Below are 144,179 nucleotides of genomic sequence, written 5' to 3' on the forward strand. Positions count from 1 at the left end.
TTTCATTGAAACCTAAGTGTTTGATAACGTCTGCTGCTCTTTACTTCTGTGGATAGAATTGTGAGGTTCGTATAGATAAGAGGATGTTACTATTTTCTTGTTTCTTTAAGCTACGTTTTGTGATGATGAAATTTTCCCTACCAGTTGGGAAAATTGTTCAAGAAGTCCGAAATTATTATACAGTAGCCAATTTAATACTAAACTTTTTAATTTGACTAATTCATTATATCGATAAAAGGATATTATTCTCTTTATGTTTCTTTAAGCTGTGTCGATTCGACAATCGTCTTTTCCTAGCAAAATGCCTCTCGGTTTCTGTTCTCTTTCATCTCAAAGTTTTGAAATTTTGTCTTTTCATCTGGATTGATCGCAGTCCACAATGCAAGGGGAGTGCAAGGCCGTTAGTGCTTCAGATGATGATTTGTGCCTCGACTTATCTGGGGAAAACCTAGAGTATTCTTTGCTTTCCCCCACCTTGAACCAGTCCTCTATTAAGGACCTTTAGTTGTATAAAAACGAGTTCAGTTAGCTCTCATAGTGGGTGGGCGAGCTCAGAAGGCTGAAGATGATGTTCTTCCGCAACGAGTAAAAAAAGAAAAGAAAATTGAAAAGTTTAGAATTGAATTGGCCACCGTTACAATAGTTTTGTCACTTTTTGGATAATTATCCCCCTAACAGTTAGTTTCTTTCTTTTATCCTCTGCCTATATACAAAGTACAGCCGTAGGGGAGGTCATAAGTAGTTGGTCCATCAGCACATATGCAAACAATAACAACTTGATCTGAGCCATCGGGTTGGACGGAGCTCAGAAATTGAAGGCATTTGGTCGAGGAGCCTCACCTCATAGATGTCTCTTACCAGACAAAATGGCCCTGAAAACGGTATCTAGCCTGGCTGAAAAGAAGGGGCTGGGTGGGCTCATTCAAGTGATCAGGTATATGTACGATCTACTTGAGAAAATAACACAGCACCTGTAAATAACATGATTTTCTTTTCACTTACCGAAACTGAATAGTATGTCTGGCCTGTTATACCAAAGGGCACGAGTACATCTCTTGTCACACCTTGAAGCTGGACGTTGAAGGGTGAAGCATCACTATGTGGACCATGTTCATGGCCTTGAGGGATCAGAGCGCAAACAGATGATTCTTGAACGGATGGGAAGCTCAAGAAGGACAGATCCATGGGCTTGTTGACGATGCTCTCATCAGCAAATGATGAACTTGTGTTTACTTGTCTCTGCAAATATTGGGGAGCACCACCTTCTGGTTGTGGTTGTCTGCATTTCAATGACATCTATAAGTCTAACTAAATCTATTCTATTTAGCCTGCAACAATGACACGAACAGTGCCAGGTATACTAAGACTATTGTAATTGAAATTGACAGAATAGAACCTGGATGGGTTGATCCATGCATCATGTTGCCCTAAATTGTGGTCACTGGTTTGGTGATTCGTCCCTGAATATAACTTCTTCTCATAGTCATTTATGCGGGGAAATGACTGCTGATGGTTTTTCATTTCAATCTGAATCGAGATGTGAGAAACAGCATTCATAAAGGTTTGTACTATATTAGTGAACCGATGTTTGATGTTTTTTATTTTGGTCATTGGATGGAGGACTTGCCTGAAATCTTGGTGTTTCAGAAAATGAAGTTGAAAAGTTATTGAGCAACATTCTCTGATACATTTTAAGAAAGAACATTGAGAACAAAGCAACCTTAATAAAGAAAAATAATAGGACTTGAAAATTTATTTGTAATGTACAGACTTTTATATTTATCATTTGTTGCAAGCTTGTCTTCAGATGGTTCTCACACCATTCTAACTCAGCAAGTGAAGGATCTTGTGTAGGATCTGGCAAATAATTCCTTCAAATAAGATCAGGTTTACCATTAGAAAGGATAGTAACATTAAATTTAACAAAAATCAAAACAAAGATAACAACAATCATCATATATTAAGTCCTTTTACCTCAATTCCGCCTCTGATATTTCTAATTCAATTTTAGACTTCTTAACTTGTAACTCCATTTGCTACGACAAAAACCAAACTTTTCAGTTATCAATTCATACATTGAGGTGCTTCTGTCAAATTAGATTCGAAATTGATCAAAGACATGATATGAAGTGAATGAAGACTTACTTTTATCCTTGAAGTAGTGAGGTTCCATATGAACATAGGCAGCATCAGTGGGCAGTACAATGTAATTAAGTAAATAATATTCTACAGAAATTAAAATATAAAAGATGTAATATAAGAAGGGAGAGAGAGAGACTTATTGTTTAGGAAATGCAACTTGTTCTCATCCCCCTTGATATTGCTAAGATGCCTTAGCTGCCTCACCTTCTCCTACATCACTCAGTATTAACTCATCTTTAATTAAGTTTTGGTATTAAGTCAATCCACAAGCACTAACCAGCCGCATATAAAAAGACAAAGTTTACTATTAATCGAGAGAAATGCACCTCAACGTGGTCTTTGTTGCTGTTGGATCTTGTGTTGCACACGCATTAAGAACAAGAGAAAGATACGTGATTAAAAAGCAGCTTCTATCAAATTGAAACGGAGAAAAATGATCAAGTAAACAAGAGCATCATACTGATGTTTTTCCTCTGGGGGCAAATTAAGATAACGTTGAAGCACATCTTCAATCCTAAAACCCATACCAAAAAAAAAAAAAAAAAAAAAAAAACAGATTTGAAAGATCAAGAATCAATGAACTGCAAATTAGACAATATCTTATCGGATGAAAAAATCATTCTACTCTTGTGGTTTGAACTGAATAGAACCTGTTGCGGCTGCAGAACTTGCTGAGGCGACCAGAGGGTGAGAAGGCAACAAACGCAGCATCGATGTCGCAACAGATCGCGGTCTCATTGATCTTTTTCATGAGACTACTTCGACGCTTCGAGAATGTCACTTGACGCTTTGTTGCATTCTCGATCTTTTTGATATCCATGGCCGAAGAAGACTAAAGTTAAGAACAACTGAGAAAGAAAGAGACAGATAAAAGCTAGAATTGACTCGTGAGGATTTTATGCATGTTTGTGTTAGAACCAAGGTTCTTTATAAGGAGTGACGATGTTAAGCATTTAATTGCATTCATGAAATTATGGACACTTAGAAGCCATGTAAGAGGGGTATTAAATGTGCGTAACAATATTGTCAATTATGGACTTTTAAATAATTTACTGTAGTTGAATGGAGTTAAAAGACTTCCACCTTACTAAGTATGGAACATTAGTACAGTATTCATCAACTCTTCCATAGTTGGAACATTAGTACAGTATTCAATCCTATCTGTCAAGTCAAATGTTAAAACTCCAAATATGGAGTAACTTCTATTTTTGAACTTTCGACTTTTTTTAAATTTTGTGAAATCCATATTTTGACTTTTATTTCATTTGAGATACTAAAAATCTTTCGAAATAGTCCAACATTGACAATATATTTAATTATGTGTAATTGTTTTTTGAAAATTTTGCGAACCTCAAATAGTATTTTAATTTTTACCTTCAGGGGGAAAGCCACATATAAAAATTATAAGTAGCCAATAGGTGGAGGTAAATAGGTCACTTCATAAACACTTTGTCAGAGAAAGAACAAAAAAGAAAAGTGTACTGACTCGTCATTATAACGTATCGACAAATTCCAAGTCTATTATGACTATTTCTTTAGCTGAGATAATAAATACATAATAAACAATCAAGTTGACTATTGAAACCTCCTTACAAGACTTCGCATGGTGATCGACTTACTAGACTAACTCATTTCAAGGCATTATCCCCTCCGATCCATTTATGTAATTTAGCTTGATGATTTTTTTTTTTTGATGCCGAGGATCCGGCCTAGGTCACCTTATGGGAGCACAACATTGATTATACCTCGAGGGAGACTGGTCTAGTAATCCACTGCCGGAGCCCATTGTAAATCATAAAACCACTTTAAGAGTTTCAAACCCTTGATCGTTCGGTCCACAGAAATGTAGAGGGGCACGACTCAACTAGCACAGCCATGCGTGGGAGGGTTTTAGCTTGATGATTTTATCTTAAAGCATAATTAAAATTTAGCCAGTTAAGCACTTTCCCTCACGAGGTCATTCGTTGAGGTAGTGGTCTAGCTGGAGAGCTTCTATTATAGTTCTAATGTTAAGCAAAGCTGTTACACTCAAATACGCCTATTGTGAGATGATTCTATTTTCACATGCCATTAATACTCACTCTTTTGCCATCACAGAAGCCTAACAAGAGACAACTTGTCAAAGACATGATATAGAGATAAAAGCCAGCTTTGAATGGTGGGGATCTCATGCATGTTTGTGTTAAAACCAAAGTGTATTTATAAGAAGTGACAGGCTTAAGCATTTAATTGCATTCATGGACCCATAGCTAGTTAGTGGCCATGAAAGAGGGATATTTAACATTATCTGTCAAGTCAAATGGTAAAAATCCTTTTTGGAATAACTTATATTTTTTCCTTTTCTTGTCAAAAGGAAAGATTTATTTCACATAAAAGAGATACACAACTTCTAGATAAAACCAATCCCAAAAAGTTGCAGTCCAAAGCAAATCCAAAAATTGAAACAACTTAGCACAGTTTTTAGAGAATCGTTCATTACATAAGAATAGATTTGTTATAACTTCAAAGCACGATCAGCGATCGATCATTGGAACTCGTGTCATCCTTAGTGATGAGCACATGTGGAGATTTCCCTCTCTAGTAGTTACGGCTTTACCAAAAGGTAGTGTGTGCCTAGTCAGATTCCTCAACATCATCATTGTGTAGAGACAACAACAATACCAATAGGATGAAAAAACACAAATAACACATTGTAAATCCCAAATCTATAGCTAGATTGGCATAGAAGAGCACCCAAATCTAAATTTAACTCTTAATCAGGAGAGGAGCTGCAAAACAAATACCGATCGATTACAAAATCACTTTCAAATAATCCTAGATCTCTAGCTAGATCATCACAAAAGAGCACCTAAATCTAGATTTGACTTTAAATCAGAAGAGAAGAGCCATAAAACAAATGCTGATCGATCACAAAATCACTTTTAAATAAGCCAACTGCTGAGCGCGATAAATGAGCTACGAAGATTTTTGGAGCGCTTGACTATGGGCTCGTTTGGTTCGATTTTGGGGAAATGCCTTTGGTCAAATGCAAATATCTTTAGGGTAAAGGGATTTTCGGGAATGCTCGGACGTTTGGCAAATTACACATTGGAAAGTGGCTTGTGCAAAAATACCGTTTGACAAAACTTATTACAAATGAGCTTTTGCTTTTAATTTTTTAAAAAAATCTGAAAATTAAATTCGGCGGCCGGTAGTGCCGGACAGCTAGATTTGGCTGTCCGGCCGCGACCTCGGGCACTGGAGGCGTAGAGGCCGATCTGGCGGCCTGAGGTTGCGCGGACCCGGGCGGCGCGACCTCAGCGATGCCGTCGCCGCCTGGAGGCGCGACCTTAGGCGCTTGAGGTCGTAGAGGCTAGATCTGGCGGCCTGGGTCCACATGACCTCAGGCAATGTGGACCTCGGCGGCGTCGCCGAGGTCACGCGGACCTAGGCGGCATCGCGCGTCACACCACCCCTAGACGGTGGTCACCGGTGACGCGAGACCCTCAGGTGGCAGCGGCGGCGGCTGCCGGAGAAGTCCGGTGGCCAGGAAGAAGAAGAAGAAGACGAGAAGAAGAAGAAGAAGACACGGGGAAGAAGAAAGATGAACAGTAGGCGTGGCATTTCCCAAATGCCGAATGCTCAATGCTGCCCCTCCCCAGCTTTCAACATTGAGCATTCGGAATGCTCATATTTGGGCAGATGAGCTTTCAAAAAATTTGCCAAAGACCAAAATATTTCCCCAGGGGGCTTTGGGGGCCCAAAGCCCCTTGGGAATGCCCAACCAAACAGCCCCTATATGGGGAAACACATAAAGCCAAAGTGAGCGAGTAGATCCGAAAATATTATATTCTTCTAAGGCACTTGCACTTCGATCGTTGGAGCCCACAACGATAATAAAGAAGAGGTCTTAAAAAAGTCTTGTAGAGGAAGAGATAGGGAGAAAAAGATAGGGAGAGGGAGAGGGAGAGAGGAAATCCTAAGAGAGAGACCTCTCTTTCGCTCTAAACCGTAGCTTCAGAAAAGGGGTAAGGCGGCTTTGGAAAGAGGAAACCCAAAGAGAGGGAGAGAGGTGGCGGAATGAAAATAGAGTGATTTCACCTTATTTTTCAATGGTTGATTTATTGTAAATTTTGCGCGTCGCGACTTTATGTGAATCGCCAAGGGAAAGTTGATAGATTATTTAATTGGAACACAAATTCCTTTCACGAGGCAACCGTTCACGTTTAGCATGGACTTTCCCAATTCATACCAATGGCAAATTTGGGGCTTCAAACTAATTAAACATTCAATTTAATTCAATTAGAAGTCATAACTAATTTGTTATGGGTCGATTAGAAACTTAAGTAAAAAGTGAGAAAATAATTGACTTCTGTGAACTAGAGATTCTTAGCTATGAGTACATCGTCAGGCTGGATTAATCTAATGCTCTTTCGGTATTTCTTTTTTCATTTTAATTTTTTTTTCACAAGTAGTTTTTTTGGTCAATTTTAATCTTAAGTCACTAACATGTGAGAGGTGATCACTCAATTGATTTAATACCCAATAAATTAAAGTAATAAATAAATGACTAGAAATAGGACAAAAACCATAACGTATTAAGCAAAGAAAAAGTAAGACTTTATTATTCTCAATACAAGTAATCTTGCAAGATGTTAGTTAACAACTAAATAATGCATGCATAACCTAAACATGATTTCTAAATGAGATTATACAATCCTAACTAATTCTTTTTTGGGGGGATTTTTTTTTGTTTAATATAAAAATGATTTAATTTAAATGACATGACAAAGTAACATGAAATTCTAAGTGAAATGCAAGCTTTATTAAGAACTTAAATGCAACGTATATGCATTCTACTAACATGAATTAGAATTAACCATAAATTAACCCCATTATTTAAAGTACATGACAGAGTAATTATTTTTCTTAAATTTTCTTAAAAAAAGACTAAACTTGACACCTAATATGACCTAAGTAACAGTATTAAAAAATAATGACTTAAAGATGCAATTATAATGTTTTTGGTATTTTCTTTTTGTAAAAATAAAACTATATGCAATGCATGAGATGTAATACATGACATGAATTATATGACTCTAAAGCATATGATCACTAATGATGTGTAATATATGACATGGATATTATAAAACCGATTAATTCTATATGAGATATGCATACAATATTTTTTTGTAAAAATTTTCTTTGTTAATTAAAATTGGTAACTGCCTAAAACTACAATAATGACTTGATTTAAACTATGATGTTATTTGTGTAAAATCCTAATCTAAATTAGATAATTTCCTAAATTACTAAATAATTCCATAGCATGATGCACAAAATTATGAAACTTATGTGGATATAATCTAATCCTAGATGCAATGCAATTTCTATGTGATGAATGATTTTAATCTAAGGACATATAATATCTAAACCCTATATAATTGACGGTATAATAAACATTCACCACGACCAAATAAGGAAATAAGTTCAATTGGAGATCCAATCTTGTCAAATCTCCAATTGTATAACAACTCAAACGGGAAAGTTTGCCTATTCGGGAGACATATAGCACTCAAACCAAATCGAATAAAGTTAGAATCAAATGATCTCAATTTTAGGCTGTTGAATTCAATCAAGCATGTAAATTTGGAAACTGCCTTAATTGAGAATACGATTCACACGACAACTGGTGACCGGAAAGTTTCATGGCGACCGGGAAAATGTATTAATGATGGTCAATCGGGCGGCTAGGATTGGAAAATCGCCTGAGATTCGTAGGACTTCATCGTCGTCGGGCCAAAGTCTGCTGGAGGCGTGACAGGGGACTGTTCTATAAACAGAGGGGTCGCCGGAAATTGGAGGAGGGTGTTGAGACGATGGTGCATGCTGGGCATGGCGAGGAATTGCTGGAAAATCGGGTGGAACTGCAGCGGTAGCAGCCGGTCGCATCATTGAGCAGCATCGAGCAAGGAGTAACAGCACCGTTGGGATGCAGCAACTTCAAGAAACTGGACATTAGCCGAGCGTGAGGGCAACGGCCGCGCGTGGGGGGGAAGAAAGGACCACGTCCTTTGGATATTATCTGTTCTATATGCGTCTCTTCTGTGTTCTTTCTTGAGATCACAACGATCTCTAGCCGGTCTTTTATTGGATATTTCGATGAACTCCGGGGAATGGCCTTTGTTCTCCTTTCTCCACCGCTTCCAAAGCCGTGAATTTTTCCTAATTTGACTCAAGACCAAATCTGCCCATCTCTCCTTTCAAGCTAGAAACCATCGAATAAAGGACAAATTTTCACCGCTTGAAGTCACAGCTTCCTTCAAGTCATGCTCTTTTCCTTTCTGCTTTACTGCACCACTCACTTTAACTCAAGAGCACTCATGCACCAATTCTCTCTTTTTCTTGCTGAGTTCATGTGTCGAAGAAAAGTGGCTGAGCATGTATGGACGTTGAATAGTGAAGGAGAGTGTATAGGCGTTGGAGATCTCAAGGTGAGCGTCGGTGTGTTTATTGAGCCTCGTCCTTTGTGAATCTTTTTTCAGCACATGCATAAGTAGGGGTCTAGAGTTCCTTGCTTATACTTATTTCCTTGACTTAAACCACAAGAGTCTTATGACATCTCCAGTATTAGGAAACCTATCTCTTATTCCAATGTGGCCTAAATTTGACAATATAATGCTTAGTTTCTCGACAAGTTTGCTTCAATAAAACAATCTTTCCTAATTTGGCATTCCCATGTGCCTCCCATACGCGCATCTTGGTTATTGAGGCTTTTAATGGGCTTGGCCGTAAATCATAATGTCGCGGGCTCCGTTTAAAAATTAATTAAGCTTAGAGCTTCTCTGCTTGAGACCATTAACTCCAATTCAATTAGAATATAATTCATGTGAGCTTATTACTATGAAAATGCAATGTGAATAAACAATATTTTCGTTCAGGGGTGGAGGCTATTTCTAATGTTCTATGTAGTAACATGACTATAATTAGTTGTCCAAATTTAGGCATTGATATTGCGGAATACATACTTTGACTTTTATTTAATATGAGATACTAAAATCTTTCAAAATATTGCAACAATAAAAGCATATTAAATCAACATTTTTTAATAATTTTTTAAACTTAGATAATTTGTAAATTTGTAAATTTAGGGAAAGCCATAATATCAAATTGCAAGCCGCCAATATGTGCTGGAAAACAGGTCATTCAATAAAACTTTTAATTAAAAACAAAAAAGAGAAGTTTACTAACTAGTCATTATGACGTAACGACAAATTCCAGATCTATTCCGATTGTATTTCCAGCTGAGATATTAAATATATAATAAATAATGTAGATGATTATTATAACCTCCTTACAAGACTTTTATTTTTTTTTGGTCAGTTCCTTACAAGACTTTGAAAGGTGACAATGTGACTTACGAGACCAATTCATTTCGAGGTATTATTCTCTTTAACCCGTCTCTGTTGGTGAGCCTTACAATTTTATCCTACAATATAATTAAATAGACCTAGATAAACATTTTATATCGAGAGGTCATCCATTTTGATTCTATCTAGAGCTTGCTTTATATTATAGTTCTAATGTTAACTAAGGCCTTTACACTAATGCCTACTATGAGGTGATTCTATTTTCATATGCTAGAAAGAAGTACAACCTTATTGTCATATGCTAGAAAGAATTACAACCTAAGTTCCAAAACTTGGCACAGATGAACACATAAGTGCTAAAATGTCTAAAAGATACACTTAAATGCCAAAATTAAAGAAGGAATGAACACATAAGTGTCAGCGATGAGAATTTTCGATCAAATTACTGACGTGGCTTTTTTTGGCAAGAATAATTACTAATGTGGCAATTCTTTTAATAAAAAATTATCCTTATGGTGCTAATGTGGCTAGCTTGTTTCAAAACAATGTTGTTTTGTTCATAAATTTGATTTATAATATATATTAATTAAATTGAGTTAAAACTAAATTTTAAAGGGGGGATTAGCAAGCACCTCTATGGACCTCGCCACCGCCACCGCCACCGCCCCACCATCGCGAAGGTTAGTCGGGGTTGCCGAGCGCTAGCTAGGGTTGTAACCCTTCGCCTGTAGTTGGCCAAGGTCGTTGGCCACTGGCCGAGGCCCCACGGCCTCGGCTTGATTCTCACCCCATTGTCGCTGGTCCTTTCCAGCGATGGTGAGGTGGCAGCAAGGGTGAGGGTCGTAGAGGCCTTTGCTAATTTGCTTCCCCCCATTTAATTAGTTTTTTAAAGTTAATTTTGTAACGTCTCAGTCTGTCATTTCCTAGACCCTGGCCTTATCTTTAATTGGAGTTATTGCACAAGTGCAAATCTTTCATAAAGGTTAACATTTATATCATGAATTGAACAAGAGCAAGAGAGGACACCATTGCCCAAGCGAAGAGGCTGTGAGCCTCGAGTTGCCACCATTGCTGCGCCGTGGTGCCGTTGTTGGTACCGTGAGTCTCGTAGTCTCGATTCTGTTGCCATGAGCTCATTGTCGTTGTAAAACTTGTGAGCTAACTTTTTAATATTTGATTAGGGTATTAATTGCGTTTAGGGATAGTTTAGATTAAGGCTAATGGTGGTTTAGTGCTAAGTAATGATGGCTTAGCATTAATCACGTTTAAGGATGGATTAGATTAAATTTAATTATAGTTAGTCTTAATTAATGATGATTGGCGCTAATTAATGATGGGTTAGTGCTAACTGAGCTTAAGGATTGTTTTTTTTTTTTTGGGTAGTCTTACTCTATTCCTACTTTATACTCACTCTCAGACAATTAGTGCTAATTAATGACAGTTTAGTCAATAGGCTATCGCGATAAGTGATAAATGGACTTGATAGGTTATCGTGATAAGTAGTTAGTGGACTTGATAGGTTATCATGATAGGTAATGAGTGGACTGATAGGTTATCAAGGATAGATAATAACTTATCACCAAAGGGATAATAAGTTATTGAGAAACTGGTGATAAGTTATCACCAAAGGGGTGACAAGCTATCAAAAAATAGACGATAAGTTATCATTGATGGAGCAATAAGCTATCGGCTTAAGGTTGATAGGCTATCGCAATAGCGCAATAAGTGGTAAGTTTTTTTTTTTTTTTTTTTTTGTACTTGATTTATTAGATGAATTTCTACAAAATTTGTATTGTTTGAGCTTGTTATGCCATGATGTTGATTGCCCAAGTCATGAGTTTAAATGCTATTTTAAAAGAAATTTTATTTGAAAAGAAAATGACAAACTTTGAGGTGTCATATTTGGACATTGTGTTTTATGTGCTAAATGAGGCAATGAGGTTTTAAAATGAAAACGTGCAAAATTTGGCGGGTTCATTTTAAGTACGTGACCACGTGTGATTATTTTATTGAAATTTTAAATGTATAGCTTTTCTGAGGTTTGTTAATTAAGCATGAACTCTTTTACATTAGGTTAATTGACATAATTGACAGTAGATAGGAATTGGATTGAGTGTTGGCATGCTTGTTTGGTCACTTAATTGAACCCGTCATCCAACCGGAGTTTGGAGACGATGCACGATGTTTATCGGATGCTCGACAGGGGGTCCGGATGCTAAGTTGCTGTTGACCCCGGACCGATACTCCTTATGGAATGCCGTCTAGGTGAGAGTTCTAGATGATACTGTGCATGAGAGGTCGTAATAATCAGAACACGTGTGAATGATTATGATGCATTGTGCCTAATTATGGGATAAAACTGTGAGACATGGTATGGGATGGGCCAAAACGAGTTTTATCATATAATTAGGATTCGTGTATATGCTTCATGCATGAAAGTTATGTGTTTAGATTATTGATCATATTTGTTGCATTGATAATGATGTATGTGATGTACTAATATGCAGTGGTGTACCAAGGCGATGTAAGATTGTATGCCGTTGCACGTTTAAGTTGCCTTTAAGGAGAATTTGTATCCTAATCGAGGCTTAGGTCATTAACTCGTTGAGATTTATATCTCACTCTGTTGTTATTAACTATTTTTAGATCTATAATATAGAGAACCGTCGCGTGGGGTTTGGGGTCCCAATGGACCAAGATGCAAGCATGCTTAGTGTCACTTTTGGTTTGCCTCATTGTCTCGATGGAACTGACCCTGCAAGTTTTAGAGATGATTGGTAGGAAGCGATTGTAGAAAGGCTTGCAATTATTAAACTTGCTAGGGTTAACAGTATTTAAATAAAAATCGTGCTTTTGGAAATTTCATGTTGTGTTTTTACTATCTCTATTTTTTGTTGTTTGACTATGTGTTATTTATATTAAATGCTTATGCTTGTGTCTAATAGAAAGATAAAAAGAATGGGGCGGCGAGGAGTCCTAAAAGAGAGATCACAATTTAATTGACTGTTGAGGGATCTTCACGTGCTCGAGGGTTCGGGGTGTGACATAGGATGTCCATCGTCCATCCAAAGAACAACTTCATATTGAGTAAATGTTAGGCCTGACTCCTTATCAAACACGTCTTGGAACACGCCCTCAAGATGGGCGGGTGCTCCATAATGTGTAACTAGAAGCACATCCATGCTAATTATTTGAAAAATATAAGAAGCGAGTTGTCATACCCCGAACCTTGAGCGCGTGCACATCCCTTGATGGTCGATCAAATTGTGACGTTCCTAGAATGCGTTGCCGACCCATACATTTTATATGCATGCAAAAACGAAATAACAATCTCGAGACAACAATCAACATGGGATAGACAAGTAGGACAGTCAATAATCACAAAACATACTTTATAAACCAACCAAATTAGTCCTGCAAAGTTATATACAAAAAGTCAAGACCCCAAAAAGGACTACCTAGCCAACCTTACCTCGGACCCTCCTACTTGGGATTTGGGTCGACTACGACACCGTCGGGGACATTGAGGTCTAGAGGATTAGCTACTTCCTCTACTTCGGGCTCATCAACTTCGGGACCCTGGTTCGCCTCGATAACAGTTATGATATCGGCGTCCATGACAGGGTCGAGGTGCTCCACATACTCGTCATTGACGGCAGGTCGGTCAAAGCTATCCAAGGGGCCCTCCCGAACACTATTGGGCCCATGGTGAAACCACACTTTGAATCGATGATGTACCAACTAACATAGGCCCTCATTGACCTAAATGGTAGTAACCACAAGCTCACGGGTCCAGTTGGGGTTCCCATGAATAGGGAGTATGGTGTGTGCCTCCTTGGCCTTTGGCGGCCACCCAAAATGAATAGGGCATACTTCCATCTAAAAACCTAAAAATTGTAAACCACGACGGGGTGAGATGATGTCAGCGAATCTACACCCTAAACCCCAATTAGGAAGGTGATTCACCTAGAGGCAGCTTAAGCACACAACAAATGAGACTTACCTCGTCTTAGCACCTCCCTGCACATTAGTACAACTCATAAACATGTGTATGCAATAAATGCACTCAATAACTGGAATGCTTCACTTTCATATCTCAATTAATCATAGAGATCCCGATTATAAGGCCTAATCATTATGACACGTTCGATTTCATGCCAGACAATTTTGTCCCATAATCAAGCGTGATTATCTCACTCATTCAAATGTCCTAATTCTTATGACCCATCGGCCATTTTCAACTCAATAGTTGGCAGTCCTACGGTATAACCGGGCGTCGTCTTGCCCCATTGAGCACGGCAGTGTCTATCGTTAAACAACATTCCTGAAGGAGCATCGGTCCAGCATTTACCGCAATTTGACATCCGTTGAAGTGGGGCATTCCATATAGGAGCATCGCCCACCCGACCTTCATCGGGTGACGGGTTCTCATAGCGATCACACACATATCCAATCCCGGCCAAAGATATCGTGCTTTACACTCAAATGCCTCAATTTCAAATAATGTACTTGGCCTATTTTCTTCAGATTAAAAATACATGGTAAAATAGTTGTACGTGGACACACGATCGGATTGATCCATAAAATGCGATATCATCTTTTTTAAAAATCCCACGATTTTATATAATACCTAAAAATATTTTTGGTGTCAAAATCCGACATCCGGTATTTTTCTAATTAAATACCAAAATTGCATATTTTTGAAATAATAAATCAAAATCATCAATCAACATCCAATTACATAATTTAACACTCAATTGCACAAACCAACACTTCCACGACGATTAGCACGAAATTCTGACGCTCGGCTATCCCGGCATGAGGCGGTCGGGCGGGCTGGAGACATAAACGGGGACGGGCTTGCGAGTGGCTTGGCGGGGGTGGCTTGCGGTCTCGGTGGGCTGGCTAACGGCGGTGTGAGGTTGGTGAATGAAGCAGCTGGGATGGAGGGCTGGTTGTTAGCTTTGAGTTGCAGCAACAATGGAGAATGAGGGATTAAGGAAGAAGAAGAATAAGCTGTTGCTAGGAAGGAGGGGGACAAGAAGCTTCAAAGTCAAGCTTAAATATCTCCAATACTCAAGTGCAAGGCCCCCACAAGTTTCAATCTTATCCAGCAGCCATTTTCCCCTCCCAATCTTCTCAAACAAGCCAAGATTGAAGGCCAAATGTTGTAGCCCCCACAGCCCTACGAATTTCAGGTATTTCCCTCACCAAATCAACTCAATTTCACAATAATTAACTTCCATTCAATGGCCATAGATTCCATGGTAGCAACCCACACAATTTTCTTGCAATCCCTTCACCAATTAGCTCACTTTAGGGGCCAAATATCCACTTAATTTGGCCCCTCCGAATTTCTTGAATTTAAATTGTCCAATTTTGAATTTTCACCAAAAATCTCAGGCTTGCCGAAAATTCTTCAAAGGATGTGTTGATATCCTAAAAATAAATCGTGACACGCTAGAATTGTCAATTTCCGAAACTGAGTTTAATTTCGTGGTTAATTTCGATCGGATGCAATTTTAGCGTGACCTTACCTACCGGGTAGCTTTTAGGAATTTTATCACATTTCAGCCGTGGTTGATAAATTTCAATCCATTTGTGCATCTCCGACTCATAGGTGACTCTCGGTTGTCGTAAAAATCTCAATGTTTCAATTATGAGCACCAGGTATAGAATTGGCAAAAAAATCGGTTTAGTACCGTTCGACATGAATTTTGCAGTCATGTGGAATCACCCACAATTTAATTATATGCCTCTATCGAATTGACCTATCTCCGGTTTCTAATCGATTTTAACGGGGTTGTATTGACCCTTGTAGATTAGCACGGTCGAGCAGTCGATTTCTGATCGAATTCTCAAATTTGTCGCGTTTATATTTCTTAACAGCTTCACCTAATAGATTAGTTATCTCGTGAGTGGTCAACTCAGAGAAAAAGGGCCATAGACGCGTTGATGAAAAGCCCATTTTATTTAATTGAAACATGGTTGAAAATTAAAATGTCACACGAGTGGCGCCTAGTAAGAGAAATAGCTAGGTCCCAGGCTACATGATCTGCCCACCGCTTGTAGAAAATATAGTCCAAGGACGAGCAAACTAATTCATGCAATATGCATGGGCCAAAAACAAATGAACCAATTCATCCAATATTCATTCGGTAACAGCATATCGCACAATTGAACAAGGCAAGGCAGACTATATCGATTCTATACACATAATTTTCATGCATAATTTAAACACCACAACATACAATTCACATGCAAAGTCACATGCCTTGGGAATTTAAATTCTTCATATAATCATTAATTTCCATCATCGAGTTGGATTTACACTAGGGATGTTGGTTGGTTTGCTCGAGTCACTTTCAGGTCGCTGGCTGAACTTCCATGGGATGATGGCTATGGGCATCTTACTCCAAGATATCTTGGTATCATACAGCCGAGGCATCCAAGGGGTGTTGGCCTTGGACATCCTGACCACACAACTGAACTGATGGAAATCTCTTAAATTTAGTTCATTATACATGGTGCACACTTCCACACCTTAAATTATGTCACACCACACTCAGAACTAGCACTCATAGCATCTACTACACCTGTTTGTCACCCACACATCACATTGATTTGCACAATGCACTCAATGTGATACACAGGTAGCTTCTATTGTTATAGCATATATATCACTCGCACTTTCGGCACTCAAAGGTTCACCGTTAACACTAAACCAGCATCCACAGCATCCACAGCATTCATAGGCATAGCGATTCATCCATGTGAGCTTATAATACATAACTTGAAGATTCCAGAACATAACGTCACGGTTTTCACCCATGAAAAGCTTTACTTTCGGATTAGCTACCAAAACTAGCCCTTGTCGTACAGTTTCAGAAATCAGTTGCAAAACCATAGTAAGTGGGCTTAAAGAATTATGTCGTAGAAAAGACCTTAACTAACGTTTTTCATGGGTGAGTTAAGTCTAGTTCCTAATGTATAAATGGCAATAAATTTATGCAACATAATACAGAAAATGCTCACTCGAAACAGAATCACTGGTCCCAAAGGTAAATTTGAGCAACATTATACGTTAAAAACTTCATCAATTGCTCTGAGATTTCTATATGTTCTACATGAGAATGTAGTTAACAACATTCAAGAAGGATGCATGTCAAAATTTGAGCTAGAAAAATTTATAAAAATTCGTGAAAGCTCGAGGTCACAAAATCTGCAGTTCTGGACAGTTCAATCTCAGTAGGAAAATGGGTCTATAAGTCGATCTTCCTAAGCCGAAATTTTTTGAAATAAATATATGTTGTAGGTCTAGTGTTTAACACAACTTTGTGAAGGAAGTCCCCACACAATCACATCACAGTAGCCACCACAAAATCGACAAGTACACAAACGGTTTCACGAAGAACAGGTACTACCCATCCGTTTTTGTAGTACTCGAGTTCAAGGATCAAGAACTCATCAAGAGAGTCACATGCACGCATCACGGGTTATCTAAACTCCTATCTAAAGCCTAGAAAGAGCTTGCATCTAAACCATGCAATTCGCCTAGCAATAAGAGAGGATCATGGAATCTAGCAACGAGTAGTTTCACTTATATGGAGGTTGTTCTAAGGACTTCTTGCCTCACCACCTGTTGTGAAAAGGCGAGCGATCGAACAATAATATAGACAGAAAAAGAAAACAAATCGGACATTAGATTTACGTGGTTCAGTCGTAAAGACCACGTCCACGGGGAAAGCAGCAGCGAATTTCACTATAGATCAAGCGATACAAGGAGATTATACACTCAAGTCATTCAAATACTCTCTCGGTGTTTCCCAAGCCCCAATTACACTCAATAACACACGCAGTGTTTAGCTTCAAAATTCATCAAGAAATAATCTCTCAATCTCACGAAGGAATTACACGCAAATCTTACCACAAGATTTAATTGGCTTCAACACTAAATTTTCTTGGATATAATTCACGATAAAGAAAATCCCTCCCAAGCGCTCGACAATGAGATGGCGCTTCAAGACCAAATCTTCATGATCAACTTTCTTCCATCCATGGCCACAAGTCTATATATATAAGTGAAACCCTTATTCCTTTGCCAACTTCTCATAGGATTCTATTTCCTATCAAAAACATATCTTTGTATATTTTAAACAAAATCCAAGTCCTAGTCAAAGTTGGACTTTCCTATTTTAGTGGCCAAACTCTTCAATGTAGATTCAAACTTTGAGAAGTTGATCTTCGGATCTTTTTTGCTCGATTTCGAATGTCCACAACATATCTAATTCGGAATATTCGTAATTTCATATTGGGCTCAAACTCGAGACATATTTTAACACTACCCTTGCTGGTTTTTGAGTTTTTGAAGCTCTAGAGGAGTTTTCTTCGGAGGATTTTCGAGAGAAAATGAGAAGGGGGAGTTGATGATGGTTCGACGAGAGAGAGAAGGAGAAGATGAGGGAGGAGGCGGTTTTGGGGGGTTTTTTAGCTCGTCAAACTTGCATGAGTTGACAAGGGTGGATTGCTTAGGCAGCGCATGGTAACGTTTCTATTTTTCCCAATTTATGTTCTTTTGTTCCCTGAAACAAAAAAAGAACAGAAACTTGTTTGGTAAAACATTTGTTCCTAGGAACAATTTCTCTAGTATTTTGTTCTAAGGAATAGTTTTGAGAAATAAAAAAAAGTTGCTTCTTGTTCCCAGGAACAATTTTTAGAAATAAGCCATTTTTTTTTTTTTTTGTTTCTCTCTCTTGCTGCGGCCACCTCCAATTGCTCGGAGCCACCGCCGACCACCGCCACCATCGGTCGCCGCCGCCGCCGGCTGTCACCGTGCTAGCTGCCACCACCGCTGCCCGTCGCTGCCCGCCACCCGTCGCCGCCCACCGTTGCCGTTGCACGACCGCTCGCGGTGACGGTCGGGCGGGCGGTGCGGCGGCGGCGACGGTTAGCGATCCGTAAGCAAGAATAAAAAATGAACAAATACAAAAAAGAAATTATTGCATTACCAAAGATATTTCTATTCTTGTTCTATTCCAAGAGTATAAATTTTGTGTAATTACCAAACGGGTTCTTTTACTTAGAAATTGTTTCCCAGAATAGAAATAGAAAAGAATTATTTCTGAAAAAAAAACTCTTCCCCGGAATAGAAGCGTTGTCATGCACAGCCTTAGCTTCTTGGACCATTTTGGGGCATGAAACTGAGAAGGGGCGGAAGAAACAAGGCAAATTTCATCATTGCCTTGCATGAAATTCCATTGAGCCATAGGTTAATCTTGCTACTAGTCAAGGATTTAAGGTCTAATTGAAGTGGCTTGGGAAATTTCATCAAAATTTCCCTTCATGAACAATCATGAAGCCCACATCCCATCATTGGTCTCTATTCAAGATGTCTAAATGCCCAGTTTGCCCTTAAATTTCAGTTGCGAGCAAGAGTGGAGAGTGTCCGATTAATTAGGTTGAGTCTAGGAGTCATGTTAGTGTCACATATAAGAGCTTACTAATTATATGTGTCCCCCTTAAGAATTCAGCTGTTTAAATAAGAATGATTAGTGCAGTTCATTAGGGTTAGTTAAATGACTTTAGCATTGCTGCTCTGTAATGTAATTCTTAATTTTCTAGGGTCATATGGTCAATAATGTTAATACTAAAAGTCACATCAAAGTGTAACGAGTGCTAAATGAACGATCAAAGAACTTGTTTCGATTCCAATACTTAACCCTGACACTACTATCCCTTAACTGATGTTATGCTTCACTAGTTGTGAATATTTCGACCATGATCACGAACCCAATTGGCTTGTTCGCACCTTCAAATAGATGGTTGTATTTGAGTCCTTCACTTATCAAGGGAAACAAGGATCTCTATAGTCTATTGATGATTCTAGGATTGAGAAATTTTAGGGTGCCACAAATTTAAAAACACTTATATTGAAAATTAAATTTGGGAGCAAAACGATGTCGTTTTAGGACAAGCTAGCCATGTCGGCGTCACATGGATTTCCGGCGAGCCACATAGAACAACTTTATTATTAAAATAAAGCCATGTTGGATTTCTGGTGAGTTTCGCAGGAGTTGGCACTTGGGTGTCCAATTTTCCAAAAAAGTGGCACTTAAGTATACATTTGAGAAGTTTTAGTACTTATGTGTTCATTTGAGCCAAGTTTTGTCACTAAAGGTATTTGTTCTCACATGCCACCAATACTCACATCTTGTCCGATGTACAAACCTGTCTCCTTTGCCATCTTGGAAGCTTGACAAGTTATAACTTATTTAAGCCGTTTGGCCCTAATGATCATTTCCCACCCTTATCAAATCAAGTAATTGAATATGATATCATATTTACGTTGGCACATAATTATTCCATTGGAAAGTTTCAAGATGAAAGTGTATCATATACATATGTTTTTAGAGCTTTTAGTATACTTATCTCAGCGATGAGCAAATATGTGTCTACTTCCCTATTAGTTGGGGAAGGCTTGTTGTGTGTATGTTTGTCAACCTTCACACATCGATTTGGAATCATATAATATTCCTTCTTCTTCTTTTTTATTTTTTGCCCTTTTATGCAATATACTTTTGTTGACACTCAAAATTAACCCTACCGTCACATGCTCGCCATGGAGAAGAAATGTAAAATAGACAAACTGGAATCACATGCATGTCATGTGAGTAGTATTGTTACATGCTTGACCATCGACAAGCGTAGGGATAAAAACGCAATGATCGATGACAAGGTAGGGGACCAGTACATGTCTAGTTGTTAAAATATGATGATGGACGGTTGGTAGCTGCCTAAATGAGTAATGGCGGCAAACTGTTAGATATTATTCAAGAACACCGAAATAACAAGCACCATGTATGTGCACTCTTAAAAAGCAGCTGCTATTTGAAAACCCCGTGATGGAATAGCTATCGATAACTTTAAAACCTTTTGGGTTATGAAGAAATGAGTAAAGTGATCTACGGAGAGAAAGGGACGTGAACAAGGTGAGGATCGGTCAAGGATACACACCTATCCATCGGTTACCAAGTTCCTCTATAAATATCATCAATCATCTCATGAAGAACCCCCAACAAATCAATCAAATATTATCTCTTTTACATTTCCTATATTGCATTTTAACTTCTCTAGTTGTAGCTTTCAGATTCCCATTGTCGATTAGATTTTGGCGTTGTGTCCCCCATTCTAATATATCGTCGTTGATTAAATTTCAGCGTTGTATCTTGGAGCAGTGTTGTTGATTAAATTCTGGTATAGTTTAAGGTTAATGTTGTAATTTATGGGCTTTGTTGTTGATTAAATTCTAACTTAGCTTAGTATTGTAAAGTGTTGTTTGGATTTGGAAGTTAATATTTACATTGCATTTGACATCCTTTATCCAGATTTGGAACAGAATTCTTGTACCTCTTAATAAAAACCGAAGAATGACTTTTGATGAAGATATTTAATTGTGGGATAAATTCCAATAAAACAACTTTATTATTATTATTTTTTTTTGGGGTGAGTTCACACCCTTTCGCTTATATGATTTTTATAATTAGATTTTGAGAATTTAAGTTTGTATTATCGAATCCTTTTAGATTACATCGCTTAAGCCTTTCAGTTATATTGAGCTTCGTATCGTCCTTTGTGTCTTCTTTTAGCTCATGTATAAGTGTGGGTCTAGAATTCCTTGTTGCTATTTATTTCCTAACTTAAACAAAAAGGATTTTATGACATATACAGTATCAGGAAAACTTCCTCTTATTCCAATGTGACCTAATTTGACATTATAATGCTTAATTTCTCACCAAGTTTGCTTCAATAAAACAGTCTTTCCTAATTTGGCATTTACACGTGCCTCTCATATGCAAATTCCAGTTACTGAGGCTTTCAGTGGGCTTGGCAGTAAATTATAACGTTGCAGGCTCAGTTAAAAAAAAGATTAATTAATTAAGCTTAGAGCTTCCCTACTTGAGTCCGTTAACCGCAGTCCAATTAGAATACAATTCACTTAAGCTTATTGCTATAAAAATGCAAATGTGAATTAATAATATCTGTGTTCGGGGATCGAGACCGATCCCTAATTCTCTACGCAATAACATAACTAATATGAGTTATTCAAATTTGGGCATTGATATTGCGGAATCCTTACTTTGACTTTTATTTCATATGAGATAATAAAAATCTTTCAAAATATTGCAACAATAAAGATATATCAGATCAATATATATTTATAATTCTTGAAACTTCAATAATATTTTTATTTTAATTAGAGGGAAAGCCACATATAAATTGCAATTAGCCAATACGTGTTGGAAAACAGGTCAGTCCATAAAACTCTCAGTTAGAGAAAAAACAAAAAGAGAAATTACTAACTTGTTATCATGACGTGACAACAAATTCTAAGTCTATTCAGATTGTCTTTCAAGGTGAGATATTCAATATGTAATAAATAATAAAGTCGACTATTGTAACCTTCTTACAAGACTTTGAATGCTGATAATGTGACTTACTAGACCAACTCATTTCGAGGTACTATTCTCTTGGGCCCATAGATGTTATTGAGCCTTACAATTTTACCTTACAATATAATTTTTTGGGAGTCTAATCCCACAGTATAACTAAATAGAGCCAGATAAGCGCTTTCTCTCAAGAGCTTATCCATTTGGTATGTTCGGCCTAGAGAACACTTCATATTATAGTTCTAATGTTAACTAAAGCCTTTACACTAAACATGTCTATTGTGAGGTGATTCTACTTTCACATCCCACCAATACTCACACCTTGTTCGATGTACCATTCCTGTCTCCTTTGCCTATTTGAAGTTTAACAAATGATAACTAATTTGGCCCTAATAATCATTCTCCACCCTTATCAAATCAAGTTGTTAACAGTGATATCATGTTTATGTTGGCATAATATTATTCCATTGGAAAGTGTCAAGACTAATTATTTCAACAAATCTGGTTTGGGTATGACACCGGAAACCATTTCTTTAATTGATTTTCCAAAAGTGAAGGAAATAATCAAACAAAGACCTATAAAAACTTTTTATAGGAATAATTTTCAAAAGGCTTTTGTAAAACCTATTGGCCGAAATGCTCTCAAATGTTCAAAATGTAATAGCTTAGAACATTTCGAGAATGGATGTCCTAAGGTTTGGAGACCTGTTAAGAGAGATTGGGCAAAGACTGTATTTTGTACTAACTCCCATAGACTCAAGAAAATGTGAGTACCAAAGAAAGCTTAAGTTCCTTTTTTGATTGCAAGTCACTATAAAAGAAAAAGATTAAATGGTATTTGGATAGTGGCTGTTTGAGAGACATGACAGGAGATTCAAGTTGTTTTATAAAGCTTATGCATATAAATTGTGGAAAAGTTTCTTTTGGTGGAAACAGCAAATGATGAATTGTTCGATGTGGAACTGTGATTGGAAGTCTCGCAATCAATAATGTCTCATTGGTGGAAGGTTTGAATTACAATATTCTCAGCATTAGTCAACTATGTGACACTAATTCAAAATTAATTTCTAAGAAGGCATTTGTTCAGGAACTAGTAAAAATCTCTCTCAATCTTTCACTGGATGAAGACTTGATAATATTTATCTTTTGGATATAAAACCGGAAAGCTCTTAGTGTCTAATATCAATTCAAGATAAAGCAAATCTTTGGCATAGAAAGCTTGGCCATGTTAACATGAAGCAGATTGCCAAGATCTCCTCTAAGAAGCTTGTTCATGGATTGCCCAACCTGACTTATCAAAAGTCCAAATTATGCACACTATGTGTATTGGGAAAACAAGTTAGAAGTTCTTTTAAACCTATAAATCAAGTTTTTACTAATCGAGTTTTGCAGCTTCTACATATGGATCTTTTTGGACCAACTAGAATTCAAAGCTTTGGTGGAAAGAGATACTGCTTAGTAATTGTGGATGATTATTCTCGCTTTACATGGGTATATTTCCTAGCAAGTAAGTTTGAAGCATTCTCTTACTTTTCAAAATTTGCCAAGAAGGTTCAGAATGAAAAATGTTATGTTATTTTAAGCATACGCACGGACCATGGAGGTGAGTTTGAAAATCAAGACTTTGCAAAATTCTGTGATGAATCTGGTTTTCAGCATGTTTTCTCTTCTCCATATACTTCAGAACAGAATGGGGTTATGGAAAGAAGAACATATCTTTGCAGAAAATGGCAAGAACACTCTTAATTGAGAGTAATATTTCCTCTCGATTTTGGGTTGAAGCAGTCTCTACAGCTTGCTATATTATTAACAAAATATTCTTGAGGCCTATTATAGAGAAAACTCCTTATGAGGTATTCAAAGGAAAGAAGCCAAATGTTTCTTATTTTCATGTGTTTGGTTGTAAGTGTTTTGTCTTAAAGAATGCAAATAATTAAACTAGTAAGTTTGAAGAAAAATTAGATGAAGGAATTTTCCTTGGCTACTCAACCTTAAGCAAAGCTTACAGAGTATTCAACAATAAGACTCAGTCTATGAAAAATCTATGAACGTCAAGTTTCAAGACTTTGTGCAGAATCAACTGGATCAAACTCAAGAATTTGAACCTGCTTTAGATGTTATAAAGTCTACTTCCTCCGAAGTGGTTCAGACTTCTGAAGATCAACAACAAGATGAACCAGAAGATTCAACTGAAGCAGAGGATCAACAAACTCACAAACCAACTAGTAACTAGAAGCATAAGTCAAGTCATCCCAAGGAACTCATTATTGACAACATTGATGAAGGAATTCGCACCAGATCCAAAAGGCGAGAAGAGTCTAGTGCTTTAGTACTTGTTTATGAGATTGAACTCAAAAGTGCAGAAGAAGTCTTGGTTGATGAAAGCTGGAATTGAAGTTATGCAAGAAGAGTTCAGACAGTTCAGCATCAACGATGTTTGGAAATAAATTCTAAACCTAAAGGTAAATATATTATTGGAACTAAATGGGTTTTCAGGAACAAGGTGGACGGGAAAGGAAAAGTGGTCAGGAACAAAGCAAGACTTGTGGCCAAAGGATATACACAAGAAGAATGGATAGACTATGATGAGACCTATGCACCAGTAGTGAGGTTAGAAGCAATTAGATTATTACTTACTTTTACTTGCTATAAAAATTTCAGGCTATTATGAATGAATGTAAAAAGTGCATTTTTAAATGGATTCATCCAAGAGGAAGTTTATAGACTGAAGAACGAAGAAAGCCAGACTTAGTCTATAGACTGAAGAAGGCACTATATGGATTGAAGCAGGCACCTCAAGCTTGGTATGAAAGTTTAAGTAAATTCCTAACTCAAAATGGCTTTGTTAAAGGAAAGGTAGATACTACTTTATTCATTAAAAAGGAGGTAAAGATTTTCTACTTGTTCAGATTTATGTTGATGATATCATATTTGGATAATCTAATGAAAATTTATGCAAGAAATTCTCTAGATGCATGCAGGATGAATTCAAGATGAGCATGATGGGTGAGTTAACCTTCTTTCTGGGTTTACAAGTTAAAAATCAAAGGAAGAAATTTTCATTCATCAAGAAAAGTATGCAAATGATCTCATCAAGAAGTTTGAATTGGAGAATTGCAAAAAGACATAGACACCTATGTCAAGTTTTTCAAAACTGGACAAAGATGAAGAAGGAAAGAGTGTAGACCAGAAGTTATAGAGGAGTATTATTGGTTCACTTCTTTACCTACTGCATCTAGACCTGACATTTTGCTTAGTGTTTGTATCTGTGCTAGATTCCAATCAAATCCTCATTTAATTGCTACAAAGCGCATCATCAAATACGTTGCAACTACTCCAAAGCTAGGTTTATGGTATCCCAAGGAAGGAGACTTTACTCTCATTGGATATTCAAACACAAATTTAGCAGGATGCAAAGTGGACAGAAATAGTACTTTTGGTACATGTCAACTGTTTCGCAACAAGCTGGTATCTTGGTTTTCAAGAAAGCAGAGTACCGCAGCTCTCTCAATAGCTGAAGCATAATATGTTACTCTTGGGAGTTGCTGCTCTCAAATATTATGTATAAAGCAACAACTAAGAGACTATGAAATTGAAGAATCGTGCACTGAAATCAAATGTGACAATACCAGCACCATTAGTCTCACAAAAAATCCAATTCTTCATTCAAGGGCAAAGCATATAGAGATTCAACATCATTTCATTAGAGATCATGTTTAGAATGGAGAAGTTATGATTTAGTTTATTGACTAGAAGAATTAGTTGGTAGATTTATTTACAAAGTCATTAGAAAAAAAGCCTGTTTGAGTGTATTCTCACCAGACTGAACATCATCGGTTAAAGTTTGAAGATGATCAGACTCAGAACATCCAAAAGTTGTGACTGTAAGTTAATTCTGTGCAAGTAATTTAATTTTTGGATAAAAAAATTTGAAAAAAGGTACGTTTATTTTTTGAATCACTACTTACTTATTTCTTTTTCGGGTTTTTTAATTTATGATAGTTTTTCATTTTCAAAAAGGCAGTTTTACTTTTTCCTTTATGACGATTCGTATACCTCGCTTCATCTGCTTTATATACTGTCGAAATTCTTCTTCTTTGTTTACATTCTCTCAAACCCTAGAATACAGAGATCCTATTTTCTCTCATTTTCTCCCAAGTTTGATAAAAAGTTTTCACCTTTTTTCATAGAGTGAGTTCAAGAAATCCTTCAAGATAGTGACAATGTCTTTCTAGAAGAAGTCTTCTAGAATTGTGAACAGGGGACCACATCATATGCTAGAGGGTCCTACTCACTTTGACTTAATTGAGGAGGAAGATTCTCCTCAGTAGCAGCATCGACAACATTCTCAATTGCGTTAATCTTCACAGCAAGAGACTCAAAATCCTTTACAGCAACATGCTGAAGAAAAATCATTGAAGATGTTGAACCCGTAAGAATTTTGAAACCTGAATTTCTCTTCAAACTCTACTCTAAGTTAAAGGAGGGTGGTACTGCGATGACTTTCATTGATGAGTTTTTGAGCGAGAGAGGGTACAAGAATGAGACTCATTTTTTGAGAACAATTGAAAGTATGGGCATTGCGCCTGTAGGTTTGGCAGCAAAAACTTTTGCACATTTTCCAAGTGATCCATGGTTTGGATCATTTAATCAGCCTGAAGGGAAGGATGATGATGAAAGGATGTATGCGCGTTTTCAGCCTAGGATGGACATCGCTGCAAATATTGTGGTGAAAGGACGAACTTATTTCGTTCTAAGGACCACAAGAAGACTTATTCGAAACTGTTGAAGGGAGAGATTATGAACCTTAAAAGTGTGGACTTTGATTTTCTTGATTCGGTGAAAATGAATCTGAGGGAGAAGCTTGCACTCCTTCAACTCGAACGATTTTGCTCTGAGACGATTGTCACCTACCCAGAAGTCACAGCTTATTTCTATTCAATTCTATCATTTTTAGATGCGAATAGAGTTTCTTTTATGGTTAGGGATAAATAATTTGTGGTCGATGTAGACACGTTGGCTGATGTGATTGGAGTGGAAAGAGGGAGTTTCCAACCGATCAGTGTGTCTGTTGCTCACGCTACACTGAAACTTGTTCGGGACAGATTTGCTGAAAGCAAGATTTCATACTCTAGGATGAATGCCTCAAATATCTTATTTCACAAGATCGTGATCAACTGCATCAGACCCAAATCAACTTCAAAAATTGATGTCTCTTACTCTAAAGGGAAGCTGATGTATGCAATCAACATCGGATTCAAGTTCTCTCTGCCTTACACTATCCTAATGTACATGTATAGGACATTTGTGAAAGATAAGGGGCAACTTTCTTACTTTGCACTTGTTACTCAACTATTCAGACATTTCAACATTCAGCCTCCTGCTATTTTGTGTGTTCAAACCATTGCTCCAATGGTAGTTGGATTAAAGATGGTGTCAAAAATGTGATTGAAGGAATTGAATAAGGCATTAGAGCACTGAAGTAGAAATCCCCTGCCAAAACTATGCAAGACTTTGTAGTGAAGAAGAGGAAAGACAAAGAGCCCATGAGCACACCAATCAAGAAAAGGAGAGCTCTTATCTTGCAGGATGATGAAAATGAGGACAATGTTACTCTCTCTACTTTTACCTTAAGAAATTTGAAGAGTTTTGTTAGTTTTGAGGAGACAGAGGACAGAGAACACAGAGAAAGAGAAGAGACAGAAAAGAGAGGTGAACAGAGAAAAGAACAGAGAACAGAGGAAGAAGAAAGAGGAAGAGAAAATGAAGAAGAAGAGGGTCAAGATTATCTTGAGCCCACATTTGCTATATCCTTGTTAGAGACTCGGAAGAAACAAAAGGTAGGACTACAGGAGAAGTGTGGGAAAAACATCACATTGGTGCTGAAGAAGAGCAAGAACAGGTAGAGGAATTTTTTTTCTCCACCTAAAGGCACAGAAACATGGGGAGCTATTGACAAAAGAGGTACTTTTTCACTTGTTTTCACTAGTGATGTTAGTAGATCTCCAGCAGATCCAGATGATGTCTATGCCTCTCAATTCCCTGAAGTTGATATTGAGGCATCATGTCCAAGTTTGGATGTTCCAACTGAGATTCCATCATTGGTGAACACTCCTCAAATTGAACGTGCTGAAGCTAGTATTCAAATGGACAATACAACAGACTTTAAGAGATTGCTCGAGCTTCTTGTGGAAATAAAAGCTCACCTATATGGAATGAAGTGTGAATTTCAGACTCTAAAATCTGCACATCAAGCCACCTAAGTCTCTCTACACGATCGGGTATAAGTCCTTAAGCTTCAAGTTCAAGCTAATGCAAAGGGTGAGGATATTGAGCAACTGAAGGAGGATCTAAGGAAGTTGGAGGAGATTGTCAAGTCTATAGGGGATTTCTAGATCATTCGCATCCCCAAACAGCCATGATTTTTACCCATTTTTAAAAGTTTTTCTCCACTTTTTGCTGATGACAAAAATGGGGAGAGTTTATGCAGATTTGACCAATTTTTGGATATCTTATGGTATTTTTTGCTTGGTTTGATTTTTATGACTTTTTAGACTTTGGTACGTTTTGGTTTTTGGACTGACTTTGGATTGGTGTACTTTGAACCTTGACTGCTGTTTGATTTTGAATTTTTTGACGCTTGCAGCAACTAAGTCTGTGATATTGATTGTGGCTGGATAGTTATCTTATAGGATTAACATGTTTTTGTGGTTGTAGAATCGATGCTATCCAGGATTCAATCTACTTTTATAATATGTCAAGTTTTGCTTAAGTGTTATTTTGCAGGTTAAAATTTTCAAATCTGCAGGAAAGTTTTGTCACCATAAAAAAAGGGGAGATTGTTGGAGAAAACTCATTTATTGTTTTGAAGTTGGCAAAACATTTTCATTAAGTCTAGTCTGAAGACTTCTAGACTCAACTGTCAAAGTCTGAAGAATGCCAGACTCAAGATTCAAAGTCTGCCCTCACTGATAGTTCCGGACGAAGAATGAAGACTTATCAAGATACGGGATTATCTTCAAGGATTCAATTCGTATGGTTTTTGGAAGACCTTATGGCTGGATATAGCATTTACATGATTGATTATTCTTATTGGAATCTACTTCGATTTGAAGATCTTTTGAAAGGCAAGCAAACTTGGAATGTTCTACTTATGGAAACCAAAGATCCTGATTGTATGGACGAACATGATTGATGGGCTTTCATCATAAATCATCTAACGACTCGAGATCACCTTAATTGATTCTGTCCAACAGGTAGATTGGAAGAATTTCTTTGGAAAGTGCCAATGGTCGTGAAAGGCATGAAGGAGTATTTAAGGCGGACTCTTAAGTTGTTTGAAGTAGTGCGTGAAAGAAGAATTTCAAAATCTGAATCTCTATAGTTCATTGCTATTTTATTTATAAGTTGTATACAAAAAGAGAAACACTGAGACTTTTGAAGAGACCAGTAGAGACTTGATCACAAGTTGTAAAATCTCTTTTGATTTATAGTGGAATCTAGCCAGCGGGCTGTTAGCGCGAGAGAGTTGACGTAGGCTTGATCTAAGCCGAACCACTATAAACCCTGTCTTCCAATTCTCTTTCCTTAACTCTTTACCTTTATTCGTTGATTTATATAATTGTTCTAAAAGCTGTTTACATCTTTAGTCCATAATCTTTAAGAGGCAATTTACTTCTACTAAGTCTTGTGTGAAAATTTTACTTACACTTACTCATCCCCACTTTAGGTGTTTGCACTAGCCCTTTCATGATCGAATCCTTCTAGCTTATACGGTTCAAGCAATTAACTTCTTTTGTCGTTGACACACTTTATTTTATGCTGACGTGGCTATTGCAATGGACTTTTATTATTGAAAAGTGCAAAAAGAAAGAGCGGACCTCCGGATGTTGCAGAACGGTAATCAAAAGAAACCGGAAAAGGGCATTAGAATTAGGTCAAAGAAAAGAAAAGGGGATAAGAACAGAGATAGAGGAGGGGATTGGAAAACCTCATTAGCAGCCAAATCTAAATCATCTCAAATTACTGCGGATGATAAACCCAACAATTACTGTTCTAGTGGCAAAAAATGGGAAGAGATACAATTGAAAATGACCGTACAACAATGAACAAATCTAAAGAAATATCCTCTAAAAAACTTGCATAAATCCAAAAAAATTTAACGAGCATAAATAATTGTATGAATAATCTTGTTACGGTCTCTTGAAGCCTTTTGTCTCACCGCATCCCATGATCTCTGATGGCAACTTGCCCACCCTTTCGACACCTTCTTCAAACACCACGCCCATGCCCATATAAAGATGAGGCTCTATATGGCAATGGAAAAACCAAACGCCCGGATTATCCGCCACAAATCAGAGGGCGGTCCACCCGTAAGGATGGACTGCCACTGTGTTCTTCTTGATCGGGTTCACCAAATTGTACTTCTTCAGGTCGTTGTTAGCGTCGAATTTCCCTGTCCCGTACCCGAGGACCCAGAAATCGTGACCATGGAGGTGCCACGGGTGTGTCTCGCTGGTGTTTGCGGTCAGAGTATTTGCATTTTGCAATATGATGTCCACTGTAGTGTTGAACTTTAGTCTATAGATTGCATTGCTAGAGGTAGCATTGGTGTTGTTCGCGACACGGTAGATGTCATAGTTCGTGAAGTCGCGTAGCCGATCGGGCGGAGGGCTTTGATCGAACACGTGGTGGAGATTCTCCTTAAGGGCGATCAGGTATGGTGTATGCGGGAGCGTGAACGACACGTTGTTCACGGACCAATGAAAGTAACCATCGATCTTGTTCTGCGTGTTGAGGAACACAATCACTCGGTCTGACTTGGGCGGTGGAGTGTGGATGTATCCCTGGCGGGCTTTGATCGCTAGGCTTTGAGCCAATCGTGGCGCGACATCATTCCAGATTGGGCCAGCAGGCGGACCCGTGGGTGGGACCCGCTTCGGGTGGTTGGGGTAGTAATTGAGGGTGGCCAGGCCAGGAGGGGTTGTGGCAGTGGCATTGCGGCTAACGATGTTGGTCATGATCCAGTAATTTCTAGATGGTTCTTGATCCATTTTGATCAAGACGGAGTATGTCTCCCCCGAGTAGATGAACAGATTTTGTGCCACGATAGGCTCTACATAGTGCCCGTCTGCTTCAACTATAGTCATGTTGTGACCCTGCAAAATAAAGTTAAATTTGGCATATGATCCAAGTAGTAAATTCCAACGTACGAGCCTTTGCAAATGTTTTATATAAGAAGCACATTTATTTTGATTGTATAGAAAAAGAAAATTAAATAATATCTCAAAAAATGTGTATGTACGTGAATTGCATTGAACGTTGTTTGCCTTTTATTAGCACATGCGGATATTCTTATTTTCTCATAAAGTGGATACTTATTTAACATTTGGCCTACATCGAAACAATTTGGCTCCTCGATTAAAAAAATAGAATAAAACATCACACACTACATCATCAAATTGACATTTAGTTACAATTCCCCCAATTCTAATCTTGTGAAAATTTTGAAATATTCCAACCGAAAAACTTAACTTATCAAGTGGAATCAAACTAAGATCTGTATAAGGTCATTAAAGATGCTCGAATGCAACGTTCCAAGCTAATTTAACACAATCTCTAGCGTGTAATCCGAAATAAAATGTCAGTGTGAGAAGGTTTACCTCAATTTGAAAGCTGAGAGCAGATAGAGCAGTCATGCTTGAAATCCTGAGGCGATACGTTTTACCGGGGATGACTGTCAGTACATAAGGCAAACATTCGGAACTGGTCGCATTGCAAGCCGTGGGATCTAAGGTTGGAGAGGCCAATTTGGAGCAACTGAACTTTCCCCTTCCTTGAATTAGTAGCGACTACAATTCAAGAAACAAAAGAGAATGAAAAAAAAGTAAGAGCAATGAGCGAAGATCGCGTTTTAAGTTTTGGAACTGGGAATCAAATTAACTTAAATCACCTGAGGCTCCCCAACCCAACCGAAGGGAATGGAGGATAAGCCAGCAGCTTGCTCATAAGTGCTCTTGTGGTACCAGTCATTGAGGATGATGCTCTTGTCGTAGTCGTAAGCGAACGGCTCAGCCATGCCGTCCGGCAGCGAAACCCGGATTGATCCGTACAGTCCGGCCACTCTTTGCATCCCATAATGCGCGTGATACAAGTACGTTCCGGGATGTATAAGGAGGAAAGTACAATGTCATCCAGAGCTGCCTTGCAAGATGAGAATTTAATCGTCTCTCTCGGATCTATATACGAACAAGTACCGTTTGGTAAATTTGAGTGACGAAAGTATTTGGTTGCACTCGGTACACATAAGACCAGTTTTTCATAAATGATCAAATGAGGTGTGGTTCACATAAATCTCACATGATCTTTCGATTAACAAGAGTGCACATGAACATAGTGAAGGATAATCATTTTACTATATACATGGACTCACCCGGTCAACGACAAAACGGTAGGTAAAAGTGTCTCCAGGCAAAATGGGGCATTGAGTCACGCCCTCGGTTCCATCACTCCATGGACTTCCGATCTGCAATTTAATCCAACCCAAAAATCATCATCTCATAAGCTTCTTATTATGATCTTCATCAAACACTCGACAAAGACCTTTATGAGATAGTTTCGATGTGTTCACTATATATACCTGTCGGATTCCATGCCAATGGATCGCCAAATTCTCCGTCACCAAGCCATTGGTAACTTCCACGACGACGACGTCGCCTTGTTGAGCAAGGATGGATGGGCCTGGGGACCTTCCGTTGATGGTGATGACCAGCTTCTTGTAGCAGTCTGGCGACTTGAACTCGTACTTCACGTCCCATTTGTAGCGACGAATTCTAGCCTCTGCCAATGCCATCGTCGCCAAAACACATAGAAACAATGCGATCAATCGACTCATCTTTCGTGCTCAGGAGAACCGAATTGCACACAGCGTACTAATTTTTTTTCGAACGGATGGGGTTTGTGCAGCGACCGTCGACCACAACAATGAGGATGAAAGAAGAAGAAGTTGGTATGAGAATATGCCACGGTTTTAGGCACTTTGTCGATAAGAAAGAGGATCCTCTTTGTTGGTATTAATAATGTCTAAGGAGACACAAGTTGATTATATTATATGCAATGTTACTTTTGAACGTATTCGTCAACGCGTTTTGCTAGGGAGTCTGACCAGGGCCATGTATGCATAATTTGTAATACAAGATATATATATATATATATATATATATATATATATATATATATATATATATCAATCAATTAAAATGCTTGGTAACTTCGATAGCCTTGAAAAATCAGATTTTTTTTTTTAAAGGCCAAATTGGCCATGGTCAAACTGTAGAAGGTACGTCCTGTCCTAGTTGCACCCCAAAATCTAGTAGAGTGGGAACTATTCAATGGACCCCAAATTTAAAAAGGCTTGGGGCACCATCACTTACAAAACGATTAAAATAAGAAAGATATTTTTGGGTCCTTGAGACAAAATTTGGAACTATTCATTGGACACAAAATTTAAAAAGGCCTGGGGACACCGTTACTTACAAAACGATAAAAATAAGAAAGATATTTTTAAGTCATTGGGACAAATTTGATAAGATGGAAAAAAGAAGAAATCATTCACTCAGTCCTAAATCTATTTTACGAATATCAATTCAATCACAAAACTTTTTTGTTTTGTCAATGTAATACTAAATCTTTAAACTAAATTCCAATATATTACTTCTGCCGATTTTCACTAGAAATTGTTGATGTAATAATGTGCCATGTAAGATGGCTATTGAAGACTAGATTGCCACGTCATCAAGTTTCAGTGAAAATTTACGAGGAGGACTATATTGAAATTTCGTGTAAAGGTTTAGAGTTAAATTGACAAAATTGAAAAGTTTATGACTAAATTACCATTCGTACAATAGGGTTCAAATTGATTAGGTAGTTGGTTCATGTAAAAGTAACATTGTCATACAAACAAAATTTTTATTTGCTACACAGTTTTTATTAAAGACCGTGTATCTTGTCATACAAACACAATTTTCATTTGCCTAGCCCCCAATAAAATATATAGGTGCATCGACTAGTCTTCTTTTTTTTTTTTTTTTTTTTCACCAATTCTTATGCCAAAAAAAAAAAAGTCAAGTCAACTCTGCTAGAATTATGCTGAAATTGCGTCACAAATCATGTGAAAATGTAATGCAAAATTAAAAATAAATTTAAGTCCATCTCAACTGTTACTCATGTAAATATAAGGATAACGATAGATCCCCAACTTTTCTTTTATGTCATGAAAAAACCCAAACGTTTATGTGTGATATGTATTCTTTATTTTAGTTCTATCAGGGTATTTTTTCATACTAATATAAGTTTATGGTTTTTTATGACACAAAAAAAGTTTAGGATATTTACATCATGATGAGTAAATTTAAGGTTTTAATGATAAAAAAAAGGTTTGGTAGGATTAGAAAAGTCTCGCAAAATATTTGGCACAGTTGGACCATTTTAACTCATTCTTGCATGATCCGTGAGATTAGTAGCCGATCTTGTGATCTTAAAATTCGTCCACGTAACTAAAATAGATTCCTCTTTGAAAAAAGAAAATCAAGAAATTATTTTTTAAGGAGGATCCAATGGCTCAGGACAAATGTAAAGAAATAGAGGCCATCAATCTTATCAAAGTAAGAAATTTTTACCAGATATCACAAAAGGAAAATCCAACAGAGACCATGAAACTGTTAAAGTAAGAATCTTCCAAGAAAGAAATAGCGGCGTGTGAAATACCATGGAGTATCACGCACGGAATCTTTCTCATTGACTGGCGCCTATTGAACTTGACATATTTTAAGCGAAAGTCTTGGATTGATTGAATGGATCCACCTGCAATTTTAATTAGGATTTTGGACATGGCAATCCGAATTGGAGTTTAAATTTGGCCAATGAGAAATGGAGGTCAATGGATAACGGCTAGATTCAGTGGCTTGAAAAGGGGACTGCACATCATGATCTTGAAAGACCCGTGATTCGGGGGCGTGCTCGAAGCCAAAAGGAGGAATCGGTGAAATTTCTTCCACAATTAAGAATTCATATTTTGAAAGTACGGCCTTCAAGGGGGCAAAATATATGATTTTTTTCGGCAGGATAGTGGGTGAGGAATGGAAAGAAAAGAAAAGAAATTATGAAGAGATGAAATGAAGTAAAGAATCATGATATTTGCAGAAGTTAGTGCTCCTGAAATTAGCAAACCGTGAAACCGCAAGGATAGTGAGCAAATTCAGGGAAGGAATCAGTAGGATTTATCCGGCAATATGGACAGAATTGACGCTCGCTCGGCCGAATGAAATTCAGGTATATACGTACTAATTTGTGAGAATAAGAAAGTTGGAAAGAAATCAATTGGAGAAGAAGTGAAAGACCGGCCATCTTTGTATTATGGGGTCGCAATCTCCACAAGAAGGAAAGAGACTAATCAATCCAGCATTTTTGGCCATGCCAAGTGGAGCGATTAGACTAAGCGTTGCAGTAATGAGAACGAAATAAAGAGACGACCGAGAATTCATCACTATATTCTACCGAATGAAATCCGAAAGGAAATAAGTATACACAAGGAAGGCGTGAATTTTGGCCATTCATTCTTGCTGGAGTCTCGGAAATCAAGGGGCAGAGTTTCTGACCATATGTAGAGACGTATACAATCGGTATAAAAGGCGGTGAGTATCTCACGAGGAGGGGAAAAGTCTCGGAGAAGGGGAAGATAGAGAGAGGTGTCTTTGTTATCATCATCGTGGCTATCTTCTGTGAGTCTATATTGCAGGAGCGAAGCAATCAAAAAATACCTTCATCTTGCTGAAGGTCACGTTCACCGCTAGAGAGACCCGTCCTCTTGACGTCCGCGTTCATCTTGATTCGCGGACGTTGGCGACGAAATCACATTCACGCTTCATAGTGACGCATGATATGCCTCGAGTTGACTACTACTTCTTCCTAGCGCTAGCCGTTTGACCATTCAACGAACGAAAAATTATTAGGATAGGGTATTCGCTTTCTCCTTAATCTGCATTGGTTTGAAACTCATCAGATTTTCCTATGGTACACAACCTATGTGCTCCGTTTTCTATACGACCCATTTTCATCACCCATCCGTTGGAAATTTTCTCGTCTTTTGTATTTCTCACTTTCTTGGCACTTCTTTTACGTAATTATAGAGTAATTAATAGTATATACTTCAAATATTGAAAATACCCGACACTATAGTATGATCGCGCCATTAAATTATAAAACTAAAGTTTCTGCTCGTCTCTCTTCTCCCAGAAAGACATATATTAAGATGTCCAAATGCAATTTAGATGACTAGGCACAGCAGATTGTTGACCAGTTCTTTCTATGTTCAACTTATATCGTTGATTGTTTCTAGAAAGCTTAAATCCTACCCATTAATGATTACAAAACTTGTTTTTCTCTTGAAGTGCAGAAGTATTTCATATTGCTTTACAATAATGTTTATATGCTCTTTATCTACATGAGCTTTCTATTTTGGATTGGCCTTTTTAATAATAGTGTTTAGACATCTCAAAGAACACAATTAACATCATTGGATCACGAGCTCACCGCCAGTATGAGAGAGAATTAATAGAACTAGTTCATTGGTTAGCAACTAATTAAAGCTCGTTGATTAATAAAATTTGCCATTCTTTCACGTGCACGTTGTACGTGGTCTGCTGAAGACTTTCTCTCCATCGCGTGCTCATGCATCCCACCTTTAAATGGTAAACCACGCAACTGCACATGCGTGAAGACCATGTCCAAAGCCAGGTCAAGACAACATTGTGAAAGTCATCTCCAATGACTTCAATAAAAAAGGATCACGACTAAATAAAGGACCAAATCAGCAAGGAGTCAACTCTTCCTTTCCATTCTCTTGTCGATGTATGTGAACTTCTTTTTTTGGGTCTAAAAACGGATAATATATTAATATCGCAAATTAGAAGAGACATTTAGCATAATGTTGAAATACAGAAGATCTCGTAGAAAAGGAGGAGGGTTATAAACCCAGTTAGAAGGGAGTAAGAAGGGAGTAAAGAGGCCCCATGGGCCTTCGCGGCCCGGTCCGCAACTAGATTCGCTTCCCTTTTGCAATGAACGATCTGTAGATTAGGGCACCAATAGAGAAGCGCCGTGGTTTCTTCAACTAAGGACTTGATCTCCCAAGGCACTAGATTAGGGTTTCGAATGGCATCCACAAGAGGTAAGCAATCGGATTCCATAACCATTTGATATGTGGCTTTTCCTTTCTGCAGTAAGAATTGAAGCGTTAGATTAAGAGCCATTGCCTCGGCTTGCAGGGCCGAAGAGGTAGTGGCAGATTGTGCAAAACCATCGATCACGATGCCGGAGGAATCTCGACACACGTAGGCCACCGAAGCTTTGCTACAATTGTACTGGTAAGTTGCATCTATATTGATTTTTATCACTCCTCAATCCGGTGGACGCCATCGTTGATCTGTTTCTGCTTGTTGCAAGCTTCGTCTCGGTTTCACCCCATAATAGCATCTATTGGACTTGGCGTTTGCTAAAGCCGTATGCATGACTTGTTCCAGGTTTGGTTGCTGTTGGCGAAAGATGAAGTTGTTGCGGGCTTTCCAGATTTGCCAAATGATGGATGCAGTTGTCTTCAAATCTGGTAAGCCGTCTCTGTTTTCAATTAAGTCGACCAACCATGATTCTATCCGATGAACTCCACGGAAATGTTGCTTTATGTTGATTGCTGGGTTGAACTAGATATTTTGAGTCCATGGGCTAAGAAAAGATGTTCTGGTGTTTTTAGGATCTGATCATTGCACATACAGCAATTTGGATATGATAATATGTGTCGATGGTATAGATTTTCTCTAGTTGCCAAAGGAAATATCGAAGTTTAGGCATAAAATTCATTTTCCAGATAGCATTCCATAGTTTGCAAGGCACCTGAAAGGAGGAAGATGCATGATTATGACTATTCCTGATTTGTTGTGTTCTTATGTTGTTGTAGGAGCTTTTTACAGTAAATGTACCATTATGCTTTCCTCTCCAAATGAGCCTATTCTCAGTGTACTGTGGTCGAATTGGGATAGATATGATCTCTTTCACTGTTTGATTATTGAAGCTCTGCCGTAGGAGGGTAGTATTCCAAGATTATTGTTTGGAATTATAAAATGTTACTTTTTTAGGTTCTCCTCTAGGTGCAGGTCCACCAATAACATCCTTGGCCAGCCATCTATCCTCTCGAATTTTAATATGTGTCCCATCACCTACAGACCATTGCATATTTTATGCTATAGATTCTGGCTTATCAGTATGCTCTACCATCCCCACGAGGATCTTGTTCCTTTGGTTGCATGCCAGAAATCTTGAGAGTGAAAGTACAATCCTTTTAATAATCTGCTATAAAGTGAGGAAGGTTGCTGAGATAGCCGCCATGCTCGCTTACCTAGTAAAGCTTTGTTAAAAGCAATAAGGTCACGAAAACCCAATCCGCCATCATCTTTCCTACTTTTAAGAGCATCCCAATTCTTCCAGTGTATACCAGACTTGTTGTTGCTTGTTTTCCACCAGAATCTTGCGATATTCTATTCTATTGTTTTGCAAACTAACATATGGATTTTAAAAATAGACATTGCGTATTGTGAAATTGCTTGAACGACTGTTTTGATCAAAACTTCCTTACCCCCTTTTGAAATAAGCTTCTCTTTCCACCCTTCCAGCTTGGAATGTACTCGACCCAAGATCCACGCAAACATCTCATTTTTAGATTTCCCCTAGTTTGAAGGTATTCCAAGATACTTGCCAGTTTTGTCTAACACTAGGACTCTAAGTTCTCTGGCCAGATTCTCTTGCAAGCCGATAGGATAGTCCTTACTAAAAAACATGCCAGATTTGTTTCGATTTACTGCTTGTCCTGTAGCTAAACAATATTCGTTCAGAACATTAGCTAAATTCCGACATTCTAGGAGTTTCCCTTTTAGGAAGAAAATGGCATCATTTGTGAAAAATAAATGAGATAGGGTAGGACACCATCGATTTAATTTGATACCTTTAAGATTTCCGATGTCCACTGCAATGTTGATAAGAATAGATAAGGCATTGGCCATCAATATAAACAGGTACGGAGATAGTGGGTCGCCTTGCCTTAGACCCTTAGTTGGATGAAAATAGGGTAGAGGTATTCCGTTAAATTCAACCCTCAAAGAGACCATTGTAATACATTGTAATACCTAGTGCACCCATTGAGTGTGAAATCCAAGCTGTAGGAGGTAATCTCTGAGAAAATCCTATTCCACCATATCATAAGCCTTTTGCATATTTAACTTAAGCACCGCTTGAAACTGTTTTATCCTTTTCCTTGTCCTGATTCGGAAGCACCTCTTGAACCACTATGATGTTGTCTTGAATTTGCCTCCCACTGACAAAAGAACTTTGTTCTGGCGCTATCAGCTATGTTAGCCAGGGCTTGAGACGATTAGCTAGGACCTTGGAAATAATTTTGTAGATAAAATTGCAAAGGCTGATTGGTTGGAATTGATCAAGCCTTTCTAGGTGGGAAATTTTAGGAATCAGAGAAATATAAGTCCGATTATATTCAGGTTGCATCACCCTGGTTTGAAAAAGTTGTTGCACAGCCATGATAATATCATCTTGTAATATATCCCAATGGGATTGATAGAATTGGCCATTCAAACCATTAGGCCCTGGGGCTTTAGCTTCTCCTAACTGAAAAACTACAATTTGAACTTCCTCTCTAGTGACTTCTGCTACTAGATTTTCATTCATCTCCACCGTCACCACTAGATTGCATTTGGCAAGGGTTGGCCCGTAGTCTCTATACCTGCAGAAGTGTATAAATGTTTGAAAAAATGCGAGGTCAGTTCCTTGAGGTGGTTCGGATCGCGTACCCATCTATGTTGATCATCCTACAGCATGATTATCTTGTTGCGTTGTCTTCGTTGAATTGCAGTGGCATGAAAAAACTTTGTGTTCCTATCCCCCCATTTAAGCCAGTTTACTCTTGATCGCATTGCCCAAAATTGTTCCTCCTGCTGTCATAACTTATGGATTTGCTCTTTCAGGTTAGTTATCCTAGCCTTGTCAAAATGACCATGAGGCTGATTTGTTAGATTTTGGAGCTGATACTGAAGGGAATTTATTTGGTGTCTGGCGTTGGTGTATTTGGAACGGCTCCAATTTGAGAGAGCAGTAAATACATCACTTAACTTTTGGGGTAAAGTCGCTGCTTCAAACTGGTGAGAAGCCCAGGAATCAACAATTATGGAGCGGCACTCCTTGTCCTGTAACCAGTAAGCTTCAAAGTAAAAAGTTCTTCGATATTTAATTCGAGAAGCTTCAGTTGATAATAGAAGTGGGCTGTCATCTGATCCAAGAGCTGGTAAAGCGAATACTTTAGCGTGAGGGAAGGTTAGTCTCCATTCCTTAGTGCATAGCATTATGTCCAAATGTTCTTTCACAATGTCTTCTCCATCTTGGTTGTTAATCCATGTGAATGCACATCCTTTGTTGCCCAGATCCATCAAGGAGCAATAGTTAAGGAGTTCATGGAAAGAAAACATTTTGTGAGGTTTGGCAATACGCTTTCCGTCTTTCTCCCAATGGTACATAATTTCATTAAAATCACCTACGCACAGCCAAGGTAGGTTATTACAAATACTGATCTGTCTTACTTCCGCCCATAACCTTTGTTTGAGATGATAAACTGCTGGAGCATGTAAACAGGTGAGGTACATAGCTAAACCAAATTCCAAGTCCGTGCATATCAAGTCTAGAAAGCTAAAGAGTGTTGGGCCACCTTCAAGGACGCTCGGTCATTCCAAAAAACTGCTAAACCACCTGCCAAGCCTACTATATTTTCTATAAAGCTGTCTGAGTATATGAGTTTCCTTTGAAGGTAAATAAGCTTCCTTTCTTGGTTTTTCGTCTCCATCAAAAACAAAACATCAGGCTTTTCTTGGGTCACTAGAACCCTAAGAGCTTGAACTGTCAGGGGATTGCCCAAACCCTGACAGCCCCTGACAGCCCCTGACAGTTCCAACTTACTAACCTCATTGTTCACTTGGTGTCTTTTTAGGGCCAGCCACCAAGGACCAACATGTAGGATTAGTTGCCACAAGGATGGGAGTATCTTGTAAAACCTTATTAATCCAGAAGCCCAGGAAATGCTAAAAGACTATTGCATGGTTATAAGCAGGAGGGATGACCATTAATCCATTATAGCAGTAACCAAAAGAAGTAAAGAGAAAATAATAATAAAATAAAAAATTTACTCAGAGAAAGCTTAATGACTAGCCTCGGTAAGAATAAAGTGCATGCATTTTCTAATTAATAAAAAAATTAAACAATTTCCTGAACCACTGAGTGTAAATCCAGTTTTGCAGCCAAGGGGAGGTTTATTTATGCATTTATATTTTGCTTTAATCTTGTCAAACCTAAGTTGACATTAAACAGTTTGGGCACTCTATTTGCTTGAGTCTACGTTCTCATTGCTGGCGTTCACGTTACGAAATTTCACACCTACATCACGCGCATACTGGATATTCAACAAATTTTTTTATATGGAAATAAATGGAATTACGATGGAAATGGCGAGTAATAAAAGGTGGACACACCCGACATTGATGCAGTTAATTGAAGCCTTAGAAGTTTTCTAATTCAACTTATTTGAATCTCACAAACTGCATAAAAACTATTATGGGTAGGGCCTAAATACATAGGCTGAAGGCCTAGACTTAATAGTGTCAGTCGTATTACGACTAAGGCAAGGACCAAATCAGGAAGGAGGCAACTCTCCTTCTTATTTTCTGACCGATGCTTCAATATCACATGTATGTGAATTTAATCCCACTACTTCTCATAGTTCGATCAGCTTAATTTAGAGTTAAGAGCGAATTAGCAAAAATGCTTAAAACCTTCTTCATTTATAAGTCTGAAATATGCAAAAAGATTGCTACATGATTATAAGCGGGAACGAGAACCAGTGCCCCTATAATAGTAGTAACAAAAAAAAAAATTAAGAGAAATTTATTCAAAGAAAGCGGAGTGACTAGCCTCAGTAGAATAAAGTGCATATATTGTTGTCGACAAAAAATTAATCAATTTACTGAATGTCAGAGTGTAAATCCAATCTTTCATGTCGAGTAAAGTCAAGTTAGCTAGTATCTGTGTCTCAACTTGTTTGTGTTCTATCGATTTCTCGCAGATAAACGGAGGATCATCTTATGAATGATCTTGTTATGGTCTCTTAAAGCCTTTTGTCTCCCCACATCCCATGATCTCTAAAGGCAACTTGCCCACCTTCTCGACCCCTTCTTCAAACACCACGCCCATGCCCATATAGAGCTGAGACTCTATATGGCAATGGAACAACCAAACGCCTGGATTATCCGCGACAAATCTGAGGGTGTTCTTCATGATTGGGTTCGCCAAATTGTACTTCTTCGGATCATTACTGATGTCGAATTTCCCCATCCCGTAACCAAGGACCCAGAAATCGTGGCCGTGGAGGTGCCATGGGTGTGTCGCGCTGTTGTTTGCGGTCATAGTGTTTGCATTTTGCAATATGATTTCCACTTTAGTGTTGAACTTTAGTCTATAGATCGCGTCGCTAGAGGTGGCATTGGTGTTGTTTGCGACGCGGTAGATGTCTTAGCCTGTAAAGTCGTGCAGTCGATCGGGCAAGGTGTTGGATGTATGCCCTAAAGCTACTATGTAATAGTTACATATTAGGGATTTCAGTTGTACTTTCATTATTATTATTTAATTAATGACAATGACGTATTCATTCATTTGTCCAATTATTTTATATCTATGAATGATTCCATATGATCAGTTGGAACTAGACCTATTCTTAAGACGTCAAGAATATATGTGACGGGTTCATAATTAGACTGAATTTTTAAAACGTTCATGGTCAATGGATTATTGAGTGGATATTAATAATCCTGTTGAGACCGGTGTGTTCTTAACTTCACCATTAAGTATTGGATACTTAAGGGAATGATGAGTCACATGTCATTGGGTATTATGATGCCTGAGTTAGAACATAGGTGTTTGTATTAGACAAGTTCACTGAATGTGATGCATATGGAATAATTAGTGACATGGAAGCTTTTAGCGTGGTCAATGTTTAATTGTTCATATTTTGGTTTTGTGTAAATAATCCTTAGACCTGAGGCATAGTGTTAATTTGTGTGTCGAATAACTATGGTTCACGGGTGCACATAATGCCGGGTCGTTGATCCGTCTTTATTCCTGATGATCATAGTTTGTTCATATACGAAGTTGCACGTGTGCGCAATATGGAACCTGTCTCCTTGTTAAATGCAAGGTATAAAAATGATGTCCTATGCAATCTAATTATGACACTACATTGAAATCCTCGGTCGGGGTTGTAACCGAGAATAAATTGTTTATGTCTCGAATAAAATGCATGTCAATTAGATTTGTGCATATGATCGAATTAATGACTTGACAAATATTCCATGGTCTTTGTTTGATCGGGATATAGTAAGACAGGGGGATTGAATTATACTGTAATCAAAGTTGACGGGTTCATTATGTTCTTAAAGCATTAACACTATATGGGTAGCCATGACATATTGCTAGATGTCAATCATGGCTTGTAGGACCCAAAGATTAATCGGGACAATTAATTCTTGTGGGAGTACTAATGTGTTAGTACAAGTCTTACTACTAGCTTAGTGATGAACCTAGGGATGTCACACAACATAAACAATTAGGATAACGTGGAACAAGAGAGAAATATAATTGCAAATGTGTTTGCAATTAGTACAATCGAATTGAGTCGATTTGAAATTAAATTAAATGAGATTTAATTTAATTTGTATTATAGTCACGAACCTACTTGCATATGATGTACACGCATGTCTAAAGTGGATATATGTTAATGTACCCCAATTGTACATGTAAGGATTATGTTATTTTTTTTAAAAGAAATTGATTAATTAATCCTTTATTCGTTTAATTAATTAATTAATTAATGTACAAATGGTTGCAACGCACATGATATGTGCGTTGCCTTTTATTAGTAATAATAATAATAATAAAAAGAATTAAAGCTTAAAGCTTCGTGCATGTGCACGATTCTTTAAATCAACCATCATGCACGAAGCATGGATGGTCAGCAATCGCTGACCAACATGCACAAAGATGGTGCATGATCGTGATCAGCAACGGCTGCTGATCCCATGATCAGCACCCGTTGCTGATTTGTAAAGGCTTTAAGAAAATAAAATGCCGCAAAAAGGTTGTGAGGAATAAGTGATGCTTTGCTGAAAATAGAGAGCAAAGTGTGTGCGTGTTCTTGTGTCTTTGAGACGCAAGAAAGAAAAACGTTATCTCGTTTGGGCCGTGACTATTATACATCAAGAATACGACGGATTGTTTCCACGTGATTGCTAGCACGATTGAAGTGGTGAATATCCGAAAGTTCTCTCTTCCGTTCGACGTTCGTTGTTGGTGTGTCTGAACTAGAGGTCCGACGTTTGTGGGGCTCGAACTGTAGAACATCCGAACCAATTTGTATAAAGTGCGCTTCAAGAGATAATTCGTTTAACTCCCTTTTTATATTCAGATTTTTGATTAAAACACACGAACAACGACTTCAGAGAATCATATATAAAATATATCTTTATTTCCGCTGCGTTCTTTTGTTAATTTTACCTATACATGATTTATGAAACCCCAACACAGGGGCCGTTGATCGAACACATTGTGGAGATTCTCCTTGAGGGAAATCAAGTCCGGCGTGTGCGGGAGCGTGAGTGACACGTTGTTCATGGACCAACGAGCATAACCATCGATCTTGTTCTGCGTGTTGAGGAACACAATCACTCGGTCCAATTTGGATGGTGGAATGTGGATGTATCCTTGGCAGGCTTTGATCGCCAGGCTGAGCCAATCGTGGTGCAATGTCATTCCAAATCGGGCTGGCAGGAGGATCCGTGGGTGGGACCTGCTTCGGATGGTTCAAGTAGTAATTGAGGACGGCCAGACCAGGAGGGGTCGTGGCTGTAGCATTCCGGCCTACAACGTTGGTCGTGATCCAGTAATTTCTGGACAGTTCTTGGTCGATTTTGATCAAGACGGAGTATGTCTCACCTGAGTAGATGAACAAATTTTTGGGTCACAATTGGCTCTACATAGTGCCCGTCTGCTTAAACTATAGTCATGTTGTGACCCTGCATAATATATTTGTATTTGTCATATGATCCAAGTAGTGAATTCCAAAATACAACTAGATATTTCACCAGATTCCGGAAAAGAAGAAGAAGAAAAACAAGTAACATCTCAAAATGTGGGTACGTAAAGGGCATGGAAACGTTGTTTAACTTTTTTGGAATAAGTGGGTACCCTTATTTTCTCAGCAAGTGGACACTTAATTAATAAGAACGCGTTTGGTAACGTTTCTGTTAAAAAATTGTTCCCGGGAACAGAAATACAAAAAATTATTTCTGTTCTGGGGAACAATTTTTTAACAAAAGAATGTATTTGGTAAACTTGTATATATAGATTTTTGTTTATTTTAATTTTTAAATATTTTAAATATTTTTTTCTTTTTCCTTTTTCTTTTTCTTTTTGGCTAGTCACTGGCCACTTTGCCATGGCCGGCGATCACCGGGCGATTTCCGATGAGCTTGCCGGAGGCCGCCTTGGCCCCCGGTGAGCCTTGCCTTGATCTGGTGAGGTCGAGCCTTGCTGGGGCCAGGTTGGCCTTCGGTGAGCCTTGCTGGGCTTCGCCTTGGCCTGGCGAGATCGCTGCTAGCCAAGCGAGTCTCGCTAGGCCACTAGTGAGGCTCGGCCTCGCCCAGGCGACACGAGGTCAAGCCTCACCCTGGCCTAGTGAGGCCCGGCCTCGCGTCGGTTGGGGAGGCTAAGCCTTGCTGTGGCCACGGGAGGCTCGGGCCAACGAGCCTCGCCGTGGCTTGGCCTTTCTGAGGGCCGGCAATGCTCTGGTGAGGTCGCCGACCCTCATCTGGCCGGTCGCCGACATTGGCCATGGCCAAGGCTGGTGACTGGCAAAAGGAAGAAGAAGAAGAAGAAAAGAAAGAGAAAAAAGAAGAAGAAAAATGAGAAGAAAAAAAAGTGTTTCTTGGAAGTGTTCCCGGAACAAGAAATTTTTTTCTACTTCTTGTTTCTGTTCCAAATTTGTTCCCAGGAACAAAAAAATAGATTTTTTTGTTCCCGGGAACAAAAGTGTAAACAAACGCGTTTCCGTTCTTTTTTTGTTCCTCGGAACAAAAGAACAAAAATTTGTGTTCTGAATAACAGAAACAATTTTAAACAAACTCGCCCTAATTGGCTAGCACCGAGATTGCTGTTTACTACTTCAACATTTCGTTACCCTTCCTCGACTTCTAAATTTGTGACCACTTCTAAAAGTATCCCAACCAAAAATTTCAACTCAGTAAGTGGAATGAAACTAAGGTGGTCATTATAAAATTCTTGTATGCAACATTGCAAGATAATTTAACACCACCTTACGTGTAATAAAAAATGAGATGCTAATAGTGAAGGTCTTTTGTCTCCAAGACTTTGAAATCGGTATAGGAAGAAGAAGAACCAAAAGAATAATTCGTAGGTGATGAAAGTTTACCTCAATTTGGAAGCTGAGAGTAGATAAAGCAGTCAAACTCGAAATCCTGAGGCGATATGTTTTTCCAGGGACGACCATTAGTACGTATGCTGAACGTTTAGGATTCGTCGCATTACAAGCAAATAAATATGAGTGTTGGGAATTACTGATTCCCTAAAACGGATTCGACATTAAATCGAACCCCTAAAATGAATGTGGAAGACGAGCCCAAGAACAAACATGTATCACCAATCAAAGACACACCACGGAATCGAACGTACCTTATTATCCACAGATTAAACACCATTGTTGAAATTTGAGGAAGAATCCTGATCCCGTTCTACCGATGAGCGTACTATTGCTATTAGGGGGAGAAAAACGTTGTTTTTGGGAACGTACTGTTCTTTCGCTTCTTCAAGGGAGAGAGAGAGAGAGAGAAAACATACGTAATTTCGTTTCAAGTGAGGGAGAGAGGGTTAATTGAACGTACCCCTTGAGAATACGTTGTTTCCCTTAAAACGCCTATTCCAAAAGACATAACCTCTCAACGTAAAAATGTTTCCCCCAAAAGACATAACCTTTCATATCTCAACTCTTCCTCCATGGGCCCTTATCTTGTGGGCCGGGCTTTTAGGCCCAACATGGGCGGACGGGCCCACTTAGGCCAATCAAGTCATAGACTAAACCCATCATCTCCCACTCACACATGGTGGGCCGAACAAGATCCTCCTTACCTCTCTGCAACATTCATACCGGTGAATAATCCGTGTGACCAACATACTTTGAGAGCTTGTTGCCATATATCTGTTAGGAATATATAACAGCTCATAATGGGCATCCCACTTTGAGTAGATTTAGTATGCAGTACCCTAGATCGATCGATCACATTTATATCTCTCTTGATCTCATTTAAAACAATGATATATTGTATTCACAATTATGATTGTCCCAAAGACAGTCATAATTAGTCGACCAGTGAATACAAAACTTAGAATGTGATTCTCCATATTCGATCTTCCTCTTTTATTCAAACTCTCAATTTCAATTCAACTTGCTTTTCTAGAAATGTTCTATCAGATCAAATCAATTCATGATCATTGGCAACATCTTAAGATATCAATCACTGAATAGAAATCTTGAGAATAAGTAAGAGTCATGATGGCACTAAATTAAGGAACCGTTTTCCTCAAGAGTTTCACACGGCATAAAAGTTGAAATCAAGCTTTTGCCACTCTTATTGGTCGTCTCGTGCATACATAGTATGAAATACGTATTACGGTATTTAACTTATTTCCCATGGAGCGTATGTCTAAACCTTTAATACCGTACATATGATAGTTCAGACATACCCAATGGCTAACTTGAGTTTACATATCTACTCATTTACAGAATTCATCAAAACTCACATTTGGTATCATAGATAGATAAAGTAAAATATATGGGTTATTTTACTTTCAGACATAGTAAATATTATGTCATTATCTTAACACTTAATTAAAGTGACATACATTTTTAAGTTTGAGATCTTGATTATCACTTAGATAATAAGTTTAAAAACTGTCTTATCTCTATTTATCACATAGTAAATAGATGCAATTACCTGTGTGAGTGGGCTAATCTCTTATCTGTTCGACATACTTTCTCAATTTTATATAATACACTGAGCATTAAGAGGCATACATGTCAAACAAAGATTCATGGGTATTAATTAATGAAAAGAACACAAATTCATTGAATGTGAACACTTCATGGAAATTATAATATTCAGTACATCAGCCTTTATGCAGTCCTAAAGATTTTACATGACCACAAAACACATCTCTATGTATTGGCTTTGTTATAGGATTTGCTACCATTTTATGCATAGATATGTACTGTAAGTTCACATATCTTCGTGCAACCATATATTTGACAAAATTATACTTGGTATCTATATATTTGTTCTTGCCATGATATTTTGGATCTTTGGTGTACGCTATAATTGCTTGACTATTATAGTTAACCAATAATGGATTTGCAGCATACCCAATAACACATAAATGATCCAAAAATCTTTTAAGCCAAACACCTTCTTGTACTGCTGCTAATAATGCCACGAACTCAGCTTCCATCATGGATAAGGCTTTGCACATTTGCTTCTTACTACTCTAAGATGTGGCGTCATTATTCAGTAAGAAAGCAAAACCAGAGGTAGATTTTCTTTCATTTAAATCTCATCTCCAATTAGCATCTGAATAGCCTTCAAGTAATTCAACTTGTAATAAGCAATTCCTTTCAGATACCTCAGTATTCTTTTAATGGCTTTTTAATGTGCTTGACTTGGATTGGATTGGTATTTACTCAAAATTTCAACTGCAAAACATATGTTAGGTCTTGTACACATCGTAGCATATATTAAGCATCCCATAGTGTTGACACCTAAATTTTTGCCCAAAAATATTTCATGTTAAATGGAAGATGTTTTTCCTTACAAAAAAATAAAAATAAAAAAAAGTTTAAAAAAAAAAAAAGAAAAAAAGAAAAAAAGTTGGGGCCAATGATCTAAATGTGACTAGCCAAGCCCAAGAGGTCAAATTGGAATTAAAATGGCAAATTGGGGCCAAAATCCAATTTCCAAAAGTTGAGACCAATTCGCAAATTTTGCAAAATTTGTGCCTGAGCCCGTAAATCATCATATTGGTCACCAATTAAGTTGAAATTGAATTTGGGCCAACTCGAATCAATCAAATCAAGCCAAAAAGACCAAATTTGCCTTGAATTGGGTATTTTCGGATAAGAAAATGGCTAACTTTGAGGGACCTTTTTGCAAACTTGGGTGGGCAAAATTGCAAAATCCGGTCGAGATCTTAAACTACTATACATTTACTTGCTAATTGATCAAAAACCGCAGCCAAATTAATGGATTAAAGCACTCAAACTAGTTACCAAAACCCAGCCCACGATTAGGTCTTAATTCGGAGCTGCTAAGTAGGCATATTGGTGGCCCCACCATATCCTCCTCACCTGCCCAACCAGCCCGATCTCTGCACGTGATGGAAGACCATCATTGGTACTGCAAGTGGACGAAAAATCGCCAGGGATAAGCTGCTGACAACACCGGAAAATCGCAGCAAAACCTGCGCACTCAACAGCTGCAGAATTGAAAAAATTGGCTAAGTCAGAGAGTGGGTGAAGTAGCCCTGTTGACAGGCCTGGTAGGTGGACAAAAGGCTGACCCAAAATCCTCTAATTCAGGGGATAAGATCTACGAAATGAGCTCATTTCAAGGGAGGAGAGAGAGGGGACGAGAGGGAGAGGAGAGAGCTCGGAGTCGATCCCCAAAGAAGCCCTCAGAAGCAACTCCAAAAAAGAGAAACCCAGAAATTCCAGACCGACCTGGAGAGAGAAAAGTGAGATTTTCACACACCGGAGGCCCAAATTAGCCAAAACCTTCAACTAGAGAGTGAAACATCATTCAAATATATTTCCAACCATAGGTCGCACGTCCCAAATGGAGATCGGGAAGGCCTCCTAAAGCCCCCCGAAATAGTGCCCTCCTGGCGGGCCAAGAAAGTCCTCCGAAAATTTTTCTTAAGTGTTGAGACTGGTTGGTCACGAGTGAGGGAAAGCCGGTGTTTTTGAAAAGTTGAGAGATAAATGAGGAAAATATTGACTTTTACCCCAAACTAGAATACATATGGTTTGGCTTGGTATCAATTTTTCCAACAAAATACATCTTGAAGTCTAATGTTAGAGGTCAACGAAAACCTTCGTTGTCAATTCTTTTTTTTTTTTTTTTGCAGATCTCATTTCCATTTGAAGAAGCCAACTTCCACAGGCCCCCGAGGATAATTTGTCAGTTTCATCGGCCAAGAACCACTTGAAAAGAAAACTAGGAAGCAAGGTAAGCATCCTAGATGTACTTATTTTGGATTTTGAGCATGTCTTAATCATGAAAATCAAGAGGAAAACCAGCTTGGAAAACTGATTTCTGAGGCTGAAATTTTTCTTAAGTGTTTGAAATCTCTTCAAGAGTGTTGCATGTGTGCTTCTTGGAGAGGTCGTTTTGATGTTGTTCGGTGGGTCATTCTCTATGATGTTTGTTGCATTTGAAAGCTTATGTTACCTACTTTCACTTGGATTAAGTAGTGTTTCCCTTAGATCTCGGACGTGATGAGTGTCGGGGCTTGAATATGGGCATTCAACCTGTTTGCTTGACTTGGGTTCAAACCCAGATTTGCAAAATTCGCTCGAACTCGCATATTGGAGGACGATTTCAGCTTGGTTCTTGTGTGTTTCAGGCTATGATCTTTATCTAATCTTAATCTTTGCATGTGGTAGTTTAACATTGATGTTTTAGTTCCACATAATATTGCTCATGCGTTGAGATTGAAGGCCACAAACATGGCCCGAGAAAGCTGGTTCGGGATGATTTGATGCACGCCAAGTGTTCAACGAAATGCGCAAATTAAGTTTCGATCTTGAAACGGTCGATTTGAGCCCGGTTATTGTGATATTCATGTGCTGTGTTGTTTCCATGTTAGCATAGATCGGTTTAAGGAGTTATTATTATTATTTTTTTAAAATAATTAAAAAAAAGAGAAAAATATGAAAATTTCAAAAACATCAAAAATGTTAGATAGTACCAAATTAGGATAGAAATGACATATATGAAATTTTCCTAATTTTAAAAGGTCATTTTCCTAATTTAATGCTTTTTTGGTATTTTATAACCATTTTTGTAAATAATCCATTTTGCGTAGATTAAAACTATTTAAAGTAATTTCATGCATATTTGAATTCTCATTTTGCTCATGGGGGTCCTGTCCCGGGGCGTGATAACAAGGCCATGTAATATTATTTGCCCGACTTGTATCGGGTTTACCTTTTCCGCGTTTATTTTCAAGTCATTTCAATTTCTTGGATGTTTACTTAGGTGCCGCTTTTCATTATTTTGAGTGTAAATTTCTCTTCTAAATTATGTTGGGATTAGTCTAGATATTAAAAAAAAAAAACTACAAAAACATTTGCATGGACACTTAGTGGTTTCATAAAGATTATAATTGACGATCAAGATTGTATGGCCATTTAGATAAACAACCTTTCAAGTTAGTGGTACCGCAAGGGCGCTAATAGAAACATTAGCATAAACAAGTCCCCGTTCCTAGAAATCTCTGGTTGCGTAGGAATCGAGACAACACTCCCGTGTCTCGATTGGTTTCTAGCTGACCCCAATAGGCTAGTGGCGACTCTTAAAAATATTTAGGTTGTTAAGAACTAAAAAACAAAATCCAACGTCGCGCGAGGTATGGGCTTGGGAGAGCCTGTGTCTAATTTAGGGCCATTGGTCCGCCTCTTTAGGCAAATACCCCTAAACCTTTCTTCTTTTTCCCCGGACGGAAAAAAAGAGGTCGTGACACATAGCACTAGCATAAGGAACATGTTTCATTTGTTCATTTTCTTGTGGAGTTCTTGGATACAGTTTATGGTTTAATCCTTCACCTTTTGCAATAGGAGTATCTATGGGTTTACAATCTTGCATACGAAATCATTCAAGAACATTATTGATGTATGTTTCTTGTGAAAGAGATAAGGATATCTTCGAACGATTTCTTAAAATCTTAACTTCAAGAATGTATGCAACCTCACCCATATTTTTCATCTCAAAGTTAGAAGATAATCAACTCTTGACAGTATTAACAAACTCCATATTGCTTCCAGCAATTAGTATATCATCAACATATAATGATATGATCGTAAAATTGATCTTTGGATCTTTTGATATATACACAATGATCCTCATCTATCATTGTAAAATTATATGCCATTATGGCATTATGAAAACGTATATACTATTGTCTCGACAACTGCTTAAGGCCATATATGGATTTCAAAGGTCGACATACCTTTCCTTCTTGGCCTTCCATAATGAAACCAACAGGTTGTTTGTATATATTTCTTCCTCTTATTCTCCATTGAGGAAAGCAGTCTTTACATCCATTTGATGTAACTCAAGATCCATACTAGCCACTATTGCTAGAATAATGCGAATCGAGGTAAACCTCACTACAGGAAAAAATGTTTCTTCATAATCAATTCTTTCCTGTTGATTATACCCCTTTGCTACAAGGTGAGCCTTATGTCTTTCTATTGAGCTATTAGTTTTATGCTTTATTTTGAGAACCCACTTCATTGACTCCATCTCCTCTTCCATTGCATGCATCCATTTTTCCTTATTAGGGCAATTTAGAGCCTCATTAATATTTCTTGGCTCATCCTTATCCTGTGGAGCAATCATAAAAGTTTCCCATTCAATGTCAAAACGTCGACGGGGAATATTTTTGCGACTTGTTCGCCGTATGGGAGATTATACACTTTGTACATCATTCCCCATCATGCTCCCACTCGAATTAGATAATGACGATATCATCTCATCATGTGGTTGTAATTGAGAGTGAATTGAATTAAATTCATCACTTCTCATATTAATCCAACTTGGACAAACTCCACTAAGTTCATTATCTTGATCCAAGGTTTTGAATAGGGAGTAATTCTCATCTATTTCGCCATTCTTAGGAGATTCATTTTATAAGAATGTGACATCCAGTGATTCGAATTCAATTATACTTCCACACTCCTGCTTACCTATGAACACATACCATTTCGAGTGTTCAGAGTATCTTATGAAAATATTCTTCTTTCTTCTGGGACCCAATTTCTCAAACTTGTGAGAGGGCTCATGAGTATAGGCAGCATAACCCTATGACTTAAGAAAACTTAGGTCTAGTTTTCTTCTTGTCCATAACTCATATGGAGTGGAAGTAACTGATTTGGAAAGCACCCGATTAAGTATATAGGCAGTAGTTAATAACACATTACTCCAAAAAGTGATAGGTAAATTAGCATGTGCTATCATGGACCTAACTATTTCCAGTAGGGTTTTGTTCATTCTCTCCACAACACTATTTTGTTGATGAGCATATGGAATAGACAATTGTCTTTTTATTTCTTTTTCATCACATAATTTTCTGAACTCATTAGATAAATATTGTTGATCTCGATCAAATCTCAATATTTTTATTTTCTTATCTAATTGATTTTCTATCAAGTTCATAAACCTTTTGAAAGAACTTAATGTTTCAGATTTATGAGAAATCAAATAAACATATCCAAATCGAGTATAATCATTTATAAATGTGATGAAATAAACAGCCTTATGCCTTTCTCTCACATTCATTGGACTACAGACGTCAGAATGGATTAATTGCAAAGGAAATTCAGCTCTTTTACTTTTTTCAAATGGTTTCCTTGTCGTTTTCCCTACTAGACAATGTTCACACATAGGCAAATTGACTTTTTCCATGTTCCCCAACAAGCCCACTTTGGCTAATCTATTCATATGTTATTGGCCAATATGACCAAGTCTAGCATGCCACACATTCACATAATTATCATATAAATTAAGAGACGTGAAAAAAAAGGGAATAACAAACATTGGCATTACCATAGTCAATATTTAATACAATAAAACCATCTAGAAAATAACCACGACCATAATAATTTGTATCAAAATACAAATCCACACCATTATTATGGATGTTCATATTAAAACCAAGTTTAACCAATACTAAAACGGACACTAAATTCCGACGAATCTCTGGAGCATAAAACACGTCATGTAGGAACAAAGTGTGTCCATCACGCATATTTAACTGACAGATGCAAATTCCTTTTATTTCGGCTCTGGAGTTGTTTCCTACATAGATCCACTTATTTCCAATTGGTACTCGTCAGAATTCCACGAAGGATTCTCTATCCTTCGCTATATGGTCTGTCGCTCCTGAATCTACAGTCCACAAAAGATTAGATTCAGTTAAATATACAGAACTTGACACATTAGCAAAGTTCTTAAGAGTACAAGGGGTGACTACCTTCTTTGGCTCATGACAGTCACAAGCATAGTTGAGATAGTTAGTATAAGCACCTAGAGGGGGGGTGAATAGGTGTAAAAAATATTTTCTCGAGATAAGAGAGCAATACTAAGCAGACAATAGAAATGAAGTTCTCTTTTCGTTAACAAAGCGAATTATGATCAAAGTAAAGCAGAGAGTAGGGAAGAGAAAATGAACACAAAAATTATAGTGGTTCGGCTTATTCCAAGCCTACGTCCACTCTTCCGCACTGACAGCCCACCAGCTAGATTTCACTATGAATAAAAGAGTTGTTACAGCAAGACTCTCCCTTGATTCCACAATGTAGATACTCTACTACACTTCCTCAAGGTTTCTCAAGAATATGGACTCTTTTTTGCGTACAAGATTTCGCTCAAAAAATGAATTGACTAAGAACAAAGAGCTTCAGACTTTGGAATTCTTCTATCGTGCACACACTCGAACAACTGAAACGTCTTCCTTATATACTCCTTTATGCCATCATACTCGTTGGCACTTACGAAAAGAATTCTTCCAATATTCCCGTTGGACATAATCAATTAGGAAGATCATTCGAGCTATTTAAGGAACATGTCGATAGCCCATCAATCCTGCTCGTCCATACAATCAGGATCTCGGTTTCCATAAGTAGAACCTTCCAAGTATACTTCGCCAATCATGGGATCCTCAATCTTTGAGTCAATAAAGGATTCCGTTATGTCATATCCAGCCAAGAGATCTTCTCTAGTTGATAAGGTCAAATCCTTAACGAAACATCCAGTCTTGGATAGTCATTCTTTGACGGATTAGAAACTGTCAATGAGAATAGACTTTGAGTCTTGAGTCTGGCAGTCCGTAGGTCTTCAGACTTTAAATAGTAGAGTCTGCAAATCTTCAGACTAGACTGATGGAAACGTTTTGTCAGCTTCAAAATACTTCAGGAAGATTTCTCCAACAATCTCCCCCTTTTTGATAGTGACAAAACTTTTCTACAGATTTGGATAACTTTGACCTGCAAAACTTTACTCAAGCAAATATGGATATCGCATAAAGATAAATGGCTTATTGATAACACTAGAATCTGCAACCACATAAAATAGGTTAGTCTTGCATATGAGTAAAGCCATCCATAAGATATCAATAGTACTTAATATAAGCAGTCAATCCAAAATCCCAAATCCAGTCCACAGCCAGACACAAAAGTCAAGTCAAACATCAAAACAAATCAAAAGTTCAAGATCAAGTTCAAAAAAGTTCAAGGTTCAAAGTTCAAATCACATCTCTCCCCTTTTTTGTCATCATAAAAAAGGTTGAGATGGAATCAAGAATGCTTGGGAACACGAACAAGCTGTAAATCTCCCATTGACTGGACAATGCCTTCTAGCTTTGTCAACTCTTCCTTCAGTTGAGCCACCTCTTCACCCTTAGCATTTGCTTGAATCTGAAGAGCAAGGGCTTGGATATGATCATTCAAAGAAATTGAAGAAGCTTGACTTGCAGTCTGCAAATTCTGTACTTCGCATCCCAGAGCAAATATCTAACCCCGCATTTCTAAGAGAACATCAAGAATTATGTGAAAATCTGCTGAATTATCAGTCTGCGTACTGGCTTCTGCACGATCAGATGGAGTAAAGGCAAACGATGGCAAATCAGCATAGTCACGCAGATTGGGCGATGAAACATCATGTCCTTCCTCAGGAAATTGAGAGGCATAGATGTCCTCTGGATCTGCTAGAGAGCGGCTGACTCCTTCACTGGTAGCAGGATATGAGGACATTCATCTTTTCTCACGATCTCCCCCTGTTTCCATGCCTTCAGGTGGAGAAAAGTGTTCCTCATGCTTTCCTTCCTCTTGATCTCCTTTTTCCTTTTCTTTTCTTCTTCTTCTTCTTCTTCTTCTTCTTCTTCTTCTTCTTCTTCTTCTTCAATTCTTTCCTCCTCTGCATCTTTTTCTTCAGCTTCTCTCTCCTCTGTTTCTTTCTCTCTTGCTTCCAAATCGTCTCTTTCTCCAGTCCTCTGTTCTGTGTCTTTCTCTTGTCGTTCCATTGATTATGGTACATAATGACTTAGGTTCTTCAATGCCATTGCAGTAATGGTGATGTCTTCCTCATCTTTTTCATCCTCAACAATGAGATCTCTTCTTTTCTTGGATGGAGCAACCATGGGCTCCTTCCCTTTTCTTTTTGCTGCCGAAGAGATTTGATGAGTTTTGACAGGGGTTTTTTCCTTGAATTTCTCAAACGCCTTGTTGAGTTCCTTCAGACGCATTTTAGACACCATTTTCAGTCTCACTACCATTTGATCACAAGTTTGAACACAGAGAATCCGGGGAGGCTGAACATTCAAATGTCTGAATAATTTTGCCACAAGAGCTGGATAAGGAAGTTGACCATTGTCCTTCACCACTGCTCTATACATGTGGAATATAATAGTGTGAGGAAGAGAGAAATTTTTCCCAGCATTGATGGCATACATCAGCTTTGCCTCTGAGTTTGAAACATCAGTCTTTGAAGTAGCTTTTGGTCTGAGGCAATTGATCACAATCTTGTGAAGCAGAATGTTGAACGCACTCATCCTCGAGTAGGAAACCTTTCCCTCTGTCCTTCTATCCTTAACAAGTTCCAACGTAGCACGAGCAATAGAGACATTGATAGGTTGATATCTCTCTCTCTCAACCCCAATCACATCAGCCAACATATCTATATCCACCACATAGTCCTGATCTCGGACACTAAAAGAGAATCTATTCGCATCTAAGAAACTGAGATTCGAATAGAAGTATGCAGTGAGTTCAGCATAGGCTTATGTAGATTCAGAACAGAACTGTTCAAGTTGAAGAAGACTGAATTTTTCCCTCTAATTAACGTTCACAGCGTCAAGGAAATCAAAATCCACACTTCTAGGGTTTATGACTCCACGCTTCAACAACTTAGAGTATAGATGCTTGTGTTCCTCCGATCGAAACAAGTCTGTCCTTTTGCTCCGAATTTTTGCCGCAACACCCATTCTCGGTTGAAACTGACTGTACAACTTGTCATCATCATTCCCATCTGGCTGATTCAGCCCTCCAACACGTGGATCGATTGGAATATTTGCCATTGCCTCTTCTGCCGACCCAGCAGGGGCAATTCCCAACCGTTCCATTGTGCGTAAAAAGAAGGTTTTGTTCGTAAAATTCTAAACGCAAGTGCACGTATCGAACAAGTAATATAATGATGAGATAAAGTATCGTTCCACGGAGATCGATGATTAATAAACCAATTAAATACTAAAATAGACTAATTCTAAAATTTATCTAACAAATCAAAATATAATTAAGAATGAATTAAAAACGAAATTTGTAGACTAAATGCAGTAAATCGATCAGATAAATATGTTAGAGCATCCGTTTTCACCATAACCACTATATATGATATTCAGATTGTTGTGAATACAAGAACGATATCAAACATGTGATAGCAGAATTTCCTAATTTATTTACTATCCTATCTCTAGGTATAGCAAAACTACTCAGCTTATTAATCCACTATATCTCTATGTGAATTAAAATAAACATGAGTGCATTAAAAACTATGAATATTCTCGGTTTACAATGAGTCTTTTGGATCACCTTATCACCGAAAGCTACACAAATAACGCGGTATATTTCTATCCACGTTTAATTCATGGTTATATATTATAATGAGCAATTGCATATTATCACCTCTCGCCTCAAACATGCACATCAGATCATTCAAGTGGTGGCCAGTCACTCAAAAGCAGTAAACGCAATAATATATAACTCACATGAATGAAATCAATTGTAAAACATAAAAATCATGAAATTCATATCATCATGGTTAGGCTACATCGTAGCCCTAACAAAAGAAAATTAGAACATAGTAGAATAAGAAATAAAAATAGAAATATAGATCAAACCCAGCATCTTGAATCAAAGGACAAGAATTCTATCACCACTTTTGTCTTCTCTTCAAAATACTTGAAAACTCTCAGAACAATGGAAAACGATCTACCCCCTAAACCCTAGCTGCTCTCTCTTCCTATTTATAGGAAATCTAAAATATCTACTTGTAGATAACATTAGGGAACAAAATTAAGAATTTCCTGATTTGATATCCATCTTCCATCGCTACTTTTATTTGAATTCTTGATAATTGCCCTTCTTTTCCTTATCTTCTCCATATCTCATTATTCTGCATAAACAAGGAAAATTTAAATAATCAGAAGGAAATTCAAATATTTTCTCATAGATAATGCATTAATTGTTGCCTAAAATAGGTAAAATAACTCTATTTTTATAGAGTTATCAAACCCCAAACTTAACATTTTGCTAGTCCTCGAGCAAAATCAAGACATAACACATACTCAACCTAACAACCTTCTCTATGACATCTTTCCATAATTGCTCAAATTCACAATTCAAAGAAAAACACAAATTTCATCAAAACATTGAAATCGATTTATAAATTAAGACCAATTCTAACTATATGATCCAAGTGTGTGTGAAAGTCCTAATCTTTTTCGAATTATATGCAATCCAAATAAATTCACATTAACATGCAACCTCTCAAAATTCTCAATAATTATGACCAAATCTCATAGGTTTGCTTTTCATTCCTCTCTCCACTAATGTAAGCTAATTATCCAATCAAAAATCAATAGGACTTTTCTCGGGTTGTAATATAAGGCTGGGCTAAAGGTGAGATAACGGGAATTTTAAGCTCAAATCACCCATCAACACGTTGATTTCTAGGATCTAATTAGAGCCAATGTCACTGTCCAATTTCACTCTTTCAAGATAATTTTTCTGCCGCCATATATCATCATTCTTTTTTTTTCTTTTTTTTTTTCTTTCCTTTTCTCTTTTTTTTTTGAATTGCTTTATGGTAGAGTTTCTCCCAAAGTCCCTCCAAATATGACGTAAAAATTTCCAACCCATTAAGTATCCAAATGGCTCACTCAATTGAAAGTTGGATAGGGAACCATAAAAGCAAATTTTTTTTTTTTTGACAATACACCCCAAACTACCACTGCAATCACTTTTTTTCTTCTTTTTACTCCATCATTCCTCCCAAATTTCTATCAAGCTCAAATAATTTTTTTTTATCCCAAAAGAAAATTAACTTGTTCATAGGGCATGGGATAATGATATAATTTGATCACGGCTAGGCTAAACATATATGGGTGCCAATGAAAAATTGGGTAATAATTAAGGCTCAACGGGGTGACTAGGGATAAATAAATAGGGTTGGCTTGAAAGGCTCAATCGATCCAAAAACTGCCTATATCATTTTCTCAATTAGATTTAGCTTAGGATTTCGCCTCAAGAGAAAATCAAACAAATTCTAAGATTTGGGTGAAATCTAAGAAAATCACATATTTCACATGAATGTTCTCTAGATTTACACATAATTCAAAAAGTAAGGACTTTTAGTGCTCAGTAAGTGGATCAACATAATCAGAATTAAGATTAACTCACACCTCAATTGCAAGTTTAAATAAAATTTAAATTTTCCTAAGAATCATAAAAATTCACAACCAAGAATGCAATCATGAAAAAATTATCCAAAAATTTGTTGCCCCCCCAAACTTGAATGAAGCAGTGTCCTCAATGCGAAAAATAGAATAGGAAGAAGAAAACTTCCCTGGTTGTAGGATAAGTCCATAGATGATCTTGATGACTAAACTCTTGAAAGGTGCTCCCTAAAAATTAACCTGGATAAAATAAAGAAAAGTTAATCTTTTTTTTTTTTTTGCAAAACATAAACTTAAAAATAAATAAAAACATAATTAAAATGCTTGGGTTGCCTCCCAAGAAGTGCTTGCTTTATAGTTTTCAGCCAAACTATCTCAGATGTCGCTATTCGGGAGGATGAAGTTCAATGGTGGTCTTCGCTTGTTGTAACCACCTTCAAAGTAGGGCTTCAAACGTTGACCGTTTACTTTGAATGTGCCATCGGTGTCATGTGCAACTTCAACTGTTCCATATGGGAATACCTGTAACCGTAAAAGGACCAGACCATCTAGACCGCAACTTTCCTGGAAAAAGTTTAAGACGAGAGTTATAGAGTAAGACTTTTTGACCAATTTTAAACTCTCTTCTGAATATGTGCTTGTCATGCCATCTTTTTGTACGCTCCTTGTACAACTTAGAATTTTCATAGGCCTCATTGCGAAATTCCTCCAATTCATTCAGTTGCAATAATCTTTCTTCACCTGCAGACTGCATATCAAAATTCAGAAATTTCAATGCCCAATATGCTTTATGCTCTAATTCCACTGGTAAGTGACAAGCTTTTCCAAACACTAGCCTAAAAGGAGACATCCCAATTGGAGTTTTGAACGCTGTCCTATAAGCCCAAAGTGCATCATCAAGTTTTATTGACCAATCTTTCCTAGAGGCATTCACTGTTTTTTCTAAAATTCTCTTGATTTCCCTATTCGAAATTTCTACTTGACCACTAGTCTAAGGATGATAAGGGGTTGCAACCTTATGTGTGACTCCATAATATTGCTCTTCCATCAAAATTTTGTGCATGCAAATTGAAGGACTAATTCCCTTGATATCAGCTATTTTCCATCCAATTGCACCTTTATGCTCTCTTAATACTCGAGCAATTTCTCCTCCATCAAATCTGTCAAAGAAGAAGATATAATTACCGGTAAAGAAGAAACTCCATCTAAATAAACATATTTCAAATGAGAAGGTAAGGGTTTGAGTTCAAGAATTGGAGGCTCTTCAATTGATGGTTTAGGCTTTGTAATGTGTTGTCCCAACTCTTCAAATTTAATTGCCTTTTGCCTTGAATATGGTGGAATTGCCTCCATGAAATTTGCGTACTCCTTTATCTCCTCATTATGAATATCTTTGTCCCTTGGTTGAATCAGACATGCTTCAAGTGGATCTTCAAAAATATTTTCCTGGAAAACCTTATTCACTAACTTGTCAACTGTCTCAACTCTAAAACAAGAATTATCATCAGATGGATATTTCATTGCTTTAAAAACATTAAATGAAACAAGATCATCTTGAACTCTAAGGATCAACTTCCCCGTTGTACATCAATAAGAGCTCTTCCTGTTGCTAGAAAAGGTCGACCTAAGATAAGTGGTACCTCAAAATCTTCCTCCATGTCAAGAACTATGAAATCTGCAGGAAAGATAAATTTGTCAACTTTTACCAAAACATCTTCCACAATACCTCTCGAATATTTAATTGATCGATCAGCTAGTTGAAGTGACACTGTGGTTGCTTTTACCTCGCCCAATCCTAATTTCTTGAAAACAGAATAAGGCATCAGATTAATACTTGCACCTAAATCACATAATGCTTTTTCAAAGTAAGAATCCCCAATAGTGCAAGGAATAGTAAAACTCCCTGGATCTTTTAATTTTGGAGGCAATTTGTTTTGTAGGATGGCTGAACACTCCTCATTTAACTTCACAGTTTCATAATCCTCCAGTTTCCTTTTGTTTGCCAAAATCTCCTTCAAAAATTTTGCATAACTAGGCATTTGCGCTAAAGCATCTGCAAAAGGAATGTTAATGTGCAATTTTTTAAATACATCAAGAAATTTAGAAAATTGCTTATCTATTTTGTGCTGCTGGAGTTGCTGAGGGAATGGAATTGGCGGCACATATGGCTTGGGATTATATGGAAAAAGTTTACTCTTGCTTGTCTCCTTCGATTGTTTATTGATCACCTCTTCTTTATCTCTGGAAATCTCTTCTTCTCCTACTTGTTTACCGCTTCTCAGGGTAATAACCTTTATGTTTTCAATTGGATTTTTCTCTGTGTTGCTCGGCAAAGAACCCTGTTGCCTTCCTGACATCATGCTTGCTAATTGACCCACTTGCATCTCCAGATTTCTGATTGAAGCCTCTTGGTTTTGAAATCTCACATCCGTGCTTTTGATGAAGTCATGAGTTGTGTTAGCAAGTTTGGTGACTATATTTTCCAAATTTGACTTTGTCTCTTCGATTGTTTGAATCCAGGTGGTCTCGTCACATTCTGATTGTTCCATGAAAAATTTGGATGATTGCGCCATCCCGGATTGTATGTGTTGGAGTAGGGATTATTCTGTGACCTGTTAAAATTCCCAACAAAGTTAGAATTTTCATGAGATTGTTTGAAAGTATTACCTACTTGACACTCTGTGCTAACATGTCCCCCACCACAAAAATCACATGTCAAAGTGTGAATTTTCATGGCTGAAACACTCATATTATCAAGCTTTTTGTTGATTGCTTCAAATTGTGCAGCAATTGCAGCAAAAGCATCCACTTCATGAACTCCGCTAACTTTTCGCATTGGTAATCTCTCGCAGGCCACCTGATAATTATTGGACGCCATCTCTTCTAATAAATTGTAGGCTTCTTCTGGTGTTTTATTATTTAAAGTCCCCCCTGCAGCTGCATCAATCATAGAACGAAGATTTGCACTAGAGCCATTATAAAAAGTTTGTACCTGCATCCATACGGGTAGTTCGTGATGTGGGCATCTCCTAAGAAATTCTTTGAATCTTTCCCATGCTTCATATAATGATTCATTATCCATCTGCATAAAATTAGTAATATCGTTACGCATCTTCGCAGACTTTGCAGGTGGAAAGAACTTACCAAGAAATTTCTGAGCCATATCATTCCATGTAGTAATTGATCCTGCAGGAAGAGAAGAAAGCCAACTTTTAGCTTTGTCTCTAAGAGAGAATGGAAATAATCTCAATTTAATAGCATCATCTGTAACTCCATTATATTTAATGGTGTCACAGATTTCAAGAAAAGCATCGATATGAGCGTTTGGATCATCGCTTGGTAGCCCATTGAATTGCACTGATTGTTGAAGCATCTGAATAAGTGACGGCTTAATCTCAAAGTTGTTAGCTTGAATTGCAGGTCTTCTGATACTTGATGTGGTGCCTTGAACTGTTGGCACGGCATAATCTCTTAAGAGTCTACGTGGATTTTCATTATCACCGTCTGCCATCTTAGCGTGATTTTTCTGTTCTCTTAGTCGCCTTTTGAATGTACGCTTGATTTCTGGATCAAGTTCAACAAGTTTCCCTTGTTGGCTACGTGTCATAAACCGATGTACACCCTGAAAAATAAAACAAAACAAAAGCTAGATTAAACTTAGAATTATCTGGTATCAATATTAATTAGTATTAAACAAACGATTCCCCGGCAACGGCGCCAAAAACTTGTTCGTAAAATTCTAAACGCAAGTGCATGTATCGAACAAGTAATATAATGATGAGATAAAGTATCGTTCCACAGAGATCGATGATTAATAAACCAATTAAATACTAAAATAGACTAATTCTAAAATTTATCTAACAAATCAAAATATAATTAAGAATGAATTAAAAACGAAATTTGTAGACTAAATGCAGTAAATCGATCGGATAAATATGTTAGAGCATCCGATTTCACCATAACCACTATATATGAATTTCAGATTGTTGTGAATACAAGAACGATATCAAACATGTGATAGCAGAATTTCCTAATTTATTTACTATCCTATCTCTAGGTATAACAAAACTACTCAGCTTATTAATCCACTATATCTCTATGTGAATTAAAATAAACATGAGTGCATTAAAAACTATGAATATTCTCGGTTTACAATGAGTCTTTTGGATCACCTTATCACCGAAAGCTACACAAATAACGCGGTATATTTCTATCCACGTTTAATTCATAGTTATATATTATAATGAGCAATTGCATATTATCACCTCTCAGTCTCAAACATGCACATCAGATCATTCAAGTGGTGGCCAGTCACTCAAAAGCAGTAAACGCAATAATATATAACTCACATGAATGAAATCAATTGTAAAACATAAAAATCATGAAATTCATATCATCATGGTTAGGCTACATCGTAGCCCTAACAAAAGAAAATTAGAACATAGTAGAATAAGAAATAAAAATAGAAATATAGATCAAACCCAGCATCTTGAATCAAAGGACAAGAATTCTATCACCACTTTTGTCTTCTCTTCAAAATACTTGAAAAACTCTCAGAACAATGGAAAACGATCTACCCCCCCTAAACCCTAGCTGCTCTCTCTTCCTATTTATAGGAAATCTAAAATATCTACTTGTAGATAACATTAGGGAACAAAATCAAGAATTTCCTGATTTGATATCCATCTTCCATCGCTGCTTTTATTTGAATTCGATAATTGCCCTTCTTTTTCTTATCTTCTCCATATCTCATTATTCTACATAAACAAGGAAAATTTAAATAATCAGAAGGAAATTCAAATATTTTCTCATAGATAATGCATTAATTGTTGCCTAAAATAGGTAAAATAACTCTATTTTTATAGAGTTATTAGGTTTCATTTTTGTACCATTTGTCTTTCAGAAATTCATCAATGTAATTCAAAGGAGTTCCACCCCTTTTCAAAGCACGATAAAGCTTGTAGGTAAAAGAGGGCTTAAAAGTTCTTATGGGTTCTGTATCTTCAATTATTTCTTCCTCTTCTCGACGAGCAACATCCTGTGGTCTAGATGGAGAAGATGGATGCTGCTGAGAATGTTGTGGGCTCTGCCGCTGACTAGGAGACTCTTCTTCCTTGGTGAGATCAAAGTGCGTAGGCCCCTCACGCATTTGCTGCGGTCCCCTATTCGTGATCTTCGAAGACTTCCTTTGAGACGACATCTTTCACAGTCTTTGAAAGATTCCAAACTTGACTTTCCCAAGAAAGATGACAACTTTTCGAAGATTAAACAAGAGAAGAAGACAAAAGTGGAAGATTGATGCTTTTTAGGGTTTTTGGAGTTAAATGGAGAGGAACCGACAATATATAGGTCAGTTGAAGAGAGGCATACAAAATGTCGTAATGGAAAGTAAAAAGATGCCCTTTTAAAGAATAACTGCCTTTTTCAAAAAATTAGATAACTGCCATTTAAAAATTAACTCCATTTTTGAAAAAGAAAGATTGCACTAATCATGGAAATTGAAAGTAGCAAAAATCAATTATGGACAGATGATCGTACCTTTTCAAGATTTAATCTGAGAGAGAATAAAATAACTTATAATCAAAGATCTTGATTGTCTGAGTCTGAGAGTCTCTAGACTTTTACTTCTTCAAACCTCAAGATGTTGAGTCTGGAACAAATGATTTCAAATTGATTTTTCTCTAAAGGCTTTGTAAATATATCCGCCAGTTGGTTATTTGAGTCAACAAACTGAATCGAAACTTCTCCATTCTGAACATGATCTCTAATGAAGTGATGTCGAATCTCTATATGCTTTGCTCTTGAGTGAAGAATTGGATTCTTGGTGAGATTGATTGCGCTGGTGTTGTCACAGTTAATCTCTGTGCATGAATTTTCAATTCCAAAGTCTCTTAACTATTGTTTTATCCACAGAATTTGTGAACAACAACTTCCAAGAGCTACATACTCTGCTTCTGCTGTAGAAAGAGCCATTGTATTTTGCTTCCTTGAAAACCAAGACATTGTCCTGCTTCCAAGTAGTTGACAGATACCCGAGGTGCTCTTTCTATCAACTTTGCATCTGGCTAGATCTGCGTCTGAGTATCCAAGAAGAGTAAAGTCTCCCTTTTTAGGATACCAAAGACCAAGGCTTGAAGTTGATGCAATGTATTTGATAATACGCTTTGTAGCACTTAGATGAGATTCTTTAGGATCTGCTTGAAATCTAGCACAAATACAAACACTAAACAAAATGTCAGGTTTAGAAGCAGTAAGATAAAGATGTGAACCAATGATACTCCTGTATAGCTTCTGGTCAACTTTCTTTCCTCTTTCGTCTTTGTCTATCTTCAAAGAACTTGACATTGGTATATCAGTCTTTTTGCAATTTTCCAGTCCAAACTTTTTGACAAGATCATTAGCATATTTTTCTTGATGAATAAAGGTTCATTCCTTCAATTGTTTCACTTGAAGTCCAAGAAAGAAGGTTAGTTCACCCATCATGCTCATTTCAAATTCATCCTGCATAGATTTAGAGAATTTCTTGCACAGACTTTGATTAGAGGATCCAAAAATAATATCATCAACATATATTTGAACAAGTAGAAAACTTTTGCTTTCTCTTTTGATAAACAGAGTAGTGTCTACTTTACCTTTGACAAAGCCATTTTGAATTAAAAATTTACTTAGCCTGTCGTACCAAGCTCGAGGTGCTTGCTTTAAACCATATAAAGCCTTTTTCCCGAATCTTTGAGTCCTGGTTTCCTTGGGTCTTCAAACCCAGGTGGTTGTTCCACATAGACTTCCTCATGGATAAATCCATTCAGGAAAGCACTTTTGACGTCCATTTGGAATAACCTGCAATTCTTATAACAAGCAAAAGCAAGTAATAATCTAATTGCTTCTAACCTCGCTACTGGTGTGTAAGTCTCATCATAGTCTATCCCTTCTTCTTGCGTATATCCCTTGGCCATAAGTCTTGCTTTGTTTCTTACGACCTTTCCTTTCTCGTCCATCTTGTTCCTGAAAACCCATTTAGCTCCAATAATAGAATTACCTTTCAGTTTAGGAGTCAATTCCCAGACATCATTAACACTGAATTGCTTGAGTTCTTCTTGCATGGCTTCAATCCAGCTTTAATTAGATAAAACTTCTTCTATGCTTTTGAGTTCTATTTCAGAAATAAGAGCCACAGCACTAGACTCTTCGCGCCTTTTGGATCTTGTGCGAATTCCTTCATTAATGTCTCCTATAATGAGATCTTTGGGATGACTGGACTTATGCTTCCAGTTACTGGTTGATTTGTTAGGTCGATGATCACTTTCTTCATTTGAATCTTCAACAATCATTTGATGCTGGTCTTTCGAAGTTTGAACTGCTTCTTGAGATTTAGACTTTGTAGAGTTTGGAGCAGGTTCAGATTCTTTAAGATGAGTCTGAATAGATTCATTTTGCATAGAATCTTGGAGTTTGACATTCATTGATTCCTCCACAGATTGAGTCTTCTTGTTGTAGACTCGTAGGCTTTGCTTGAGGTAGAATATCCAAGGAAGATGCCTTCGTCTGATTTTTCTTCAAACTTGCCAACTCGATCATTTGCATTTTTCAATATAAAGCATTTACATCCAAACACATGAAAATATGAAACAATAGGCTTCTTTTCTTTGAATAACTTATAGGGGTTTTTTTTTTTTCCAGAATAGGTCTTAGAAAAACTCTATTAATAATATAACATGCTATAGAAACTGCTTCAGCCCAAAAACGTGAAGATATGTTACTTTCAATTAAAAGAGTTCTAGCCATTTCTTGAAGCGACCTATTCTTTCTTTCCACAACTCCGTTTTGCTCTGGAGTATATGGAGAGGAGAACACATGCTGAAAACCAGATTTATCACAGAATTTTGTAAAATCTTGATTTTCAAATTCACTTCCATGGTCTGTTCTTATACTTGAAATAACATACCCTTTTTCATTTTGAATTTTTTTAGCAAACTTTTCAAAATAAGAAAAGGTTTCAGACTTACTTGTCAGGAAATATACCAAAGTAAATCATGAGTAGTCATCCACAATTACTAGGCAATATTTCTTACCTCCAATGCTCTGAGTTCTGGTTGGTCCAAAGAGATCCATATGCAGAAGCTGCAGTACACGATTAGTGGAAACTTGATTTATTGGTTTAAAGGAATTTCTTACCTGCTTTCCCAATACACATGGTGTACATAGATCAGACTTTTGGTATGATAGATTGGGTAGACCACGAACTAGCTTCTTTGCTGAAATTTTGGCTATTTGCTTCATATTGATGTGCCCAAGTTTTCTGTGCCATAAGTTCGCTTTGTCTTGAATTGAGATTAAACATTGCGATTCATCTGGTTTCACGTCCAAGAGGTAGATATTTCCATATCTTCGACCCATGAATGACTGAGTAGAATCTTTACTGGTTCCTGAACATATTCCTTCTTGAAAGTTGATTTTGAAACCGGTATTGCACAGTTGACTGATACTGAGCAGATTGTAGTTGAGTCCTTCCACTAAGGAAACATTGGTGATTGTGAGGTTTCCAATCTTTACAGTTTCGAATCCCATAATTCTTCCTTTGCTGTTTCCTCCAAATGAGACTTTTTCACCATTTACTTGAATGAGCTTTATGAAGCAATTTGAATCTCCTGTCATATGTCTTGAGCATCCACTATCCATATATCATTTTACCTTCTTCTTGATAGTGACCTGCATTTTAAAAAAGAGACTCAAACTTTCTTTGGTACCCATATTTTCTTGGGTCCATTGGTGTTAGTATGATATGCGGTTTTTGCCCATACTTTCTTAACAGGTTTCCAAACCATAGGACATTCTTTCTCAAAATGATCTGAACTATTGCACTTTGAACATCTGAGAGCATTACGACCTACTGGTTTTACAAAGACCTTTTTAAAATGATTTTTGTAAGCATCTCTTGTGGGTCTTTGCTTAATTATTTCCTTCACTTTAGGAAAATCAATTAAAGGAATGGTTTCCACAGTCATTCCCAAACCAAATTTATTGAAATAAGGTCTTTGTGCTGAAAGAATTTTCTCAAGTTTCTCAGATCCTATTGAAAATCTTTTGGAAATATTTGATATGTCATTTTTAAAAAATACATTTTCTTTTGAAAGGTTGTCTTCTCTTTCTTTAAGAGTAGAAACATTCATGTTTAAACATTTCACCTTTTCTTTCAAAACATTTTCCTGTTGTTTCAGTGCAGAATTTTCCTTTTTTAAGTTTGGAAATCCTTTTAAGAGAAGTCTTAAGACTAAAACATAACTCATCAACGTATTTAGAAACTTTAATAGGGATTTTAGAGTTACTCACCTCAAATTCACTGTCTGAATCTGAGTCTGTTACTTTTGAAAACTTTGTTTCTTTGGATTGAATCTTCTTCATTTTCTGTTTAGCTTTCTGAATCTTCTTATGATGAGAGCAAGCTCCTCATCATCCACATCATCTTTAGAATCTGTAACATCAGAATCATCATTGGATTTTAATGCAATGGATTTCTTACCTTTAGGATTTTTGTCTTCATTGATTCGTTCCACTTCATAAGACTGAAGAGTCCCAACCAACTCATCGACAGATAGTGGCATAATTCTTTGTGTCTCCTTTATTGAGGTCATTATGTGATTCCAATCCTTGGAGAGTCCACGCAGTAGCTTGTTTACTTTCACGGGATTAGAAATTGGTTGACCTTGATTTTCAAGACCATTCACGATTTCTGTAAAACGACTAAACATGTCAGTTATAAATTCTCCTGATTTCATTTTGAAGGCTTCGTAGTGACCGATGAGAATGTTGATTATGGTTTCTTTCACTCGATCGGTTCCTTCATAGGTAATATGTAATCTATCCCAAACTTCTTTCGCTGTAACACAAGAAGATATTCTGTTATATTCAGTAGGTGACAAAGCACAATATAAAGAATAAATTGCTTTTGCATCAAGAGCTTGTCTTTTGGTTATCTCTTCTTGAGTCATTTCACTAGACTCAACAGTTTCTTTTCCTCTCTCTGAGACAGGTGCAGCTTTAGGAATGATTCCTTTGTCTACAACGTCCCATTCCAGAGGATCCTATGATCTTAGGAACGCTTTCATCTTATTTTTCCATATGTTGCATTCTTTTCCATCAAAGTAAGGCAGTCTAGTATTGCTTTGCCCTTCTACTAGCCCTGGAGCTAACATACTAGCCATGGATCTTTAACTCTGAAGTAAAACACTTCAAACAAAGTGAGTACACAGGCTCTGATACCAATTGAGATAGCTAGTATAAGCACCTAGACCGGGGGGGGTGAATAGGTGTAAAAAATATTTTCTCGAGATAAGAGAGCAATACTAAGCAGACAATAGAGATGAAATTCTCTTTTCGTTAACAAAGCGAATTATGATCAAAGTAAAGCAGAGAGTAGGGAAGAGAAAATGAACACAGAAATTATAGTGGTTCGGCTTATTCCAAGCCTATGTCCACTCTTCCGCACTGACAGCCCACCGGCTGGATTTCACTATGAACAAAAGAGTTGTTACAGCAAGGCTCTCCCTTGATTCCACAGTGTAGATACTCTACCACACTTCCTCAAGGTTTCTGAAGAATATGGACTCTTTTTTGCGTACAAGATTTCGCTCGGAAAATGAATTGACTAAGAACAAAGAGCTTCAGACTTTGGAATTCTTCTATCGCGCACACACTCGAACAACTGAAACGTCTTCCTTATATACTCCTTTATGCCATCATACCCGTTGGCACTTACCAAAAGAATTCTTCCAATATTCCTGTTGGACATAATCAATTAGGAAGATTATTCGAGCTATTTAAGGAACATATCGATAGCTCATCAATTCTGCTCGCCCATACAATAAGGATCTCGGTTTCCATAAGTAGAACCTTCCAAGTATACTTCGCTAATCATCGGATCCTCAATCTTTGAGTCGATAAAGGATTCCGTTATGTCATATCTAGCCAAGAGATCTTCTCTAGTCGATAAGGTCAAATCCTTAATGAAACATCCAGTCTTGGATAGCCATTCTTCGACGGATTAGAAACTGTCAATGAGAATAGACTTTGAGTCTTGAGTCTGGTAGTCCGAAGGTCTTCAGACTTTAAATAGTAGAGTCTGCAAATCTTCAGACTAGACTGATGGAAACGTTTTGTTAGCTTCAAAATACTCCATGAAGATTTCTCCAACAATAGTGACCCTTCTAGTCACAGTTGTAAGACTTCACCCTTGAAATACTCTTCACTCGAGGTCGTTTTCCTCTCTTATGTTGGTTAACTTTTGGTTTCTTGCAAGAAGAACTTAATCCCTTGCATTTCCACATATTGAATGAATCAATGCGCTTGTGCTTAGAGCTCAAAGCCCTTTTTGAGCTGAAAGCAACACAACAAATATCTGTATCCCGCTCAAATGTCTTGAGGCGGTCCTCTGCTAGCTTAAGGTGGCGCACATCATCCTCAAGTTCTTCCATAACATGGTCAAGAGCTTCCAGTGCTTCTTGCTTTTCAAGAACATATTGAGTTTTCATATTCAATATTTCACAATTCTCGTCATTTAATTTGTCTTCTTTGTTCAAATAAGCAATTTTGTTCTTAGTTGCTAAAGCCATCGATTTGAACATATCAGACACATATGCATGAATTATTAATGCCTATCGTTTATGCATCCATTTTGCATAGACCCATCATATTAATGAATAATTTTAAGTAAGGTTTCAGAATCAAAATGGCACTATGTTTTCAATCATCATCCAAAAAAATCCTAACTCAAAACTATCATTAATATAATCTTCTATGCAAAATAAGTTCAATAAAGTCACTAAACCTTTCTTGAATTTCCCACAACGAATTGTAAATTAACGTACTAATTTACAACAACAAATAACATTGAACTTTCAATAATTAAACATGTCTATTACACTAAGTAATATATTCAAAGGAAAAAAAATATCAACATAGAAAGAGACTTTTACACCTAAAAAACATCTCAAACTAATCTAAAAAATAAATAGGAAAAGTCTCTTCTAATCTTTTAGTAAAATTCTCTAAGAATTTTGAAGGCACATTGGTCAACCACGAAAAAACTTTTGGAGAGCTCTCATGCCATCTCTAAGGTGCATTCACTCTGCGCCATGTGGCACTCATCCCAAGGGTTGAAGTTTGGTTAACTCGATCCTATAATATTCTCTTGTAAACACTACTGTAAGCCTCCTATAATCCAGGATCACGTTAACCTCCTATAGGCGATCTAACACTGCTTGCCATTAAGGTGGAAGAGTGTTCATTAAGACCGATACCTTCTTAAAATCTGGCATAGGATAATCATTCAAGATGATTTCTTATATCATATGATTGACCCTGATCACGTGTGATATTACACAATGTCATTCGATCGATAATTAGCTAACTCTGTCATTAGCCCTTTAAGTCTTGCATTTTCTTCGTCCGTTGTCAGAAATGCAGGTATGCATGCATAACGCATCATAGTTTTTACAATAAATGCAGAACAAAAATGGATTACTTATAATCCACAATGAACAAAAGGGAAAATACAGAATTTTCCATGGTTCATGCAACAAATGCAGAATGAAAAAGAGGGATTACTTATAATCCAAATTGACTTAATTGAGAAAAAAGAAAACACATTCCTTTTTTTTTCTTGTAAAGGTCAACGATCAAAGTCAACGGTCAAATTCAATAGTCAACGGTCATATGGGTTGAGGTCAATGGGTCAATCGGGTCAATGGCCATCGGCTCGGGTCGAATTGGGTTGGACCGGTTTGATCGGGTCGGACTGGTGAGGTTGGGTCGAACCGGTGAGGCTGGGTTGGATCGGTCAAGTCGGTCGGGCCGGTCGGACGAACCGACCGGCACGTGCCACGCGCGTGCATGGCTGATGTCATTGTGACGTCAGTTGGAGCGTATGCGGAACACGCCAGGCTTCCTTGTGTGCGTCTCACTCGCATGGGACCGGAACGGTGCGTGTGATGCACGCGCTCGATGGGGACCGTATCAGCGCATGCAACGTAGGCGCCAACGACCCCAGTTAGTTGCTGCCGCGTGCGGTGGCGCGTTTGACGGCCCCCGGCGACGATCCACCACCCGTTTTTCTCGTATTGACAAGACCTTCGACCCTACGCTATTAGAATTGAACTTCGATTTACATAAAATCAAAAGACAGGGTGAACAGTACTCGGGTTAGGATTTTCCATCCCCGATCGGTTGATAGTGGTGTTTAACGAAAATTCAATAAAAAATAACTCATAAACATGAAAAAAGGGGTTGTGAAACATGAACGATGGCTCTCATACCAATGTTTGGAATTACTGATTCACTAAAATGGATTCGACAATAAATCGAACCCCTAAAATGAATGCGGAAGACGAGCCCAAGAACAAACATGTATCACCGATCAGAGACACACCACGGAATCGAGCGTACCTTATTATCCACATATTAAACACCAATGTTGAAATTCGAGGAGGAATCCTGATCTTGTTCTACCGAGGAGCATACTGTTGCTATTAGGGGGGAGAAAAACATTGTTTTTGGGAACGTACTGTTCTTTTGCTTCTTCAAGGGAGAGAGAGAGAAAACGTACGTAATTTCGTTTCAAGTGAGGGAGAGAGGGTTAACTGAATGTACCCCTTAAGAATACGTTGTTTCCCTTAAAACGCCTATTTCAAAAGACATAACCCCTCAACGTAAAAATGTTTCCCTCAAAAGAGAATGAAAAGAAAATGAGCAATGAGTGAAAATGGTGTTTAAGCTTTGGAATTGGGAATCAAAGAAACTTTTAATTACCTAAGGCTCCCCAACCCAAACGAAGGGAATGGAGGACAGACCAGCAGTTTGTTCATAAGTGCTTTGGTGGTACCAGTAGCTGAGGATGATGCTTTTGTCGTAGTCGTAAGCGAATGGCTCGACCATGCCATCTGGCAGCTAAACTCGGATCGATCCATATAGTCCGGCCTCTTTTTGCATCCCGTAATACGCGTGGAACAAGTAAGTTTTGGGCTACATAAGGTAAAAGTTTAATGTCATCTAGAGCAGCTCTTGCAATATGGGAATTTAGAGTATATTTGGTTCAGCATTCCTAATGAGCTTTTGACCTCCAAAGCCCCTAAGGGAAATGCTGGATCATTTGGTGACTATTTTGAAAGAGCTTTCACTAGAAAATTAGTATTGGGAAGGTTGAATCTCAATGCTAATAGGGACTAGTATTGGGCTTTCGGCATTTGGCCAAATGCTGAAGCTTATTTTTTTTCCTTCCAAAACTACCCTCTCCAATTTTTCAAATTTTCGATTTTATCCCTTATTATTATTAAAAAAGGACCAAACCCATCATCGGATTGGCGAAGGGCTATGGCTGTCGACGAGCTAGATCTGGCCATCGATCGAGGTCACATGACCTCGAGCAATCCAAGCAGTGGTCGCTTGGGTTGCACACCACCTAGGTCACATGACCCTTGTTGACCTTGGGTGACCTCTCACATCCCTCGTTGGAGGTTGCTCGACCTCGAACGACCTTGATCGACCTTGAACGACAGCCACCAGTGTCGAACGACCTTGATCGACCTTGAACGACAGCCACCAGTGTCGGATTTGGCTTGTTGGCAGCCAAGTGTTGTTGTGAAAACTTGGGTGACAAAAACATTGGGCTGCACTCAGACACATGGGAACCCAATTTTCATGAACTATCAAGGAAGTGAGTTCCATAAAAACCTCACATGATATGAGGTTTTAGAAAAGCTAGTGTGAATAGGCATTTTTTTTTTATTGGTCGAATAGCATGAATAGGGAGGAACGATAATCATTGTATTGTCTATGAAGACTCACCCGATCAACAACGAAATGATGGGTAAAAGTATCTCTAGACAAGATGGGACACTGAGTCATACCCCCTGTCCAATCGCTCCACGGGCTTCCAATATGCAATTTAGTCCAACTCAAAATCATCGTCTCATAAACTGCTTATCACAAATCTTCATTAAACACTTGAACGAGACCTTCTTAATATGGTTTCACTTTGGTTCACTGTATACCTGTCAAATTCCATGCCAACGAATTGCCAGATTCTCTGTCACCAAGCTGTTGGTAACTTCCACGACGACGGTGTCTCCCTATTGTGCTACGATGGCCGGACCTGAAATGTGACATCCTGGATTTTCGATCCGTTTTCAAAAATTGAATAAATTGGGCTTTTCATCGACGTGCCAATAGTGCTATTCTCTGAGCTGATCACTCATGAGATAACTAAACTATTTAGGGAAGTCATTAAGGGATTTTAACGCAATAGACTTGAGAATTCGACCATGAATCGACTGCTCGACCATACTAATTTGCAAGGGTTATTATGGCACAATTAAAAATTGATCAGAGACTGGAGATAGGTCGATTCGATTGAGATGTGTGATTGAGTGCAGGTGATTCCACCTAATTGCAAAATTCTCATCAATTGGCACTAGATTGATTTTCTGTTGTTTTGGGTACCTTGTGTCCGTAATTGAAATCTTGAGATTTTCACGATAATCGAGAGTCATCAATGTATCGAAGATCTACGTTGTGGTTCGAAAATAATTGACCATGGGTCAATTGCACTAAAAATTCCTAAAAGCTATTTGTTAAGTTAGGTCACGCTAAAATCGCGTCAGATTGAAATTAACTGTGAAGTTGAACCTGATTTCAGAAATTGAAAGTTCCGTCATGTCATGGCTTATTTTAGAAACGTCTACTCATCATTTGAAGAACTTTCGGTGATTCCGGGATTTTTATGGAAAATCGATTTGGACGTTTCGGAAAATGAACGGGAATTCAGATTGGCCGAATTAAAGGGAATTTTGGCTTCTATATCGATCTATATGGTGAAGGGGACTTGTAGAATTATGTGGGCTCTTTCTTCATCAAAAGTGGACTTAAATTGGGAAATTTGTTGAAGAAATTGAAGTCCAAAAATAAGTAAATTCGGAACCATGGGAGGGCAGCATTTTTTTGGCTTCAAATTAAGTTAATTGGTGAATTTATTTGGCTAGAAAGATATAAGAGACTAAGGGATAAGATTGAATGCTTTTGGGGGACAAGCATTCAATTAATTGGGTATTCTTTATTAACTTTTGCACCATCTCCCTCCCTCATCTGATCTCTCTCTCCTTCAGTCTCAATCGTGCGCCAGCTGCATCGGTTCTTCCCTCACTCGCTGCTTTTCATCGATCGACAGCCACGCATTTCCTTTCTTCCCCCTAGCATTCACTTCATCTCTCTCTGCCACTTAGCCCACCAATTCTTCTTCAAGAAGTTGTCCAGCCAAGACACCGCCCGACCTTCATCAATGCACGCCTGCAACTCCACTACCGTTGGTATCCACCGGTCAACAAATCAGCATTGAAGACCACCAAAATTTCTTCAAGCTGCAGGTCCTCCGAATTCTCCACTGCTTCGTGTCTTCAGCCAGCTCATGCCGGTCAACACCCCCACTCCACGAAGCCCATCTTTGAGCGCCCTCTTCTCCACCAAGTTCGGTTTGCCACCGAATCGAGCCCAACATCCCCTCGTGAAGTCAGCCGCAAGAAGCCGAGCCCAGCATTTCCATGAAATTATTCTCGGCCCACCTTGTATAGCAGCGATTTTTCAGCTCGGGCAGTAAGTTGCGGGCCAATTTTTGAGCCCAATTCATGCCCCGTTGGTGTCGCCATTTTGGGATTTGTCGATCCTCGTCGCATCCCCGTTGTTTTGATCAGAGCGGATCGCGAATCAAGTGAGTTGTCTCTCTAAATCTCGATTAGTAGGTTAATTATGCTTAGATGGTATTTAGATTATGTTAATTAAGGTTTAGGTGGTTAGTTAGATTAGATTAATTGTTTAAATATCCAATTTTGCATGTTAGGTTGTTAAATTAAGTTAATTAGGGCCTTGATAGGTTGTATTAATTATCTAGATTGGTTTAGGATTTTTCTAGGTCCGTCTCAGTATTTAATTTAGCATTTTTGGCCTAGGTTTGTATTTTTGGCATTTAATTGAATTATTTAATTAATTTTAGTAATTCTTTAATTATTAAATATTTTTTGGAAATTACACCGGAATAGCTGGTGACTGGAATTTCGTGCTGATTGCAATGGTGTGTTCAGATTTTGCAATTGGATGTTAATTTGTGCAAATTGAGCGCTGATTAGATTTTTGGTAAATTATTCCAAAAATTGTGAATTTCAATATTTATTAAAAAAATTCGGGTGTCAGGTTTTAACACCGAAAATAGTTTTATATACTATATAAAAGGGATTTTAAATGGGGGATATCAACTTTTTCGGGTTCGATCTGACCGTGTACCCACACACGACTATTTTCACCGGATGTTTTTAATATGAAAAAAAATATGCTATGATCACTATTTTAATGGAGACATTTGAGTGAAATGCACAATGTCCTAGGCCAAGATTGATTGATTGTGTGTTGGTTAATGAGAACCTGTCTCGAGCTTTTAAGTTGGACATTACCCTATATGGGATATCCATTCTTTGGATCACAGGTCGTAGTAGATTATGGACCTACGCCCCTTCGGGGAAACCGTCTATTAAGATATGGACGTCGCTGTACTCAATGGAGGTGAGATGAAGCCTAGCTACGCCAGAAGACATTAAACTTATGAGTAGGTTGTATTCGGGTCGCAGTAGATTTTGAACCTACGCCCCTTCAGGGAAGCCATCTATTAAGATATAGACGTTGTTGTGCTTAATGGTGGTGAGATGATGTCTAGCTGTGCCAGTAGACACTGAACCTATGAGTAGGTGGTACCCTTAAGGCGAAAATATTAACAATTGGAACGCATGATTGATTGATTGAGTTGATGAGACGTTTTAATTGTTGTGTGCATTAATTATATGCAATTGAGATATGAAATGAGCTGACATACAGGAAGGAACTGAGGTGAGGTGAGTTCCTTGTTCAAATTGTGTGATTGTGTGGCTACAGTGCCTTAAGGCGTATTTACTTCCTAATAGGGGTTTAGGGGGTGGACTTGCTAAGACATTGTTTCACTAGTTATTGTATAACCATTTTTAGGTCCTTAGTTGGTGGTCGTGGAGGACCGAAGCTCTGCAGGTGGAGTCTGAAAGATCAGCGCATGTGTCCTACTAGTACGGTGCATGATAGCTTCTTTTGAGAGTCGATCATTTTGTAGGTTTTTTACCTAGTCTCCTTTTGTATATAAACTCAGTTGTTTATAAAAGTGTACTTTTGTGAAATGTTGCTATGCTTTTCTATCCCATGTTGTTTGTTGTTAGGGGTTATTGTTTGCTTCCACATGTGCAATTAAAAATGAAAGGGTCGGTGACTAGTCTTGGGAAGTTGCATTTGTATCGACCGCAGTGGAATGTGCGCATTCTCGATAGTCGGGGTGTGACATGAGGTCTTTCCGTTGATGGTGATGGCCAACTTCTTGTAGCAATCCAGCGACATGAACTCATACTTCACGTCCCACTTGTAGCGATGAACTTTAGCATTTGCCGATGCCATCATCGCAAAAACACATAGCAACAATTTGATTAATTGACTCATTTTTTGCGCTTACCAGAACCGAACTGCAAACAATGTATCAAAGATCGATTGAATGGACTGGATTTGTGGGGCAACTGTCGACCACAACAATGGGGATGAAAGAAGGAGGAGAAGGAGGGGGAGAATTAGAAGTAGGTATAAAAATATACCATGGTTTTAGGTACTTCGTCGATAAGACATAGGATATCGATGAAGGATGCTCTTCGATGGTATTTATAATGTCCAAAGAGACTAGAGTTGATTATGTTGTATTATCATATTTTTTTTTTTTGGTAACTGAGAATCCGCTTGAGCCCACTTTCACCTATGCTAGTTGGGGTCACACAGCCCTCCGGTGCCCGGTGACACCAGCGGACCTCACCAAAGTTGTTTGGACGACTATACCTTAGAGGAAGCTGGCCCAGCAACCCACCGCTAGGGCCCCCCACTTAAATCGCCATAGCAATGTAGGGATTTGAACTCTCGAACGCATCGAAGCAGGAGAGAACGAATACCAACGTGGCTGCTCACGGGTGGGTTTGTATTATTATATGTTATGGTATATGTCAGTCAATTAAAATGCTTAGTAACTTCGATTGCCTTGAGGGAACTAAATCGTTTAATGTTCTCTAGGGAAGAATAAAAGTACATGCGACTTGGCAAAAGACCAAAAGCCGAAGGCGTCTAAAATAGAACTTTGTCGCGTCTGACTCGTTGCCACTTTCCAATGTTCATTTCTATTTATTTGTCTTGTTTTTTTTTTTTTTCTTTTTGGAAAGAAGGGGTATATTTACCAAATTGGCATCAGTCAAAGTGTGGAGATCTAGAAGATACATGCTGTCCTAGTCCACTCTCCCAAATTTAGGGGGAAAGTATAAAAAAAAGTTTAAACAAATTACATTTATGTGAATTTAGTTATAAGCATTTCAATTGTGCAAATCTGGTTCTAAACATTTTCATATTTTATCAATTGAATCCATCAAGCTTATTTGACCAAAAATTGTTGATGTGGATGTTAACAATTCTTCGTGGTATGATTAGCGTTGACATTAACAATTTTTACAATTTTTTTCCTAAAAATTAGATATTATATTATTTTTTCCTTTTATTAAAATTTTTAATTGTTATTTTTTAATTATTACAATTGGCCTCACAGAGGGACATCGCATCCAAAATATTATATAAAAAGAAAAGAATTAAAAAATATTCACGTTAGCATGTAGTGCCACATAGGATGGCCAACATCCACATCAACGATTTTATATATGGTCAAAATTAGGTGGATGGACTTAATTGACAACATGTGAAAAATTTTATGATTAAATTGTCCAAATTAAAAGGTTTAAAATTGAATTAATACAAACGTAATAGGTTTGAAATTTTTTTGATACTTTCCCCCACATCTAGAAGTGTGGAAGGGTTAATTGGACCTCAATTTAATAAGGCTTCGAGCATCATCAACTTATAAATGATAAAATAATTTTATCCACCATATTCATTGTGCTATTATTTTATTTTGGATTAATTTCCTCGTTAGAAATAAGGATTTTAAAGATAAGTAATGGATATCTCAAAAAGATTGTACATAGTATGGAATTGAAATTGATAGTATTATGATAATGAATTTAAGCAAATCAACATGCTACAATGCTTGATGACTATAGAGATTATGTTATCCTCTCTCCAACTCGAGGGGTAAATACATTATTAGTGCTAAAAGTTGTGTATGACGCTCATTTTGTTGCCAAAAGTTTATTTTGGATCACTTAAGTGCCAAAAAGTTTGAAAAACGATTATTTTAGTGCTAACGTTGATCTGATTGACTGAAAATTTGACGTGACATTTTTTTATTAATTTTTGAAGCTGATGTGGCTCGTCAGAGAGTACAGTCAGCATCTAAACAATAAAATGATGCTGTTTGGCATTTTTCCCTCAAGTCAGATCCTAATTCCCCAAATTGAGAGAGAGAGAGAGAGAGAGAGAGAGAGAGAGAGAGAGAGAGAGAGAGAGAGAGAGAGAGAGAAGGCATGGCATGGGCTTCCTTGTTGTCTTCTTCCCCAAAGAACAACACTAGCACCAGCACTAGCAGCAACACTAGCAGTGGCACTGGCACCGGCACCAGCACTAGCACAACTCCGCCTTCGGTTTGTCCAACAATGTCAACAAGCCCAAGCTCTTGTCCTCCTCCTCCTTCTCCTTCCCCCTTCAAAAGGACCCACTTCAGCTGCTTTCTGAGTATAGCCCAATCCACCATCTCCATCTGCGCCCTCCTCGTCTCCCTCACCCTCCTCGTCTACACTCTCTCCACCTTCAACCCCCCTTCTTCCTCCTCTTCCTCCGCCCTTGCCTCCTATTCTTCCCGTCACTTCTTGCCCAAGAAACAACCTCAGCCTCTCTTTGCTTACCTAGTCGAGCAACTATGATGGAGGCCGAGCGACAGTGGCTGAGAAATGGTGGCTAAGTGACGATGGCCAAGCGAGCTAGATCGGCGTTGGGCGAGGATCGGACAAAAAAAACCCTAATTTCAATCTCCATATGAGCCATGTGGTGTTGTTTTTGTGAGGCCATCCACATATGATGGCAAAACGACGTCGTTTTATTAAGGAGGACGAAAAATGACGTCATTTAATAGCTGTATTTTTTTTCAATATAAAAGCCATGTAATTAGTTTGGCTGAAATCTCTCGCCAGTGGTACCGAAATGATCGTTTTTCCTTTGATTTGACACTTAAGTGATTCGACGGAAACTTTTGGCACCAAAGTGAGCGCCATACACAACTTTTGGCATTGATAGTGTACTTACCCCCCAACTTGAGAATGATTGGATTATGTTAGAAAGGTTGCTTTTGGCATCTCCAAAATTTTATATTTGTTTTGTAAAATAATATATGTTTCTAGTCAAAGCCTGCTTATTTATCACTAAATCATCTAAGTTATAAATGTTCAAATTATCGATACGCAGCTTTTGCCCTATATAGTACATTGATACAGTTTGATTCTTATATGTCGGGAAAGTGATGTAATTGCCTAGAAAGCTGCAAAACACCCTATCTAAAAACTCTATTCGTGAGGTCAGGTTCTTCGGGCACTTAGTATTCGAACTGGTTGTTTCATTTGATAGGTTTGAAGTTGATCTTTGTTGTTCAAATTTGGTTCATGGAGGTTTGATTGAAGTTCCAACGAAAACTTTGATTGATTTCGATCAAAATCGACAAAAATGCATAAAAGGAAATAATCTCGATCTTGAACCCTGTGAAGCGAGGTTGAATTAACCGGCTGGGTTAGGGTTCAATATTAGGATAATATATTATATCAGATGTTGGATTAAAGGATTTGGATGATGATTTGCTGCAATTGATCGTTCTTGATTGATTATGAATGATTGACTTGATTTAGGCCATGTTTGGTAACCATCCAAACAGGAACAAATTCTGATTCTTTGTTCTCGGGAGTAGTTTGGGAACAGAATTGCGTTTGGTAAAACTTTTATTCCTGGGAACAGATTTGGAGTAGAGTCAAGAATAAAAAAGAAATTGATTCTTGTTTGGGGAAGAAAAAAAAGAATAAAAAAAGTGGAACCCTTCTCTCCCCTCCTTAGTTGTCATTCGCTACTATTCGCCGCCGTCGTCCATCGCCATCGTCCGTCAATCATCGGCAACTAGTTCAGTGAGCTCGCCGGAGGCGAGCTCAGCCACTGGTGAGGCAGGCCTCGCGGGGGCTGCGCGAGGCTCGCCTAGCCCTAGTGAGGCTTGCTCAGCCCCGGTGAGGCTAGCTTGGCCAACGATGAGGCTCGGCGGGGTTGGGCGAGCCTTGCCCAGCTGTTAGCGAGGCTCAGCCGACAAAGGCCAGCCTTGCTGAGGGCTGGCGATGCTTCAGTGAGGTTGCCAGCCCTCATCTAGCTGGTTGTTGGTCCGACGACTGGCCTGAAGAAGAAGAAGAATAGGAGAAAAAAGAAAAAAAAAAGAAACGAACAAAAAGGAAAAAAAAAAGAAAAGAAAGAAAAAAAAAAAGGAAAAAAAAAAAAAAGAAAAAAAGTATAAAAATTATTTAAAAGTCAAAAGAAATTGATTTGGAATAGAATCAATGAGCACTGTACCAAACACAATTCTATTCAAGAATCAGAAATTTTGGATAGTTACTAAACGGCTTAAAATGCTTAGAATATGTTCCTGGGAACAGAATAAAAAAGAATAATTTCTAATCAGAATCTACTTTCGGGAACATAATCGTTACCAAATGCGCCCTTAGCCTTAAATCTGCATTTCCGTATCCTTAAACTGATCTACTGTTTTGGCCAAGATGAGGTCTGAGATGACCTTATTTGAGTTTGAGTCATTCCAGACTTTTAAAATGCACAGTAGCTTTGAATCGATAGTCACATGCCCTGATTGAACATCATTTGACCTTCAAAAAACACCTCTTAGGATGAACAATTATGCAGTAGTTTAGGTTAGTTTTAAATTATGTTCTTATTCCGCCTTCTGTCTTTTCTATTTCTGTGCAATTTCCTGTGTTGATTTTTGGAGGAACTTTCCTTCATAAAAGTTGTTTGCTATTGTCTTGAGAATGTTTTGCATTTTTTTAATATAATTTTTGGACATTATTAACTAGGTCAAAACCACTCAAATTTGAGGCTAGGTCAGTTTGCTCTGAGTTGATTTTTGACTTTGTCATTTTTGTACTGATCTCTATGTTAATTTCTGAAGAAACATCCCTTCAAAAAAATTGCTCATAATTGTGTGGACAATATCTTGCTACTTCTTTCAGAATTTTTGCATGTGTTTAACTAGGTCAAAATTTCCTAGATCCAAACATAGGATAGTCTACCATACACTATTCTTAATTGTGTTTGGGTGAAATTGAGTCCATAAATGAGCTTGTTTGATCTCAAATCCTCATAAAAGATGAAATACATGCTGTATGTGTTCAATTGATAGATGATTTGCAAAGTGTTGATGTTGTCTAGTGTATCAATTGCATGAGTTAATGTGAAAAAGTGCTGTAGCAATATATAGCTAGCTCATTTGATCTCAAATCCTCATAAAAGATGAAATACATGCTGTATGTGTTCAATTGATAGATGATTTGCAAAGTGTTGATGTTGTCTAGTGTATCAATTGCATGAGTTAATGTGAAAAAGTGCTGCAGCAATATATAGCTTGGATATACACCTCTATTTTGGCATTTTTGCTACAACTCATGCGATTATATTTAGGTCTTGTACTCTTAATGAGAAACATTCCTCATTGCATGTTCTGTATGTGTGATTTTTTTCGCAGGATTTTTTCATGTCTTGTGATGGCTAAAATCATCCTGATTCTGTGGAGTTAATGCTAAGACGAAATATTATTGTATATGCACCTTATCATGCTTATTTGAGTCATCTAGAGACCAAATCTTGCTAGATGAGGGCCGGCAAGGTTTGCGAGGTTTGCGTACATGTTCAGATCATATCATTTGAGCATCATCTTGCACGTTAAATTTGTGTCACAAAAGTGTTCATTATGCTTAGGATTCCCAAGTATATCATTAGGAACCTTGAACCATTTAGTAATGTCATTTAAATTGCATGACACTTTTCCATGCCGACTTAGGGTTAGATTATTATCCAAATTCTTGATCGTATTCAATCCTAAGTCCCATGTAATTTCTTCATACCGTTTGTGCATTATTTGAATGACTTTGAGGTTTTTTAATGAATATTTGTGTTCTGTTTTTCTTAGTCACTAACATGCATACTTTTAGAGATCTCGATCTTAGGGTATCAAATTGACCTAGTTTGGACTCGAACCCTTCTAGGAAGTTGTAAGGCACACTTAAAGGTTTTCAATACTATTAATTTCACACAGATCGCTCATCGTTTGGATCACTTTCCATTTTTTTTTTCAAAACTAGATTAGAATCTAGATATGGGATTAAATTCGGACCCTTGTTCTAACCCCCGTTTGGACAAACCTTTGACATTTTTATTCTATTTTTTCTATAAGGATTCTGTGTTTAATCTCTAATGAAATTTGTTTGTTAACATGTTGGTTATGTTGTATGACCTGTTTTGATGGGACAAATATTTGTAAAAATGACTAAATATCTTGCTGTTTTGACAATTTTCTAACTTGCTGTTACTTGTTATCTGATTTTTGTAAAATCATTCATAGCTTGTTTAGGAAAGCTTCTTTCATGAAAGTCGTTCGTTATCCTGTTGCACATGTTTGGGAATTTTTTAATTGCTAAATTGTCATTAGGCATTGCCCAATTTTGCTGTCTTTACATGCTTGTTTTGAAATTTCCTAACATGAGCTTGATTGTGATTGTTTAGGTAAACTTCCTAAATTAGTTTGTGCAAAAACTTGAGTCATTCCATCTTCATAAAAGTTGCTTTAAATACCTCAATATTCATTATTAAATGATTTTCAACGAGTCTCCTTTTCAAATCAAATTTAAAAAAGCTTTGATACATGTGATATTTCCCAAAAACAATTTGTTAAAGTTCTTTTCCAAAACTCAATTTGACATTGCAAAGAGTCACGGTTTCAATTGTATTTAAAATACTTGTGATGCTTGTGCGTACATTTATGTGAGCCCTAGACTAGCCTTGGTAATTCAATGCTCTTCATAGCTGAGACATCACTTTATCTCAATTTTTTTTTGATGGTTTCAAAATATATTTTTGAAACATCACATATACCCCCATGCATATAAACACGTTATTCATTTAGAGGTGCCTGTGTTTCCAATTGGTGCATGCCTTTTTTATCTGCCGACAACTCACTCATTTGTTTGATTGATTGATAAATAAAGTTTAAAAGGCTTGTATGCATGTTTAATTCTCGAAAATGCATGTGATTTCTAGATAAATGGTAGGGTCGATACATGATATCAAGGGAAATCTTGGGATCGATAGATTGCTTTATTAGGGATTTACAAGTGTTATTGGCCATGCGAGAACACAATTGGTCAATGATGGCTATAAATCACAAAATCTTCCGGGTTATCTTTTTTTTTTTTTTAGGTAAAAGATTAACTTTTGCATGCAAATTTGTACTTCCTTCTCTTATCGCATCATCCATTTACCCTTTTCTTTTTGTCATTGAATCTTCCAAACTCACTATGTAACAATGATATGGTTTCGTCCTCCGTCGCTCCTCTCTCCATTCCTAATCCTATGAAAATAGGAATTCCATGTTGAGTTTGGGGGGAAAGGTGATTCAGAGGTTGGGTTATCCATGGATGGGGGTAATCAGCATTAGCAAGCCCTGAGGGCACGATCTTAGAGTTCAACTAAGAAATCAGTTGGAGTTTACACCATGGGGTAAATAGTGATAATTTTGCAATATTGATGGGCAGGATTGAGAAAATTTATCATGAGGAACTAATTATCTTCTTTCTTTCTAGATTAGGCTCAACATATATATGTATGGTGGTCCTAATGTAGTACTTCTCGCAAGCAGCTTGGGATATACACACAAGCATCTTTAAACAAATTATGGACACAAGAGTTGAGCTTGACTTATGATAATGAATGCATTTGTAATGTGTTTATGACCAAATAAAAGGCAATCTTGATCTCATCTCATGCTCAGAATGCGGGATAGGCCTGCCGTCTAGGAATTCTGATGCAACAAGTAGTAACATTGACTAGACAAGAGCTACATGGCAGAGAAGACATGTACCACCGCTATAACATTGGCTAATTCGTCAAAAAATGGTCCACTGACGTGCCACCGAATAACCCCATTTGTGGCAACTAAAGGCGGGATTCAGAAAAAAATGAGGGCTCATCCAAGCGAGCAAACTTGAAAAAAGAACCTTTGTGAGAACCTTTGTGTGATCCTAGACGAACAACGAATTTGAGCATACCGTGACATAAGTTATGTGATCCCTTCTGGGTACGAAGGACTTTGATCAAGTACCAAAGCACCAATAGAACCACAAAGTCAAAACACTTGCGACATAGAAAGTGTGTCCAGAACTCGACTCCCTTATTGTTGACTCACTAGTGACTTTGTTCGTCTACAATGAGAATTAAAAAAAAAGTATTTCAGACTTCTGTTTATTTAAAAGACAAAGGAAGAGTCAAGTCACCATTGACACATAAATATTAGTGACCCGTTTATTCATTTATTGCATAAGAAAAATTAGGAGTTGATCATAATTCCTAAAAAAAATATTATTCATTTAAATTTGCATATTAAGAACATTTTTCATTAAGTGCCATATAATTGCACTAAAGCTAAGCTAAATAGACTGATGTAGGGAGGCTTTGAGTTTAATTAGATTTTTGGATCAAGCCCATGAGAATGAGCAATTCAGCTAACCCCATTATTCCCCTCAAGTGGTCGAGACATTTGCTTTGTGCATGTGATACTTCAATGTTGCGATAAGATGAGCGATCGAACAATAATATAGACATAAGAAGAAAATAAATCGGATACCAGATTTACATGATTTGGTCATAAAGACATATGTCCACAGAGAGAGCAACGACGAATTTCATTATATATCAAGCGATATAAGGAGATTACACACTCAAGTCACTCAAATACTCTCTTGGTATTTCACAAACCCCAATTACACCCCAACGCAGTGTTTAGCCCCGAAATTCCTCAAGAAATAATCTTTCAATCTCACAAAGAAATTACACGCAAATCTTACCAAAATATTTAATTGGCTTGAATACTAAATCTTCTTGGATGTAATTCATGAACAAGAATGACAAAGAAAAATCCCTCCCAAGCACTCGACGACGAGACGGCGCTTCAAGACCAATTCTTCATGATCAACCCTGTTCCATCCACAGCCACAAGTCTATATATATTGCCGACTTCTCATAGGATTCCGTTTCTTATCTTGAACCAAAACATATCTCTATATATTTTAAACAAAATCCAAGTCTTAGTCAAAGTTGGACTTTCTTATTTTAGCGACCAAACTCTTCAACACAGATTTGGAATTTTGGGAAGTTGATCTTCGGATCTTTTTGCTCGATTTCGAACATCCACAACATATCCAATTCGGAATATTCGAAATTTCGAATTGGACTCAAACTCAAGACATATTTTAACATTCAAAGTAAGGGATACCGAGGCAAATTTGAGAAGCAACATAATAAAAATCTTTTGGTCACATGGCTATTTAAAAAGAACAAATATATAGAAAGAGAAAATTTGATTCTTACTGTTGAGGAAAAGAAGGAAAATTTAATAAAGAGGAATTGAGTAGATTCGGCCAGGATTTCAAGAGGAAAAGAGAAAAAAAGATTTTTGAGATATTTGAAGTAGGCAATTAACCAAGCAGTTTTAGGTTTTGTCCAAGTTCCAAATCTACCAATCAGAACAAGTTCTCTAATTTTTGAAACCTAAAATCTACCCTATTACAAGTTCTAAGGTATTTAACCTATATTATTAATTGAATGATTACGGTGAATCACCACCTCTACTGACCATCATTTGCTATGATCCACTGTTCGTAAAATTCTAAACGCAAGTGCACGTATCGAACAAGTAATATAATGATGAGATAAAGTATCGTCCAACGGAGATCGATGATTAATAAACTAATTAAATACTAAAATAGATTAATTCTAAAATTTATCTAACATATCAAAATATAATTAAGAATAAATTAAAAACGAAACTTAAAGACTTTGAAGACTAAATGCAGTAAAATCAATCAGATAAATATGTTAGAGCATCCGATTTCACCATAACCACTAGATATGAATTTCAGATTGTTGTGAATACAAGAACGATATCAAACATGTGATTGCGGAATTTCCTAACCTATTTACTATCCTATCTCTAGGTATAGCAAACCTACTCAGCTTATTAATCCATTATATCTCTATGTGAATTAAAATAAACATGAGTGCATTAAAAACTATGAATATTCCCGGTTTAGAATGAGTCTTTTGGATTACCTTATCACCGAAAGCTACACAAATAACGCAGTATATTTCTATCCACGTTTAATTCATGGTTATATATTATAATGAGCAATTGCATATTATCACCTCTCAGTCTCAAACATGCACATCAGATCATTCAAGTGGTGGCCAGTCACTCAAAAGTATTAAACGCAATAATATATAACTCACATGAATGAAATCAATTGTAGAACATAAAAATCATGAAATTCACATCATCATGGTTAGGCTACATCGTAGCTCTAACAAAAGAAAATTAGAACATAGTAGAAGAAAAAATATAAATATAAATCAAACCCAGCATCTTGAATCAAAGAACAAAAATTCTGTCACCACTTTTGTCTTCTCTTCAAAATACTTGAAAAACTCTCAGAACAATGGAAAACGATCTAACTCTCCCCCTCTCTCTCCAAAAAAACCTAGCTGCTCTCTCTTCCTATTTATAAGAAATCTAAAATATCTATCTCTTAATGCTTGCAGATAACATTAGGGAACAAAATCAAGAATTTCCTGATTTGATATCCATCTTCCACTGCTGCTTTTATTTGAATTCCTGATAATTACCATTCTTTTCCTTATCCTCTTCATATCTCATTATTCTGCATAAACAAGGAAAATTTAAATAATCAGAAGGAAATCCAAATATTTTCTCACAGATAATGCATTAATTACTGCCTAAAATAGGTAAAATAACCCTATTTTTATAGAGTTATCATCCACTTCAAATAATATTTTGACACATGAAGAATATAAAATATTAACAAAGTAAAAGTTGGATATAACTAAAGATGGAAGTTCAGACTAGTGGTTTTAGATTATAGGATTGTGCGAAAATATGAAACAAGGAAAATACAAGGATTTGTTCTAGGTCCAGGTTCCACCTAAAACCTTAAACCTACACGTTAGAATAGGTCGATTTATTTTTGAAACCTATAATCTACCTTGCATATCCCGCTAGTTCTATTATGAAACCATATTCACCACTACTTAGATGAACGTGAGAGTGTTGCATAATTGAAGGAGAGGTTTTTATACATTCTCACAATCGGGGGAATAAGAGGGAGAAAATATTTCAATATAAGTGGATTAGTATATCCCTTAAATGTCAAAAAAGAGAGAAAATGAATACAAATAAGAAAGTCAAGAGAACTGATGGCAGGGTGGATTATTTTATGATTCTCAAGGCTTCATTGAGCATGCAAACTAGAAAAAGGATGTTGGGAAAATTTTTCGCAAGGCATATATTCAATTTTTTGGTTACTTTTGTTTGATGGAAAATAAATGATATGTAAAATATTTTCTTAAAAATAATTAGTCATGTCGTATGAAATAATTAGTTAATAGTTTTTTTCGTTATTAATGGTAATTTATATTTAAATATTTTTATGAATAATGAGAATATTTTTAATTTATTCATTATTAATAAATGATACAAATGATTATTTTTTGGAAATACACGTTCCGGTTCTGCACCCGGGAGACTTTTATCAGTTCACAAAAGACAAAAGACACCGCCACTCCTCAAATCTTCTCCGTGCCCTCACACCTGTACTGCCGCTGCAGGTTCTTCCCAACGCTGCTGCCCACATTCGGTAGCATTCTTACCAGCAGCGACGATAATTTTCTTGAAAGCTGAACATGCACCCACAGCCGCCTCTTCTCGGCAAATCCAAGGAGTTCCCAGCTTTTCAGTGACCACCTCGACGCTCCTGCAAGCCCCCCCCAACCCAAAAAAAAAAAAAAGCGGCACCACCAGCTTCTTGCAATGCTGCCACACTTCACTGTTGCCTAGCAGCTCCGGTGGGTGTCCAGCAAGATTCCGGAGTGCCCCAGCAACTCAGACGCCCTCCTGCACTCCTGTGGCGATTAAGTTTTTTCTTTCCGCAGGTTTTTCGGTCCCTGCCCGACACAATTGCGGCTTCTTAATCGACGCCCGGCCTCCTGCAACATTGTCAAGCAAAATCTTCAACACCAACACCACGAGTTCTTGCATCCTTGCTTAGCGAACCAACAAAGTCTAGAAATTATGGACACAAGGGTTGAACTTGACTTATGATAATGAGTGCATTTGCAACGTGTTTGTGTCCGAATAAAAGACAATCCTGAGCTCATCTAATTCTTAGAATGCGGGGTAGGCCTGCTGTCCAGGAATTCCGATGCAACAACCGGTATGATTGACTAGACGAGAGGTATGTGGCCAAAGAAGATGCGTCGCACCAGTATAACATTGCCTAATTCGTCACAAAAGGATACACATCTTATAATAACTTATCTATTTTTGGTTCCCAAAATCTCAAATGCTCACTATATCAAAGAATTTAAGTTTTTTCTTTACTATATTGGTGAGATACTTTTATATAGAGTATGTAAGACTCAAAGGATTATTTGGGAATACACTAAAAATATTGTGTTCAATGAGGTATCTAGAGATTTTTTGTTTAAGAGTTCATAGATGATTTTGATTTTTGTCAATCCAAAAATAATGATATATCACTAGCAATTTCAAAACAAATTTCTTGCTTTGTGCAATGTTGTGGGTTAAAATATTTTACCTACTTAACCATAAATTTGATCTACTATGCAAAAAAGAAATAGATTTCTTGAAAATTTCTATTTTTGAAAAAATAAATATTTATGGAAGTACTATGTAACAATCAAAAAGCATAGCTCCTTTAATATATATGGAAAATCTTCAATAAACAAAAAACTAAATATATGAAATTCTTAATCATGGTAAGTAAATTTTACATAGATATAAAAATACTTTAAAAAAACACAGTAAATAAATTTGGGACCACCAATTTAAATTGCAATTCAATGATAGAGGGTAATTTTGCCTTTTTGGTGAAGATTGGATGGATTTAGTCATATAAGGGGTGGAAATAGCACCATTCTTAGAATTCGGTCAAGGAAAAAAAAAGGAAAGAAATGGGAATTAGAATCAAGTCAGAAAATGACAACAAGCGTAACCAAAGTCAAATTAGGTTCCATTCGTTTTATGGAACATGACTTTCAGGAGAATGTTTCTGGATTTTCTGGTGTTCGTTTTACAGAAAATAAACTACTCAAGGAAAATGTTTTTCATCATTGAAAAAAACAACCTTTAAAGATGAGGAAAACATTTTCCATAAGTTCTTCCACCTTGCTTCTTTTCACCAACACATTTTTGTTTTATTTTTATGCTTTCTTTTTTCTTTTTTTCCTTTTCTTTTTTTTCTTTTCTTTCTTTCCTTTTTGTCTTTCTTCCTTAGCTTGCCCGGTTGCCGGCCATGACAGTGTCCGGCGACCGGCTGTGGCCGCGAGCCATCTCGAGCCTCGCCCAAGGCCGGTGAGGCTTCGCCTAGGCCAATTTGGGGAAGCCGAGCTTGCCCGAGCTCGGTAAGTTCGAGCCTCACTAGCTTGGGGTGGAGCTCTGGCCTTGCCAGATCCGGCGAGCTAGGCGAGGCTCGGGCCTCGCCCGAGCTTGCCAGAGGTTCTTTGGAGAGCTCGGGAGAGATTGGTCGAGCCTCGAGCTCGCCGGATCTTGTGACCGGGTCTTGGCTAGCCATCGGGCAGCCATCGTCGACATGCGACGGCGGAGGAAGGAGGAAGGAGGAATGAAAGGAAAAAGGAAAAAAGAAAAAGAAAGAATAAATAATAAATAATAATTTTGATTTTTAAAAATACAAATAATTAAAAATTCATTATTTTTAAAATATAAAAAATAAAACAATTATTTGGGTCAATTAAAAATATTAAAATTTAATTTTTTGATAATTTTTTCCAAACAATTAAATTAGCTAACGAACGGTGGAAAATATTTTACACTTAAAGTTTAGGTTTCAATTGAACATCGAAAAATATAGTCATTTTCCTGGAAAATAACTTTTGGAAAAATATTTTCTGGAAATTGCCAATTTTCCGCGAAACGAATGGACCCTTAACACCAATAAAAAATTTGAAGTCTTATGTATCTAAGAGGCAAACAATTTGAAAGAGGTAGAATTGAAGCAACCATACAGCAATAAACAAACCTACTGAATATCCCCTCAGAAAACTTACATAAATCCAAAGATTATTTTTTCATAAAAAAAGGTTTGGGCCTTGAGAATCTTGTCCTGCATCACTAATCTTTCGTGCCGAGCAAAGTCTAAGATTGCTAGTATCCACATCACAAGTTGTACTTGTACATGTCCTATCGATTTGAGAGATTTTATTTTTTGTATAACCAATGGATCCTCTTAGTACATAAATAAGGGATGAATGATTAACTTATGGTTTCTTGAAGGCTTTTGTTTCACCACATCCCATGATCTCCGAAGGCAACTTGCCGACCTTCTCCACACCTTCTTCAAACACCACGCCCATGCCCATATAAAGATGAGCCTCTATATGGCAATGGAAAAACCAAACGCCCGGATTATCTGCCACCAATCGAAGGGCGGTCCACCCATAAGGGTGAACTACGACCGTGTTCTTCATGATCGGGTTCGCCAAATTGTACTTTTTCGGGTCATTTTCGGCGTCAAATTTCCCTGTCCCGTACCCGAGGACCCAGAAATCGTGGCCGTGGAGGTGCCACGGGTGCGTCTCGCTGTTGTTTTCGGTCATGGTGTTTGCATTTTGCAGGATGATGTCCACTGTGGAGTTGAACTTTAGTCTATAGATTGCGTTGCTAGAGATGGCATTGGTGTTGTTCGCAACACGGTAGATGTCATAAGTCGTGAAGTCGTCTAGCCGATCGGGCGGTGGGTGTTGATCGAACACATGGTGGAGATTCTCCTTGAGGGCGATCAAGTATGGTGTATGTGGGAATGTGAACGACACGTTGTTCATAGACCAACGGTAATAACCGTCAATCGTGTTCTGTGTGTTGAGGAGCACAATCACTCGGTCCGATTTGGGCGGTGGAGTGTGGACGTATCCTTGGCGGGCTTTGATCGCCACGCCCTGTGCCAGTCGTGGCGCGGTGTCACTCCAGATCGGGCCAGCGGGTGGATCTGTGGGGGGCACCCTCTTAGGGTGGTTCGGGTTGTAATTAAGGATGGCAAGACCAGGAGGGGTCTTGGCCGTGGCGTTCCGGGCCACAATGTTGGTCGTGATCCAGTAATTTCTTGAGGGTTCTTGGTCAATTTTGATCAAGACGGAGTATGTCTCGCCCGAGTAGATGAACAGATTTTGGACCACGATCGGCTCCACATAGTGCCCATCCGCTTCAACTATAGTCATGTTGTGACCCTGCAAGATAAAGTTAAATTCGTCACATAATCCAAGTAGTAAATATTAACGTACTAGTCTTGCAACGTTCTATCCAAGAAGCATTTTAAATTTTAGTTTTATATAAAAGAACATCAAATAATATCTCCCAAAATAAAAAAAATGTGTATGAACGTAAAGTGCATACAACGTTGTTCGACTTTTTTTGGTAAGAGGGGAAATTCTTATTTGCTCGGTAAGTGGAAACTCATTTAATAATTGACCTACATCAAGATTGCCGTTTACGACTTCTCCTCGTATCTTGGCCTCCCTCGCTCTCGTTGACTCCAACCAATTCGGCGCGACCGACTAATATATATATATATATATATATATATATATCATATGCCAAATTGTCAATTTAACGTTTTGTCACCGTTCCGTGAACTTTTAGTCTATTGAAAATTTCAAATAATCCAATCAAAAGTTGAACTTATTAAGTTGAATGAAACCAAATTGTGTAAGGTCATTATGAATGTGAAATTTTGTTGGACCACCATCGACTGCTCTAAAAGTTTAAGTAATTAGAAGAAAGAGTGATTTAATAGTTAAATATTCTATCATTCTACTTCACGGTTAATCTGGTGTTTTTACTTGATACTAAGCTCAGAAGCATTTCATTGAGGAGGTAAGTAGGGGCCTGGCAAGAATTAAACTTAAGATATTTTGGCCCTGATATCATATAAGATTTTGTGGAATCATCACCAACTACTCTAAAAGTGTGACCTATTAGAGAAAGATGTGATTTAATATCCGAATAATTTATCAATAGAGATTCTAGTGTACAACATCACATCATAATTTAAAACTTTCTCTTGTAATCCACAATGAAGATTTTTAATCTATGAGACTTTGAGAATATTAAAGGAGGCAATAAAAACAAAAGGTGAAACTAAAGGAATAATTTGTAGGTGATGAAAGCTTGCCTCAATTTGAAAGCTGAGAGCCGATAGAGCGGTGATACTTGAAATTCTGAGACGGTACGTTTTACCTGGGATGACTATCAGCACATATGGCGAACATTCAGGATTAGTTGTGTTACAAGCCGTTGGATTTGAGCTTGGAGTGGCCAATTTGGAGCAATTGAACTTTCCCTTCCCTTGAATTAATAGCGACTGTAATTCAAGCAAAAAGAATGAGTTAAAAAATAAAAAAAATAAAAAAAGATTACAAATGAGTGAAAATGGTGTTGTTTTTCCATAGTTGAGGAAATCAAATAAAGTTTATTACCTGAGGTTCCCCAACCCAAACGAAGGGAATGGAGGATAAACCAGCAGCTTGTTCATAAGTGCTGGCGTGGTACCAGTCGTTGAGGATGATGCTCTTGTCGTTGTCGTAAGTGAACGGCTCGGCCACGCCACCCGGCAGCAAAACCCGGATCGACCCGTACAGTCCAGCCTCTCTTTGCATCCCGTAGTGGGCGTGGTACAAGTATGTTCCGGGCTACATAGGGCAAAATTAAAATGTCATCTAAACTGGCCTTGCAAGATGAAAGTTTGATCATCTCTCTCGGATCTATGTATGAACAAGTGCCGTTTGGTAAATTTGAGTGATGAAAGTATCAGGCTACACCCGGCATATATAAGACCAATTCCCACGAATTATCGGATGAGCTGTGGTCCACATGAAATTCACATGAACTTTTGATTAAGTAGAGGTGACATGAACATAGGTGAAAGATAATATTTGCATTGTATATAAGGACTCACTCGATCGACGACAAAACGATAGATAAAGGTGTCTCCAGGCAAAATGGGGCACTGAGTCACACCCTCTGTTCCATCGCTCCACGGACTTCCGATCTGCACTTTCAATCCCACCCAAAATCATTGTCTCTATAAACTTTTTATTGTAATCTTTATCAGACACCCGATCGACACTTTCATAACATAGTATCGATATAGTTTAGACGCCATAGCTATATACCTGTCGGATTCCGTGCCAATGGATTGCAAGATTCTCTGTCGCCAACCCATTGGTAACTTCCACGATGATGGGGTCTCCCCGTCGTGCTAGAATGGTTGGGCCCGGGGTCTTTCCGTTGATGGTGATGGCCAGCTTCCTGTAGCAATCCGGGAACTTGAACTCGTACTTCACATCCCACTTGTAGCGCCGGACTCCAGCCTCCGCCGACACCATCGCCGCGAAAACACATAGCAACCGTGTGACTAACCAACTCATCTTTAACTCATACAGGAATCAAAACCACTCACACGGCACACCACGTGTAGGAAATCGATCAAACGGATGTAGTTTGTGCAGCAACTATCGACCAAAACAACGAGGATGTAAGAAGAAGCATAAGAAGTCGGTATTAGAATATGCCACGGTCTTAGGTACTTCGTTGATAAGATAGAGATGCTCTTCGTTGGTATCTATAATGTCCAAAGACACACTAGTTGATTTATTGGCATATTGGCGAGATTTGCCCTCCTATTCAAGGAAAGGAAAGATTGTGGGCAAATCTCTGTATTGATAGTTTTCTTATTTTTGAAATCTTTTTTCGTTGTGATGACCAATACCAGAGGGAAATTTCCCTTATTATAGGAGATTTGCTCTCCTATTCAAGGAATGACGAATGTTCTTGTGAATTATGGCCAATACCAAGTATATAAACAGTGATTTCAAATCCAGAGGTTAATCGTACTCTAGCAAACTTTACATAAGGCAGAGTTTGGTTTTTAAGTTGACAGATAAGTCACCCTTACTGCCACTCTACAGAATCGTACATGAGATTTTCACCTCATATGGCTCCACGTTCAATTCTTTCGAAGTCATTGGGTCCTTTTCATCGTTCGAGAATCTCCTCCCTTCTTCCACTCTGTCCCAAAGAGTAACTAGGACCAATTCAGTTACGTTTTCATGTTCCAATTGAACACTTTCCATTTTGGATTATTCTCAAAGGAGAAGATTACTAGGAAAACTATCAAACTATTCGATTTCCTATTTTTGAAATTTCCCTTTCTCTCTATAATAAGGGCGTTCTTTTCGATCTCTGAATTTATGTATTCGACGGAAGGATTCGAACCTCCGAATAGCCTAACCAAAACCCGTTGCCTTACCACTTGGCCACGCCCCATTTCAATTTCTATTCAATACTACTAAATAGTAGTATTGTTTTTGGTTGTTCGTCAATTCCAATCTAAAAAATAAATATCTATGGACTCTATTGTTCCTAGGATTACGAGGTTTAGCAATGTACAAATTGCAGAAGAATGTTATGACAAAAATAAGAGAGTCGAGAGTTTTGTCCGAGGACGTAGGCACTTGCTAAACCTCGTAATCCTTGTGTTCTTTTTTGATTGCCTTGCTAAAATTCAACATGATTATATCATATTACTATATGTTATATCATTCTAGTCATATGTATTGAATGTACTACTATTCAACGCGGATTTCTGCTTCATGAGATTTGACCAGAGCCCATGCGAATTCGACGATTATTCCAAGACAATATGTCAATATAGAATAAAATGCATGATAACTTTGAACGCCTTGAGAACAAAGTCTTAGGGTGCGCATAAAAAATTTCTAGAATAGAAATTGATTTCTAGCAAGAAATTGATTGAAAAATCTCTATTTCAGAAATTTAGAAGTTAAAAATTTTAGCTTTTGATTTTTTTCTTCAAATCTATTTATGAAATAGAAATCTGTTCCAGAAATAGAAAAATCAAATTGCGTTATCAAATGGATTTCTGTTCCAAACCTATTCCATGGAATAGAGAAATACAAATTTTATCATACAAGGACATTAAGGGCGTGCATGACAACCATTATGTTCCAGAAATAGTTTCTAAGAAAAAATAACCGTTTGATAACGATACAAAATTTCTACTCTAAAAATAGAAACTCGTTTGATAACGACACAAAATTTCTTCATTTCGGATGACGGCAAACCAACGGATAGTGGTGATGGACGGCGGCGGTTGCGGCGGCGGCGGTTGGCGGCCAATGATCGGTGATAGCGGCGACAGGCGGTGGCGGCGACGGGTGGCGGCGACTGGTGGCGATCGGTAGCGGCGATGGTAGGCACTAGTGAGCGGCTATCGACTAGCGGACGGTGGTTGGCGGCAACATATGAAGGACCGGTTGACGAACAATGAGAAATTTTTTTATTTCTCATTTATGTTCCAGAGATAGAGAGGTAGAAATTGATTTCTAGCCAGAAATTGAGAAATTAAAAATTTTAGCTTCTAATTTATTCTTCAAATCTATTTCTGGAATAGAAATCTATTCCAGAAATAGAAAAATTAAATTACGTTACTAAACGGATTTTTGTTTCAAACATGTTTCGAGGAACATAGAAACAGAGAAATAGAAAAGTAGAAATTTTATCATGCTCGCCCTAAAGGTTAGGTTACTACCTACCTCTATGGAAGAGGTGTATTTGTACCGCCGGGAGGTTGAATTTCCTAACGTTCTCTAGGGAAAGAATTGGGAAAGAATATAAAACTACATATGACTTGATAAAAATAAGACTTTGTCGCGGCCTGACTTGTCGCTGCTTTCAAGTGATGTTATCCGGTCGTCTCCCGCACTTTCCACAAAAAATGAAGAGAAAAAAAGAAATAAATAATAAAAAAAAGGTGGAGCATCAAACTGGAGTCACGTGTAGTTTTTCATTAAAATGGTCTTGTATGATTTGCCCCAAACACGTTTTTTAGGCACTCTCCACCTGATTAGATCTACCCACTCCTCGTTTTCTCCTCTAGATGACACCCCATGGCCGAATGTTTGCAAATGCTGATGGGTTTTGGTGTTGCATCCTCCGATTGTCCTGTTTTTGGGTGTCCCAAGAACGAGCAAAGATTTGCCGAGCTCTGTTCAACTTCCACAAATCCCTAGATTTCTGATTTCAATTTTCACTAGGATCACTGTTTTTTTCTTCTAGATTTGTAATTTTGTTCCGGCGGAAAGGGAGAAACCCTAACCTCTCATCCGTTGTGATTGTCATCTCCTCTCCATTTCCTTTTGACACCATCATCCACCCTCCCATGGATCCAGAGCTCCCTTCAATCGTTATGGGCATGAATTTCTTTCTTAGCTGGTTCCAAATCTCTTAGGCTAGTTTATGCGAAGAAAATCCCAGATCACTATCATCTCCGTTTCTACATTGGCGTGGCTCATTCCAGTTCTTCAGGGCCCCATCCAAATAGATTGAAATGGCAGGTCAATATGATGAAGATAGGCGTTTGGCGGCACTTTGTTAGAGTTTGGGTGAGCTATTGTCTACAGAAGATGTAGTTGATGTTAAAGGTGATACTTTTTAAGAAAAAATGGTAGAGTGTCGCAAAACTATGTTTGGGAAGCTTTACTCTAAACCAAATGTTAATTTCTTAGCCTTTGTGAATACTATGAAAAGAGCTTGGAGAATTGAAAACTTTACTTGTTCTTTGCTAGAGCCAGGCTATTTCTCTTTCCAATTTGAAACTGAAAAACAAAGAGTATTAGATTCTGGGCCTTGGTCTTTGCTAATAACCTACTAGTTCTAGAGTATTAGACACCCCAGGCATATGTTATGACTTTAGCCATTGTGTCTTCTGGGTGCATTTTTGCGGCCTTCTTTTTGGGAGAGTTACTAATGAAGTGGTCAGAGATATTGCATCAAAACTTGGAGAGGTAATGGAGGTGAAATTAGAGGCAAAAGGGAACGGTAGGTACAAGACTAGAAAGGCAAGAGTAAAGCTGAATCTGGAGAACCCTCTTAAGACTGGGGTCATTGTTAATTTAGAGAGCAAAAAGTTGTGAATAGAGTTTAAATATGAGAGGCTCCCACACTATTGCTATTCATGTGGTCGAATAGGGCATTATGCCACAGCTTGTAAAGAAATACCGTATGAAACTTTTGGGCTTGCTGAGGACTTACCAGGAAGATTTGGACAATGGCTAAGAGTAGAGGTGCGGGAACTCAGTCCTTATGGAAAAATCTTCTATGGGAAGCAGGAGATCATAAACGAAGATGATGAGTGTGTGCCAGAGATCCCTACCTCCTCAGTTCTTGCAAAAGAAAAGTTGCTGCAGCATCAAAATATGAACAAAATTCTCTCCATTTCTGAGCAGAACAATGCAAAAAATCCAATCCACTAGGAGAACGACCTTATTACTTCTCCTCTAGCAATAGTAATTATGGAAGAGAAAGGCCCTCAAAAAAGAGGGAGTTGCTATTTAGATGAAGAGTCTGTTATGGTGCTATATGAGGAACATCTTAAGGTAGCGAAAGTGGACATGACTGAAAACACAGTAGGGGAAAAGGGACTGATTAGGCATAAATCCAAAAGCATTAAGACATCCAGCACTAAAAAAGGCAAGAGATTTTGCATGTATGGAGCTCAAACTTCAAAGGCTCCAGCTTTTGATAACATACAACTGGTGGAGACCCCTATTAAGGTGGCGGAGAAGTAAAATCATTGGGCTTTGGTGGCTAGCCCTAATAAACCACCGGATCATCCATGAAGATTTTAAGCTGGATTTGTCAGGGGTTGGGCACACCCTTGACAATTCAAGCTTTGCGAGTCCTTGTGACTCAGGAAAGGCCCATCATCATCTTTTAATGGAAACTAAAAATCAAGAGCATAAGGTGCAACGATTAAGGAGGAGGCTAAAATTTTAGAATTGTTTCTTAGTGGATCTAGCTAGTATTGCAGGGGGTTTAGCCATTTTTTGGGATGACCAAGTATTAATATCGATTGAGTCTTTCTCGGATAGTTTTATTAATGTCCAATGTCATGTCAAAGAAACCAAACAAAGAATGCATATCACATTTCTACATGCTCCCACTGAATTCCATGAACGAGTATTGTTATGGGAGGCTATATATAAAGCGAGTGTAAATTATCATCTACCTTGGCTTTGCATGGGGGATTTTAATGAAATTCTATATCATTGGGAAAAAAATGGGTAAAAAAAGAGTAGAAAATTACCGGCTTACAGCTTTTAGAGACTTTTTGCACCAATGTTTTTTAATAGATTTGGAATGCAAAGGGTGTGTGTTTACCTGGACAAATAATAGAGTAGGAGAACACTTGGTTAAGAAGCGCCTTGATAGAGCTTTATGTAATTTGGATTGGAGACTTGAGTATCCAACCGTTGAATGCATAGCATTACCAGCCATTGGCTCATATCACAGCCTCTTATAATATCACTTTACCAATGAAAGGAACGGATAAAAAGGGTATTCATATACGAAGCTTTCTGGTCAGGGGATGAGGAGTGTGTGCAGTTAGTCAAGAAAACTTGGGCTGAAACCAAATTCTAAAGGCTAAATATGGTGGATAAACTACATATAGTGGTATAAAAGCTGATAATGTGGAGTAAGAACAGATTTTGCAATGCTAATAGAAAGATCGAGTGGTTGAAGAGTGAGCTTCAAAGGTTGATGAATGTCACGGAACCTTCTCAGGAATTTGTGGAAGCAAAGAAGATATCTCAAGAGATTGAATACTTGTGGCGGCAAGAGGAGATGTATTGGGGAATGCAGTCTAGAATTAATTGGTTGAAATGGGGCGATAGAAACACTAAATTCTTCCACACTATAGCTATTCAGAGAAGATCCAAAAATAGAATAACTATGCTAAAGAATGTTGAAGATGATTGGGTCAGAGAGGAACAACTTTTGAAGCAAATGACGGAGACATATTTTAAAAATTTGTATGAGTCTATGGGGTCTCGAAACTTTCAGCCTCTTCCACACCAAATTCCAACTTATGTTGATGAAATGATGAACCAACAGCTAGTTAAATTTGTTATTTTGGAGGAGATTACGGCTGCCATGCCCCAATTAAGCGCTATTAAAGTCTCAAGACCGAATGGGCTTAATGGACTCTTGTTTAGGAATCATTGGCTAGCTATAGGCCAGGATGTTTTTAGGGAAGTACAGAATTTTTTTGAAACCGGTTACCTAAATCCAGCCATGAATAGAACCCAAATCACCCTAATTCCCAAAATCCCAACCCTGAAAAGCTTGAACAATTCCGCCCAATCAGCCTCTGCAATTTTGTGTACAAAATCATATCCAAAGTATTAACCAATAGACTTAAACCCTTGCTATCAAGTCTTATTGCTGAAGAACAAAGTGCTTTTGTGGGGGGTGTTGGAGAAATCTTCTTGAAGTGTTTTGAAGTTGACAAAACGTTTCTATCAGTCTAGTTTGAAGGCTTGCAGACTCTGTTATTTAAAGTCTGAAGACCTCGGACAGCCGAGACTCAAGACTCAAAGTCTATCCTCATTGACAGTCTCTAATCCGTTGAAGAAAGGTTATCCAGAATCTGGATGTTTCGTTAAGGATTTAACCTTATCAACCGGAGAAGATCTCGTGGCTGGAAAAGACATAACGGAGTCCTTTGATTGATCGAAGATTGACTCGATAATTGAAGATCCGGTGATTGTCTAAATATTATTGGAAGGTTCTACTTATGGAAACCAAGATCCTGATTGTATGGGCGAATAGGATTGATGGGCTATCGACACGTTCCTTTAATAGCTCGAACAATCTTCCTAATTGATTCCGTCCAATGGGTAGATTGGAGGAATTCCTTTGGTAAATGCCAACGGGTATGATGGCATAAATGAGTATATAAGGAAGATGGTCTTAGTTGTTCAAGGTCTGCGCGATAGAAGAATTCCAAAGTCTGAAGCTCCTTTTTGTTTAGACAATTCCTTTGAGCGAATACTTGTATACAAAAGAGAGTCTATATTTGTGAGAAATCTTGAGGAGGTGTGGTAGAACATCTACACTTTGTGGAATCAAGGCAAAGCTGTGCTGTAACTTCTCTTTTGTTCATAGTGGAATCCAGCCAATAGGCTGTCAGTGAAGAAGAGTGGACGTAGGCTTGATATAAGCTGAACCACTATAAACCGCGTGTTCAATTTTCTCTTCTCTCAGTCTTACTTTGATTATCGTTTGTCTCAAATCTATCAACTGTCTAGTATTGTGCAATTACTGAAGAAAAATCTTTTATATACCTATTCACCCCCCTCTAGGTACTCATACTAGCAATATCAGGGGGTAGAGAAATTCAAGACAATATCTTGATTGTGCAGGAAGTACTCCATAGAATGCGAACTTGGGAAAGGAAAAATAAATTCCAAGCTATTTTGAAGCTGGATATGCAGAAAGCATATGATCGAATTGAATGGGATTTTCTTCGAGCATGCTTACTCAAGATGGGATTCCGTGATAAGTGGGTACAATGGGTGATGCAATGTGTTTCGATGGTTTCATTTAGTGTAAATTTCAAAGGGGGAACTTCTACCTGCATTTAAGCCAACCAAAGGAATTTGACAATGTGACCCATTATCTCCTTATCTCTTCATTTTAGTGGCAACCACCCTCTCGAACCTGGTCAAACAAGCTGTAGCTGATGGTACACTCATAGGAATTAAGCTAAATAGAAGTTGTCCTATTCTATCACACTTACTATTTACAGATGACTCAATTTCTTTCTCCATGGAGCCATATTAGAATGCCAAAATCTGGTGGCCATTTTACATCAATATTGTTTTGCATAAAGCCGGGCTATTAATCTCAATAAGTCAGGCATTTATTTTAGTAAAAGCTATACAGTGAACTTGAGAAGAAATATGGCTTCAAAATTGAGAGTTCTAGAGATAGAAAAAATAGGGAAGTATTTGGGAATTCCTTCGGATTGGGGCGCTTCCAAGAAAGATATGTTCGCTTGGATTCTAGCTCGAGTTAATATGAAGTTGGAAAGCTTGAATGATAATTTGTTGTCAAAAGCAGGGAAGGAAATTTTGATCAAAGTGGTAATAAGGCCATTCCTTAATATGCAATGTCCATTTTCAAAATCCCTGTTTCAATTTGCAAATCTATTGAGAAGAAAATTGCAAATTTTTGGTGGAGAAATAGTAACAAATCTGCTGGGGTTCATTGGAAAAATTGGGAAACTCTAAAACTTAGGAAGGATGACGGGGGTCTCGGCTTCAAAGATTTAATTACCTTCAATACAGCCATGTTAGGGAAGCAAGCTTGGCACCTTTCACAACAATCACAGTCTCTACTAAGCCAAGTGATGAAGGGTCTCTATTACCCGTAAGGTGATTTTTGGAAAGCTGGAAAAGGTTCCCGACCTTCGTGGGGATGGCAAAGTATTATCCTTGGAAGAGACTCCATAGCACCATTTATTATGTATTCAGTGGGAAATGGAAAGAAAATCTTGATTCGAGAAGACAAATGGTTGAAAAGTTGGCAGCCCGGCAACAAGAAATGAGCCAGTTCATGTGGCTAAATTTATAGAACCAGAAATTGGGATATAGGATGAACCAATGGTAAGATCGCCGTTTGATGATCAAAGAGTAAAGGAGATCCTAGAAACCCCTATTGGATTACCAACTACAGAAGACAAATTGGTTTGGATGGATAACAAATCAAGATCCTACAAAGTTAAAGGCAATTATTTCACCATTAGAGACGGATCAACCAGCACACATACAACAACAAACATCTTCATCTTACCAAATGACACCTCAAGTTTGGAAATATATTTGGCACTCTCGAACTCTACCCAAAGTTAAACTATTTCTTTGGAATGAATGTCAAAATGTGATGCCTACTTTGGAAAATCTACACAGGAGAAAAATAATACGTACCCCATTATGTCCCATATGCAAACAGGAAGCCGAAACCATCGAACATACCCTCCTACTTTGCCCATGGACAACTTGAATATGGCGCGATACCTCCCTGCAAATTAAAATATCAAGAATTGGGTTAACAAGATTTGATGACTGGCTGTGCGGGTTAAAAGAAGACCCACAAGGAGATCTGAAGTTCGACCTTACCACAACAACCTTGTGGTGCATATGGAAAGACAGGAACCACTTCATTTTCGGACAACGTCCCCTGCATCCGCAACAAACACTGTTCAAAGCTTTAGCTTTACACGACAACTTTCTCACGTGGAACCGCAAGCCAAAGGAAAAGAAGGCAAGCGGAGCTTAGACTTACCGATGGCAACCCCCGACCCCAGATGTGCTCCAAGTTAACATTGATGCTTCTTTTATCCGAAATGAAGGAGTGGCTGCAGATTCTAACGAGAACAGGGGAACAGACGAAGAAGCAACAACAATAGGGGATCGCACGAACAAGCTGCTGCAACTTTGGAGGAGAACAGAAGATCCATCGCCAACACCGGCCTCTGTCGACAATCCAAGGCACGTATTGATGATCACTCCTCCAAGCTGGTTGCGATTTCTTCTGCAGAATAGGTAGAGGCCAACAGGGGATTCCACGAAAAAGATGCTGTTGCTTCGAAGGAGAACAGGGGATCCATCACCTACCTTTGTTGAGACTCCAAGGGGCGAATTGTGGATGGCTTCTCCAAACTGGTTGCGGCTTCTACTATAGAACAGGCAGAGGCCATGGCGCTTCTTGAAACCCTAGAGTTTCTGTCTTCTAGATCAAAGTTGAAGATGCAAGTACATTTTGACTGCCTATCCCTCGTGCAAAGCGTTATGGAGACAATCGAAATAAGCTGGCAAATTCAGGGCATCATGAACCGGATCAAGGCCAAGCTAAAGGAGTTTTCTAGGCTTTCTTTGGCCCATTGCAACAGGGAGTCTAATAGGACAACATATTGGCTTGCAAAAGCCCAAAGATTTAATTGTCTTCCTAGTTTTGGATAGCTAATCCCCCACCCGGCCTATTTGATTTGTTATGCATTGATGCTTTTGATGTATTTCCTCCAAACTTGGCTAAGTAAATTAATAGCAAACGTATTTTCAACTAAAAAAAAAAAGCTAATTTTTTTATTTATTTTTTCCTCCTTTCTTTAGTCCGCCTTTACTTATTGTATTGTATCGAATCCTATTTTATCTTTTAGAAAAATGAGAGTGGGAGGGAGATGTCACCAATGCTTTGATTTTACTCTAATTTTTTTCACCCATTTCACATGTCAATAACTAGAATGAACAAAAAAAAATTAATTAACACATTTGGAAATAAATGGTTGATTATTATCACAAGACTTGTTAAAACCCCAAACCTTAGAGTACTTTGATACCGGTGCACAAATAAATATGTCCTTGGATCTTGCATTTGAAACCCTCCTTTATTCTTTTTATATATTGCAATACCTAATGGTAATATATATATTTTTATATATATATATGATTTGATAAATATGTAAGTAGTTAAGGACTGCTTCTATTTGTGCACGAAATTCCTAATTTCAATTGAAATGCACACTGACCCAGTAGATAAGATTTTCCTCTTCTTAAAGTCAAAAAAAAGACATCTCTTCCACCTGAGTTTCCCCCAAAACATTTATTTTTTTTTCAGATATTTTTGCGACGGGTTTCATATTCATGTGTATAAGTCTTTTATTACTATAATTTTTTTTTTGCACCTTATGGGAGCACAACACCAACTATATCTCGGGAGAGACTGGCCCAGCAACCTACCGTTGGACCCCCCACTTAAATCATGGAGCATACTTGGGGGTCGAACTCCTGACCTCTTGGTTCAATGGGGAATGCCCCACCAACGCAGCCATGCATGGGTAGGTAGTCTTTTATCACTATTTTATATTAAATGAAACCACAAAAATAAAAATGGCAAGATAACTTGTGTACATCGATGAAGAAAATAAAGATTTTGAAAGCATGACATGGATTCTCTAAAATGATACTACAGTTCACAAGATTATTTTCTCATGAATCGCACAAATTTAAGATTTTTGGGACAATTTTCCCATGAATCGCATGAGATTATTTTCTCATCATCATGTATTCAGTCCAATCATGATCTAACTTCATTTAGTGTTTTCATTTACATATTCTTACATGTTGATCTTCCTGTAACTTTTCCGTATAGAATACACGGAGTTTACACCTTCGCCTATTTCTCATGTTTTCTAACTTGCTACCAAAGCTAGGTTTTCCTAACTTGGCGCTCACCCATTGACACTTTTGCAGTTCGTGCCGTAGTTAGTTTTCGTTTTCAGTTGGCATTTCACTCCCCATCTCCACCTCCATTCAAGATCGTTCATCACATGGTACTTTTCTAGCAATGTCGCTTATTGGATACTATCAGACAATTCGTTCACTCCCCATCGGTTCAGTCTTTTCCTCAGCTCTCTCGTTAAGGTTCCGACGCTCACATCCTATGTTGGGATGGGTCCATCCATCTCCTCTAGTTCCCGTGTAAGGCCCTGCTTAGACGTGATTGGGAGTGTAAAACCAACACCATCAATCCGAAAACTAATTCCGATTCAAGGTCCGGCTCAGCAAGCTTCCAAACAGCTCTCGTTATAGATTCCATGCCTATAGTGAAGATTCCTAGAGTTCACGGTTGTTGTTCCCTTCAAAATTTAAATTATCATACAACAATGATTTATTAAAAACTCCTTGTCTCCGCCGCCCAGGCGTCAACCTAATTTGCCTACCCTCCCGTAAATTTCATGTGCTTCGACTAATCTTCTTCCTTTTTCTATTCCCAAATCTTTTTCATCTTATAGTGAAAGTGAAGTCTGCTAGCATGGCGACGAAATTGCCTCGCAAAGCATGTGAATAGAAGTATGGGGGAAAAAACAAAAACCATGCGGACCAAATTTGTCCCGACCGTTGATCATTTATCTTCAAAAATGGGCTCACTTAATTAATTGTTGAGATGATATCAATCCATATGATCTATGCAATAGCTTTTTCAAAGTGTTGGGGTCAAAAGGGCTAGGAAAGCTATTTCTTGTTGTTTTCAGCTCTCTCGGGAAGTTATATGTTGAGGTAATATCTGTTAAATTATGTCTTGAATTTGAGTTTGTGTATGAAACCCAACCCAATTGTAAGATATATAGTGGTCCATATTAGATAAGGCATAAAGCAAAGTCCGAGTTGGATTTCAATTTGATGCTGCCTTCTTCGTATTATAATCTAGGATTATGAATTGTTTTGGTCGGTGGATATTTAAATCAAGATTCGGCGTCAACAAGATAATCTCCAGGTTCGATCATAAAGTGAATTAAATTAAGAAAGGTCATTGTCGACTGGACTTTTGGGGCATGAGGGCTTGACAGTGAAAAGATCCCTACCATTCAACATAAGATTGGTGGTGTATCTAAACTAGAGGTCCGATACTTATGAGGTTGGAACTGAAGAACATTTGAAATCAAGATTACTTAGCCACGCTACGAGCAAATCAAACATTGGATCAAACTTTTTGAGCATGGTATAAGGGTAATGTGATTGGCTTCCTTTCCAATTCTACATGCTTCTTATTAAAATGCACAAATAATATTTTGGAGACACATTGTGTTCTTTTATTTGAAGAGTGGTCGTACAGCACAAGAGGTTCTTGAGTTAGCCATGCAAAAAGAGGTGATTTTGTGTTAGAGTTTACATCCAAATTGGGTGCTTTATTTGTAAATACACTTGCATTTGGATGTAATTTAAAGGTATAAAATACTTGAACGTGTGAGCAATTGTAAATTTGATTATCTAATTATAGTAGATTAGTTGATGTTGGCTCTCTCCTTGAATTAGTTACCAATATTCTAATGGAAGCATGTAAAAAAATGGTCCTTTTTATTGTTCCTCATTTATTATTCTCGTTTTTATTTTTCAAAGTGTGGGAATTAAAAGGGCTAGGTATGCTATTTGATTTTTTTTTTAACTCTTTCGAGAAGTTTTTCATTTTTTTTTATCGAAAAGGCAAATAAATAGATTTAAGGATGAGGTACACCATTTGCGATTAAGTAAGTACATATGGTATCCAAAAGAGGAGGGGGAATAGAGGAGGCCTAGTTTGGAAGTAGGTGTCTAGACTCATGGGCTTTGGCAGCCCAGTTGGCAGCCTCGTTTGCTTTCCTGCTGCAATGGACTACACGCAGGTTTGGGAACCCTCGAAGGAGCGCTGCAGCTTCAGCGATCAGAGCGCGTATCTCCCATGGCGTTGAGGAAGGATTGTTCATCGCGTCGACGAGGATCTGGCAATCCAATTCCAAGGTAAGAGATTGATATGCTTGTCTTTTCTGTAGCAAATCTCGAAGAGTGAGAGTAAAAGCTTGAGTTTTCGTTTGCAGAGGCGAAGATGCGTGGACATGGCTTGTAAATCCAGCAACAATTCGACCAGAATGATCTAGAGTGATGGATGCTACCGAGCCTTCATGAGACGCAAGGATGAAAGCCCCATCAATATTGATCTTCCAAGCGCTAGGAGCCGGAGTACACCATACTTGATTTGTTGTTGAGGATCGAATCCGAGATGCCGGGCTCACTGTAGATAGCTGGTGATCTCTCAGGGCATTCGCAAGAGCCATTTGAACCACCTGTGCTGGATCTGGGCGAACCCTGCGAAAGACGAAGTTATTCCTGGCTTTCCAGATCTGCCACCGAGTATGTGCAAGTGTTGCCAGATCAGGTAAGGTAGTTCTATTAGCTAGTAGCTTTGTTAACTAGGCGTCCATACATTGAAAATTGTAAGCCTCCGGTCTAATGTTAATCTGCGGGTGCGACCATACTTTATGCGTCCATTGACATAATAAGAAGATGTGTTCTATTGATCCTGGGTTGTGTGCTTGACATAACTGGCACATAGGATCCGAAATTATATGTCTGTGGTGGAGGTTCTCTCTAGTTGAGAGGGCATTGTGGCAAAGAGACCACATAACTGGCACATAGGATCCGAATTTTTGGGGATGTTTGTATCTGCCAAATCTTACGCCAAAGGTATCGAGGGGCTTGGTAGGAGGATGATGTACTAGTTTGATCATTGGTGTGTTTTTTTTATTTATTTATTCTATCTCTAAGGTAGTTATAGCCATTCTTGACTATATAAACGCCGTTTTGAGTGCCTTTCCATATGACCTGATTTGTTGTGCATTGTGCACGAAGCTGTATAGCTAGGATCTCAGTCATTGTTTGGTCATTAAAAGAGTTACGCAGCATAGGTTCATTCCAAGTATATTGACCTAGTAAAATAAAAGCTGCAATCTTCTTCGGTTCACCTTGGGGTGCAAGGCCGCCAATGGTACCTCTCGAAAGCCATCTGTCTTCACGGATTGAAATGTGTTGCTCATCTCCAATAGACCATTGAATATTGTCCAATATCGAGTCTCTGTCGATCAGTAGGCTTTGCCAGCCCCATGATGGTCTTACGCCTTTGTCGGCATGCAAGAAATCCGTAGAATGATAGTAAAGACCTTGAAATAGTTTAGTCCATAGGGAAGTGGGGTTATGAATTAGACGCCATGCCTGCTTGCCAAGTAAGGCTCTATTAAAGGTGATAAGTTCACGAAAACCCATTCCACCAGTGTCCTTTCTAGTAGTAAGGGAATCCCATTTCTTCCAATGGATTCCTGTCTTGGTGTTATTATTTTGCCACCAGAATCTAGCAATTTTCCGCTGAATAGACTTGCACAGAGAAACGGGGATCTTAAAAATAGACATCACATATTGTGGGATTGCTTGGACAACGGTTTTGATTAAAAGTTCCTTACCACCTTTCGAAATGAACTGTTCCTTCCAACCTTCTAGTTTAGAATGAACTCGAGCTAATATCCAGGCAAACATATCCTTTTTTGATCTTCCCCAGTCTGATGGTATGCCGAGGTATTTACTAGTCTTTGTAATCACAGGAACCCAGAGTTCTTGGGCCAAATTCTCTTGTAGTTGGGTAGGACACGCCTTGCTGAAAAGAGTACCAGATTTGTTCCGGTTCACTGTCTAGCCAGTCGCTAAGCAGTATTGGTTGAGTAAATTCGCTAGGTTTTGACATTCCTGTAGTTTGCCGTCCAGGAAGAAAATTGCGTCATCAGCAAAAAATAAATGAGATAGGGTTGGAAACCACCTGTTTAATTTGATGCCTTTAAGATTTCCCATTTGCAGAGCTTGTTGCTTAAGAATGGATAGGACATTTGCTACCAGGATGAACATATATGGAGATAGAGGGTCTCCTTGTCGGAGTCCTCTAGTAGGGTGAAAATATGGAAGATTATCTCCATTAAATCTGACACTTAGGGAAGAAGTTTTGATACATTGCATGACCCATTGGACCCATTCTGAGTTGAAACCCAATTTGAGCATATAATCCTGTAGAAAATCCCATTCAATCCGATCATAGGCCTTCTGCATGTCTAACTTTAGGATTGTTTGAAAATGTTTCTTTCTTTCTCTGATCCTAATCTGGTAGAGAACCTCTTGCATGACTAATAAATTATCTTGAATTTGTCGACCACTAACAAAAGCATATTGTTCTAGGGAAATTAGCGCTGGTAGCCAATGTTTAAGACAATTGGCTAAAACCTTTGAAATAATCTTATAGACATAGTTGCAAAGGCTGATATGACGATAATGGTCGAGTCGTTCCGGGTTGGGGACTTTAGGTATTAAAGTTATATTTGTCTAATTTATTCTAGGTTGCAAAACTCCAGTGCATAAGAAATCTTGTACCAAGCTGAATAGATCATCTTTCAGAATGTCCCAGTGATGCTGGTAGAAAAGCCTATTGAGTCCATCTGGTCCTGGCGCTTTGGTGGTACCCAACTAAAAGGCTACCTGTCGTATTTCCTCATGAGTTACAGCTTGTGAGTTTATTATTCATGTCCTCTGTGACCATCTAAGGGCATTGCATCAAAATAGGTTCGTAATCACGCTGCCCCATAGATGTATACAAAGATGTAAAATGAGTTAGGGTCATGTCCTTTAGTTTTTGCTGATCACGCACCTAAATCTGATCTATATCTTGTAGCATACCGATCCTATTTCTCTATCTACGTTGGATAGTTGATGTCACGCCCCAATCCTCGGGCACACACACATCCTTCTACTTGGTTGATTTTATAATGCGATATCCCAGGACTACGTATCGCCGACCGTTTCATTCTTAATAGCACATGTGGAAGCAGTTATAAATCCCCAGAAAATAACACAATGTGATAGAAAAGCAAGGCCATATTTTTCATATTGAAATCCACAACCAAACCTTTATACATGGTATAACCCAAAGTATATTCACAAGACTATTCATAACATTCTAGTCACACTATTTACATTTAGACATGATTCACAAAAGAGGATGGGATCTCAGTCCTCATCCGGGTCATACTCAGGATCATCCTGATCCTCTTCTGACTCTTCTTCACTAAGCTCACATCCTTCAAGCTCTTCATCTTTTACCGGCTCATCGTCCTCTTCTGGTTCCTTCTTCACAGGCTCATCTACAGGCTTGAAATGTTGTCCTACAATCGGGATGAGACTACGTCTCAGCAAGTTCTACTCCACTAAGACTCGATTAGGAAACCAATACACTAACCGGGCTGCCTATACACGCACGGGTCAGAGGACTTACCTTAGCCTCAGATTCCACCTGCATATTAGCACAATTCAATAGGCACCTTAGCAATCACATCACAGATTGATATCTCGATTAATCGACCTAGTCGATTACATGTCAGTTGGATCATTTCTAGGTCAAATCACTTCTCAATATAAAACCTCCTCAGTCACAAAGCTACAGTAATGCTCTCGGGTGTCTATTTGCCAAGGTGACGTACAGTGAACATTTTACTATGCTCTTGGGGGTTGCTTTCACCAAGGTGATATACTAATCACAGAGCCACCATAAGACTTTATTATGCTCTCAGACGTCTTTTTCGCCAAGGTGATATATTCATCACAGAGCCAACATAAATAATTCACTATGTAATGGATAGCACTCGTGCATTCTTTAAGGCGCCGTTTTCACCAGTGATATCCTCAATCACCGAATCACATATGTCCATGATAATGCATGTAGTAGACAACACTCGTGCGTTCTTTAAGGCGCCGTTTTCACTAGTGATTTCCTTATTATCGAACCACGTATGTCTATATTAATGTAGGCAATAGATAGCACTCGTGCGTTCTTTAAGGTGCCGTTTTCACCAGTGATTTCCTTATCACCGAACCACGTATGTCTATACCTCGTACCTGATCGGTCTCAGCCAAGAGTATTCTTAGTTCAATCTCCCGATTCTTTCCGCTTTACAACTCATCAAAGCATTATAAATGCTAAATAATCATACTTGGCTATCTACCAATCAATCATTCAATTTCACTCAATTTCAATCAATTAAGGAACAATTCCTCAAATTGCACAATTAATTCAATTCAGCACAACGTAGAGCTCAAATAAATAAAATGAGTGCACCACGACAATCAGCACAAAATTTCAATCATCGATTATCCTTGACTAATTTCCAAAAAATAAATAATTAAATAATTAATTTCGAAAATTAATAAATAAATACTAAAAATCCAATTTAGGCTCGTAATGCCTAATTGAAGCCCGATAAGGGTTGGGAAAAATCCCGAGATGCATTCAATAAATAGTATAGGCAGTTCTCTAACTAAGTACACTAACCACCTAACTAATATGCAATGCAATTAACTAATAATCACTAATACATGCTAATCTAACCACCTAATTGCACTTAATTAAATCTAATCAATCCTTAAGAATCATTAGTCTACTAAGCAATGATTAGTGAGATTATTCACTTGATTAAAAGCGGGGATCGGGACACTGCGATGGCGACGCGACGGCGGCCGAAATCGGGCTTTCGACGACACCGGCAAGCTTGGACCGGGCCTTAAACTTGGGCCCAACAAATCTCAGGCCAACTAAGATTTGTTCTTGCACTGGATTGGGCTCACTCTTGGGCTTGGGCTTGGCTGCGATTGGGCGTTCTTCGCGGGCTGGACTTGGCTCGAACTTGCTAAATTGGGCTCAATGGAGCTGCTAGATTTTTGGGCCAAAGACTTGGGCTGATGGACTTATTTAATGGGCTGGGCTGGGCTGCTGATTCCACTGGGCTTTGCTGGACTCTTGGGCTTGCTATAGGTTGGGCTAATCGAAATTTACTTGGGCTCGTGGACGGGCCCAACTGCTGGACCGTTGAAAATTTGCTGGGCCGAAGACACCCGGACCAGATGGACGAAGGAGAATGCACACGAAGCAACTGTTTCGGTGGACTGCGGGCTGACGTCGACGCCTAGATTGGAGTCCACTGCGGGACTTCGAGGGAGAGAAGCTGACTCGGGGACGGGCGAGCGTTGGAATTGAGCTGCGGAGTCAACAATCTTGCTGAGATTGACTAAAATCTTGGTGGCTTGGTCTTCGGTGCAGCTTGCAGGGAGAGATCGACGAGGGAAATGGAAGCAGGCTAGTGGGTGTTCGGACGTGGCAGCAAAAAGGAGCGGCTTCGGTGAGTCTTCAGTGGACTGCTTCGTGCGGCTGGCGCTGCGGACGAGAAGCAGTCAACCTCGATGAAAGAGACACCGGTCTGTTGACTCCACAGACATGTGGCACCGGCTAGGAAAGATGGGCTGTCGGCAGAGAGAAAAATTGAAGGAAGCGGGCTGGTGGCGGAGAGAGAACAACATGGAGATGCTGGTTTCTTTTGAAGGAGAAGCAAGGAAAGTGAAAGCAGCTCGGCATCATCAGGAGGGCAGCTCGCACGAAGAAGAGAGAGACCGGCCAAGCGTGTCCATGAAGCCAAGGAAAAAGGGACTTTTAAAGTCAACACTTATCCCCTCCATTGGTTGCATGTCCCCTAGATCTTTATGCATAAATATCTCAATGTTTCTCCAAATACTTTCATGTAATAAAATCCACAAATTACTCCAATTTGAAGCCAAAATCCAACCCCCCTTCACAAGCTCCGAATTTCATTATATTTGCTTCGATTATTTCACGAAATTTCTCAATTCGACGTCCAATCTTTGATGAATAAAATCCCAAATGGTTTTCTGTAAGTCCCCGACACTCAAAGGCTTGGCTGGAAAGTCCAAATTTCCCTCAACTTAACCCATCTGAATTTCCATTAATTTTCTACGACGTCTGAACCGATTTTTCGTAAAAATCTTGGAATCTCCGAAAAATCTTCTGAGACTGAGTCAACGTTCCTAAAATAGATCGTGACACCACATAACTTTCAATTTCTGAAATCGGACTTGAATTCACGGTTAATTGCCATTTGACGCGTTTTTAGCGTGACCTAGGCTACCGGGTAACTTTCAGAAATTTTTAGTGCAAATGACCCGTGGTCGATTTTCTTTGAGCCACTATGAATCCACTCGACTCATTGGCAACTCTCGATTGTCGTGAAAATCCCGATGATCCAAATACGGACATAAGGTACCAAAACAATAAGAAAATAAGTCTAGTGTTGGTCGACGAGAATTTTTTTAATTTAGTGGTGTCACCCATGATTAGCCACACATCTCAGTCGAACCAACTTATCTCTAATCTCGAATTGATTTATATCTGTGCCGTAATGACCTCTAAAGATGGACATGGTCGAGAAGTCGATTCCTAATTGAATTCTCGAATCGACTTCTCAAGTCTATTGCATTAAAATTCCTAAATGACTTTCCCAGATAGTCTAGTTATCTCTAGAATGATCAGTTCTGAGGACAACCCTATAGACGCGTCAATGAAATGCCCGATTTATTTAGTAGAAAACATGACTGAAAATCTGGGATGTCACAGTTGAGGCATGGAAGAATTTAGTGTTTTTATCACCCCATCTTAGCCAGTTAATACGGGATCTTAATGCCCAATACTGCTCCTCCTGTTGCCAGAGGTGCTGAATCTCCATCTGCAGGCGAGTCATCTCCTCATTATCATGATGGTTGTGGGGCTTATTCATAATATCTTGGAGTTGTTTCAAATAGCAAAGTTTTTTATTGCCATTTGCAAATTTTCTATGACTCCAAATAGCAAGGGCAGTTGAAATAGTCTTGATTTTCTCTGAAATTTTAGGGTTGGACCGTGGATGGGAGTGCCAGTTTTCAGCGATAATCTAACGGCATTCTTGATCTTGAAGCCAGAAAGCCTCAAAGGTGAACCTTCTTCTCCTTTTGATATTTTTGGCGTCTGTTGTGAGTAAAAGTGGACTATGATCCGAGGCCAGGGCAGGTAATACAAACACCTCAGCTGCTGGAAAAGTTAAATGCAGTCCATTGTGCAGAGAGCACGATCCAATTTTTCCTTAATTAACTCATTTCCCTCTCTATTGTTAATCCATGTGTATGCACAGCATTTGCTTGCAACCTCCATAAAAGAACATGTATCTATAAAAGCACGAAAAGACCTCAAACGATAGGGATTCGCTTGGCGCTTACCTGTTTTCTCCCAATGGTAAAGGAGTTCATTGAAATCTCCGACACACACCCAAGGTAAAGTATTATATGCACTAATTTGACGTAACTCTTCCAAAACATATTGTCGTTGATTGTACATCGAAGGGGCATGAACTCAAGTAAGGCGCATCGTCAACTTAGTTTCCTTATCCGTGCAGATCATATCTAGGTAGTATGCTGATTGATGTTCGATAGATATGGAGAGTCCATCATTCCAAAACATTGCCGGTCCTCCTACTATCCCGATAAGTTCTTCAAGTAGACAGTTTGAAAATTTGATTCTCTTCTAGATTCTGAGTAGTACTGGATTTTGATTCTTTGTTTCCATCAAAAAACCGACATGGGGCTTTTCATGGGCCACTAAGGCCCTTGGGGCTCGAACTGTCAAGGGATTCTCCAAACCCCGACATTTCCAGCTTAATATCTTCATTTGTCATGGGGTGGCTGATTCGGGCTAGCCACTACAGCCCATCCGTTTGGTTCTTCAGCTGCAAAGATTGGAGTATCCATCAAATGCGAGTCATCAAACGCCTCTGGTCCCTGATGTTTTAGCTCATAAGTATTATATCGTTTAACTTTCTTTGTGGGACTTGCTTTGGAGCTTGATCGAGTACTCTTAATTTTCTTTTGTTTAGGACCACCAATTGCGTCAAGTGATTGATCTTGGACATGTGTTGTTGTAGGGGAGTGAGCAGGAGATGGTAAGATGCCTTTGGTAGAGCCTGACTGATATCTCCATTGAAGTGGTTCAGCTAAGGTAAGAATAGGTTGTTCTGGAGGCTCAACAGTTGTCTTTCCCTTGTCCTTGCTGTGCTGGTTCATAGGTAGTAATAGGTTCGATGGCTGAGGAGTTTCCGGTATAGTTTCTGTTTTGTCTTCTTCATTGCTGTTCTACTCATAAAAAACCACCCATAAGGGGCCGTGCTCCTTAACTTTAGCGCGGAGCCATTGGCCATAATAGCGAGTTTCTCTATTATCCATTTTTTCTTCATCATAAGGATACCACATGAATAGCAGAAATGGGATAGTTTTTCATAGCGGAAATCTACGCATATATTTTTCCCTTCTACTCGGATGAGCTGGCCTAGTTTCAGAGGGTCTTGAAGATTAACTTCCACCCATGCTCTCCTTACTCTGTAAGTACCATCTCTAGCTTCTAATTTCACTTCTAGCACTTGCCCCACGTGTCTCATTACTCTATTGATCATAGTCTCAGTACATCTCTCTAAAGGAAGACCAATTGTCTGAACCTAGAAAGCACATGTGGTAAAATCATAGCAATGGAGAGGTGTGTTCAGTAGTTAGGGCTTGAGAATTACCAAGTGTTGTGAGAATAGCCAAGGTCCATTTTCTAAAACTCTCAGCTTGTCGGCTTCCTTAGTAAATTTAGCGACATATAATCCTGACTCAGGTTGGGAAATTTCAACATTGTCTGTACGCCAAGCACGCCCCATGGTATTTTGGAAAGCCTGTAAATTGATCGAGGGGTTAGATAGGATTTTGCCTACCAAAATAAGCTTGCACTCTTCTAACTTCTCTATTGGGGCAACCTCATCGCAGATTTCAACTTGTTGTTCAGGCCAAAGTCGACCCAATCTCTGGCATAGAGCTGCCAGTCGAGCATCTTCGTCTAAGTTGGAGTGGTCCATTTTCACCCCGACAGAAACAGGGCAACTTCAGTTGAGATGATTTAGATTGACTTGGAGGGCCATGGCCTCGAAAATAAAAGCAAAACCCGACAGAAACAGGGCTGTTTCAGTTGAGATCATTTGGATTGACAAGGAAGGCCATAGCTGAGACAGAATTTCCAACCCTCCAATCAGAGCATCGGACAATGCAGCGGGCTTGGTCGAGATGGATAGAGGGAGAGTTGGAAACTGAGTAGATGATACATGCAGCAGTCGATGAAGGGGAGATGGAGGAAACCCAGAGAAAGACAAAGAAGGACGGGACCAAAGTTCAGGTTGGGAAGGGATTCATGGTGAGGGAAGAGATGAGATTGGGTAAGAAATTCTGGAAGTCGAGAAAGGAAAGTGACGATGATAATTCAAGAGATAGGATTTGGGGATGAAGCTACCAAGACGGTAGACGGAGCTCTACAAAACGAGAGAAAAGAATTCTCATTCTTTTATCAACCGAGAAGTTTTTCATTGAGATGATATTGATCCATATAATCTATGCAACAACATTTTCGGCGTGTGCCAGTCGAAAGGTCTATGTAACACCATCGTAACTATTGAATGTGTAAGTGCCCCACAGTTTAAATGGCTCTTTTGATGTTAGTTTACATAAACTGATTTTATAAAATATCGTAGATGTAAAATGGACTTGGCTCACTTTTTTTAATTTAGAACAAAGTTAATTTGTACTACTTGAAGGTTTTTCATAGTATTAATTAAAATTTGTAAGGTGGATGATGGGAATGTGAAGCTGGGTTTACGTGGAAAGATCGAACGGCGGCTACGAACTTGGGCTGTGATCATTATTGTTATGTTACGTCATCTTTGGCTATATGTTGCCCCTATAACGTAATGATTAGAGAGGGAAGGGAGGGGGGGGGGTTCACGCTTGATAGGCGTTTGACTTGTCAACGAACGAAAATTGTTCGGATATCAGGGTATGGCTTTCTTTTTGATTTTCACGAGTTTAAGGGGGGGGGTTCACGCTTGATAGGCGTTTGACTTGTCAACGAACGAAAATTGTTCGGATATCAGGGTATGGCTTTCTTTTTGATTTTCACGAGTTTAAAAGTCGTACGATTTTTATGATAAAAAAATTGTTCGGATACACAGTTTATGCCTTTTTTTTTTTTTTACTTAATATTATAAAAACATTAAAATTTATCATCAATTAAATTTTTAACTAATAAAAAAATTCAAATTGGTACATTCATGATAAATTTACATTCTATAAATTTATATTAAATTTCATCAAGCAAATTACTGAGCTGGATTACTTGTGATAATTGGTGAGTATAAACCCGCTTGAGGTTTTATCGTTCATTTGTTGTAAGTATATATATTTATGATATTTTGTAATATTAATTCATTTAAATGGAAATTAACAAAAAGTAAATTTATTTCAAGTGTTCTCATTTGAAGTTTTTGATGGTTGAATAATTAGTTTTTAATAAACTTGTCATAGACGTACTTGTTTATAGATTTTCTTATAGTTAAAAAATCAATTTGAGATAAAATTATCACGAATGTATCAATTGAGAGTTTTTCACACTATTAACATTATATTTTTATATAAGCCATCTTCATTACGGCTTATTGGAAATTTATAATTTGAAAAATTGACCGATCTAAAACATCGGGCTTTTCTTTCTACAATACAAAAAAAAAGAGCTTTGTCACACGTACTTCATTTTTTCGTTATTTTTTTTGTCAAACATTTTTTCTTTATTTCACATTATATTTTCCGTCTTTTGTATTTGTCACTTCCTCGGCACTTCTTTTTACGTGTACTCGAACGTCTGAAAATACCTCACACTAAAAATTGGTCACGCCATAGAAAATTATATGGCAAGGCACAGCATATTCTCGACAAGTTCTTTTTATATTCGACTTGTGTCGTCAAATCATTGTAGAGAGCTTAATCCTACCCACCGGTAATTACCTAACTTGTTTTCCTCTTACCGTGTTGACTGTGCAGACATCTTTGAGCGAACCATTTACACTGTTGGATCATGGGGATCCCATCTCGCTGCCTTAAGCATGAGAGAGAGAGAGATTAAGACCAGTCATTTAAATAATAACTAATGAAAGCTAGTTCACTAACCAACATTCTTTTTAGGGGAAAATTACTAAAAATAAAAATAAAAATCTGAAGCCTTTGTAATTTTGTCAATTCACCATAAATCTTTTAATAATGTCAATTGTGTTTTAAATGTTTTCAAGTTTTGTCAATTAAATCTATTCAGTCAATTTTAGCTAAAAATCACTAATGTAGACACCAACCATTTTATTTGACACAGCCGGCACTAATATAGTTATTTATATATATATATATATTTTATATTTTCTCTTATCTTTTTTATGCGGATGAGCGAAGGTCCAGTGGCCTTGGCTGGCCATACTAAAAAAAAAAAAGGAAAGAGAAGTAAATAAAATAAAATAATATTTTTTAAAATTATCCACATTAACATTGGACATGTCATGAAGGATACCCATCATCCATGTTGGCGATTTCCGATCAAAGTTAACTGAATGGACTCAATTAGCAAAAGATAAAAATGTTCATAATCCACCGGTACTATTAAAATGCTCATGACAAGATTGGCAAATGAGCAATAGCTTCAAATGTTATTATGATAATTTTCCTATCTTTTGAGTGCACATTGTATGTGTTTTTAGTTGACCTTCTCTCATGTGTGTGCTTATATCCCACCTTTTACATGGGCAAATCATGCAACCATGCAAGAGTAAGTATATTGGGAGTATCATTACTTTTGTATGACGTTCACTTAAATGTCATATTCTTTTTCGTTTACTTGAGTACTACTAATTTGAAACATTAATCATTTAAGTGCCATTGGTGAATTGCCTCACCAAAAAATCTAACATGGACGCTAGTCATCCTATATGGCATCATCAACACTAACATGGACAATTAATAATTTTTTTTTAAATCCACATTGAAATGGAAATATAATAAAAAAAATACATGTAGAACAATTTGTCAAGAATGGCACTTCAAATGATTAATTTTACTCCGATGTTGTGACATCCTAAATTTTTCAACCTATTTTTAACTGAATTAATTGGGCGTTTTGTTGATGTGTTTATATGGCTATTCTCAAAGCCGATCACTCTTAAGATAACTAGATTGTCTAGGTAAGAAATTAAGAAATTTTAAGGCAATAAACTTGACAATTCGACCAGGAATCGGCTTCTCGACTGTGCTCATTTTTAGAAGCCATTGTGGCACAGTTAAAAATCGATTTGAGATCAGAGATAGGTTGGTTCGACTAAAATGTGTGGCCGATCGTGGGTGACTCTACTAAATTGAAAAATTTTCATCGACCGACACTAATATGATTTTATTATCATTTTGGTATCTTGTGTCCGTAATTGAATCCTTAAGATTTTCACGACAATCGAGAGTTGCCATTGAGTCGAGTGGGTGCATTGTGGTTTGAAGAAAATCGACAATGGGTCATTTGCCTTAAAAATGTTATGAAAACTACCCGATAGCTTATATCACTCTAAAAATGTGCCAAATGGAAATTAACCGCCGATTCAAGTCCAATTTCAAAAATTAAAGGTTCCGTCATATCACAATAAATTCTAGGATCCACGACTCAATCTCATAAGATTTTTTCGACAACCGAGACTTTTTGGGAAAAAGTCGGTTTAAGGTCGTTTTTGTTCGTTGAAGTCAGAGATTCATTTTGATTGTGAAGTTGAGAAGCATTAGGGATTCTTGGATGAGAAAATAATCAATTTGATAAGTGAGACATCAATTGATTTTTTGTGAGAATTATTTAAGAGAAAATCAAGAGGGAAATTGGATACATAAATGCAAGTGGGGACCAAGTGCTCTAGTTGAAAATTCTTTTGGGGATAAATGAGCTTATTCAAAATAAATTGGGATAAGAATTTTCCATTCTAGGAAATTCTTTTCTTTAGTCTTCTTCTCATTTCCTTTTTTTTTTTTCCATTTTTGGCTAAACACTATTATGGTGCGTTTGGGAAAGCTTTTGGGAAAAGCCTTTAGGGAAATGCAAAGGCTTTTGATCTAAAGGGTTTTGTTGAAATGCAAAAACTGTTTGGTAAACTATAATTGAAAAGCACATTGAGAAGCAACTTTGGGGAAATGTTGTTTGGTAAACACATATTTGGGAAGTCCTTTAGAGCGACCAATTTAAGTTTTTAATATTTATTTTTTAAAATTGAAAAAATAATGATTTTTAATATATATTTTTGCACTGAGATGTATATATAAAAGAGATATATTAAAAAAATTCAACGACTTTTTTTTTTTATTATATTTTTGCACTAAGATGTATAAATGAAAGAGATATATTAACAAATTCAATGAGTTTTTTTTTTACATATATTTTTGCACTGAGATGTATATATAAAATAGATATATTAACAAATTCAATGACCTTATATATATATATATATATATATATATATATATTGCACTGAGATGTATATATAAAAGAGATATATTAACAAATCCAATGACTTTTTTTATATTATATTTTTGCACTGAGATGTATATATAAAAAAGATATATTAACAAATTCAATGACGTTTTTTTTATTATATATTTTTGCATTGAGATGTATATATAAAAGAGATATATTAACAAATTCAATGACTTTTTTTATATATATTTTTGCACTCAGATGTATATATAAAAGAGATATATTAACAAATTCATTGACTTTTTTTTATTGCACTGAGATGTATGTATAAAAGAGATATATTAACAAATTCAATGACTTTTTTATTTATTATATATTTTTGCACTGAGATGTATATATAAAAGAGATATATTAACAAAAAGAAAGAGTAATTTCATTATAATAAACATGATTACATATGCATCGAAAAAAGAAATATGTTTTCATTGAAAATTACAAACATCCTTAAGTATTTACTAAACTCATTGCTATTTAATCACGTCAACGCGCCATGTTAGAAAATATATTGTCATTTGAAGTACTGGCCCCATCATTTGTATTATCAAGGTCAACTGAATATCCATAATTGGGATCCCAATCTGCTCTTGCAAAATGTTTATCATAGGCGGCGTTTCGTCGTATATAATTATGCAAAGTCATTGCTGCTATAACAATTTTTACTTGCTTTTCAAATGGAAAACTTGGCATATGCTTTAGAATCTCCCACTTCTTCTTCAACACACCGAAAGCTCACTCAATTTCCGATTGTAGCGAGGAATGAGCACGATTGAATACCTCTCGATAGCCTGTAGGGGCAAGATCTTGTTGAAATTCTGGCGAATGATATCTAACTCCTTTGTATGGTCCCAAATAACCCGTTGGATTTGGATATCCAACGTCTACTAAATAATATTTACCTGCATAAATATAATATAAATTTGATCAACATATACCATATTTATACATATTGATGTACAAAAACCATTAATTAACAAACCTGGAGAAGGATGAGGAAATTGCACATCATGTCTCCCTAAAGCTTCATAGAAAATACGAGTATCATAGGCTTGTCCCTCCCAACCAGTCCAAATATAAATGAATTCCATGTTAAAATTACACACTGCTAAGACATTTTGAGTCGGTGTACCTTTTTGACCAATAAAACGAATCTGATATTTTACATGTATCACCGCTGGGATATGAGTGCCATCAATAGCTCCAATACAATCCTAAAACAAAAACGCAAATATTATTATATAATCAAAATTTGCATTTGGTTCTTTCTTTCTATTGAATAATCAAAACATACCTTACAATATGGATAAAATTTTTGATTATTTTTTATCTTCTCTGGAACATCCCTAAATTGCCAATTAGCTGGTTGGATCAAATCTTTTCCCATTTCATATACTTTGTCTAATACTAAGCTAAAGTACCTACTTATAGTTTCCCCAGAGTGTTGAAAGCGCTCTCGTGTTAACCTGTTACGTATACCATGTCGTAAAATATGAAGAAATATTCCAATCATTTCTTTAACATCAATATTCCTAGTTTCTTCAAGACCATAGCGTGTTACCAATTCATGCATTAAATTATTAAATACAATCTTATCAATTCTAAACATTTGATAACACCTTATCGAATTAGCATCTTCACCCATCAACTCTTCTAACCATGCATATCCTGTATATGATGATGTCCTACAAGGTTTTTTGTGACTGTATATTGCTTGATAAGCGATTGTGGCTTAAGTAATTTCCATAAGTTGATTGAATTCCTCGTCCTCTTTTTCATTGATTTTTCTTTCAGGAGAATCGTCCATATTTGTTTAAAGTAACAAAACAGTAAGAAAAGTGATGAATAATCATCCATCAATGGAACAATTATCATCCATAATATATATACAAATTCCACCAAATCGAAATAACACAAACTGAACACACGTGTCTCATATTAGAACATAATTAGAGGAAGAGTTCACAAGTAGTGCAAATTAGCAATCGGAAATAAGTCTTACATTACAACATAGATTAATATGAAAGAGCTTAAAGAAGTAACTGGCATCCTAGTGGCGACTATTATGCTCTTCCAACTTATACTTCAGCCACTCAACTTTTTCTTCATCTTCATCCAAGTTCATAAAAATCTGCCTGTTGTCCTTCTTCTCAGCAAAATGAGAGAGTGCAAAGAAGAACAACTTTCTGTCTTGCTTAATCTCAGGTATGGTTTTCAATGTTTGCACAATTTCTTTGTAAGGATCAAACTCCCTTGCAACCGATGTTGCATTGCTCCTACTTTCAACAACTGAACAAAGTCTGTTGAATTGTGATGTTAACTTATCAGGTCCACTCAATTTTTTTTTCTTTCTTTCCTCGAGCTTGCTTCGTTGAACTTTCTACCGTTCTTTTATGGCTCTTACTTTGACTTGGTTGGGCATTTGTTTCACATACATTATGCTCTAAAGTATTATCAGTAGATTCTACATAATCACCAATATCAGCTTGTGTGGTCTCAACATTCTCATTATTACATAAGCCTTGTGCAAGATTCTAGGTAACACTTCTAGTAGCAACTGTACCCTGGAACATTTGATCCAACAAAACTTCCAAATCCGGATGTATGCCTTTCGTTTGAAAGACTCTAAGTTTAGGATTGACCTGTTATAATAAAATATTTTAGGAGTTATATTATAAAAGATGAACTTACAAATAAATAAATAAAAAGTAACAAAAGATTAGATAAACACCTGAATTTTCTCTACCACCATTCATCACTCACGTCAATGGTTTTCTTCCTTGGATCTCATCCTAGTCCCATTTCCTTTTGAATCAATTGCTTCCATTTTTTTTCCATTCTTCCTTTAAATTATCCCACTTACTCTTCATTTGATTTTTATCATACTTTTTTCCCCTCAACTCCTCAAACTTGTTAATTATATTTGTCCATCAATCTCTTTTGTTGCTCGCAGGACGATTGCATTTTTCAATTTGTTCAATGCATAATCAACAAAAAGTTTCTACATCTTTAGAACTGCAATATGCCTTTTCCTTTGATGAACTCACCGTCTTTCAATAAAATGAATACAAACATATTTGAAAAATGAAAAGAGATAATGTTAATTATGAACACAAAGCAAGGGACACTATAAATAAATTAAAATGCAATTCATATGAACCCATGAAAGAGCACACCAAGTTGGGTATGTAAGTGGGGAAAAAGAACAGAAACATAAAAAAATAGAAGTGAAAGAACCTGAGTTTGAGGTGGGACAATCGACACCTTTTGAGCGTAGAGAGAGGCAAGCACTTCGGTTGTGAGCGAAGAGAGAGTTGAGCACCTGATTCTAAGCCAAAGAGAAGTGAAGAAGAAAGAATATTAACAAGTTACAAGATTCAACATACTAACCTAACTTTTAAAAAGCTGAAATAGGTACTAGACCTAAAAAAAAGGTCAGAAACATTGTCATTTTAACATTGAATTATGAACTTTGTGAATCAACTCGAAACAAGGCAATAATCCATTGCTGACTTTTCCAAATCTTAGCTTCATGGCATTGTTAATCAATGACTAGGTCAAAAAGCCAAATAGAGCCCTTAAGTTTATTTGCTATGTTTGGCATCTGGGGGAACAAACACAGATCTGACACTTCTTAACTTACCAAAGACCAACCTAGCACATTGGACAAGAACTTATCATTTCCTGCTCATCACCCTAATGGAAAGTCCAATCAATATGTTATTTGCAAGTTGCATGACAGACTAGCCCACAACTGATGATTACCTAGTGTCGTACCAACTACTATTATGTTCATTGGCATCAAGACCAGAATTATAGATTCTTATGTATGCATTAGAATGTAAAGGAGGAGAGAGGGAGGAAGAGGTGCACTAGTCCTTAGCCTTGCCATATTAACACCAGACTTAGCTCATTTTACTTGGAAAACACTTTCCTCTTTTCTAGCGGGGAGCTTCATTTTCTGTCTTTCATGCTGCTGAGGTTTCATTGACACCAAAAATCAATGAAAACAGTTCTAAAAAAAAATACTTTCAATGCAACAAACACACCCCAAATCAAATCATATCTTCCTTAAAAGAATATATCTGATGCTTGCGTACATAAGTCTAGCACAACATATTTTCCTTGTGGAAAAATAAAAATTCGTTTTTGAAATATAGCCATCTCCTCCATGCCTAATCTCATACATGACAGTGGTCACCCATTTCCCCAAATAAAAGGTGGTTTAGTTAAGCACTCAAATCAAGTCAAATTTTGTTCAATCTACATCTAAATCGTCAAAATAAAAATTAACAATAACTCTTTGCAATTAGAGCTGCTTGATTCTAATCCACCAAAAACCAAGGCTGCTTAAATTGTAGTCATCCCATTCGTATGTCTTGATTCGCTTCCAGAGAATCCCCAAAACAGAGCAAGCAGATAGCAATCGTGTGGCGAAACTCGCCACCGCCCATCATAACGCAGGCTTCAATGCACTGACGTCCTTCAAGCTTGTTTATTGTTCGTCCCGATGCTGAAAAGTTCAGGTAATTTGCAGAAATTCGCATAATGTCGATGTCACAGTGATCGAATTGCGCTTCTATTGAGTTCAAAATCTCTCGATTCTAGCACCCACATTCCCAATTTGCCCATTTGCTAGCAGATAAGTCATTTACAATGAAAGCCAAATGCGAGAGACACAAAAGAGAGAGAGAGAGAGAGAGGGGGCGCTCACCGTCACTAGCAGGTGCGGGAGTCAAGCCGTGGGACTAGGCCTAGGCGATGGCAAGCAACGCAATGGCGATGAATGAAGGCCTGGGCGAACAGTATCCACTGGAGCTTCGGTGACCGAATAGGTGAGCTTCGGTGACCGATCTGAGAGGTGAGCTTCGACAAATGACTGCAGATGTGAGCTTTGACGACCGGAGGGGTAAGATGTGAAGTGGCAAGAGAGAGATATGAAGAATTGAGACAAGCAAAGCATAAGGGAAGGGAAGCGGCGTATCTGAAGAGTCGAGAAGAGCAACGCAGAAGGGAAGGGAAGCGGTGTATCTGAAGAGTCGAGAATTGCTTGGAAAAGAAGAGTTAGTGTTTTTTTTTAAAGGGCCACACTTGGAATTCTAGTAAAATTTTAAGAGTAAAAAAGGAATAACGAATTTTTTTTAAAGATTCACTGTTGCTTACTAAGAATGCTTGAAAGCCAAGGCAGCCGGCTGCCTTGGGCTTTTAGCCTTCAAAAGGCTAGCATTTGTGCAATGGGCATTAAAAGTTTTTTGCCAAACACTCTCTATTTGGCCCAAAGGCCTTTAGACCCCTAAAGATCCTTGGCAAAGTGGTTGCCAAATGTAGCCTTTGTTCCTTTTATTTCCTTTTTCTCTTTTTCCCTTACCCCACTTGGTGACTCTCTCTCTCTCTCTCTCTCTCTCTCTCTCTTCCTTTCCCCCTCTTGCGGAATTTCCCCCCTCCTTGCTGATTCCAACTTTGCTTCTCCCTTTCTCCTTTTTACTTTTTGACTTTTCAACCTCCCTTATCTCTTCTCCTCTCTCTGATCTCTTCTTCTCTCTCTCCCCCTCTTGTTCGAACGAAGACCGAAGTAGAAACAGAGACAATTGTCACCGAGGGAAGAAAACTGGAGAAGCTCATCGTCGCTGCTTGGGCATCGCCACCCGCACGTCACTCATGCACTCTGCCGCTCACTGTTCGCCCTCCGCCTCTCCCTCACTCGCCTCAGCCGCCGTCGACGTCTTCTTTCTCCCCCTTTGTCCACTGCTCGACGTCCCAGCAGATCTGGGAGGACACCGGAGCAGAAGTAGCAGCTGACGCTGCCTGGAGCCGGAGCTGCCGTCGTCACCAGTCGCCCTTCCTCGCGCGTGCATGCCTGCAGCCATGCTTGGCCGCGCCTCTCACTGCCTCGCCGTGCGTCCTCAGCCTTCACTTGCCTCCGTCCAACTCTGTCCGGCCACCTTCGGCCATTGTCCAGCCCCGCCGAATCACCACCTGCCTTCCCCCGAGCTTGGCCGCCCTAGCTAAAGTGGTTTGCTGCTATTTTGTGGCTTTTTCCAGCCAATCCAGTCACCCCACCAAGTGGGTTTCCAACGGGTTTGTGGGCTGTTTTGGGTTGTTTCCGAGCCCCGAACCTGGGACTTACTTTAGGAAGAATCAATCCTCTTGTTGTCCCCGTCGGATTGATACGTTTTGCGCTAAATTCCGGTGAGTAATCTCACTAATTCCTGCTTAGTTTGCTAATTATGCATAGGGGTTGATTAGTGTTAATTATGTAGGATTATATGGTTAGATTAGAGTAGATTAGTGATTATTAGTTAATTGTGATGCATATTAAACATTTTGATTGTGCAATTAGCAAATAGACATAGTCTACTATTTATTGAATATATCTCGGGATTTTTTTTCTGACCCTTAGAGGGCTTCAATTAGGCAAGACGAACATAAATTGGATTTTTAGTATTTATTTAATGAATTTCGAAATTAATTATTTAATTTATTTATTTTCCGGAAATTCAACTGGGATGGCCGGTGACCGAAATTTCGTGCTAATTGTCGTGGTGCAGTCCGTTTATTTATTTGAGCTTTATTTGGTGCTAAAGTAATTTATGAGTGATTTTAAGATTCATTCCTAAATTGGATCTTGAAAGGGTCGGGTGGGACCATAAAGCCATTGGATCTTGAAAGGGTCGAGTGGGACCGTAAAGCCAATGAATCTTGAAAGGGTTGAGTGGGACCGTTAAGCCACTAAATCTAAGAAAGTTGCTTGGTGGGGTTGTGATTACCACCTATACATAAGTTGTGTCATAAGAACTTTGATTCATATTTGGGAGTTGAGTTGGAACAATAGAAATGACCGGAAGTGATCTTGTGGATGTAATTGACTAGTTCAATTGATCGATAGTACGATCCATATGGTTTAAATGGGTGTCGATATTAAATTGTATTGACTTGTAGGTGAAATCTAAGGCCAAGGTAAGTCCTCTGACCTGTGCGTATTTAGGTAGCCCATAGCATAGTAGTTTACTAATTGGGTCTTAGAGGGTAGAACTTGCTAAGATAGAGTCTCATCTCAATTGTGGGATAATATTTCAGGCCCCTAGCTCACATGAGGATGAGCCGGTATCTGGAGCCGAGGATGAGCTTAAAGAAGATGATGAAGCGTTTAAAAGAAACGAGCTGAGTGGAGAAGAATTGAAGGAGGATTAGTTTGATCTTGAGTACGATCCGGATGAGGATTGAGATCACATCCTCTTTTGTGAACCCTGTATATGTGTGGATAAAATGAGACTAAAAAGTTGTGAATAGTTTTGTGAAGCTCTTCGAATTATGCTCTGTATAAAAGTATGGTTGTGGATTTCAATATGAAAAGTATGGCCTTGCTTTTCTATCCAATCGTTTTATTGTTTGGGGATTTATAATTGCTTCCGCATGCGTAATAAAATGAAACTGCTTCCGCATGCGTAATAAAATGAAAGGGTTGGTGATACATAGTCCTGGGATATTGCACTTTAAAATCAACCTAGTAAAAGAATGGGCGCATCCCCGAGGATCGGGGCGTGACAGATGTGGTACTTAAGTGAGCAAAAGAAATTATAATACTTAAGTGAGCTCTATATAAAAATTATTATACTTTTACTGTCTTTATCCCAACATTTTTATTTATAAGTGAAAAGGTTGGGATGTAATTTAGATGTGTAAAATACTTCAGTGTGTGAGCGATTATAAGTTTGACTAATTATAATAGATTATTTGCTAATAGCTCTCTCCTTGGAATAGGTACTAATTTTCGAATCAAATCATGTAAAATTCTTGTGTCTTTTTATTGTTCCTCGTTTATTTTTGTTGTTCTCTTTTTCAAAGTGTGGGAATTGAAAGGGCTAGGGAAGCTATTTGTTTTTTTTTTTTCAACTCTCTCTAGAAGTTCTTCGTTGAGATGATATGGTCTATGCATGACTTTTTCGGTGTGTGGCCATCAAAAGGGCTAAAGAAGCTATTTATTACTTTTTTCAACTTTCTCAAGAGGTTGTTACATAGATTCAGTTTATGTAGAATAACACTATCATAACCACTGAATGTGTAAGCAACCATGGCTCTTTTGATATTAGTTTACATAAACTAATTTTATAAAATATTGTAGATTCTAAAATAGACTTGGCTTAGAAATTTCACAATTCAACATTCTAAAATATATCAATACCCAACTGAATCTAGGGCACTCAAGGAAATTAAGTTATTCTTCAACTCTGGAACATGCTTTACTCTAGTCAATGTCCTCATAATACCATCACGCATTCTGATTCTAACATTGCCAACACTGATGACATTGCATTCAACATTGTTCCCCAACTGCACTTTACTATTATCCATGCGTTGAACTAGTAAACCAAAATCTATTTGGCGTGACATGAAAAGAATAACTGGAATCCATATTCCATCCATCAAACGATGAATAATTAGTGACAGACAAGACATAATCGACATTATCTGCTATAGTTGCAACATTATCTACATAATCAACTATAATTCCCTTACCCTTCTTATTCTTCAACTTAAGGCAATTTCTTCTAAGATGCCCCCTCTTGCCACAGCTACAATAGACAACATCACTAGTCCTAGACTGACTACGCCATTTTATATTCGTACTACTTTTGTCTACACGTGTTATAGATCTTCCTTTATTTTGACCTACTAAAACAACAGATACAAGTTCACCAAATTCTTCTCTACAGATATCCTCACTTGGAATCAAATCTCGAATCCCATCAACCGTCAAACTTGTTGACCCAGAGGAATTACTAACAGCAGTAACAGTAATACTCCAACTATTAGGTAATGAGGATAATAGAATCAAAGCACGTACCTCATTTTCAAAGTCAATCTCAACTGAATTCAATTGACTAACAATCACATTGAATTCATTGATATAATATGCAACTAACGCATATTTGCTTATCTTAAAATTAAATTGACGTCGCATCAAATAGACTTTGTTGATCACAGAGGGCTTCTCATACATATCCGATAGGGTTTGCATCAAATTAGAAGTGGTCTTCTCCTTCATGATGCTAAACGCGACATTACGAGCCAATGTCAGCTGAATAACACCCATTACTCGTCTATCTAGCAAATCCAACCAGCTTGCTTCATCAACTCTAATTTCTCCCCAGACAGGGGTAAGTGTAGTTTCATTTTGTAAAGATAATCTTCAATCTGCATCTTCCATAAACTAAAATATTTCCCATTAAATTTGTCGATTCTCACTTTTACTTCTTCTGTCACCATCGATTTGCTTCAACTTAGCCAAAGTTTGGCTTTGATATCCATTGTTGCGATAAGGCGAGCGATCAAACAATAATATAGAAATAAGAAGAAAATAAATCAGACACCAGATTTATGTGGTTCGGTCGTAAGGACCTACGTCCACGGGGAGAGCAGCGACGAATTTCACTATAGATCAAGCGATACAAGGAAATTACACACTAGAGTTATTCAAACACTCTCTTAGTGTTTTCTAAGCTCCAATTACACCCAATAACGTACGCAATGTTTAGCCCCGAAATTTCTCAAGAAATAATCTCTCAATCTCATGAAGGAATTACACGCAAATTTTACCACAAGATTTAATTGGCTTGAACACTAAATTTTCTTAGATGTAATTCATGAACAAGAACGATAAAGAAAAATCCCTCCCAAGCACTCGACGATGGCGCTTCAAGACCAATTCTTCATTATATATATAAGTGAGACCTTTATTCTTTTGCCGACTTCTCATAGGATTATGTTTCCTATCTTGAGCCAAAAATATCTCTATATATTTTAAACAAAATCCAAGTCTTAGTCAAAGTTGGACTTTTCTATTTAGCGACCAAACTCTTCAACGCAGATTCGGAATTTTGGAAAGTTGATCTTTGGGTCTTCTTTGCTCATTTTCGAACGTTCGCAGCATATCCAATTTGGAATATTCGGAATTTCGCATTGAACTCAAACTCGAGACATATTTTAACATTCAAAGTAAGGGATATTGAGGCAAATTTGAGAAGCAATATAATAAAAATCTTTTGGTCACATGGCTATTTGAAAAGAAAAAATATATAGAAAGAGAATAATTGATTCTTATTGTTGAGGAAAAGAAGGAAAATTTAATAAAGAAGGAATTGAGTAGATTCGGCCAAGATTTCAAGAGGAAAGAGAAAATTGATTTTTGAGATATTTGAAGTAGGCAATTAACCAAGTAGTTTTAGGTTTTGTCCAAGTTCCAAATCTACCAATCAGAACAAGTTCTCTAATTTTTGAAACCTAAAATCTACCCTATTAAAAGTTCTAAGGTGTTCCACCTATATTATTAATTAAATGATTACAGTGAATTAGCACCTCTACTGACTATCATTTGCTATGATCCACTTCAAATAATATTTAGACACACGAAGAATATAAAATATTAACAAAGTAAAAGTTGGATATAACTAAAGATGAAAGTTTAGACTAGTGGTTTCATATTATAGGATTGTGCAAAAACATGAAACAACGAAAATACAAGGATTTGTTCTAGGTCCAAGTTCCACCTAAAAACTCAAACCTACTCGTCAGAATAGGTCGATTCATTTTTGAAACCTATAATCTACCTGCATATCCTGCTAGTTCTATTATAAAACCGTATTCACCACTACTTAGATGAATGTGAGAGTGTTGCATAATTGAAGGAGAGAGTTTTATACATTCTCACAATCGAGGGAATAAGAGGGAGAAAATATTTCAATATAAGTGGATTAGTATATCCCTTGAATGTCAAAAATGAGAGAAAAGGAAAACAAATAAGAAAGTCAAGAGAATTGATGGCAGGGTGGATTATTTTATGATTCTCAAGGCTTCATTGAGCATGCAATCTAGAAAAGGACGTTGGGAAAAAATTTCGCAAGGCATATATTCAGTTTTTTGGGTACTTTTTGTTTGATGAAAAATAAATAATTTATAAAATATTTTCTTAAAAATAATTAGTCACGTCCTATGAAATAATTAGTCAATAATTTTTCATTATTAATAGTAATTTATATCTAAATATTTTTATGAATAATGAGAATATTTTTAATTTATTCATTATTAATAAATGATACAAATGATAATATTTTTGGAAATTCCGCACACGGGAGACTTTTACCAGTTCACAAAAGACAAAAAACGCCGCCACAATAAAAAAAAAAAAACATAGTTCCTACTTAACAATAAATTTGATACAATGATACAAATGATAATATTTCTTCCTTTATGCAATGTTTTGGGTTAATAATATTTTACCTACTTAACAATAAATTTGATACAATGATACAAATGATAATATTTCTTCCTTTATGCAATGTTTTGGGTTAATAATATTTTACCTACTTAACAATAAATTTGATCTACTATGCAAAAAAGAACTAGATTTCTTGAAAATTTGTCTTTTTGACAAAAAAAATATTTGTGGAAGTAATATGTAACCATAAAAAAGCATAGTTCCTTTAATATTTATGGACAATCTTCAATAAACAAAAAACTAAATATATGAAATTCTTAATCATGGTAAGTAGATTTTACATAGATATAGAAATACTTTAAAAAAACACAGTAAATAAATTTGGGACCACTAATTTAAATTGCAATTAAATGATAGAGGGTACTTTTGCCTTTTTGATGAAAATTGGAAGGATTTAGTTATATAAGGGGTGGAAATAGCACTATTCTTCGAATTCGGTCAAAGAAAAAAGAAACGAAAGAAATGGGAATTAGAATCAAGTCAGAAAACGACAATAAGCAAAATCCAAAGTCAAATTAATACGGATCACAAATCTGAATGCAATTACTGTCCAAGTCTTGTATCTAAGAGGCAAACAATTTGAAAGAGGTACAATTGAAGCAACCATACAGCAATAAACAAACCTACTGAATATCCTCTAAAAAAGCTTACATAAATCCAAAGATTATTTTTCAAACAAAAAGGTTTGGGCCTTGAGAATCTTGTCCTGCATCACTAATCTTCCGTGCCAAGCAAAGTCTAAGATTGTTAGTATCCACGTCACAAGTTGTACTTGTACATGTCTTCTCGAATTTAGAGATATTTTAATTTTTTGTATAACAAATGAATCCTCTCGGTACATAAATAAGTAATGAATGATTAAGTTATGGTCTCTTGAAGGCTTTTGTTTCACCACATCCCATGATCTCTGAAGGCAACTTGCCGACCTTCTCGACACCTTCTTCAAACACCACGCCCATGCCCATATAGAAATGAGACTCTATATGGCAATGGAACGCCCAAACGCCCGGGTTATCCGCCACAAATCTCAGGGGTGGACTGCGACCGTGTTCTTCATGATCGGGTTCGCCAAATTGTACTTTTTCGGGTCATTTTCGGCATCAAATTTCCCTGTCCCGTACCCAAGGACCCAGAAATCGTGGCCGTGGAGGTGCCACGGGTGCGTCTCGCTGTTGTTTACGGTCATGGTGTTTGCATTTTGCAGGATGATGTCCACTGTGGAGTTGAACTTTAGTCTATAGATTGCGTTGCTGGAGGTGGCATTGGTGTTGTTCACAACGCGGTAGATGTCATAAGTCGCGAAGTCGTGTAGCCGATCGGGCGGTGGGTGCTGATCGAACACATGGTGGAGATTCTCCTTGAGGGCGGTCAAGTATGGTGTATGCGGGAGTGTGAACGACACGTTGTTCACAGACCAACGGGTATAACCGTCAATCTTGTTCTGTGTGTTGAGGAGCACAATCACTCGGTCCGATTTTGGCGGTGGAGTGTGGACGTATCCTTGGCGGGCTTTGATCGCCACGCTCTGTGCCAGTCGTGGCGCGGTGTCATTCCAGATCGGGCCGGCGGGTGGATCTGTGGGGGGCACCCTCTTAGGGTGGTTCGGGTAGTAATTGAGGATGGCTAGACCAGGAGGGGTCGTGGCCGTGGCATCCCGGCCCACAATGTTGGTCGTGATCCAGTAATTTCTCGAGGGTTCTTGGTCAATTTTGATCAAGACGGAGTATGTCTCGCCCGAGTAGATGAACAGATTTTGGACCACGATCGGCTCCACATAGTGCCCGTCCGCTTCAACTATAGTCATGTTGTGACCCTGCAAAATAAAGTGAAATTCGTCACATAATCCAAGTAGTAAATATTAACGTACTAGTCTTGCAATGTTATATCCAAGAAGCATTTTAAATTTTAGTTTTATATAAAAGAAAATCAAATAATATCTCCCGAAAAAAAATGTGTATGAACGTAAAGTGCATACAGCGTTGTTCGACCTTTTTTTGGTAAGAGGGGAAACTCTTATTTGCTCGGCAAGTGGAAACTCATTAATAATTGACCTACATCAAGATTGCTGTTTACGACTTCTTCTCGTATCTTGGCCTCCCTCCCTCTCGTTGACTCCAACCAATTCGGCGCGACCGACTATATATATATATATATGCCAAATTGTCAATTTAACGTTTTGTCACCGTTCCGTGAACTTTAGTCTATTGAAAATTTCAAATATCCCAATAAAAAAGCTGAACTTATTAAGTTGAATGAAACCAAACTGTGTAAGGTCATTATAAATGTGAAATTTTGTCATACCACGATCAACCACGATCAACTGCTCTAAAAAGTTTAAGTTATTAGAAGAAAGAGTGATTTAATAGTTAAATATTATATCATTCTACTTCACGGTTAATCTGGTTTTTTTACTTGATACTAAGCTTGGAAGCATTTCATTGAGGAGGTAAGTAGGGCCTGGAAAGAATTAAACTTAAGATACTTCGGCTCTAATATAATATAAAATTTTGTGGGATCATCACAAACAACTATCAAAGTGTGAGCTATTAGAGAAAGATGTGATTTAATATTTAATTTATCAATAGAGATTCTAGTATACAACATCACAGCATAATTTAACACTTTCTCTTGTAATCCACAATGAAGATTTTTAATCTTTGAGACTTTGAGGTTATTAGAGGAGGCGATAAAAACAAAAGGTGAAACTGAAGGAATAATTCATAGGTGATGAAAGCTTACCTCAGTTTGAAAGCCGAGAGCCGATAGAGCCGTCACACTTGAAATTCTGAGACGGTATGTTTTACCTGGGACAACCGTCATCACGTATGGCGAACATTCAGGATTGGTTGTGTTACAAGCCGTTGGATCTGAGCTTGGAGTGGCCAATTTGGAGCAATCGAACTTGCCCTTCCCTTGAATTAGTAGTGACTGTAATTAAAGCAAAAAGAATGAGTTAAAAAAAGAAAAGAAAAGAAAAAAGATTACAAATGAGTGAAAATGGTGTTGTTTTTCCATAGTTGAGGAAATCAAATGAAGTTTATTACCTGAGGCTCCTCAACCCAAACGAAGGGAATGGAGGATAAACCAGCAGCTTGTTCGTAAGTGCTGGCGTGGTACCAGTCGTTGAGGATGATGCTCCTGTCGTAGTCGTAAGTGAACGGCTCGGCCACGCCATCCGGCAGCAAAACCCGGATCGACCCGTATAGTCCAGCCTCTCTTTGCATCCCGTAATGGGCGTGGTACAAGTATGTTCCAGGCTACATAGGGCAAAATTATAATGTCATCTAAACTGGCCTTGCAAGATGAAAGTTTGATCATCTCTCTCGGATCTATGTATGAACAAGTGCCGTTTGGTAAATTTGAGTGATGAAAGTATCAGGCTATGCTTTCTTACCTTTTACCAAAAAAAAAAAGTATCTGGCTATGCCTGGCATATATAAGACCAATTCCCACGAATTATCGGATGAGGTGTGGTTCACATGAAATTCACATGAACTTTTGATTAAGCAGAGGCCACATGAACATAGGTGAAAGATAATATTTGCATTGTCTATAAGGACTCACTCAATCAACGATAAAACGATAGGTAAAGTTGTCTCCACGCAAAATGTGGCACTGAGTCACACCCTCTGTTCTATCGCTCCATGGACTTCTAATCTGCACTTTCAATCTCACCCAAAATCATTGTCTCTATAAACTTCTTATAGCAATCTTTATCAAACACTAGATCGACACTTTCATAACATAGTTTCGACATAGTTTTCGACGCCATAGCTATATACCTGCCGGATTCTGTGCCAATGGATCGCAAGATTCTCTGTCACCAACCCATTGGTAACTTCCACGATGACGGTGTCTCCCTGCCGTGCTAGAATGGTTGGGCCCGAGGTCTTTCTGTTAATGGTGATGGCCAGCTTCTTGTAGCAATCCGGCGACTTAAACTCGTACTTCACATCCCACTTGTAGCACGGACTCCAGCCTCCGCCGACACCATCACCGCGAAAACACATAGCAACCATGCGACTAACCGACTCATCTTCAACTCTTACTGGAATCAAAACCGTGCGCACGACACACCACGTGTAGGAAATCGATCGAACGGATGTAGTTTGTGTAGCGACTATCCACCAAAACAACAAGATGCAAGAAGAAGAAGAAGAAGAAGAAGAAGAAGAAGAAGAAGAAGAAGAAGAAGAAGAAGAAGAAGAAGTCGGTATTAGAATATGCCACAGTCTTAGGCTCTTTGTTGGTATTTGTAATGTCCAAAGAGACACTACATGTTATATCATTCTAGTCATACGTATTGAATGTACTACTATTCAACGCGGATTTCTGCTCTTTGAGATTTGACCAGAGCCCATTCGCATGCGACGATTTATCCAAGACAATATGCCAAAACGGAAGAAATTGCATGATAACTTCGAACGCCTTGAGAAATCGAATTTCCTAATGTTCTCTAGGGAAAGAATTGGGAAAGAATATAAAACTACATATGACTTGATAAAAATACGACTTTGTCGCGGCCTGACTTGTCGCTGCTTTCAAGTGATGTTATCCGGCCAGCTCCCGCGCTTTCCACGAAAAAGGGAAGAAGAAAAAAGAAATTAAAAAAAAAGAAAAAAAAAAGAAGGTGAAACATCAAACTGAAGTCACGTGCAGTCTTTCATTAAAATGGTCTTGTAGATTTGCCCCAGACACATTTTTATTCTCCTAACGTTATTCTAAATGGAATTTAGTAATGCCAAATTTCTTCAAGGTTGAAGCTAATTTATTTATTTATTTTTTCCTCCTTTCTTTAATCTGCCTTTACTTATTGTATTGTATCGAATCCTATTTTATCTTTTAGAAAAAGTGAGAGTGGGAGGGAGATGTCGCAAATGCTTTGATTTTACTCTAATTTTCTTCACCCATTTCACATGTCAATAACTAGAATGAAAAATAATAATAATAATAATAATAATAATAATAATAATAATAATAATAATAATAATAATAATAATAATAATAATTAACACATTTGGAAATAAATGATTGATTATTATCACATGACTTGTTAAAGCCCCAAACCTTAGAGTACTTTGATACCGGCGCACAAATAAATATGTTCTTGGATCTTGCATTTAAAACCCTCCTTTATTCTTTTTATATATTGTAATGCCTAATGGTAATATATATATGATTTGATAAATATGTAAGTAGTTAAGGACTGCTTCTATTTGTGCACGGAATTCCTAATTTCAATCGAAATGTACACTGATCCAGTAGATAAGATTTTCCTCTTCTTAAAGTCAAAAAAAGACATCTCTTCCACCTGAGTTTCCCCCAAAACATTCATTTTTTTTCAGATATTTTTGCGACGGCTTTCATATTCATGTGTATATCTTTTATTACTATTTTATATTAAATGAGACCACAAAAATAAAAATGGCAAGATAACTTGTGTATATCGATGAAGAAAATAGAGATTTTGAAAGCATGACATGGATTCTCTAAAATGATACTATAGTGCACAAGATTATTTTCTCATGAATCGCACAACTTTAAGATTTTTGGGACAATTTTCCCAAGAATCGCATGAGATTATTCTCATCATCATGTATTCAGTCCAATCATGATCTAACTTCATTTAGTGTTTTCATTTACATATTCTTACATGTTGATCTTCCTGTAACTTTTCCGTATAGAATGCACGGAGTTTACACCTTCGCCTATTTCTCATGTTTTCTAACTTGCTACCAAAGCTAGGTTTTCCTAACTTGGTGCACATCCGGGTACACACCCTTTGCAACTTGGCGCTCACCCGTTGACACTTTGGAAGTTCGTGCCGTAGTTAGTTTTTGTTTTCAGTTGGCATTTCACTCCCCATCTCCACCTCCATTCAAGATCGTTCATCACATGGTACTTTTCTAGCAATGTCGCATATCGGATACTTTAATCAGACAATTCGTTCACTTCCCATCAGTTCAGGGTTTTCCTCCACTCTCTCGTTAAGGTCCCAGTCTTTTCCTCCACTCTCTCATTAAGGTCCCGACGCTCACATCCTATGTTGGCATGGGTCCATCCATCTCCTCTAGTTCCCATGTAAGGCCCTGCTTAGAAGCGATTGGGATTGTAAAACCGACACCATCAATCCAAAAACTAATTCCGATTCAAGCTCTGGCTCAACAAGCTTCCAAACAGCTCTCGTTATAGATTCCATGGCCTATAGTTGAAGATTCCTAGAGTTCACGGTTGTTGTTGTAAGAGTTTTCCTAATGTGGATTACATTAATTGATATTGTAATTTACTGTTTTTACGGCTACCGTAAAACATGGTTGGTCTAAGGTGAGATAGAAGGTTTCTTAATTAGTCTAATATGGGCTGGCTAGTGTGGGCCGAGTTGAGCCTGGCCCGTAATGAAGGGGACTAGCTGGAAACTCTATAAATAGTGCTCAAGTCTCTCATCTAACTATAATTCTCACATGTATCCTCACCTAAGGGCTGTTTACCTAATGCTACACGTGAGGGGGATATGGAGGGTAATAAAGGAGAAGGACTTGCGCGTAGAACATTGTGTTTCCGCTTACGCTTCAAGAACAATGAATCCCAAAACATGTGCGTTAATCTTTCTATTCAATTATGCATCTCCTTGTTCTAGTTATGGAGATCTTGGGATTACGCAATTTGCGTCCAACATGTGGTATCAGAGCAACCATAACCCTAGAACTTGAACGCATAAAGTTTTTGCCATAATTTGTGATTTTCGAGATTTTTTTGTTCAATAAAAATAAAATTAAATCATAAATTCGGATTGGGCTCGATGAGACGAGCAAGAAAATCGGCGGCGCGTCGCCGAAGGAGGCCGCACGTGCCCCCACGCGCGGCCACGCGCCGCCTGGGCGTCGAATGTGCGCCGCGCGTGAGCTCCACCCGCCGCGCACTCAGGCGGCGCGTGTGGGCACGTGGAGCCTCCGTTCAGCGCGTGGATGGTGGCGTTAGGTTCATATGATCATCCTCTACGTTGTGGTGTATTTATTTTACATGTTTGATAATTTTATGGATGTGAAAATACATACGGAATCCTAAATACATGTATTTTTAGTGTATTTTTGCGTATTTTTCTTATATTTTTTGTGATTTTGGAAATATAAGTGTTGGGTTACAGGTATGTTATCACATAAACATTATAATGGTGTGATTCATTAATAAAAATTAAACTTTATTGTGAACTGAAGCTGGCTTAATGAGATACAACCATTATGGAATAGTAATTGAGCTATGTATTGAGCTGATGAGAAACAGTAAAGGTTATGAAACTTTTGTTGCTCAAGCATACTCCTTGACATGCTGGTAATCTTTGAATGATAGACGTCTTAAGAACTCGTGACCAAACTGATTGTACTGATTAACATATCTGTTGTATGTGGGTAATGCATGTCAATTAAGTTACTGCATATTGTACATGAACTCATCTGGTCACTTGTTAATGTCTATCAAGTTGAATATTTTTATGGTTAAGAAGTATGACAACATTTACGCAGAGCAATAGTATCTACTGTTAAATTTTAGATATTTGGTTTTCTGATTTGACTTAATTAATAGGCCACTGGTTGATTACAATAATAATTTGTTACTTAAAAATTAGCAAATAAATAAGTTATTGGCATTGGAGTTATTTTTTATCTTATGAACTCATGAGTGATAATGGATCAGCTGTCAAGCTTATCGATTTAGTGTACCATATATTACTATTGATGTTAATTTGTGAGAGATATATTAGATCAGCATTCTTTTTATGTTGTTCTGGTAATATGTAATCGGGGTACATAAGAGATGTTTTATTCTCTGTTATGAGAAGTTTCTTGTGTTACTGTAATCAATGATCTTATTGGAATCTGTCTTTCAAGTTCGTTGTATATATATATATATGCATGATTAATTTTTATTAATGAATAAAGTAATGTAATTAGCATGATGTATGATTTTTGTGATATGCTGCCCCTATCACTAAAGTTTAAATTACATGTATGTGGTGTATGTGAGCAGTAAAGTTTATATCCCTAGTATGAGAGAATTTCAATGATTCAATTGAGTAGTGACCACCAAAGTGGCACGCTTGATTGAGTTTGAAAAATTTCGATCTCGTATGATGATTGGGATGTCTCTTGATCTAATGCGTAGTCATACTCCCAAAGGAGGTGATTGTGTATTAGTTCATGGAGGGATACATGATAGTGTGGTGGAGGAGTGACTGATTCTAGTGATTCATATGCCCAAATGTGATGAATTCACGAAGAATTGGAATATATTCTTATAACCGCTATCATGTGGGGAGTGTACAACTGCATGTCATGTATTCTGCCGAAAGGTGATTATATGATTATGCGTGTAACTCTCTGGATGTGTACTTGTACGTCAAGTTACACGGTACTCACATGATGCTAATTATATATATATATATATATATATATATATATATATATATTGCTTGATTTTCAGTCACATTTTCTGTAATTAATAACTTCGTTATTATTGAGGTTTTTACTGCTTCAAATTTTAAGTTGTTGACATATAATTTGTTGTTTGAGAAAAGAGTAATTGAATTTGCTTATTGTCCATGAAGCGTTCCATTTTGGAACACTTGAAAAGAGATTTGCTTACGGACTGCACTGCTATAAGATGATGGAAGCCTTAGTTGCTTGAAATTATGTCTTGTCTGATATTGAAATTAAGACACATCTACACAGATTGTGTTTAAGTCCTAATGACATATACATCTCGTATATGATTAAAAGGTTGTTTCCGAAAGTTTTCTATTTAAGGAAAATCATCGAGATAAATAATAAAACAGTTACAATTAGTCTTAAAATGTTGTCAGGTTTAATAGTGGCTGTGAGTATTTTGGTAAGTATGACAATGTGAAATAGCTTAAAGGATTATTTGTCAAATACTTGGTAGATTCTAGGGTGGTAATTTAATTACTATATCTGAAAATTCTGACAAAAAGATTTGGCCGAAAGGCATAAATGCACCATATTGAACATGGTTATGAATATGATTAGTAAGACTAATTTATCTGTTTTTTTGTGGGCTGATATTATGAAAGCAATTTTTTCACATACAAAATGTGTCTCTTATTAAAGTTGTTTCATAAACTTCTTTTGAATTATAGATTGAACATAAATTACTTGAATCATATGAAATTTAGAGGTGTCATGCAAAAGTGAGGTTATCTAATCTAATATTAAGTGCGTTGGAATTCAGATCCACTCGGAATTATTTTGTATCTTATGTAGATTGTTAAAGGGGTATTGATTTTATGACCCTAAAGAATGTACAAGAATTATGGAATCACATACTCTAAAGTTTCTAAATATTCTTTCAAAGTGAACGTGGCAATAATAATTTATTTTGATATAGAGTTACGTCAAATAAATACAAAATCTATATTGTGCAATTGGAGGATTTTGCAATAGATGTTTCAAGTAAACTTGTGTGTATCCTGAAAAGTCTTATTCATAGTTTTAAGCAAGTTTCTAGACAATATTATTAAAGTTTCATAGTGTTATTATTTTGTTCAATTGGGAACAAAGTAATTCAATATACTGTAAGGTCAATGGGAGGAAATTTATTTTTTCTCATACTCTATGTACATATTATTTTTGCTTACAAGTTGTTATCTTGAGACATCTTATATCCTTTGTACTGAGGTCTGTAAGGATTGTTTTTGTCATATTATATTAGATTTTCTCGGAGGACATTTGCTGATTATATATTAGAAATATTCAATATACATTATTACAAGTCAGGAATTGCTCCTGTTGTTAAGGGTGATGGACTAAATCTATCACATTATCCTTATTTAGATATTGAGAAAATCTAATTAAATGGTGTACCTTGTGTTAGTGCACTTAAAAGTATAATATATATTCAAATTTACACTAGACTAAATATCGTCTTTGTGACGAGACCTCTAGGCAGATATCAGTCAAAATAGGACGTGATCTTTGGGTTGCTGCCAAGAAGGTTTTGAGGTACTTAAAAGGACAAGAAATTATATGCTAATTTACAGACATGTTTAATTCTTGCAGTTAGTAGGGTATTTAGATGTAAATTTTGTTGTTTGTTATTATGACAAGAGATCAATAACATAATACATATTTATGTTAGCAAGAAGTGCAGTGAATAAAATTCTATGTTATCTTCTACTATATAAGCAGTGCAAGTAACATTATTTTAGGTTGTTACTTGGGCTATTAGGCTCAGGAACCTCATGAATGAGTTGATTGTTTTAACTTTATGGATAGACCCATATGGTTATATTGAGATAACAAATTTGTAGTATTATTTATTTACTACAGAGGTCTCAAGGGGTCTAAATATCTGGTTGTCAAAATTTTTGACCAAAAACAAACGGTACAGAAAGGTGACGTTTTAATATAATATATTTGCATAGATGATGTGATTGCAGATTTACTAATTAAAGGCCTACGCCCATGTGTATTTAAACGACATGTCATTAGTATAGGCCTAGAAGTATTATGAGATGCTGTTGTTTAGTGGGAGCTATTTTGACTTTACTTTGATAAAGATTTCATCTGTGTTCGTTACATTTTGTAACGGTTTGATATGTGTCAACTTTTGTATTCAATAAAATATTTTTGAAAGTGTTGTTATTATGTTGAATACATATTGATAAAGTCTCAAGGGATTGTATAAACCTTGAGTGAAGGCTAGGGGCATCCGGGCATCTGGTTATTAGCCTTGTGCATATATCTTGTGATACATAAAGAAAGGTTAACCGTAAGGACAAGACATATATGGGTTTATTGGAACCATAAAGCATTCTCTAGTAGCATAAGTTTTTGTGACGCCTAAAGTTAAGAGAATGGTGACTGACAAATGGGATTTCTCTATGAGAGATTTTGTCCATTTGCCACACTACCATATTGAATCTATATTAATAAAGTTGAGAGCATTCGTGACCATGGAAGGCTCTATGTGTATACATGCAG

At 37.6% G+C, this 144,179-nt stretch overlaps 2 protein-coding genes, 1 long non-coding RNA gene, 1 other non-coding gene and 2 pseudogenes across 4 annotated transcripts; 2 read left to right on the forward strand and 4 right to left on the reverse strand.

Moving 5' to 3' along the window:
* Positions 1–29,980: 29,980 nt before the first annotated feature.
* LOC104418239 (L-ascorbate oxidase) lies at positions 29,981–32,963 on the reverse strand. The gene is given in 5 exon segments (XM_039301617.1): positions 29,981–31,095; positions 31,600–31,788; positions 31,890–32,103; positions 32,371–32,462; positions 32,577–32,963. Coding segments are annotated over 5 exon segments (1,716 nt in total). The 5' UTR covers positions 32,832–32,963; the 3' UTR covers positions 29,981–30,129.
* Positions 32,964–37,090: 4,127 nt separating this feature from the next.
* LOC104418240 lies at positions 37,091–37,809 on the forward strand. Its single transcript, XR_005546484.1, has 3 exons — positions 37,091–37,163; positions 37,261–37,359; positions 37,439–37,809. It is a non-coding gene; the product is annotated as an uncharacterized LOC104418240 (long non-coding RNA).
* A 4,384-nt stretch (positions 37,810–42,193) lies between these two features.
* On the reverse strand, positions 42,194–78,445 carry LOC104420219 (annotated as a pseudogene).
* LOC120288629 lies at positions 62,950–63,055 on the forward strand. Its single transcript, XR_005546732.1, has one exon. It is a non-coding gene; the product is annotated as a small nucleolar RNA R71 (small nucleolar RNA).
* A 14,193-nt stretch (positions 78,446–92,638) lies between the features above and the next one.
* LOC104420220 (L-ascorbate oxidase) lies at positions 92,639–95,803 on the reverse strand. The gene is made up of 5 exons (XM_010032101.3): positions 95,549–95,803; positions 95,332–95,424; positions 94,853–95,065; positions 94,549–94,737; positions 92,639–93,604 (listed from the first exon to the last, which is right to left on the reverse strand). Exons 1-5 carry the CDS (start codon positions 95,801–95,803, stop codon positions 92,639–92,641), a joined length of 1,716 nt encoding a protein of 571 aa, XP_010030403.1.
* A 38,245-nt stretch (positions 95,804–134,048) lies between these two features.
* LOC104420221 lies at positions 134,049–137,221 on the reverse strand (annotated as a pseudogene).
* Positions 137,222–144,179: the final 6,958 nt, after the last annotated feature.

The sequence above is a fragment of the Eucalyptus grandis genome, chromosome 9, assembly GCF_016545825.1.
Source record: "Eucalyptus grandis isolate ANBG69807.140 chromosome 9, ASM1654582v1, whole genome shotgun sequence".
Lineage (NCBI taxonomy): Eukaryota > Viridiplantae > Streptophyta > Magnoliopsida > Myrtales > Myrtaceae > Eucalyptus > Eucalyptus grandis.

Excerpts from the sequence above, each read along its gene's own strand:
- LOC104420220 (XM_010032101.3), bottom strand. The coding sequence starts at position 95,803 with ATGAGTTGGTTAGTCACACGGTTGCTATGTGTTTTCGCGGCGATGGTG. Across the intron at positions 94,738-94,852 it reads TTTGGGTTGGGGAACCTCAG|TCGCTATTAATTCAAGGGAA; the intron begins GTAATAAACTTT and ends CTTGAATTACAG. Across the intron at positions 93,605-94,548 it reads CTCTCAGCTTTCAAATTGAG|GGTCACAACATGACTATAGT; the intron begins GCAAGCTTTCAT and ends TTTATCTTGCAG.